The sequence below is a fragment of the Artibeus jamaicensis genome, unplaced genomic scaffold (assembly GCF_021234435.1).
Source record: "Artibeus jamaicensis isolate MK-2021 breed Jamaican fruit bat unplaced genomic scaffold, CSHL_Jam_final contig_1526, whole genome shotgun sequence".
Classification (NCBI taxonomy): Eukaryota; Metazoa; Chordata; class Mammalia; order Chiroptera; family Phyllostomidae; genus Artibeus; species Artibeus jamaicensis.
Genome location: NW_026521297.1, coordinates 837,543 through 975,952, shown reverse-complemented (window position 1 = coordinate 975,952; position 138,410 = coordinate 837,543). Strand labels below are relative to the sequence as shown.

At 54.5% G+C, this 138,410-nt stretch overlaps 6 protein-coding genes and 1 long non-coding RNA gene across 11 annotated transcripts; 2 read left to right on the top strand and 5 right to left on the bottom strand.

Annotated features, from left to right (window-relative positions):
• Positions 1-4,571: 4,571 nt before the first annotated feature.
• On the bottom strand, positions 4,572-6,271 carry GNG8 (G protein subunit gamma 8). Its single transcript, XM_037155154.2, has 3 exons — positions 6,212-6,271; positions 4,951-5,036; positions 4,572-4,700 (listed from the first exon to the last, which is right to left on the bottom strand). The coding sequence occupies exons 2-3, from the start codon at positions 5,032-5,034 to the stop codon at positions 4,572-4,574; spliced, it is 213 nt and encodes a 70-aa protein (XP_037011049.2). The 5' UTR covers positions 5,035-5,036; positions 6,212-6,271.
• Positions 6,272-18,990: 12,719 nt separating this feature from the next.
• DACT3 (dishevelled binding antagonist of beta catenin 3) lies at positions 18,991-27,923 on the bottom strand. Its single transcript, XM_037155148.2, has 4 exons — positions 27,635-27,923; positions 22,792-22,888; positions 22,486-22,638; positions 18,991-21,249 (listed from the first exon to the last, which is right to left on the bottom strand). The coding sequence occupies exons 1-4, from the start codon at positions 27,881-27,883 to the stop codon at positions 19,856-19,858; spliced, it is 1,893 nt and encodes a 630-aa protein (XP_037011043.2). The 5' UTR covers positions 27,884-27,923; the 3' UTR covers positions 18,991-19,855.
• A 6,644-nt stretch (positions 27,924-34,567) lies between these two features.
• PRKD2 (protein kinase D2) lies at positions 34,568-65,575 on the bottom strand. Of its 2 annotated transcripts, none has more exons than XM_037155120.2 (19): positions 65,458-65,575; positions 64,580-64,999; positions 62,457-62,595; positions 56,745-56,876; positions 53,831-53,985; positions 53,507-53,729; positions 51,917-51,994; positions 51,666-51,819; positions 50,548-50,665; positions 50,195-50,272; positions 48,134-48,392; positions 46,426-46,478; positions 46,219-46,291; positions 45,606-45,712; positions 44,667-44,828; positions 41,528-41,626; positions 37,917-38,184; positions 35,248-35,333; positions 34,568-34,997 (listed from the first exon to the last, which is right to left on the bottom strand). In XM_037155120.2, exons 2-19 carry the CDS (start codon positions 64,823-64,825, stop codon positions 34,785-34,787), a joined length of 2,643 nt encoding a protein of 880 aa, XP_037011015.2. In that variant the 5' UTR covers positions 64,826-64,999; positions 65,458-65,575; the 3' UTR covers positions 34,568-34,784. The 2 variants fall into 2 exon arrangements, with proteins under 2 accessions (XP_037011015.2, XP_037011016.2); XM_037155121.2 differs by lacking the exon at positions 65,458-65,575 and adding an exon at positions 65,283-65,437.
• Positions 65,576-68,091: 2,516 nt separating this feature from the next.
• STRN4 (striatin 4) lies at positions 68,092-93,431 on the bottom strand. Of its 3 annotated transcripts, XM_037155094.2 has the most exons (19): positions 93,121-93,198; positions 86,588-86,705; positions 85,728-85,831; positions 85,178-85,251; positions 84,113-84,191; positions 81,558-81,755; positions 79,707-79,848; positions 76,293-76,452; positions 75,598-75,711; positions 75,170-75,285; positions 73,610-73,785; positions 73,469-73,516; positions 72,985-73,106; positions 71,818-71,988; positions 71,544-71,684; positions 71,028-71,126; positions 70,765-70,851; positions 69,232-69,426; positions 68,092-69,018 (listed from the first exon to the last, which is right to left on the bottom strand). In XM_037155094.2, the coding sequence occupies exons 2-18, from the start codon at positions 86,594-86,596 to the stop codon at positions 69,257-69,259; spliced, it is 2,010 nt and encodes a 669-aa protein (XP_037010989.2). In that variant the 5' UTR covers positions 86,597-86,705; positions 93,121-93,198; the 3' UTR covers positions 68,092-69,018; positions 69,232-69,256. The 3 variants fall into 3 exon arrangements, with proteins under 3 accessions (XP_037010989.2, XP_037010986.2, XP_037010988.2); XM_037155091.2 differs by lacking the exon at positions 86,588-86,705 and having other exon boundaries at positions 93,121-93,431; XM_037155093.2 differs by lacking the exon at positions 86,588-86,705 and having other exon boundaries at positions 75,170-75,264; positions 93,121-93,431.
• Positions 93,035-102,543, top strand: FKRP (fukutin related protein). 2 transcript variants are annotated; one of them, XM_037155095.2, is made up of 3 exons: positions 93,035-93,068; positions 94,619-94,680; positions 98,833-102,543. In XM_037155095.2, exon 3 carries the CDS (start codon positions 98,872-98,874, stop codon positions 100,357-100,359), a length of 1,488 nt encoding a protein of 495 aa, XP_037010990.2. In that variant the 5' UTR covers positions 93,035-93,068; positions 94,619-94,680; positions 98,833-98,871; the 3' UTR covers positions 100,360-102,543. The 2 variants fall into 2 exon arrangements, with proteins under 2 accessions (XP_037010990.2, XP_037010991.2); XM_037155096.2 differs by lacking the exon at positions 93,035-93,068 and having other exon boundaries at positions 93,544-94,680.
• A 6,053-nt stretch (positions 102,544-108,596) lies between these two features.
• On the bottom strand, positions 108,597-119,747 carry SLC1A5 (solute carrier family 1 member 5). Its single transcript, XM_037155118.2, has 9 exons — positions 118,471-119,747; positions 115,958-116,000; positions 115,477-115,518; positions 115,260-115,301; positions 114,289-114,455; positions 112,163-112,396; positions 111,235-111,429; positions 110,959-111,090; positions 108,597-109,416 (listed from the first exon to the last, which is right to left on the bottom strand). Exons 1-9 carry the CDS (start codon positions 119,028-119,030, stop codon positions 109,176-109,178), a joined length of 1,656 nt encoding a protein of 551 aa, XP_037011013.2. The 5' UTR covers positions 119,031-119,747; the 3' UTR covers positions 108,597-109,175.
• Positions 119,748-124,235: 4,488 nt separating this feature from the next.
• LOC128627949 (uncharacterized) lies at positions 124,236-135,874 on the top strand. Its single transcript, XR_008392258.1, has 2 exons — positions 124,236-124,460; positions 134,915-135,874. It is a non-coding gene; the product is annotated as an uncharacterized LOC128627949 (long non-coding RNA).
• Positions 135,875-138,410: the final 2,536 nt, after the last annotated feature.

Sequence of the window (138,410 nt, the reverse complement as noted above, 5' to 3'; positions counted from 1 at the left end):
AACCAATTCTATTTGTCTTGATTATTTGCCGGTATTTCCACGAATTCAGTTGTTCCTTAGGGGTCTTCTGTAACTCTTCATTTGCTTTAAAGATATGACCTACTTCAGATGCCTGTAATTTAAGTCAGAGTCTCTTTCATGAGCCTATCTGAAGATACATTTGCAAATACATTGGAGCTAAAGTGATTGTTTATGTGCAAATTCAAAATGACAGGGTTATAGTTTTAATTAAAATGCAATTGATAAAGAACTTTACTTCTCTGTAAAATATATTTCAAGATAATTTCTTTTCTTTTTTTTTTAGATTTTATTTATTTATCTTTAGAGAGAAAGAGAAGGAGAGAAATATCAATGTGTGGTTGCCTCTCATGAGTTCCCCTGCTGTGAACCATGACTGTGTGGTTCGCAGGCCTGCACTCAGTCCACTGAGCCACACCATCCAGGGCGAGATAATTTCTTGATAAAGAATTACTATGGCCCTGGCTGGTGTAGCTCAGTGGATTGAGCACGGGCCTGCGAACCACACGATTGCAGTTCGATTTCCAATCAGAGCACATGCCTGGGTTGCAGGCCAGTTCCCAGCAGGGGACTCATGGGAGGCAACCACACATTGATGTTTCTCTCCCTCTCTCCTTCCCTTCCCCGCTAAAGATAAATAAATAAAATATTTTAAAAAAAAGAATTACTATGAAATGACATAAACATATAAATCTATGTGTTTATATTGTTTAAATATTTTATTTATTTATTTTTAGAGAGAGGGGAGGGGAAGGAGAGAGGGTGAGAAACATCAATGTGTGGTTGCCTCTCGCGCGCCCCCTACTGGGGACCCTGCCTGCAGCCCAGGCATGTGCCCTGACTGGGAATTGAACCATTGGTTCGCAGGCCAGCACTCAATCCACTGAGCCACACTAGCCAGGGCCCAAAATTTGTATTTTAAAAGATGGCCTAGACAAGCATTCTTAAAGAACATCAAGTATTTACATTTCAAAAATATAGGGGGCGAAGGGGCAGAAAGGCAGTTCCAGTTGAAAATGTCACTTTTTTCCTCTGCATTGAGGGGCAGGCCCAATTGTTCCCAGGATTTGGCAGCTCCCAGGTCTCCAGGAGGAGACTACAGAGTTTTACAGTCTGGGGGTGGGGGTAGTGAGGGGTGAGATTTTCCTCCCTTTTTGTACCCTTATTTGTACTCAACTTGGGCACAGTGGGGCCAAGCCTAATTCCGAGTCGAATGCAGGACTCGGGTTAGGCAGGTCAGGACCGTCGTCACCCCCTGCTGGGTAATGGGGGTGAAAAGAGCGTGGCCCTCCAGGGTTAGAGAGCTGCCCAGCTGAAACTGCAGCAATTACTCTGCAGCAACACAGACACGAGTGGGGGAGGGGACGGGGGTGCTAGTGTGAGGCAAATTTGAACGAAGAGGCGTAGTTAGGAGAAAGAGGCCCGGAATCCCTTGCTGAGGGTTAAAAATCTTGTCTCCTCTCAAAGACTAAACCTGAAGAGGCGATCAAGATGGCGACAGCGAAGGTCAAGTTGGAGGATAGTATTTTAGTGAAGAGATCCGTTCATGGGCCAGAGTTCCGGTCGCCCAGTTTGTATCGAGGCCAGGCCGTGATGCAAGAAAGAATCCAGCACTTGGACTTGAGGTCGGTAAGTCCCAGAGCTTTGAAGTTCCATCCCAGTGGGGAGTCCTTGGGCGGGGCAGATTGAGAGTTGCCCATTTTAAAAGGGAAGGAGCTCTCAGGGACGAGAACGAACGAGGGGCGGGGAAGGTTTGAGAAGGGCGTCCCCAACCTAAAATGACTTAGAGGTCTGCGGCACGAGCTGAGCGTCCTCGGGCCTGAGGGCAGAGGGAACGCGAGGATCTGCCTCAGAGCCAGGCTCCCTGGGCCCCAGAGAACAGCGCGAACCTGCAGGGGGGTGCATGGGCGGGTGGGGGGGGGCGTCCTTCCCAGGAGAAACCCTGCAAAAGGGATAGACCCAGCACTGGGCTTTGCCACAATGAGACGTGGTGGGTATAAACTACCAGTTTCTATTGGATGTTTCTGTCTCGAGATTCAGAGAGACTTACTGATCGCTGGCTGGGGCTGGGGGGCGCGTGGGGCTGGGGTGGGGGCGGGGCCGCGCTGTCCCCAGAGTTCAGAGAGACAGAGAAGCATTTGAATCCTCCCTCCAAAACTCACAGAGACAGGGTTAGGGGTCGAGCTCCCCCCCCCCCAACTGCTCCCCTAATCGCAAGTCAGGAGGCCGGAGGAGAGGGAGAAATAGAGAATGTCCCTGGAAGGGCCACCAAAATGTTAGGGTGCTCGCGGACGCAGGCTGTGAAAGAATTCACAAAGAGAAGAAGGTGCACAGAGTAAAGTTTTTATTCACTATCCAAGAAAGGAGAAGGGCTTGGTGTGCAGAGATGCCCCAGCCCTGAGGGGTGGGGGCTTTGAGCTATTATTGGGTTGTAATTGGGTTTAAAAAGGGTAGGGTGCTGTTGTGTAGCCCCTGGGCTGCCGGGGGTGTGAGGCTGCTGTTTGTTCCAATGTTATCTTCTGTCCGTGGCTGTAGGGGGCACTTAGTCATGTTCCGTTCTTGCTTTCCAGTAATTTCCAGTCCTGGGAACAGAAGCTCAGAAGAGCCAAACGGCAGTCATGTTTAACAAGGTCACAGGCCTGCTCTGCAAATGGCATCACGGTAGCAAACGGCTCTGACTTTATCTTTTCATCCCCCCGGGGGTTCCTGCAGCCGTGATGCAAGCAGCCCAGAGGCTGGAGGCAGGAGGGAGATGTAATTACAGCCTCTCCTGCCTCAATTCAACAGGAAGCTCAGAGTTGGGGCCCAGGGGACCCTAATCCAATGTGACTAATGGACCACTTGCCAGACACACGCTCCGCAGGCTCTGGGGGGCGGAGGCGCGGTGAGCTGTCTGCCTCCACCCAGACCCAGCCTCACTCTGAGGAGTCGGGGTGCTGAACCCTAGAGAAGAGGAGGCGGGGGTGAAGGAGTGGGGAGGGGGTCTTGAATTCCATGGCTCTTGGGCCAACCAGGTAAAATAAGTAACTAAACCCTCAGCTCGTCTGCACTTCCTCATTTTTCAACAGACATGTCAACCGTCAGAAGCCCCTGGCACAGGCTCCTTGAACAACAACCAGGCCTCCACCTCCTCACCTGAGAGATAACAGGGCAGGGTGGGGACTTCAGCGAGCTGGAAAGCCCATGTCCCATGTCATAGCCTGTGGTCACCCTGGGGGGGGGGGTTCATGTAGGTCTGAGGTCACCAGACCTTCCAGTTCCGAAGGAGCTGGAAATAGGAACTTTTATGTAAAGTACTCTATCAATTTGACAAGAGCATTCCATAGGCCAAAATAGAGAGCCAAAAATATACCTGCAGGCTCTATATGTCCTGCAGGCCATCCATGTGTGACATGGGACACGCAGGGCAGAAACCAGAGCAGTTACAGTCCCCCTGTGTCCCCAGACAAAGAAATTGTGGAAGGCAGGAATGTACAATTTAATTTGTCTCCTCTCCCTCTAGCCATGCTTCTCTCTTCTCTGGCTCCCAAGTTGGGTTTGTTTTTTAAAGATTTTCTGTATTTGTTTTTAGAGAGGGGAAGGGAGAGAGAAAGAGAGGGAGAGAAACTTCCAAGTGTGGATGCCTCTCCTGCGCCCCCTACTGGCGACCCGGCTTGCTGCTCAGGCCTGTGCCCTGACTGGGAATCCAACCTGCAACTCTTTGGTTCTCAGGCCTGCACTCAGTCCATTGAGTCACACCAGCCAGAGTGTGGGTCCCAAGGTTTATTACCATCATGTTCCAGCTCAGATATCTCCTCCTCCAGGGAGCCCTCCCTGACCCCCAAACTGAGTCTGGTGTCCATGCTCCCTATGAGCTCTTCCCATTTTGGGGTTGTCACCTTTGGGGGACAGGTCTGTCTCTCCCACTGGATTCTGAGCCCCAGGAGGGCGGTGCTAGGCTACGTCCCCAGCTTCACCCAGCACAGGGCCAGTCACAGAGCAAGAACTCAGAGAGCATTTGGAGGAATGAATGAATAAATGAATGAATACACAGAATTCAGTGCTTAAGGACAGAGAGGCCTGTGGCGGGGGGGGGGGCCAAATGTGAAAAAAGGGGTGAAATTATTCAGGATGTGAGAGGGGGGACAGACACAAGAAGCAGGAGAGGGCAGAGGCCAGCGAGGTGTTCAGGGGACACAGGACTCCACAGTCTTCACTCCATCACCTCCTCTCTGTGTGACTTTGAGTAAAGAACCTCCCTCGGCTCCATTTTCTCACCTGTAAAAAAGCTATTCTACAAGCAGCCAGCTGCCTCTGGGACTGTCGGGACGATTAATTAAATTCAGGATCATGCAGTGCTGAAAGGATCATTTCTTCCCACCCACCCTCGGTATCCACACACCCCGCATAGTCTCACCCCACCCCCATACTCCACACACAGAAGATGTGCGAAGGGACGCGGGTGGCCCCAAGCTCCACGCATGCCTCAGTTGTCCCCCAAAGAACAGGTGCCACCAGTCACCACGTTTATTGGATTCATATTTCGGCAAGGGAGGGTAAGCTGTAGGGAGGGCTCAGAGCAGGACGCAAAAGAGGCGCTTGTCGCGGAAGGGGTTCTCTGCGGCGGGTACCGGCGTCACCAGCGGGTCATCTTTGGCGTGCGTCTCGCAGAAGGCCAGGAGCTCCGCCGCGGCCTGCGACACCTGCGGGCACAAGGGTGAAGTACACACCCCGCCCGCCTGAGGCCCCGCCCACTCCCAGCCCCTCCCTTGCCCCGCCCCCTCCCTGGACCCCTCCCCTGTACGCCCCGCCCCTCAGGCCCCACCCCCTGCCCGAGTCCTGGTCCCGCTCAGTTCCAAAGGGAATCTTACCCTGCAAGGCTCCGTGACCCTAACAGCACCGGGCACGGACCCAGCCCCCAAGCCCCCACCTTCCTCCTACCCTGACCCGCACCTTCATGCGGTCGATGTTCACTTCCAGCTTCAGCTGTTCCACCGTCTTGCGGGCTTCCGCGATCTTGGCCATGTTGTTGGACATGGCTGCGGCGGGGAAGGGATTGAAAGCCCGGAGGGAGAGGGGGCGGAGGGGGTAGGCTAGGGCAAGTCTGGGTCCCCAGCTAAGGTGGCTATGGTGGTGGGACCCAGCAACTGGGGTGCGGGTGGGGGGAGAACGTGCGCATGGGGTAGCCAGGGGCAGGTGGAAGGAGGTACAGGAAAAGAGAGGGGAAAGTGGAGGGATGAAGAGCCGCACAGATTGGGGACCAAGAGGCAGGCCCAAGGAGGGACAGACGAGCCGGGGGAAGAGAGGCAAGAGGGGAGGTGGCGGGGTGCACAGATGGGGTACCCGGAGGCAGAGAGGGACGAGGAAGGCAGGAGGGAAGCACAGATGTGAGGCTGACAGGCAGGTGGAAAGAGGGACAGAAGGACAGGGCCACAGGTGCTGGAGCAGGCTGCAGGTGTCCTCGGCCCCCAGGGATGGAGCATGAGCCAGGAGGGGGGCCCTTCCCAGGCCAATTAGCGGCCGCTCCAGGGAGAACAAGGAATTAAGATCTCGGCGGGAGGGGCGCAGAGGGGGCCTCATTAGGGCCGTGGCAGCAGCTGCCCCCTCCGCTCCCCGAGGGGAGCTCCCCCACTCCAGCCCTCCACCTCAAAGGCTCCTCTGCTCATTAGCAGCTGGAGAGAGGGCTGGGGGGCGGGCCCGCCCAGACAGGACCGGGAGAGGGGCAGAGAAGAGGAAGAGAGGGACGAATGGAGGGACAGAGGGACAGCGACTGAGACACAGGAGACATGAAGAGACTGAGGGAGGGAAGAAAGAGATGGAGAGACAGGGAGGGATGAAGTGATGGAGGGAGTGAGGGGGGGCCAGTGGAAGGGTAGAGAAAGGGACAGAGTCATACAGGGGGAGAGAGGCCCCGAGAGGATAAAGAGACTGAGGGAGGCGAGAAAGGGAGACAGAGGAGCCCAGGAGGGACGGCAGTGGGAGAGGATAAAGATAGAGATGTATGGACAGGCAGGGGAAGGCGACGGAGGAGAAGGGGACGGAGGACAGGGGGACAGAAAGAGAGGGATGAGGGGCTGGGGGAGAGGCAAGCTGCTGGAGACGCAGCAGTGTGAAATCATTCATCCACTCACTCATTCATTCATTCCCAGGTGGACAGACGAGCCAAGATGGGGCAGAGGGACCATCTGCTGGGGCCAGGACGGGAGCTTCCTACCTGATGTTGCTCAGGGCTAGGATGGCGGGCTGGTGGCGGAGGCCGGGAGACAGCTCTGGGTCCCCCTGCCCAGCCCCGCCCCACCCCGCCCCTCCCGCAGGGCAGCCCCTGAGGACCCGCCTCCGCCACCACCGCCGCAGCTGCCACCAACACCACACTGCTCTCTCGGCCGCCTTGGGTCTGTCTCTCTGGGTCCTAGCTCGGTCTGTCCCTCTCTTCATCCCTGTTTCTGTGTGTCTCTCCCTCCCTCTGTCTCTCTTTTTAAGATTTTATTTTTAGAGAGAGGGGAAGGGAGGGAGAAAGAGGGGGAGAAATGTTAATGTGCGGTTGCCTCTTGTGTGCTCCCTACTTGGGACCTGGCCCGAAACCCAGGCATGTACTGTGACTGGGAATCGAACTGGTGACCCTTTGGTTTGCAAGTCAGCACTCAATCCACTGAGCCACACCAGCCAGGGCCCTCTGTCTCTCACACTCCCTCCCTCCCTTGGGGAAGAAGTCAGGCTCTCAAGGTGTGCCCCACGCCTGCTGCACAAGTCCCCGTCACACAGCTGTCCCCCTTGTGTCCCACACGGCCTGACTTCCCATCACAGGCGCTCTCCCACCCTGTCACACCCACCACCTCAGTGTCGCCCTGTCTCCCGTCAGCACACGGCCTCACACGCACAGCCCCTCGCCCAGAGACCCGCAGCACCTCCCCACTGTGTCACACGGTGTTGCCACACACCCTCAGCCACGGTCCCTGCTCCTCCGCACACTCTCCCACGGTCTCTCCAAACGCCACACACCGTCCCTCACAATCTCTCGGGGTGTGACACATCCTCACCCCTGGCATCGGTCAGGTGTATTTTCTCAGAGTGTCCAATGGACCAGCGGTTTCACACAGTGTCACACACTTGCGTGTGTGAGTCACACACACACTCACATGTGATAAAAACGTCTGTCCTACACCCTCTCTCAGTGTCTCATGCGGTGACATGTACTTACTCACACAACCTCTCTGTCCATTACTACCACATAATAGTTTGTAGTGTGACAGTTACCGTCATAGCCAGTGACTCCCACGCACGTCACGCACCCTCTTGCACAACCTCGAAGTGTCTCGCAGTCTTACGCATTCCCTAACACACAGTTACACAGAATCTGCCCCCCGCACTGTCCCGTACGGAGTCCCCTGCTGAGCCCCAGTCTGTATGACGCACAGCCGCCGCCCTCCCTCGCACAGAAACCCCCCAGTTGCACACTCACACACACCAGGTGTGTCCCGTACGCTACTCTCTGAGCGCCCTGTGCAGTTGCACACTCGCTCACACACCGTCACGACGCTGTGCCAGTCTGTCAGTCTCCCACACAATCTATGCCACACACAACCACACAACACATTCTTGCAGTTCGTCGGTGTGGCTGGCACCTACTGTCTCACACTCACGTGGACTCTCTGACACACCCAGTCCCCGCACACTGGCCTCTCACACTGCCTTCTCGTGCCATCTCTGGGTGGGTCACACTCGTTCACTCCCACACATCATCTGCCCATGTGACACACAGCACTCATGTGTGCTCACCACGTGCACACTGTCACGACCGCTCAGCCCCACACATGACCTCACAAACAGTCCCCCAAATAGTGTCCCAGGCACACCCAGTCTCGTAGGAAGGAACAGTGTCTCCAGGTGTGCCCCATGTCCTGCTGCATTTATTCCAGTCACCCGTCTCTCCTGTGTGTCCCGAATGGCTTCTTTCCATCACACATGCGCCCCCACCCTGTCACACGCACCAGCTCAGTGTCACGCCGTCACACCCGACCACCGGGCATCACCAGCAGTCATGCACACGCATTTCTGCGTCTCCCATGCACAGCCCATGCAACCCCCAGGTGTAATACACCGTTTCACAGTCATTCTCTGGTTGTCACACATCTCACCAGCTCACAGGGCCACACACAACCTATGGCTACAGCCTCACGGTAGTGCACACTCACACAGTCTCTCGGTGTCACCCACCATCTCCCCGCGTCACCCACAGACACTCAATGTCTCTTCTGCATTCAGCAGACGCCCCGCGGGCGCGCACACTCTGCCCTCCGGCTCCTCCTGACAGTTCCCTGCAGGCCACAGGGGGGCGTCCGAGGCCCACACAGCCGGCGCCAGAGCCTCGGGAGGAGGTGGAAATCCGGAGGGCAAGGCGCCCCTGTGGGCCGGTCGGGGTGCAGGCAGTGGAAAACACAGAGATGTAGGAAGGTGGAGGGGTCTAGGGGGAGAGAACTGAAGATGGACAGGACACTGAGAAAGGGAGTGAGATGCAAGGTGAGACAGAGAGACGCAGAGAGACGGGGACAGTCAGAAATTTGGAAAGAGACCGGGGGACTCGGGGAGGCAGACAGACAGAAGGTTGCAGAGACAGAGGCACAGAGCTATGCGGGTACAGAGGAGGCACACAGACCAAAATGTAGAGTCGGAGACGTGAATACAAGACACCCAAACCGCGACAGAGGCCAGGAGAGACCGCACTCAGACCACGCCTTACACAGGGGACTGCAGCCGTGGCCTGCAGAGGTGCGTCTAGGGGGCGTGGCTTTGGCGCCCTAAGGGGCGGGGTCTGGAGGGGCGGGGAGGTGGGGCGTGGCCTGGATGGGGCCTGCTGGACCACCCCAGACGGCTGCAGGAGGGGCGCAGGCCCGAGCTCAGGGAAGAGGCGGAGGTGGGGCAGGAGCGTCTTTACCGCAGTCAGCCCATCCCAGTTCAATTTTTTTGACCTCGTCTGAGAAGGGAGACCAGTGGGAAGGGTACACCAGCCCAGATCCATAGTGTAGCCGTTTGATAGTGGGGGTGTCAGACCCTGGCTTCCCTCCTCCCCGACTCCGCGGGAGCAACGGGGCCAGGTGGGGGAGGGGAATCAGGCTCACATCTGGAAAGCATCAGGAGCGCCGGACGTGCCAGGGCCCCGGCCCACTGCGGATGGGGGGAGGGGAGCTAGGGCGCCCTAGTTTCCCGCCCCCCTTAACGGGGTCTGCCGGCGCCGGGGAGGGGCCTGGGAGTGCGCCCAGCCTCCGAGCCTCCCGCAGCTGGTTTTCATCAGCAATTCGGGCCCAGCAGCCCCGCAGAAGGAAACCCAGTTTGGAGCGTGGGTAGACAGGGTGACGGCCCAAACTCCCCTCCCCCTCCCCGCGGAGGCCAAAGACTGGGGGAATAGGGGAGACAGGCACTGCCTGAACTGAGCGTGACCTCCATTTCTCTCCTGAGCTGCAGGCCTCAGGCCTCTTTCCACTCTGCGCATGACCTTCGTCTGGAGGTGTGCCGTCCTGGTGCGTGCTGCACAGGAATCGCCTCTCCACCCTCCACCCCCTACCCCTCGCCCCCCACCCCTGTTTCGGGATAACCAAGTCGTCACTGGTATTATTGTCCCCATTTTTTTGGACGGGGGAAACCGAGACCCTGGGTTAAGATTCAATTCCGGCTTTAATAAATCAAGAAACGTGCCATGAACAACAACAGTAATTCTAGGATGAAATACCAATCGCCTCCTGGCTATTCCCATCTGGATGTCTGGTGGGAATCTCGAACTCCCCGCGTCCGAAATGGAGCTCCGCAGTCCACCGGTTAAAACCACTGCCATCCCCACAGTCTCACCCACCTCTGTGGGTCTTTCTTGGCGCCTCTCCCTCTCCGGACTCTCCACCATCCTGTCACTTCTCACCTCCTCTGCTGTCCCCACACCGGTCCAGCCACCATGCCTTCTCGAGTGGACTAGTGCGGTGGGTTCCTCACAGGGTGTTCAGCCCCTGCCTCTGTCTCCCTCAGCCGGGCCCCATCACAGCAGCCAGCGGGACCCTGTTTGAACTGAAGTCCCCATATAATAACAAGTGTTCATGAGGATGTGGAGAAACCAGAACTGTTGATGGGAAGGTAAAATGGTGCGGCCACGTTGGAAAACAGTCCGGGCAGTTCCTCAAAAGGTTAAACAGAGTTACCCCATGACCCAGCGATTCCATGCTTAGGTGCCTCTCCAAGAGAAATGAGAATGAACGTGAACAAAAAAATTGTGCAGGAATGTTCACAGCGGCATTATTCACAACAGCCACAAAGTAAAAACCACCGAAATGACCGTCAACTGATGAGTGGATCAACTAGATGTGGTCTATCCAGACTGTGGTGTGTCATGTGGCAATAACAAAGACACGAAGGGCTCTGGCTGCTCTAGCTCAGTGGAGTGAGCACAGGCCTGCAAACCAGAGGGTCGTTGGTCCAATTCCTAGTCAGGGCACATGCCTGGGTTGCGTGCCAGGTCCCCAGTAGGGGGCGCGTGAGAGGCAACCACACACTAATGTTTCTCTCCCTCTCTTTCTCCCTCTCTTCCCATGTCTCTAAAAATAAATAAATAAATAAATAAATAAATAAATAAATAAATAAATAAAGTTTAAAAAGATATGACACATACTACAAAAGACACTACAACATGGATGAACTTTGAAACCATTACAAAAGATGCCAGGCACAAAAGACCACAGATTTCATGACTTCACTTATGTGTCCAGAATAGGCAAGTGTCCAGAGACAAAAGTAGGTTCGTGATTGACAGGGGATGGGGAGACTGGAGGAAGACAGCTAAGGGGGGCTGACTTTCTATTTGGGGTGATAAAATATTCTGGAATTTACTGTGGCAATAATTGCACAACTCTGTGACTGTACTAAAAACCATTGGCAAGACATTGATGAAAGAAATGGAAAAGGACACAAATAAATGGAAAGGTATCCTGTGTTAATGGATTGAAAAAATTAACATAAAGATGTTTATATACTCAAAACAATCTACATAGTCAAAACAATATCTATTAAATTCCAATAGCACTTTTCCCAGAAATAGAACAAACAATTCTAAAATTTGCATGGAACCACAGAAGCCCCTGGACAGCCAAAGCAATCTTGAGAAAAAAAAAAAAAAGCTGGAGGTATCACTTGCCCTGATTTAAGACTATATTACAAAGCTATAGCAATCAAAACGGTATGGTACTGGCATAAAAACAGACACATAGATCAATGGGCCAGAATAGAGGAACCAGAGATAAACCCACACATATGTGGTCAGGTAAATGACAACAAAGAAGCCAAGAATATATGAAAGAGAAAGGACAGTCTCTCCAATAAATTGCCTTGGGAAAACCTAACAGCTCCATGCAAAAGAATGAAATGTGCACCACTATCTAAAAACATACAGAAAAATTAACTCAAAATGCATTAAAGACCTCAATGTAAGATCTGGAACCATGAAACTCATAGAAGAATACATAGGTGGTAAGCTCCTTGACATCAATCTTGGCAATGACTTTAGGATTTGACACCTAAGCAAAGGCAACAAAAGCACAAATAAACAAGTGGAACCCTATCTAACTAATAAAAAGCTTCCATACAGCAAAGGAAATGATCAACAAAATGAAAAGACAACTACTAAATGTGAGAAAATGTTTGAAAATTATATATCTGATAAGCAGTTACTATCCAAAACTATATAAACAAGTCATAAAACTCATTAGCAAAAAAAAAAAAAGTTCTGATTAAAAAATAGGCAGAGGCACTGACCACCTCTGATCACACTTAAAATTACAAACTCGCACTCTGGCTGGTGTAGCTCAGTGGATTGAGCACAGGCCTGTGAACCAGAGAATTGTGGTGCAATTCCCAGTCAGGGCACATGCCTGGGGTGCAGGCCAGTTCCCAGCGGGGGACACACGAGAGGCAACCATACCTTGATATTTCTCTCCCTCTCTCCTTCCCTTCCCTCTAAAGATAAATGAATAAAATCTTTTTTTTTTTTAATTACAAACTCGCCCTGACCGGGGTGACTCAGTTGGTTGGGTGTCATCCTGCAAAGTGCAGGGTCACCGTTTTGATTCCAGATCCAGATGCAGGGCATGTGCAAGAGGCAGCTGATGGATGTTTCTTGTTTCTCACTCACATCAGTGTTTCTCTCCCTTTCTCCCTCCCTTGCCATCTCCTAAAAATAAAATAATTATAATTTCTTAATACATAAGAAATTTGGCACTTCCAGTTAAGATGGCGGCATGGGTAAACATGACACACCTCCTTGCACAACTACATCAAAATTACAACTAAAATATAGAACAACCATCACTCAGAACTCTCAGAAATCCAGTTGGATGGAAGTCTGACAACTACAGAGTTAAAGAAACCACATCCATCCAGACTATTAGGAGGGGTGGAGGAGTGGAATGGGCTGGTCCCGCATCCAATGTGTGGTGGTTAAAAAACTCAGGAGGGATAGCTTGGGAATGAGGAGTCCCAGCCCCACACCAGGCACCCAGCCCAGGGTTCCAGGGCCAGGAAGTTAAGTCCCCATAACTTCTGGCTGCAAAAAGGGAGGATTGAGTCTGTGGAAGAAAATTGCGGAGCCCCAAGCAATTCCTCTTAAAGAACCCACACACAGACTCATCTGCTCAGACTCACTCGCTCTGAGCTCCAGCACCAGGGTAGCAGCTTGAAAGGCATCAGTGGCGTGCAGGTAGGAACTGAAGTGTCTAACATCAAAGCGAGAGCTGGGAGACAGCTTTCTCCCAGACAGAAAGGTGGTTAGAGGCCTTTGTCCTTTTTCTGAACCCTCCTCCCACAGAGTCACAGAACCAGCAGGCTGGTGCCATTTCTGAGACTCCATCAACCTGGCTAACACTATTTGCCCCACCCTGGAGATCCCCAGAGGCCCTGTTCCACCCAATTCACAGGCCCACCCAAGCTGCTTTTCCACATGAATGTCTGGTCTTGGCTCATGCTTCACAATTTCCTGAATCCTCTCAAACAAAAAACAGCTGCCCTCAGTGAATTCCCAGCCCCTGTGCCTCTTGCTAAGTGACCCCAGGCCCAGCACTAGCAGCAATCGGCCTAGATTCACAGCTTTGCTTTGCCTGGGAATCTCCAAGCCCGGCACCAGTGGCAGCCACCTCAGATTGCTTTATAGCTCAGGCATGGTGGTGCCTGGCAAAACGCAGGTGGGAGCTGACCTTGGCTTCCACCACCTGGGAAACTCCAGAGCCTACTCACTCAGTGGACCGCTACAGACCACGTCAGAGCACCACCACCCTGCTCCGGCACAGCTGACCCTCCACAGAGGGCAGACGTTGGTGGTCAGTGGTCACAGCCAGTCCTTGCAGCTGACTGGTCTGAGTAAATCCCTCCCTTTGACCTGCCAATAGGAACCAAGGCTCAACTATAAGAGGAGGGTGTACTCACCCTGCACCTTGAGTAGCCAGCTTGGGAGATAGGGGAGGCTGTGTCATTGGACCCTACGGGACACCTACTACATTAGGCCACACTACAGAGTCAAAGCAGCTCTACCCAATAACAGAAACAAACACATGGAGGCTGCCAAAATGAGCAGATGAAGAAACATGGCCCGAATGAAAGAACAGGTCAAAATTCCTAACAAAGAACTACACAAAATGGAGATAAGTGATCTATCAGACACAGAGACCAAAACACTGTTATAAGGATGCTCAAGAAACTTAGTGAAGACCTCAACAGCATAAAAATAAGATGTAGTCCTAAATGAAGGCTACACTAATTAAAATAAAGAACCATTTACAGGGACACAACAGTAGAGTGGATGAAGCTGAGACTCAAATCAACGATTTGGAACATAAGGAAGCAAAAACAACCAGTCGGAACAACAACAAGAAGAAAGAATCCAAAAAAGAGAAGATAGTATAAGCAGCCTTTGACATAACTTCAAGCAGTCCGATATTCACATCGTAGAGGGTACCAGGAAGAGAAGAGAAAGAGCAAGAAATTGGAACTCTATTGGAAAAGATAATGAAAGAAACTTCCCTCATTTGGTGAAGGAAATAGACATGCAAGTCCAGGAAGTGCAGAGAGTCCCAATTAGGATGGATGCAAAGAGGCCCACTCCAAGACACATCAAAATTAAAATGCCAAAAGTTAAAGAGAGAATCTTAAAAGCAGCTAGACAGCCCTGGCTGGTGTATCTCAGTGGATTGAGTGTGGGCCTGTAAACCAAAGGGTCACCAGTTTCATTCCCAGTCAGGGCACATGCCTGGGGTGTGGGCCAGGTACCCAGTAGGGGACACACGAGAGGCAACCAGTCTTCAATGTTTCTCTCCCTCTCTTTCTCCTGCCCTTCTCCCTCTCTAAAAATAAATAAATAAAGTTTTTTTTTAAAAAGCAGCAAGACGGCCCTGGCTGGTTTCACTCAGTGGATTGAGCACGGGCCTGTGAACCAGAGTATCTCAGTTCGACTCCCAGTCAGGGCACATGCCTGGGTTGCAGGCCAGTTCCCAGCAGGGGGCGCATGAGAGGCAACCGTACATTGATATTTCTCTCCCTCTCTCCTTCCCTTCCCCTCCAAAGATGGATAAATAAAATCTTTAAAAAAAAAGCAGCAAGACAAAAGCAGTTAGTTTCCTACAAAGGAATTCCCATAAGACTATCAGCTGATTTCTCAGAAGAAATTTTGCAGGCTACACAGGATTGGCAGGAAATATTCGAAGTCGTGAAAAGCAGGGACCTACAGGCGAGACTGCTCTACCCAGCAAAGATATCATTTAGAATTGAAGGGCAGATGAAGAGCTTCTCAGATAAGAAAAAACTAAAGGGGTTTGTCATCACCAACCTGTTATTATATGAAATGTTAAAGGGACTTGTTTTAGAAAAACAAGAAGATCAAAACCATGAACAATAAAATAGCAATAAATACACATCTCTCTCAACAACTGAATCTAAAAAACAAACTAAGCAAACAAGAACAGAGACAGAATCACAGATACGGAGAACGTTTTGATGATTGCCAGGACGGAGGAGGGTGTAGGGAAAAACGGGTGAAGAGGGGAGGGGATTAAGAAGTACAAATGAGTTGCTACAGAACAGCCATTGAGACGTAAAACACAGTCTAGAAATGGAGAAGCCAAAGAACCTATACGTGACCCATGGACATGAACAAGGGTGTTGGGATTTCCTGAGAGAGGGGCAGTGCTGGGTGGAGAGGGGCGGAGGGGGGAAATTGAGACAACTTAATAGCATAATCAATAAAAATAGAATTAAAATAAACACATGAATAAGAAATACACACCGACATCACAAGGATAGTGTGATAAAATGATAAAATAAAGAAAATATGAAGAACATCCAGGCAATGAAATCAACATGTCCTCAGAATTCTAGAAACAGAAAATTAACTGGATATGTAGATGCCGTATTCAAAGGAATAATTGGGGGCAATTGCTGAGTTTATCGAATTAAAGGTTACCAGGCATCTCCGGCCAGGTAACTCAGCTGGTTAATGTGTCGTTCTCCATACACCCAGGTTGCAGGTTCAATCCCTGGTCAGGACACGTATCAACCAATGAATGCACAGATAAGTGGAACAGCACACCTCTCTCACACATCAGTAAGAAATTTCAATCTTTTAAAAAATAAAACAACAAACTTCTCTGCTCTCCCTCCCATTCAATGGTATTGCTTCACACCTCTGCTCAGTTTTTCCTCATTGTCCGATCCCCTTGAAAAGATTATAAAATGTGTTATACCACACCCCCCACCAGCTTCCATCTCTGTGACCAGTTCTTTGTAGAGCCTTCTAGAGACAATTCACAAAGCAAAGGTACTATGTAGGCCAGTGATGAAGAGGCTGAAGGCTTAGACAGCCTGAAGTTAAATTCCGGCTTGGCTACTGAATCCCTTCAGGTCAGCTACCTAACCTCTCTGTGCCCCAGATTCTCCTATAAAATGGGCATAATAATAGTATCTACCTCCCCCTCCCCCTTGAGGCTGTGAGGATTAAATGAGTCAAACTGCTGAGAATAGAGTCTGGCCCGTGCTCAATGAGCGTTAGTTGTTATTTTTTATGAGTAAGCCCAGAATGTTAAACAGGAAGGAAGGTCATCACAGTTTGACCAGGGGGTGAGCTGTGCAGACAAGTCCCCTCCATGGCCCTTCCCCTTTCGGGCTTCAGTTCCCTCGTCTATGGAATGGAGACGGGACGAACATTCCCAAGGGCCCCACAAGCCGTGGCTTTTCCTGGCAAACTTTTAAAAATAACTTTGATTTATTAGTACTCCTAAAAGAAATATGTTTATTCACTCACATGCTAGAATGGATGCTCCCCAGGGCAGAAACGTTTTTTTGCTGTTTTTTTCTTTGCTGTGTCCACAGTGTCTACCAGGTGCTGGAGATTCAGGCGAGCACCGCAGGTCTGGGGCCCCGCCCTCTCAGCCCCCGCCAGGGACAGACAGGTGTACCACCCACGTAGACAGACACAAAGATCAGAGCCGCAACAAATACCCACCCTTCAGACAGTGAACTTGGTGGCTGCTGAGGCCAACTCTGGCTCCCTCCTGCTGTGTGACCCAAACAAGTGATGGCCCCCTCTGAGCCTCTATTTATCCATCCTTGACATTAGCATAACTTCTGGGCTTATGCAACAGAAGAATGGGCAACTGACGTGAACAGGCAATTCAGAGAAGAAACACAAGTGGACCGATACCCAAATAGGTGCGCAAATAGGTGCGCAAATAGGTGCGTCACCTCAAGGAAACAGAGAGGGAGACATGCTAATTAAACTAAGTTCTGAGGCCATTGTTTGGTAAGGGGGTGGAAAAGAAGGTTCTCGAAATTTGCTGTTGCAAATGTCACTTAAAGACAGTCTGACTGAAAGGAAGCATGGCCTTGTCAGTGACAAATTTTTTTGTTTTTTTTCCGAGATTTATTTATTTTTAGAGAGAGGGGAAGGGAAGGAGAAAGAGAGGGAGAGAAACGTCAATGTGTGTTGCCTCTCTTGCATCCCCTGCTGGGAACTGGCCTGCAACCCAGGCATGTGCCCTGACTGGGAATCGAACTGTGATTCTTTGGTTTGCAGGCCCGCGCTCAACCCACTGAGCTACACCAGCCAGGGCAGTGACAAGTTTTTCAGTGAGCAATTCTATCTCTAGGAGTGGACCCCACGGTCATACCAGGGCTGTCTGGAAAGAGTCCAGCCATTGTTAATATAATGAGAAAACGTTTTGCGCAGTATCGATGTAATCTGGCAGCCAAGGGGAGGGGACTGGAATGCACATGCGTGAACAATGACAACTTCACTGTACTGGTCAGTGGGGGTGATAGACGCCCTTGAATGAGCATGTGCACTGTGTAGCCGAGGCATTCAAAACGACTGAGCAAGTAGAGCAATGAATCTGCATCAAATTTTGCGTGAAGCTTGAACATTCCTCCGTGGAAAGTATTCTGATGATTCAAAAGGCAGCAGCTAGGAGCCACCGGTGATGGGCAGCTCCATCAGGACGATGTGCCCACTCACACATCGTGTTTCTTGCCGAGTTTTTGGCCAAACATCAAATCATCCAGGGGACTTGAATTTGGTGCCCTGCGACTTCTTGCTTTCCCCAAAACTAAAATCAGAACTAAATCAAAACTAAAGTCCTTGCCTTTGAAAAGAAAGCGATTTCAAACCATGGATGCGATTGAGGAAAATATGATGGGGCAGCTGATCATGATCAGGAGAACTTCGTGAGGTCCCAAGCTGTCTACTTTGAAGGAGGCTGAGGCATCATTGTCCTGTGTTCGATCTTTCTTGTAACCTGTATCTTCTTCAATAAATGTCTCTATTTTTCTTTTCTTTTTTTAAAAAGATTTTATTTATTTATCTTTAGAGAGGAAGGGAAGGAGAGAGGGAGAGAAATGTCAATGTACAGTTGCCTCTCATGCGCCCCCTGCTGGGAACTGGCCTGCAACCCAGGCATGTGCCCTGACTGGGAGTCGAACTGCAATCCCCTGGTTTGCAGGCCCACGCTCAATCCACTGAGCTACACCAGCCAGGCCTTCTATTTTTTATATTACATGGCTGGGTATCTTCCAGACAGACCTGGTACACAAGGACATAACTGCAGCAAAGTCCATCAAAGCAAAGGAACTGGCGCACTGACAATAGGAGTAGATGCTGGGATCTTCGGCAGCTACTGCAGTCATAGGAGTAGATGTCATCCAAGTTTACATCAAATGGACAAATCCCCAGAATACCACTTAGCAAAACTGACACAGGAAGAAACAGAAAAGCTACATAGTGCTATAACTATCAAAGAAATTCGATTTTTAATTTAAATGTTTCCCGTAAAGAAATCTCCAGGCACAGATGATGTAACCAAAAAGTTGGTAAAGAATGCATACGTATAGTTTGATTCATGCAACTATAGAGTCTCATCTATACAGTAGAACAGTATGCTTATGCATATGTAGTTATACATATTCATCAGACTACTAGATCCATGTACGTGTGCAAACACATGAAGGATGCGCATCAAACTGATTATGGCAACTTCTGAGAAAGGAGATCCGGAACTATCCCTTTATCTATATTGCCTCTGCTTTTATGAAGCTGTATTTATGAGCACACAAAACTCCATCAAAGGTCAGATTCGTTGAAGTGAAATGGCCAATGGTAGGAAAATTATGTTGAGACCCACCCTGCCATCTGCCGTCTGGTTCTGGACCTACCATGTCCAAAGCCCTGGCTGGTATGGTTCGGTGGATTGAGTGCAGGCTTGCAAATGGGAAGATCCTGGGTTCTATTCCTGGTCAGGGCACATGCCTGGGTTGCGGGCCAGGCCCCCAGTTGGAGGCACGCCAGAGGCAACCACACATGGATGTTTCTCTTTCTTACTCCCTCCCTTCCCCTCTCTCTGGAAATAAATAAATAAAATGTTTTTAAAAAATGTTAGTCCAGAGGAAAAGCATTTCTCCCATTTTAACACAGAAGTAGACTCCACCACATATGTAATATTGTGCATTTATTTACAAAGAGGTTAGAGAAACACACAGAATCCGGCCCCCCTGTGCACCGGGGAGTCACCATCGTCATAATAAATACAGTAATTTTTAAAAAGAAAAAAAAAATACTGGATTGGAATAGCTGAGGGTCATCCTGAGCTCCCCCCCGCTCCCTCTCATGGGTGGGGGGGACACAAGATAGAAGCCATCTTCCTTCACCTCTTCTACTTCCCAGTCCTCCGTAACTGTCCATGCATAGAGGTAAAAGAGTCATTCTTTCCAGGTGTTATCAACTCCTACTCGACCCTCAAAACCCCAGAATCAGTGCTCCTTCCCTTCCCAGGGCACTCTGCAGGCACCGTCTGGGTCAGACACAGGGTCTCCAACCGGGTGCCAAGAGAATATCCTAGGGGGTCTGGAGACATGGGTGGGGGGCACTTTGTGTATGAGGGGGCCATATCTGGGCATGGAGAGGAGGAATAAGGGCGCCGTGAAAGAAGTGAAGGACATCAAACAGGCTACGTGTCTAAACTAAAATGGGGAAATTCAGACCGAATTACCCCCTTCAGCATACCATAGTACACCCATAGTACAGATGAGGAAAGTGAGGTCCAGAGAGGGGGAACTTGCTTGCCCGTGGGCTGCAGAGCCGGCAGCTGAACTGGGTCAAACGGGGCTCCTCCCCCACTCCTCCCCACGTTGGAGGGGGCGCCTTTCCAACCAAGCCTGCCGCTGATGGGGGCAGTGGGGGAGGGTCTTTGGAAACCCAGAAAATGGTGGTCTTTGGAAGGGAGGTGTGGAAGGATCAGTGATTGGGAGTGTGGTGGAACTGAGGCTATGAAAGGGGAGCCCACGCAAACCCCCAAACTCACACTGTAGTCATGACCTTAAGAGAACCCGAACGGAAACGCAGAATCTTCTTCTTGAGCGCGTGGGAAGCCTTGATCTTCACAAAGACTTTGGCGGGCCCGGCGGGCGCCCCACCACCGGCCCCACCTCCCGGCCCGGAGGCCGCGGTGGCCGCCACCAGCTGCTGCGGCCACACAAGGCCACCGCTGCCGTCTGAGTCGCTGGATGCGGAGCTGAAGGCAGGCGACTCCCCCTCGCTGGCGCTCGATTCGCTCTCCCCGTAGCCGCCACCGCCGCCTGTGGGGCCCCGGCGTCCAAGGGGCCCCAGGCGCCCGGTCGAGCACTCGGAGTCGCTGCCCGCACAGCCGTAGAGCAACCGGCGCTGAGGAGCAGACGGGGAAGGGCCAGGACCGGGGCCACGGGCGGCGGGGGCGCGGGGGCGGCCGCGGCGCCCATCGGCCGCGTCGATCTCGGCGGTGGAGCGCCAGCGGCGGCAGGACCCCGCGGCCTGCGCGGCCAACGTGGGCGCAGGGCCGCGGCGGGGCCGCGGCGGCCGAGGCTCTTCCCGTTCCGCGGTGGGGTACTTGGGAGGCCCCGGGGGGACCGCGGCGGCGCGGCCCAACAGGCTGGTCTCGGACTGGGAGCGCGCGGCCTTCCGAGCCCGGGGCGAGCCTCGGCGGCCCGAAGCCTCTGTTACGCGTCCGCGGCGGCCCGCGGCCCTGGGACGCTCCCGGGGCGGGGACTGCTCCACGCTGCGGCCCCGGGTCAGTGGTGGCGCTTTGCGGCGGGCCGCGCGGCCGGGGAGGCCGCGGGTGGCCGCCTGTGCGCCCGGGATGTACTGCGCCTTCACCAGGCGGCCCTCGGCCGGGCTGTCCGGGGGCGAGGGGACAGCGGGCGACGCGGCGGACTCGGGGGCCGCCTCCGACTCCCACGGGGAGGCCCAAGCCCGGCCCAAGGCGGCCGGGCTAGAGGGACGGCCCCCCGCGCGCTCCACTGGGGGCTCGGGCGCGGGCCGCGCGCCCCCGGGGGGCGGGGACGCGTCCGGCGGCCGCTGGCGCACGCTGTTCTGGCGCCGCGGGCCCCCGTCCGCGCCCCCGGGACTGGTCCGGGGCTGGCCCGCCCCCCGGCGGCGGCGCCTGCGCAGGAGCGCCGAGATGTAGCCGTCCAGGGGTCGCCCTGCGCCTGGCACTTCGGACGAGTCTGCCGGAGGACGACCGCAAGGCCGCGGGCTGCGCAGCGCCACGGCGTGCAGGGGGCTGGGCGTCAAGAAGGGCCCTGCGCGGGCGCGCCGCTCCGCTGAGGAGCAGGCCTCTGGGCCCGCAGACCCGGCGGCCGTCGGGTAAGGGGCGGAGTAGGACCGTGGCACTGGTGCCCGAGCTCCCATGGCCTCGGGAGCGCTGGGACTGGCGTCTCCTAGGGGAAGGAAGCAAAATGTAAAAAGGAAGAGTGGGAGAGGCTCTCAAAGCCCTTTCTCAAAGAGCCTAAAAGGGGCATTTCCCCACTATTGTCCCACTCCCATTTAAAAACAAACAAACAAAACCCTGCTCTCACCCCTTCCCTCATATCAGATTCACAACAAACTGTTCACAGCAGCCTACAAGACCCTGAATGGTCTGTCCTGCCTTTGCCTCTCTGACCTCCATTTCTAACCCCTCTGCTCTTTATTTCTAGGTCTGTATGTATAGGGCGAGTGACCTCCTGGATGCACAGGCCGGTCCAGGTCTGGGCCTTTGCACTTGCTATTCCTGATTCCTGCAACACTCTTCCCTCAGGACGTCTGATTGATTCACTTCCTTCAGGGTGCCATGCCACTCAGCTGGCACAGTCTCAGTGATGCCCTCTCTGACCGTATTTTGTGAAATTGCACCTCCTTCCCCAAACTCAAAGGGATATGTCCTAGGTCCCTTCCCTAGTTTTTGTTTTGTTTTTTTCATTGTTCAAGTCAACATCTAATACTCTGTTTTTTTTTTTTTTTAAGATTTTATTTATCTTTAGAGGGGAAGGGAAGGGGAGAGGGAGAGAAACATCAATGTATGGTTGCCTTTCATGCATCCCCTGCTGGGAACTGGCCTTCAGGGAACCGGCCTGCAGGGAACCGGCCTGCAACCCGGTATGTGCCCTGACTGGGAATCGAACCGCGATTGTCTGGTTTGCAGGCCCGCGCTCAATTCACTGAGCTACACCAGCCAGGGCCTACTCTGTATATCTTACTGACTTAACTTGTGTGTTACCTGTTTCACCCACTAGAATGTCAGTTTTGTGAGGACAGGGACTATTTTACTGCCGTACCCCTCACCCCTAGGATAGCGCTAGGATAGCACGTAGCAGGGACTCAGAAACGTACTCTAATACATGAATAACAGCAGTTCCTGATTACTGAGAGGCTCCCATGTGCCAAGTCCAATGCCTTACGGCAGAGGCTCACTGAATACTCAAAACTTCCCTGTGAGGTAGGTGCTGTTATTAACCCCATTTTAACGGATGGAGAAACAGAGGCCCGGAAAGAAAGAAATGCTCAAAAATCACACAAAAGGGAATGTCACAGCCAGAATTCGAATGCAGGCTGGTCTGACTCTGAAGTGGGTGCTCAAAACCATCTTCTCGTGGTCAAGTTCCTGGCTCTCAGGGCCCCAACCCCACCCACCTTACCTAGGGACTTGGGTCTCTCGCTGGCATAGATGCCCCGGGGTTCAGAGGGACCCAGGCGTCCATAGGAGCCAGATCCAGAGAAGCCACTGTCACCACAGAAGGTTGAGGGTGGTGAGTCGGGACCTCCTGTGGAGCTGGGGTCTTCATAGAAGCCTGGATTAGGGAAAAGAGGAGAGACACTTAGGGGGGTCTGGCTGGGGAGAAAAGAGGAGACCCAGTGACAGACGGGGGAGTCTGAGGGATGGGGGACAGTGGAAAACATGAGGGGTGTCCCAGGCCGACCCTGCTCCCTTCACCCACGCTCACCCGAGCTGCGCCCGCTCTCCTGTTCCAGGCCCCCAGACTCCAGGCTCAGGTCTCCCAGCTGCTGGCCCAGGTCCCAGATGAGCCCGGGCAAGGCCTCCTGAGAGCAGGGCAAAAGCAGGATGGTCAGAACCCACCCCAGCCCGTCCTCTGCAGACCGGTGCCCTATCCCGGGAGCTCAAAGCCGAGTTTCACTTGGACGATGAGGCTCTGTCTTCAAAAGCATAAAAGCAGGACCTGCGTCCGGGATCCCACCCTCTGCCCTGCCCTGCAAGATCTCTGCACCTTCATCTCCTGAAAAAGTCGTTCTAACTCCAGCCCTTCCAGCTGCAGCCCCATCATTTCCTTTAAGACATGATGAGGCCTCGGAAGGTCCCATCCCTGCCCCCTCCCCTTCTTCCATCTGTGCTCATGGCCCCTTAACCCCTATTGAAATGTCCCTCATTGAGGCTCACTTCACTTCCTGCTACTTCGCTTCGCTGCTAAACGTTGGCAGCTGGGACGTGGCAGGTCCCTTAGCCACCAGCAGAAAGTTCTTTTGCAAGTCTTCCTGCGTGCTTCCTGGTGCAGACTGACCCTTTCCCTCACTTAAGTAAAATAGGCTGAGACTCCTATGTCTTTGCCTCTCTCTTCAGAAAGAATCTGCATGGCCTACTGGAAAGTCCTTCTGAGAGTCTGGCTTCAGTGGTACTGCAGCAACGAGCCCTGGCAGGTTCTTTTGCCCGCCCCCCTCAACACATCTGCCTTCTACTCTGGCTCCGTGCCCACCCAGAAGCCCCTGGGGCCCACCCACTGATTCTCATTCTCATACATTTCTGCTGTGTCTACCTTGGCTCCTTCTTGCTGCAAGGGTGGGGGGAGGGGAGATCATTTCTTATCAGGTGTGACTAAATGAAGGTGCAAACACTTTGAGAGGAGTGTGGCAGCGACTGTGGCTGGGAATAGGGGCCGAAACAACACAGACGGGGTCTAAGCCACTAGAACTTAACCCCATGTTGGGAAATGGGGCCAGAGCCAGGAAGAGCCTCACACGGGTCTGGGTGAGGCCAGAGGTGGCCGCAGGCCGAGCTGACGGTTGACCCTCAGACAAAAGCGGCTTGTCTGGCCGGCGGGAGGGAGGGGAGGAGGGAAGGAGGAGGGGCTGGGAGGGCAGGCGCCTGGCCCTGCCTATTTAAGGCAGAAAGACTGGCCGGCTCCCTCCCAGACACCGCCCCCCAGCTTCCCAGTCCTGTGTCCGCTCTCCTGGGCCCCATCCTCCCCTCCCCCCAGAACAGTAGCCCCCATCTGGGCTTGTTTATATGGCAGGAAAGTCAACAAGAGAGTCCCCTCAGGACTCCTGCTCTGGGTGTGCAGAGGTGCTCAGGACTGCGTCATCTTTGAGCAAAACCCGGGAAAGCAGGCGACTTCTGCAGCATCAGGGGTGGCTAAAAGAAAAAATCAGAATTGCCCAGAAAACCGATGTCACGTGCCCCGCTAATCGCCCCCTGGCTCACAGCAGCGCCAGCCACCTTGGCCTCTTCGCTGTTCCCTGAACACACCAGGCATGTGCCAACCCCTCAGTGGCATGTGTCCCCCGCATCTCCTCCTGGCTCACTCCCTTGCTTCATTCAGAAACTTCGCTTACCCGATCCCTTCTCCCGCCCTCTTTCCAAAATAGCTCCCCCTGTCACTCTGCACCCCTGGTGCTCTGTCTGTTTTCCTCCAAAGCAGTACTGCCCTCCTGGCTTAACGTTACGTAGGTATCAGGTTGTTATTTGCTTATTGTCTCTTTCACTGGAATGTCAGCCTGCCCCCGGAAGGCGGAGATTCGTGTGTGTTCTGTTCACTGCTGCAGCCTCCCCACCTCCAGTGCCTAGAAAGGCGCCTGGCACAAAGTAGGTGCTCAGGAAACGTTCGATGAAGGGATGAATGAGTGTGTGCAGCGGAATACTATACCACTGACAAAACGGAAGGAGGCAATTTCTGTAGAGAAGCATCACCACGATAGAGCGCTGAGTACCGAAAGGCAAGTGCAGAATGTACAGTAGGAGAGTGGGTTAGAACTGGCCGGAGGGTGTACTAAAAGCTGAATCGCTGGATCCCCCCGAGCTCCTGATTCCGGACTGGGGCCCCCCAAACTGCATTTCTAACAGCTGTCTGTGTGATTCTGGGCCGCGTTTTGAGAACCCCTGGCATCGTCCTTGGAACCTCACCCAAGACACTGGAATTTGTAAAGAGCAAAGCAAAACTCTACGTTTTTGGTATGTAAGCTGTTCCCGTCAGCGGCTACGCTGAGAGAGGTCTGGAGGGACTCCCGAGGTGACACAGAGGTGATTTCAGGGGACAGGGTGCATTTAGGAAGCCAAGTGAGGGTTAAGTGGTCAAGGAAGCATAGGTTTGGAGCTTAATTGCCAGGGTGCAGATTCAGCTCCGGCGCTTCCCAGCTGTGTCACCTTGCAGGTTACTTCACCTCTCTGGGCCCTGGTGTCCTCGTTATAACAGGGCACCCCTCGACTCCCTCCCTCCCTCGTGCGGTTGTTCTGAGGGCCCAGTGAGTTTCAACAACAGTTCCTTTTAAGCCCTTCACAAATGCCAGCTTTTATGACTGCATGAAAACTCTGAATTTCTATCAAGGAAAATATTAAATCATGTTTTACTTGTGTAATTAAGAGGCGATGTCAAGTTCCTCAGGTCGAATTTCAATTCTCCCCCAGTGCAGGGAAGGCAGGAGCGAGGGGAACAGAAAGGAGGGGCCTCCTCCGCCTTTGTGCCTGGACCCCCAACACTCCTTCCCCCCGGTCTTTGTGGAGTCTGACCTCATTCTTTCCAGCTGCAAAAGGATGAATCTGTAAAAGACCAGAAGGTCTTTGGTCTGAATCTGGCTCCCCGTTTGTTTGCCCTCAATGCCCAGTGCATTTGAGGGCATCAAGCTAAGGCAGGTTTAGCATGAGTATGGTCAGAGCTCCCCTCCCCTGCCCCTAGACTGTGTCCAACTCCCTTTGCTTCTGTGAGGAAGTCCTTCTGCAAGTCTAACTTAAGTCCTTGCTGGAAGACGACATTTTTTCCTTAGCGGGAGAGAACAGGACCCCCACCCCCTTCCAGAATTCTTGCCTATTTTTTTCTGTGATGCCCTGTGCCTGCATCCCCATCATTCTTATTAGAAACTAATGAAGCCTCCTGGCTCAGTGTTCTTGCTACCAAGAGTGTATGTTCCTGGGCGGGGGTGGGTGGGAAGGTAAGCATGGTAAGACAGAGGCTCAGGAATGAGTAGAGGCCTCCGCCCCTCTTCAGAAGGACCGAGGAACCCCCAACACCAGAGGGGTTTATATTTAGCGCTTTTCAGCTCCTCGCTCAGTGCCGCTATCTCCTCCCGCTGCCTGCCACCGCCTCCTCCCTGACGCTGGGACGGAGCTTTGCCTGGAGACTGTAGGGGAGAGAGGCCTCTCTACTACCACCTCATGGGTGGGGGGGGTGGGGGAGCTGAGGGGCAGGGGTGGGGAAGCTGAAGGGGGAGACTGAGGGACAGGGAGGAAGGACACGGCTGGCCCACCCCCGTGCCTTCTCCCTCTCCTCGTCTGAAGCCCAGCCTGCTGGGTGTGAGGTGGGGGGAGCTGGTGAAGGCCCCCACAATGCGTCTCTAACTTTGGGAGGGGGTGGGGCCTCCCACAGCTGTTTCTGTTTCCAGAGAAGAATGTGCAGGGTCCCACTCCTGGGCCGGGGGAGGGGCCGGGCAGCCTAGGAGTCTGGCTTCAGTCCCTTCCCCAGTCCCCATCTGAGGTAGGGGCAGTCGAGGTCAGCGGCAGGGAGAGCCCCCTCCCCCGTCACCTCGGCTCAGGTTTCCCCAAACGGGAAGCTCTGACCACCCACAGGCTTGGGGATGGGATCTGCAAGGGGAGCTGGGGTCTGGGGCCTGGCGGGCTGGGGGGAGGGGAAGAGAGACAGGGACCGGGACATAGGGCGGGAAGAGAGAGGTGCAAATACGCAAGAAGCGAAGAGCAGGGAGACAGAGAAACAGAGAGACACTTTTTCAGAGAGACAGAGAAACACACAGCAAGTCCCAGAGATTTGGGAGGAAGAGTGTGAGGATCCCAGGAAGAGGTGGGGAGAATCAAGAAATGACAAGAGAGGGAGAGGGAAGAATGACAAGAGTCATTCTGGAGACTTCTGCCTCATCTTCCCCCATTGGAGCACCGAGTGAGTCCAGAAGTCAGCCCCCCAGTGCTGCCTCTACCTGCCTCCTCTAGTCTTAGCCAGGGCTGGGACCAGGTAGGAAAGGAGGAAAAGTGTCACAGGAGGGTCAAGATCACCATGGGGTCCGCAGAAACTGTGAGCTTCCTCTCAGCAGCCAGCCCACCTTCCATCTGGCCCCCTCCGGAGATCACCAAGCTCACCGGGATTTAGGGGAGATGGAGCCTCAGCAGCCAGGGCTCAGAGTGGGGCATGTTTGGATTGCAGCTGTGTGACCTTGGTTGAGTCGTTTACCCTCCCTGAGCCTCAGTTTCTTTCTCTGTAAAATGGGGACTACCACCCAAGCTACGGGAAGGCAACGCATGCGGAACACTGGTCCCCGGGCTTGACACGTACTTGGCGCCCAGAAGGATTTTCTTTGGGGAAGGGGAAGAGGGGACGGGGCCTTGTGCATCTCCAAGGGCTCCAGCAGAGGCGATGCAGTCCCCTCTTTCCCAGTTTGGGGGGTGGGGAGGCCACATCCCTCCCGCCACCCAGACTCCAAGGTCTGCAGCCCCACCCCCTGCCCTTCGCCCCTCCCTTCCCCCCACTGATACCGTTGTATGAACGCCTAACCCAGACAGACGGACAGACAGACACAGATGGGTACGGAGAGACGGGCGGACAGGCGGCCCCTCACCAGCTGCTCTTCCAGGGCCGCTGCGGCCCGGCGCGCTGCCGCCGCATCTTCATCTTCGTCGGCGTCCTCCTCGTCCTCGGCCTCGGCGCCCCCCATTCCGGGCTGGGCCAGCCGCAGCGCCTGCTGCACGCGGTACTCCTGCCTCTCCCGTAACCAGTGCAACTCGCAGAGCCCGGCCAGGCTGCCCTCCAGCCAGCCCCGCAGCCGGCCCCGCTCGGGGCTCACCGGGAACGAGAAGGCCCGGATCATGGCTGCGGCCCCCCGCCCCAGCCCAGCCGGGCCCCGCGGCCACCCCTCTCCGGGTCCCACCTCCCCGCCCCAACAGCCCGCCTGCCCGCCCGCCCGCTGGCCCGGCTGTCACCGTCTCATCTGCATAGGCGCCCGCCCATTGGGCCGCCCACCCGCGCCTTATCTTCATGGCCACGCCCCCGGCCACACAGCAACCGTCGCCTATTGCTCGGCCTTGCACCCGCCTCTCCAATACGACGCATGCTCGCAGCTGCCTACTCTCAGTGCTCTCAGGCGGCCTTGACACGCCCCCCACTAGCCAGCCACAGGTCCATGGCCACGCCCCCCAAGCGTCACAATGAAACAAGCTGGGTCTGGCTCCTTTGTCATTGGTCTGTGCCTCCCCAGTCCCGCAGCCGGTTCCGCCCCCCTGTGGGCGAGCTCCGGCTACCATTGGACTGTCTAGCAAGAGGGGAGGAGGTGTTCTATAAATAGAGAACGGGTCCAGGAGACAGTTTGGCAGATGCCCCTCTCCTCAACCCCTCGAAACCCTGACAAGGGAGAGGAAAAGGTTAGAGGGTCGAACCCTGATTTTGCCTCCTCTTCCATGAAGACTTCCAAGACATTCAGCTGTAAAACGAGAGGGCCAGTCTAGCTAAGATCAACAATCTCCCATAAAATTATACTTGTAAGCAGGGCTGGCTTCAACAGGGTGCGCCCAGCTTGGTTTTAATGATCTGCAGTTCCTGTCTTGAAATTCTTAATATTTGAACTAGGGCCCCCTCGTTTTCACTTCACAATGGGCCTCGCAAATTATGTGGTCAGTCTTGGTCCTCAGAGCCTAAGATCAGTTATATCCCAAGTCCTGGACTTTTAAGACACTGGGTGGAAGGTTCTATGATTTGACCACAACAGAATCTAAGGGCCTTTTCTTTGCCAGATGCTGTGAGTCTCTGTGCCGGCCATTCTACCATTCCAGGGGTCTTTGTTCTACGTTCTAAGAGGCTTTGTTCTCAGCCTTCTACTTTGCAGTGTTCTCGACGTTCTATGGTCCTAAGAGCTTGCGCTTGACATTTGTTTCTAAGGTTCCCTCCTCCCTCTCGGGGCTCCGCGAGTGGGGCTGGCGCCCCCTCAGGCGGCCAGCCTGTGTCACTACACGGAGTGTGCGTTCCTACAACCTTCAAGGAGATCTAGCTCCAATATTGATCACCACTTCTCAGACAGTCCTTGATTCCTTAAAAACCAGGGCTCAGAAGATCATGTGATAACCTCCCTTTTTAACGAGTGACCTTCTAATAGTGAGCTGGAGAGGCAATGGTACAGAATGAGAGCAAAGACTGTCACGAGTGAGCCCAACTCTGCCACTTTTCAGCCCTGTGACCCTTAGGACACTTGCTTAACCTCTCTGTGCCTCAATTTCTTCATCTGTATAATGGGGGTCAGAATATTGCCTTACCTCACAGAGCTGTTATAGGGCTTAAGTGAGATCGTTGTCAAGTGCTTGGAGTGGTGCCTTCCATGTACAAAGAACCAAGCAAGGATCTGATAGATAGATAGATAGATAGATAGATAGATAGATAGATAGATAGATAGATAGACAAATAATCCAGAGTCCAAAGGAGAAAAACAAGTCTGGACTTCAATACAGACAAACTTTACTAAATCCCCCTCTTGTTTAAGACAGACCTAGACTGTCGTTAATGACCTTAATTTTCCAACACAGGGAGATGATTGGGATTGAAGAAAAGGAGGTCTGGGGAGCTTGCTTTCAAACAAGGTTGTCTCAGGAGTCGGGGCGATGTCAGGGTCGGTTTTTCATCCCTGCTGTTTGCACGAGACCCATCGAACCAGTTGCTGTGTAAACTATTGGAACACAAGCTGATATAGCAGGCTGGTCAGCCGACATTTGAAGATGAGTCTTCCTGGAAGAAAAATCAAAATAGCTTGAATAAAGAAATAAAACCAGGATCTGAGGAGAGGGGGCTGCCAGTTGACAGGGTTCCGAAGAGGAGGTGAGGAGTGATCCTTGGTCAGTGAAGCCAGAACAGCAATCCTACAGGTTTCTTTGTTGGCCTCTCGACATCCTTATCGATAATGCCAATGCCTGCAGAGTTTCTGGAGAGGACTGTGCAGCGTCACTTCCAAACACAGCCCACAAGTCCCTCCTGTGGCAGCCCCTAACCTGTGGCCCAAATGTGGTTGGAGGCCACATTGAATCCTCGGAGTTTGCTCTGGTTTCTTGTTCCAAGGCTTCACTGTATCGTAATGAATAAGGACATCACCGTTATCCTGGATCTCGTGTCTCTGCTGATTTTCAGCCTCCATAGGATTCAACAGATCTCTTATGTTGGTGAGAAGTTGGAGGTTTGAGAGGGGAAGGAGTGAAATGTGGGGATTTGTAGAATTAGGGGGGGATTGAAGCTGATAAAGGCTCACAGGATTGTCAAGAGTGCAGCAGCCAGTTCTGCTGGTAGATGATACCAGCCAGTGAAATTCACACATGGAAAGTATGCGTCATTGCGGGTGATCCAGGTCTCGTGGAGAAAAGTTTGATTTTTTTACATTTTTAAGGTTTTATTTATTTATTTTTAGACAGGGGAGAAGGGAGGGAGAAAGAGAGGGAGAGAAACATCAATGTGTGGTTGCCTCTCACGTGGCCCACCACTGGGGACCCGGCTTGCAACCCAGGCATGTGCCCCGACTGGGAATTGAACCAGCGACCCTTTGGTTCACAGCCCACACTCAATCCACTGAGCTACGCCAGCCAGGCCTCTTATTTACTTGAGTGGTCAGAAAGCAAAAGTTGATTAAAGATGGAAAACCAAGGAGAAGATGCGGGGACAAGACTGGGACCATGAGATGAGTCACAAGAACAGCGAGCAATGCCATTGCACCAAGAGAAATGGTCAGCAGCATCGGTTGACTTGGGATGTGTACTATTTTGAAATCTGGAAAACCTGGGTGTGAGTTCAGTGAGGAGGTGGTTCTTGCCATTCAGGTTGGTACAGTGTCATTTAGTACATAAACGGTTCAGTGATGCCTAGCTGGTGGGGCTCAGTGGATTGAAGCAAAAGGCCTGTGAAGCAAAGGGCCACCAGTTCAATTCCCAGTCAGGGCACATGCTTAGGTTGTGGGTTCGGTCCCCAATTGGGGCATATGTTGAATGATTACATGAGGGTCCATCTGGGAAAGAAGTAGTGAGGAGGAGCTAAAGATTCCAATAACAGACAATACTCTGAGTTACAGCATTCAATGAAAAAACAAACAGCAGTTTATGACGGTATCTACTCTGCACTCTCATTTGTGTTTCGCTTTTTTTTGGTTTTTCTATTATTTTTTGAGAAAGAAACACAACTCTGGTGAAATTGATCATATGGTAGCATACAATAGCATATGAGAGGAAAGGCACTGCAGAAAGTAGAAAGCAGCCCTGGCTGGTGTGGCTCAGTGGATTGGGCACAGGCTGTGAAACAAAGGGTCATGGGTTCGATTCCCAGTCAGGGCACATGCCTGGGTTGCGGGGGCCGGGTCCCCAGTAGGGGGCACGAGAGAAGCAACCACACATTGATGTTTCTCTCCCTCTCTTTCTCCCTCCCTTCCCCTCTCTAAAAATAAATAAATAAATAAGATCTTTAAAAGAAATAGAAAGCTGACATTTAAAATATCATTTTGCCTTTAAAATGGCATTTTATTTTCTTGTGGACAAAAATAACGTGAGATTACCCTCTTTTTTGTAAAAATCTTCACAGGCTATGCTCATTGATTTTATTCTTTTTTTAAAGATTTTTTTAAAAAATGTATTTAGAGAGGAAAGGAAGGAGAGAAATATCAATGTGTGGTTGCCTCTTGTGCGGCCCCTGCTGGGAACTGGCCTGTAACCCAAGCATGTGCCCTGACTGGGAATCGAACCGCGATCATGTGGTTCGGAGGCCCACACTCAGTCCACTGAATTACACCAGCCAGGGCCTTGATTTTGTTCTTTTTAATCTTATTAATTTCAGAGAGAGAGGATAAGAGGGAGGAAGAGAGGGAAACACTGATGTGAGAAACATCAGTTGCCTCCTATATGCTCCCCATTGATATTTTCTCTCCTTCTCTTCCTCCCTCCCTTCCCCTCTCTCTAAAAATAAAAATACAAGAAAGCAAAGAAGATGTTAACCCAGAAAAGTGGGTGGTATCAGAAGATACAGAGAGAGGCTTAGGTTTGACCGTTTTATTTAGGGCCGAGAGGTCTTGGACTAACCGTGTCCCAACCAACCACGACAGTGGGATCCTGGACGGAGAAGGTGGGAGTAGTGCAGGGGCCAGAGGCGTGTTAGAAGGCCCTGCGTGATGGGCTGGAGGCTCTGGACGGTGGTGTTAGAGAGTGTTAAGGCAGTTTCAGGAGGGGCATGAAAGGACCTGTGGCCCCTGTAAGAGGTTCAGCCTCCGAGATGCACCGTAGGTCTGTTGCGTTGGAGGCCCAAAGAGAATAAGGAACACGGGTTAGCACAGCTTGACTTTGCGGGCCAGAGCGAGAGATGGGTGGGTTACTTTGGGCCTGGGGCAGGGGCGAGGTGGGGGTGGGGAGGAATAATAGTGGCCCAAGGTGAACAGGAGCAGGCAGGGACTGTGAGGAATGAGCTCTCTCATACACATACAAGGCTAACATTCCAGATTGACAGGACGTCCCCTCTGAAAAGATTTACTGAAGTAGTCTGAGTAAGAAACTGCTGAGCAGTAAGGGACCGAACGAGACAGAGTGGCTTAGACAAGGGTAAACCACATGGCAAATCATGGCATCTTATCACGCCATCACAGTGTGCTGGGGGCAGGACTGTGACCTACCACTGGGCGTGGGGTGTGGGGTGGCCCTGGTATCTGCTGAAAGGGTGGCAGCAAGCCCACTCGTGGGGATGGTCACTTCCCTCTGAGGGTCGGGTGGTATTTTCAGGCAAGAGAAGAAAATCTGCTGCGAGGGAGTCGTCGGGGAGACAATCTTAGGCCCAAATTTCTTTTTTTGTTTGTTTTGTTTTCAAGCTGGGCAGTCTCAAGTCCAGGGCCCCTTTGTATTATCTACATGTGTCTCTATCAAGGTTAGGTTTTGTGGTACCTGATGGCCCTGCAAAAATGGACATTTTGTTTCAGTTTTGTTTAAGTTGTAGGTATGGTGTTGTGTGGATTTGATTTTGTCTGCCGCAGCATCCTCATGATGTTGGGCTACCTCACGGCATTCTGTAATTGGGGCTTTAAAGCCTCAAATTTCGGATCTCAGGATTAAATCTAGTGGCCGGACAATGTCAAGGATCAAGGCCTGAGTAGTCTTTCCACATAAGATTTAGAGGGGAAGGGAAGGAGAGAGGGAGAAACATCAATGTGTGGTTGCCTCTCTTGCATCCCCTGCTGGGAACTGGCCTGCAACCCAGGCGTGTGCCCTGACTGGGAATCCAACCACGAGCCTTTGCTTCGCAGGCCCGTGCTCAGTCCACTGAGCTACACCAGCCAGGGCTCCACACATTTCCTAGCCTGGCCTGGCTTTCGAGGTGGATTTGTCTCTCTGTTGTCTGGATCTTAGGTCAGTTTTAGAGGGAGAGAAATTCAGGATGGGACATTGCCCACTAGCACTGGCTTGGATTACGCCCCCGGGGTGTTCTGGTTCATTCGGGATCCTCATTTCCTTGGGGCTCATTCAGCTTCTTCAAATCAAAGAGCTGCAGTTCCAGAACCGACCAGCAGGTGGACTCATCGATGTAAACTGGGAGGACGCGAAGAGCAAGCTCCAGGGACCAACTAGCCTACATTGGCTGCGTCGGACGTTTTTACTAGGCTCGAGGAAAAGTCTTTAAATAAGATGTGTAATCTGAGTGTGACCCAGGTGTAAAGAGAACGTGCCCGGTGCATGCTCCCACATCACCCGCCCTCAGCTGTGGGACCAAGGGTCTGGCTGACCCTGGAGAACGGGAGGGCAGGGGTCAGATGTGGAGAGGTGTTCCCTAGGCCTAAAACCTCGGGGATTAGAAGTCAGCTCAGAAGACTAGTTCTCCCTGGCCCTCAGGCTCGCTGTGCGCTGCCCTACCCTGCTGAGCTCCCCTTCCCAGCCTTGCCCACTCTGGGTCATCACTGTTCAGGTAGCGACAAGTGTGTCTCCCCCTTAAATGGTGGGCCAGCTGAGGGCAGGGCCTGGGGTGTCTCGGTCACCACTGTGTCCCCAGCATCATCCAGCGCAGTGTGGCAAATGGATGAACCAGTGAGCGAGCACCTTTAGTATGTGGAAGTCACCACCTCAATTTAGCAAATATTGGGTGGCAGCTTTATACTATAGCCCAGACCTCAGCTGCTTGCATGGTCGTTATTAATAGTTGTGATTAGTAGTAATGGCACCAAATATGAAATGTATCAAACAAGCCATGGGATTCTTGCTTTTCTCTAAATCCTCCATCCCTCTGTCTGTCCCCCCCTCCCCGTCCAGTCATATTCCTTCTATCTCTCCTCCATTTCTAGCTCTGTCTGTTCCTCTTCCTGCTACCTCCCTATACGACCTCCATACCTTCGCCACTTCTACTCTCCCTTCCTGGCGATCCTCTGTGTTATCCACCCGTTAGTCCTCTTTCCAGAACTCCTCCCCCTCTCTGCTCTTCCCCACTTCTCCCACCTCCCCTCCATCCGGTCTGCTTTTTAGGCAGCCCCGCCCCCTCCAGGTGCACAGCATACCCACGATGCCAGAGGTGTGGCCAAGGGGACAGAGATGAGTCCATTTTAATTGTTGGAGAATTACCTTTGGGAATAACTCCCAGCACCTCCCCCATGTTCCCCCCGCCCCGGGCATGTCCTATCCAGTGTGGGCAGCAAGTCATCGAGCAGTTCATCTCTGGGATGGCGTAGAGACCGCTCCCTGAGGAGGGAGGACAGCATCACGGGGCAGCCGGGGTGAGGGCACGGAGCCTCAGAGGACGCTGATGCGCTGGGCCAGCCCCTGCATCTCGTGGTCCTGTGGTGGGAGGGCCCCCCCAAGCTCCCTGTCGGTGGGCAGCCCTGGCCCAGGCAGGGGATGCTCCGCCACAAACTGCTCCCAGCGCGCGTCGTCACTCTCGTGGGTGATATACCGCTCGCCCATCTTCCCTTCCAGCTCTCGGAGGTCCAGCCAGGTCTGGTACTCCTAGGCCCAGGAAAACAGGAGTCAGCTCTAGGGCTCCACCGAGGGCAGCCCTTAGCGACCCAGAGTTAGGTTCCAATGAAGGTGAAGCCCTCACAACCTGCCCAGCCAATCAATAGAGATGCAGCTCCACCCCCTTCCACAGCCCAGCCAATGGGAGGATCAGCCACATTCCCCATCCACAGAATTGTACCACACTCTTCGCTACTGTGCAGCCAATGAGATCTCGTTCCAGCCCCGCCCCCTACATCACCTGTAACCACGGGTGGCTGAGAGACTTGTCCACACTGTAGCGCTTGCGCATCTTCACCTGCAGCAGGTTGTTGATGAGGTCTATGGCTGCGTGGGGAGAGAGACAGCTCAAGCCCTGCCGCGTGAGGGCCGACAGGCCACCCCAGCCTACTTGCCGCCCATCCAGAGCTTCCTTCTGCACTGGCCCAGGCGGCTCGGAAGCCTCACCTGCCTCAATCACTCACCCACCCGTTTCCTCATTAAATCACATGTTTCCCTCCCACACGCATAGCACACACATACTAACTCCTTCCTCTGTTCAAGTCTCTACCTCAGTTTCCCCATTCTTATAGCGCCTTCATAAGTTTGTCATACACAGGCACATACAGGTACACCTACTATTTTTCACTTAACATTTTTCTTTAAGCCAACTCATTTGTCCAAGATGTAATGTGAAGTGGACAAAGCAGGTTGAAAAACAGCATGTGTGGTATGCTGCCATCTGAGTAAAAAGGAGAAATAAGAGAATTTATGCCCACATATTTGGCTGCCTATACACAGAGTGGGGCAAAAGTAGGTTTACAGTTGTTCCTATGGAAAATAATCCAATAATGAATAAGATAATACAAGAATAAACTGTTTTGCACACTCAAAACTATAAACCTACTTTTGCCCACTCCTGTCTAAAAGAGACTTGTCATAGCCACTTGCCTTTGGGAAGAATGGCAGCGACAGGAGAATTTTCACTGTAGACCCTTTTGTATATTTATAAATTTGAACCATGTGAATATTTAACATAAAAAAAATCAACATAACTTGCCCTGGCTGGTGTAGCTCAGTGGAGTGAGTGCCGGCTGCTAAATCAAATGGTCTCTAGTTTGATTCCCAGTCGGGGGACAGGTCTGGGTTGCAGGCCGGGTCCCCAGTAGGGGGTGTGCGAGAGTTGCAACCACACATTGATGTTTTACTCCCTCTCTTTCTCCCTCCCTTCCTTTCTCTCTAAGAAATAAAGAAAATGTTTTAAAAAATACAATTTTGTGAATCACTTCACTTTTTAAGGTGAAAATAAATTTCTATAAAATGACAACTTCACATCACCCTGATCAATGGAAACCCAAAGATCACCTGCCATGCCCACAACAAGAAAACAAAAATAAACAGCATGAGCGGGTGGTAGTTAGTCACTGGCTTCCTGCAGAACGCCCCGAGACCAAGGCTCATTCTGTATGAAAGGGAGGATTATCGAGTATCAGGCATTCAGGACAAGCCAGCACTTGTCTGGGGCTCTCTCCTCGGTCAGAGGCCTTGAAGGACAAAGGCCTCACTGTGCGAGCCCCTCTGAGCGCAGGCCCTGTCTACACGGGTGCTCTCTTCTGGCCAACACCACTGGCCCCTCACGCATGTCCATCCACACTCACCCTCACTCACGCACACTAGTGTGACAACCTTACTGAGCGACTTCTGAGCAGTTCCGGAAGCCAACCTGAGGACCTGCAGTATGACTCTGGGACCCGAGTCAGTCGATGTTCATGTTGCTTAGTGCTTATACCTCTCTTACCTCTCTTAGTACCTCCGCCACCAACTCTTTTCCTGCACTGAGTAACCCTCTCGTCGGCGCCCCCACCACTTTCCACGAGGTCACACCCCTCTAGGGTCTTACCCCTCCCACTGTTCACAGACCACCCGACAACATTTTCTTCACATGATCCCTTCTCTGCAACTTATCTCGGTATTCCCAGAATCTAGTGCAGTCCTAACCAGGCACATAGTAGGAACTCTGCATGTCCCCTGTGGAATAAATTCCCATAATTCCTCTTGTCCTGAGCTCCTGGCTGCAGGACCTGTCCCTTGTTCTAACTTCCTCAGGGCTTGTTATCTTAGCCCTGCCCCTGACCCACCCTACCCCTGGCTCCGCCCCAATGTCGAGAGCCCCAGGACTTAACTTTCCCAGGCAAGTGCCCCAGGCAAGTGCCCAAGGCAAGGGCCCAAGTCACAGGGCCCAGTGCCACTACCTGGCTACGACAGCAAAGCCCCTATCTGCAGACACCCTAAAGTCCGCCTTGGTCCTGACTCCCCTTTCCTTGGAGCCCAGGCTTCTCCGCACCCCAGGTTGCAGGTTTGACTTTGGTCTCCAGGCTTGTAATGCTTTTCCCCAGACAGCTTCAGAAACCCTCCATGGCCCTGCCCCCTCTAGCCACGCCCCTAAACCAGCCCCCTCTGTCACTGAACCTGCCCCCAGGCCCTAGTCTCTAGTCTAGCTGGCATCCAGCCCTTTCGGGGTGGTAACCCCGAAGACTACAGGTCCTGGCTAACACCTTGGGAGGATCTGCCCTTCCTCCTGGCACCCCAGCCATTTGGCCTCCTCAGGTCCAGTCTCCCTCCCTTCTAGTCTGGTCCTAGACAGGCCACGCCCAGCTTAGCCCCAAGACGCCAACCAAGAGTCTGTCTTAGTGCTTCTGGGCACTCCCTTTCCAACTGCCATAATGCAGCCTAGGCCTCAGTCTGGGGCCCTGGTTCCATACATGCCCCTGAGTCCGTGCCCCAAAGTTCCAGGGCCACAGTGCCTCAGTTTAAAGGATTTACCTCCCCCGCAGCCCCGCCCCATGTTTAGGCTCCACCCAGGCAGCTTCAGGGCCCACCCTCTCGTGGCCCCGCCCACTCCTCCCGGCCCCGCCCTGGATCCCTGCACACCTCCTGCAGAGATGCAGCTCCAGGGACAAGCCGGGTACATGAAGGCGGCGTTCTGGATCTGGTCGTTGATGTCCTCATCCTCATTGAAGGGGAACGTCCCACTGAGGCTGACATACATGATCACGCCCACTGACCACATGTCCAGCGAGCGGTTGTAGCCCTGGTTGAGCAGCACCTCGGGCGCCAGGTAGGCCGGCGTGCCCACCACGGAGCGCCGGAATGACTTCTCACCGATGATGCGGGCGAAGCCGAAGTCGCAGAGCTTCACCTGCCAAAGTGAAAGGCAGAGGGTCTGAAAAGGTGTTGAGAATGCATACCCTACCCGGTCTCACACCCCCACCACAGTTCTCTAGGGCAGGGGTGTCAAACTCATTGTCAGCAGGAGCCCTAACAGCCTCGCGGGTGCCTTCAAAAGGCCGAATGTAATTTTAGGACTGTATAAACGTAACTACTCCTTAACTAGGGGCAAGGACCTCAGTGGAAACAAGGTGCCGAGCTGGATAAAACAAGGGGGACGGTCATCAGCCCGCGGGCCTTGTGTAGAATATCAAATATTGGTCCATATCCAAGCTCCTCCACTCTCTAGCCAAGGGACCCCCAGCAAGTGACTCCCGCTCTCTGTGCCTCAGTTTCCTCGTTTGTGTGAGGAGGAGGAGGAGCAGCATGCCAGCACCTGCCTCAATGGCTGTCATAGGGGTTCCATGAGTTAATCCAACTAAAGCTCACAGGCCAGCCCTGGCTGGTGCGGCTCAGCGGATTTAGCACCAGCCTGCGAACCAAAGGGTCGCTGGTTCGATTTCCGGCTAGGGCACATGCCTGGGTTACCGGCCAGGTCTCCAGTTGGGGGCGTGCAGGAGGCGAGCACACATCAATGTTTCTCTCCTTCTCTTTCTTTTTCTTTTTTTTTTTTACGATTTTTATTTATTTATTTTTAGAGAGAAGAAGGGAGGGAGAAAGAGAGAGAGAAACATCAATACATGGTTGCCTCTCGTGTGGCCCCCTGCTGGGAACTGGCCTGCAACCCAGGCATGTGCCCTGACTGGGAATCAAACCGGCGACCTTTTGATTTGCAGCCCGTGCCCAATCCACTGAGCTACACCAGCCAGGGCTCGCCTTCTCCCTCTCTTCCCTTCTCTCTAAAAATAAATAAATAAAATCATTAAAAAATAACGCTCACAGGACAATAAGAGCCCAGCACGCTCCCCGCCTCTGTACCTGTCTTATGGAACAGGTCTTCCTTACCCTCCACACGGCTGTTTTCTCTTTCACACAATGGAGATGCTTAGAGTCCCTACCTGAAAGGGTGGCTGTAAGGATCGGAAGAGTGAACCCACATCAAGGTTCAGGCGCAGTGTCTGGCAGAGAGGGCCTCTCAAGAGCGGGACCTAACTTCTCCCAATAGCAGCCTCCTCGCCAGCTTCCCCGGGGATTAAAGGGGACCGGGCAGGTTAAACTGCCGATCGGGGTATCAGACAGCGACAGGTGGGTGCCCAGCTTTCCCTGGCTGGTGGAGGCAGCCTAGGGTCATGGACAGGCTTTGGAGCCAGCAAGACCTGGGTTCGAGGTCCTGCCCTGCTGCCTACCTCTGTGTGTCCACGTATTGTCCCTCCCCTGCTCAAATCCTCCCCTGGCTTACTTACTATTGCTCTTCAGATAAAGTGCGGAGTCCTAGAGGCCCCTGGCCTCTGCTGCCTTCAGAAGCAGCCACACCCCAACCCTGACATGAATGATAGCCATAGTACTCTTTCCTGAGATCCTTTTCCTTTAATTTTTTAAAAAATTTATTTAGAGAGAGAAGAAGTGGGGGAGAAAGAGGGAGAAAAACATTAGTCGGGTTGCCCTCTGGACACTCCCTGGCCACTGACCAAACTGGCAACCTAGTCATATGCTCTGACTGGGAATTGAACTCACAACCTTTAGGTTTGCAGGACGGCATTCAACCAAATGAGCCACACTGGCCAGGGCAGATCCTCTTTGACAGGCCTTGGAGATCTTGTCCTTTACTAAGGCCCACCCTTTTCTTAACAGATCTTACAATGGAAAATTATTCAGCCATAAAAAATAAATAACCTTGCAAATATTAACTAAGTGAAAGAAGTTAGTTACGAAGGACCACATATTATACTTTTGTATATTTCATTTGTATGAAATGTCTAGAATAGGCCAATCCACTGAGGATAATGTTTTAAAATTGATTGCAGCGATGGTTGTACAACTCTGGGAATACACTGAAAGCCACTAAATTGTACACCTCAAAAGGGCAGGCTGTGTGTAGCTCAGTGGATTGAGCTCGGGCCTGCGAACCAGACGATTGCAGTTCGATTCCCAGTCAGGGCACATGCCTGGGTTGCAGGCTGGTTCCCTGCAGGCCAGTTCCCAGCAGGGGACGCACGAAAGGCAACCACACATTGATGTTTCTCTCCCTCTCTCCTTCCCTTCCCCTCTAAAGAGAAATAAATAAAATCTTAAAAAACAAAAAAACAGGGTAGGCTGTGCCCTGATTGGTGTGGCTCTATCATTTGGGGATCATCCCACAATGCTGAAGGTCGCTGGTTCGATTCCCAGTCATAGCACATGCCTAGGTTGCAAGTTCGGCCCCCAGCGGGGGGGGGGGATGAGAGGCACCCAATCAATGCTTCTCTCTCCCATCAATATTTCTCTCTTTCTTCCTCCCTTCCCTTGTCTCTAATAAAGAAATAAGAAAATATTTTTAAAACTTTTATTTCACCATTAAAAAAATTTATCTCACTAGTTTCTTTTTATTTTTTCTTTCTATTTTTTAAAATGTGGCTATTAGAAAATGTAAAGTGATAACTTCAGTTCATGTTAGATTCTTGGTGGATACCATTACTCAGAAGCAGGGGTCCTTGCCCTGGCTGGTGTAGCTCAGTGGATTAAGCGCGGGCCTGAGAACCAGAAGATCGTGGTTTGATTCCCAGTCAGGTCACATGCCTGGGTTGCAGGGCAGTTCCCAGCAACCCCAGTCCCCAGTCCCAGGGGACACGTGAGAGGCAACCATACATTGATAATTTTCTCCCTCTTTCCTTCTCTTCCCCTCTAAAAATAAATAAATAAAATCTGTTTTAAAAATTACTTTAAAATAAATAAATAAGTAAATAAACAATTATTTTAAAAGTAATAAAAAAAGAAGCAGGGGTTTTCAAGCTTGCCATTTAGGGCAGGATAGCCCTTGGGCGCCCCTCACTGGGGACCTGGCCCACAACCGACGCAGGGGCCCTGATAAGAAACTGAACTGGTGACCCTTTGGTTTGCAGGCCAGCACTCAATCCACTGAGCCACACCAGCCCGGGCTACTCTGTTTCTTTCTTCCTTTCCCCACTGTTTTCTGTTTTCTTTTCACATGGCGGGCAGCCATCACGGACCATGAAGACCAGGCAACACCACAGAGAGGCCAGAACAACAAGACAGCAGAAGCCACCGTCCCTCACACCCTGCAACTTACTTTTTCAGCCCCAGAATGTGCATGCTGGACTGGACATGAGTGGTAGACAAGCCTCTGTTGCAGTCATTGTTATCATGAGTAATAAATACCACCCCCCCCACCTCCAGTGTTGGCCGACGCCCCAAATTCAGGAGGGGATGCAACTGACCTGGGGAAATGGGTCGGCTGAGGCCAGCAACACATTTTCTGGTTTCAGGTCACAGTGGACAATGTTCTTGAAGTGCAGGTGTCTCAAAGCCACCAGGATCTGAGGAGAGGACATGGAGCCAGTCAGAAAGGTGGAAAGGGGTCTGCTCCGGATTCTGCCTTCAGCAGCCAGCCCTCCAAACGCCATCCATGCCCTTCTCTGCACCCCTCAAGATGCCCTGGGGGGGCACCACAGAAAAATCTCAGAACCCCATGCCTGGGATAGGAGTGGAACACGTAATTCTAGAACGGCTGAGCTGGAGCAGTGGGTTTGGGAGGATCTGGAGAGCCTGGCTTGTGGTAAACTCTTGCTGAAAAAGAGCTATGAAGCCCTGGCCACGTGGCTCTGTTGGTTGGAGCACCATTTTGTAGATGAAAAGGCTGCGGGTTTGTGCCCTTGTTGGGATGCATATGAGAGGCAATTGATCAATGTTTCTCACATTGATGCCTCTCTCTCCCTCTCTCTCCCCCTTCTCTCTCTAAAAAAAAAAAAAAAATCAATAAATGTATCTTCAGGTAAGGATTAAAAAAAAAGATTAGCCCTGGTTGGTGTGGCTCAGTGAATTGAGCGCAGGCCTGCGAAGCCAAGGGTCACTGGTTCCATTCCCAGTCAGAGCACATGCCTGGGTTGTGGGCCAGGTCCCCAGTAGGGGGCGCATGAGAGGCAACCACACATTGATGTCTCTCTTCCTCTTTCTCCCTCCCTTCTTTCTCTAAAAATAAATACGATCTTTAAAAAAAACTTGATACCATTTGTAAGCATGTATCTGTAGGACTCACAATTTTCCCTGATTCTGTGAAACTCAAAACAAAATACTAAATACACTGGAAGTACAGAGATGTAAGCATGAAGTTGCAATTTCTACCTTAGAATGTAAATATTTGTCCTGGATGACAGTTGAGGACGAAAAAGCTACTTGAAAGCCACCGCCGAGGCCCAACCTCCTCACTGTGCGGACGGGGAGACTGAGAACCCAGGATGTGTTTACACATCTGTCTGCTGACTTCCCACCCCTGGTCAATGTGGTGAGTAAGGACAGCGTATTGGAAGCTGGAGAGATCCAGGTTCAAATCTCACCGGACCATTGCCTAGCTCTGTGACCTTGGCTGAGACCCAGGAACCTCCCCCTACCTCAGTTTCCTCACCTGTAAGATGGGGGTTTACGGTAACACCTACCTTGAAGGGGGGGTGTGAGGCATAAGCAAGCGAAGTGCTGAGCCTAGGACTTGGGGTGGGACAGGCAAGAGGCAGAAAGAAATCTGCAGAGAGAGAGAAAGAGAAAGAGAGAGCGTGGGCAGGCAGAGAGAGAGGAGGAGATGGATGAAGGGAAAAAAAGAGAATCGGCCTCAGTGGCTGAAGGCAGGTAGTTCCCCCTCCTGGCCTGACGTCCGGATGAGCCTGCCACGGTGGGCTCCTGTCCCCACCTACAAGCCAGCCTGACACAGCCCTGCAGCTTCGGAGAGTGAGGGTGCCCGGCTGGATGAAGAAGCACACAGCACAGGGGCTTCCCCACCAACGGAGGGCGTGTCCCAGGCTCAGGTGAGTGACCAGCCCGATTGGGAAAGCCTTTCTGGGAAGGCTGTGAAATGCAGAAGCCACGAAAGGCAACATGTAATATTGTAAAAGTTACAGTCTCCACGGCAAATGAAAGCCAGGCATGAAATAAACAGGAAAACGAATCTGGAAGGAAAGAACGGAACGCCGTGACAAGGGTCCAATGGAAAAAAGGGGATGTAAAGCACAGGCCAATAAAAAGGACGGCAGGGTCAGGCTGGTCCTGACCATAATTTCCAAACTGCTGAATGAAGCCACAGAAGTGCTGTTTTCCCACCTACAACACTGGTGTTTATTGTTCCCAGTTAGTAAGGAGTGAGGAAAGAGACACCATCAAACTCTGTTGGTCAGAGCAAAGATGCAAAAGTTTTGTTTTTTTTTTTATAACTAGGCAACGTGTTTAAAGAAATCTAAAGCACGTCTCCCTGGAGTCAGGAGTCCGCGATTTGAACGCATCCCACTGAAACGTTCCCACCAGGACCTGGTAAGGTGTGTCCATGGATGTGGTCAGACCGTTGTTCGGCAGAGTGGAAAAGTTAAAAACAAGCCACATGCTCAACAGCTGGGGGATTTGGTGACATCCGTCAGGAGACACAGTTCAGAAAAAGAGGTAGTTCTGCCACTAACTGTGCACCGAAATAGAATGCAGGCGCGCTCCACCTAACAACAGAGATGCGTCCTGAGAAATGCGTCGTTAGGCGTCGCCATCACTGCGTGAACGCGGTAGAGCGCACACGCACAGCCCTGGGTGGGACAGCCCGGGGCACACCGAGGCCGTGTGGTGTAGCCTGTGGCTCCTGGGCCATCCACTGAACAGCACATTACTGTCCCAAGCAACACAAGATCAAATCCAACACAAGACAAAACGATGTGCTAAGACACGGTAACCATGAGATGCAGGAGGCTGCCGCCAGCGTAATGCAACGTGCTGTTTTACAGCGTCCTTTTTTTATACGTAGAAAGAGTACACTCTAAAAGAATGATAAAAACTGCAGCAAACACATAAAACACAGTGTTGTCCATTGTCGTTATCGTCTCATGTCCTGCATGCAATTGCATGTGCTGTACCTTTACATGACTAGCGATGTACAAACTCGTGGGTGATGCACTGCACCCTGTTTTGCCGGCTAAGTGTCCCCAGGTGGTAGGAATTTTTCGGCTCCATTGTAGAATATTGTAATATTACCATGTATAGATGGTCTATTGCTGACTCACGCATCGCTATGTGGCGCGTGACTGTAATAACTATTATCATGATCAATCTATCATTTTCTACTTATTATCCTATTATTTTTCTATTGTTATTACTCTGTGATCTGTTCTATGATTACCCTATTATTTAAAAATTATTGTATGATCATTCTATTTTTTTTTCTGTTGTTATTATTAGTCTCTTATTGTCTTTTATTGTCCATTGTTGTGCCTGCCCCCCAGGGTCTGCCTGAGATGCTGGGCCCACGGGGGCCTGTCCAAGGGGACGCCCGCCACAGGGCGGGCGGGGAGCCGCACGGGGAGGGCGGCAGTGGGCGGGGCGGGAGGCGCGCACCTGGGTGATGAGGAACTTGGTGAGGCGCTCGGGCAGCCGGCCCTTCTCGCTGGAGAGGATCATCTCCAGCATGTCCCCATGCAGCTTCTCCATCACCACAAACACCTTCTCGGGCGTCTCGAACATGCACTCCAGGTTCACGATCCCCGGGTGCCGCAGACTCTGGAGTGGGGTGGGGTGGGGTGGGGTCAGGGCCCTGGTCACCCATGACCTTGGGGCCCCAGGGGGCAAACCGTGGGAGCAGGGGGACAGCAGACAGGAGGAAGGATGTTCCCGACACGAGCAGCTCATTCCCAGGGTGTCACTTGGGGGAGGGGAAGGGAATTCCCACCGGCCCAGGAGGAGCCACTGCCCTGCCTCCAGGTCCATTAGACCTTCACATCGTGACACTCTGGTGAAGGCCCAGGGTTGTGGGAGGGAGGGAGGCGGAGTGTAGAAAAATGGGAGGAATCTTTGTATATCTGTCTTTTAAATCTGTGCCTCCTCCCTCTTCCCCAAGTCCCGATCAGGTGGATTCCCGGTCTCCTCCCACCTTCCAATGGCAGCCTAAGGGATCTTTCTCAAGTACACACCCAACTCTATCCCTTCCTTGCTAAAAGTCCTTCCATGGCTCCCCAGTACTCTCAGGGGAAAGAACACAGTGTGTGACCCCAGCTTCCTGCCTGGCTTCCCACCACATAAACCATCTAATAACCCTGAACTCCTTCACATTCCTGGAAGATGTGATGTTCCCTCTCACCTCTAGATCTTTGCATAGGCTGGTCCCTCCTCTCAGAACACCTTCTCCACCCCTTCAGTCTCAACATGCATATTCCCTCCTCCAAGAAGCCTTCCCTGACTACCCCCGGACTGGGTCACTTGGCCCCTGAAAGAAGGAAGTGAAAAGGAAAGGCCCTTCCCGAGTGGGGGGAGAGCTGGACCACAGGCCCTGGCGGTCACCTGCAGAATGGCCACTTCGTTCCGGAGCTGGCTCTCCTGCTTGGTGGGGAAACGCAGCTTGTCGATGACCTTTACCGCCACATCCCGGCCTGTCTTCCGGTGCTTTCCTGGTCAGGGGTGTGGGGGGGTGGGTTGGGGGATGAGGAGAGCAGGACCTTCCAGTCCTAGCAGAGGGGACTCCCCCCGACCCACAGAGACACAGCCAGCATTGGGTGAAGGGGGATGGAGGGCCATCAAGGTGGTTCTGAGGGTCCCCCAGGAGAGATGTAATGGGCAGGGGGGCTTGGGAATAAAAGTGGAATGAAGGAAAGTAAAGAAAGACACAGATCCAAGGAGGGGACTCTACTACATGGGAAACTAGATTTCCGACCAATCAGAATCTAGGCTGTAGCTCTGTGGCCAATCAGAACACAGAATTACCCTCCCTGTTTGGATGGGAGAAAGTCCATTGGCTTTTCCCAGTGAGAAAAGGAGACCCCGAGACTTTCTGCCCCTGGGATCTAGATTTCTAACTAACCAGAACAGGAGGTGACAGGCAGCCAATCGGAAGGGAAGGTCTGGAGCCCAGAACGCCCCCAGAAAACTCTGTGAACTAGCTTGAAAGTGTCCTTACCGCCATAGACCACTCCAAATTGCCCTGAGCCCAGCACCTCATCCGGGAAGATCTGGTAGACGGTGGCAATGTCCTGCAGGGGGGCCATGGCAGGTCAGGGTGCACATGGAGATGAGGGGTCAAGGAGGCTGGGGAGGGCGGGAGAGCTGGGAGAGTGGGGGGGGGAGGACATCCTTGGGACCATGAGGTGTGGGGCAAGAGTCTCACCACATTCTCTTGTATCTGACTGTTAGACACGGAGATGCTCAGAGAAGCTTGTCCTGGGGAGAGGGGAAAGGCAGAGGTGAGGAGACCCCAGGCTCAGGATTATGTTCATCTGTAACTCCAGAGGCAGCCTCTGGAGCCGACCACCCGGGTATCCAAGGCACAACTTAAGATTTCCGACCAATCAGAATCTAGGCTCTAGCTCTGTGGCCAATCACCTTGGATACCCACCCGGGTATCCAAGGCACAACTTCAGGCTACTGGCTTGTCTACTGTGAACCTCAGTTTTCCAATCTGGAGAATGGGAATAATACTGACCTCCCTCTCAGGGCCAGAGAGGGGAGTAAGTGGGACGTGCTGAGTGGCTCGAGAAGGGATGTCACGAATGACTTCGCCGGGCGTTTCACCCTGTGATCTCAGCACCAAGCAAGGCATGCAGATCCCATTTCATAGAGGAGGAAACTGAGGCTCAGGGGCCAAGTCCAAACTGACTCCGGCATCTTTCCCTGAGCTTGCTCTACTTAGCCAACCCAACCAGCACCAGACATTTCCAAAGTCCTGATCCTTCTTTCTGTCACTGAAATGTCTCTCCCCTCTCCACTCCGGATCTCCACCCTCAGCCACTTCCCTCAGCGCCCTGCCCCGGTCCTGCTCTCTCCTAGTCTCCGTCCACTGGGACACCAGAGGGATCTTGCTGAAGCACAAACCTGACCCCATCCATCCCCTGCTCAGAACCTGCCATGGCTCCCTAGTGCCCTCCGGAGGAAGCCCACACCCCTTTCATGGCTTATCACACAGGTTCCGGTCCCTCATCTACCTTTTGACTTGAAGCCCTACTATGCTGTCCTCTGTCCCCAACGCATTTGCCTGCTCGCAGGACCTCAGATATGGCAAGTTCTCTCCTGCCTCTGGGCCTTTGCACTTGCTGTTCCCTCTGCCAGGAATGTCTTCTTTTTCTCATTCTGGACTTAATTTAAAAATCCTCCTCGCCTTTTGGTCTCAGCTCGAATGTCACTCCTGGGACCGTGTCAGATGACTCTAGCGCATGTGCTACATCTTGGATGTCATCTCAAAGTACCAGATGATATGACTAATGCTTGTTACCCACACTGGATTATACCCACCAGGTTCCCTGTCTTTTGGATACTCTCCAATCATCCTTTGCCTCTGCCTGACATCATTTCCCATTTGTTTCCTATTTTATTCCTCCTCAGCTTCCAGGTCTCAACTCAGATGTTGCTTCCTCCAGGAAGCCCTCCGGGATATGCAGTCTGGGTCAGGCACCTCCTCTGTCCTTCTCCAACCCTCTGGTTTCCACATCCCAGCCCTGCTGCTCACTATGAGGCATCCTGTATAAAGACAGCTCCCCCTCCCCCACTGGACCGTGAGCCCCGTGAGGGTGGGTCCTGGGCTGTGTTGGTGACAGCTGCATCCCCAGCACTATTCATCAGAGGTCAGACCCAGAGGAAGCATTCGGTAAATGCATGAATTACAGAGTCTACACTCACAACTGGGAGAAGTCATCACCACCCAGACAAAACTCAGAAAGGGAAAGTGACATGCCTAAGGCCACACATCAAGTCCAAGGCTTAATAGAGATTTGGACTGAGGCCTGCTGAGTTCAGAAGCCACATTTGCCATGGTGCCATTCCCCCCCTTCCCCAGGACCTTCCCAGCCCCACCCTCCCAGGAACCCAGGCTGAGGACTCACTGTGGGGCGCGTGACCCGGGGCGCTGGGTGCGTCCTGGAGGATGACGGGCATCAGGGCCTGGCGGATGGCCGTTTCCCAGGCCCGGGCAGCCTCAGCTCCCTGTCCACTGGGCCCCCCGGGGGCCCCGCCAGGCGTCTCGCCCACGAAGTAGGTAGCATTGGCAGTGATAATCTCAAAGCAGTGTGGGTTGGTGCCCGGGGGCACAAGACTGAAGTTCTGGGCGGACTCCACGGTGAGGATTTCTGACAGTGGAATTTCCTGGCAGGACAAAGAGCCAGCACAGGTGAGGACACCAGGCAGACCCCGGCACCCGCCTTACTCTGAAGAGCACGCAGAATCCAGTGTCAGTGGGGAGGTGATTTGCATGGAATGGTCAGGAAAGGCCTTCTGGTGGAACTTACATTGAGGCAGAGGCCAGAAAGGTAAGAGGAGGCCACTGGTGGAGAAATGGCGGACACAGCATGTGCAAAGGCCCTGAGGTGGGAAAGGCTTGTGTTCAAGGGTTGTGCCATCTCCCCAGCACATGGATGGTGCTTGGCACATAGTAGATATACACACATGATAAATAAATGAAAGAAATGAGGCTGGGGCCAGGCCGCACAGAGGAGCCTAGGCTCTGTCTCCAGAGCCCTGAGGAGCCATGGAAGGGCTCAGAGCAAGGGAGGGGCAGGTCTCTCCAGCTGTGTGTCAAGAATGGATGGGAGAGAATGGGACTGAGACAGGAGGCCAGGAAGGAGGTTGACAGAGTCTGGGTGGGAGAGAAAGTGCAGGACCTCTGGGAAGGGAAAAGGGTCTGCTTTGAAAAATATTGAAAAAGATCCCTAGCTGGTGTGGCTCAGTGGATTGAGCGCTGGCCTGAGAACCAAAGGGTCGTAGGTTGGATTCCCAGTCAGGGCAATACCTGGGTTGCAGGCCAGGTCCCCAGCGAGGGAACGCATGAGAGGCAACCACACATTGATGTTTCTCTCCCTCTCTTTCTCCCTCCCTTCCCCTCTCTCTAAAAATAAATAAATAAAATCTATTAAAAAAAGAAAGAAAGGAAGGAGGGAGGAAGCAAAGAATGGAAGAGCAACAGAAGAAAGACTTATGTAGCCAATAAAAACAGGGGCAGAACCCTGGCAAGTGTGGCTCAGTGGACTGAGCCCCAGCCTGCTAACCAAAAGGTTGCCAGTTCGATTCCTGGTCAGGACACATGCCTGGGTTGTGGGCCAGGTCCCCAGTAGGGGGCGCGTGAGAGGCAACCACGCATTCATGTTTCTCTCTCTTTTCCCCTCCCTTCCTCTCTTTCTAAATGTAAATAAATAAAACTTTAAAACATTAAAAATTTAAAAGAAAAACAGGAGCAGAGAGGTGACAAGGGCAGGGCGGATGCATTTCAGATGCTGGAGACGGTGTTGTAGAGGCAGGGGCGGCACTCTGATGGCCTGACTTGAGCAAGGTGGGAAGGAGGAGAAGGGCCCAGCCATGGGAAGTGTGCGGGAGGTGCTCCAGATAGGTCACCGCCACATCTGGACAGCGGGAGCCGCCAGACGGTTCCGACAGTTTCACCAACTCCTCTGGCCACCATGTGGGAGGGGACTGTGGGGTTAAGGGCAGAAGCGGGGGGCCAGGGAGAAGATTCCTACAGCCACCTGTGGGAGGCTGGCTGGAACGCAGGGGCAACCCGGGAGGTGGTGAGGAACCCAAATAAATAATTCCATAAATTAATTGTAAAGTAGTAATGATAACAAGGTTATAATTCCTGGGAGCTTAGCGCGTGCCCGCCCCTAAACTAATGGCTTCTGGTAGGTTATCTCTGAATTCTGGCTGCAGCCCTGAGGTGACCGCTACTCTTTGAGGCCTTTTACAGGTGAGAGCAGACAGGTGAGCTAAGTCACTCTGGGTCCCTCAGCTGGAAAGTGGCGGGCTGGGTGGCACTTGCCGCTGGGCTGTAAGTGGGCAAGCAGTGAGTGGAGAGAGGGTATGATTCGTGGGCATTTGGCTGGGGCAGCTGGGAGAGGAATAAAGAAGCTGGTAGGCAAGGAGGTGAGGTCCGAGGGAGCTGGGAGCTGAAGACCCACCTTGTAGTATCTGTTGGTTGTGTTGTTCTGGAAGAGCGTGATGCACTTGCAGTCCAGGCGCCAATAGTGCCGCTTCCTCTGTCGGGAGGGACGTTGGAGAGGTGAGTCGTCGCCTGCCCTCAATGCTGCTTGACGTGCCAACCCTCTCCACCAATCAAAACCCGCCGCTAACTTTAGCTCCTCCCCATGTGCTCCACCCACCCCTGAACTCACCTTGGTCCCGCCTTTAACTCCTTCCCCGCCCCTCATCCCAGCTCTAACTGGCCTCCAGCATATCAGTGCCCACCCCACCCAGCCCCACCTCCTCGAACAGATCCTGCCCCGCCCCAAATGGCCCCACACCGCCCACTCACCAGCGTGTCCTTGTTGCTGTAATGAACCACCCAACCTTCGTGCAGAGTGGTGCTGGATTTCCGTGTCGTGTGTCGCACTGACTGCACCACCCTCATTAGGGGGATGTACCCTAGGGAGCTGAGGAGGGGAGAAGACAGGGTGAGAGGTCACTACAGGCAGAACAGAGCCCGAGCGCCGGACGCGGTAGGGGACATCTCTGGGCAGCCTGGGAGTTGTGTTTTGGGCACTTTTCCCCCGTTTTATGATGAGGGAGGGGACTCTTGTGGAAAGGCTGGGTTCCAAAGTCAGGCTGCCTGGCAAATTACCCACTTCTTCATGCCTCAGTTTCCTCGCCCAAAGGGGTTGCTGTGAGGATTGAAAATCCTTCTAAGAAGCTTAGCAGTGCTGGGCACAGCGCGGGCCTCTAATGGGTTCTAATGACTACTGAGCCCAGGGACCTCGCAGCCAGTGCTGTGACGCTGGGCAAGTGACTCAGCCTCTCTGATGAGGACGCTGGGGCTCAGAGAGGTTAATCTCTTGCCTAAGGCCACACAGCAGTCTGGCTCCAGAGACCATGTTCTTACTCACACTGTACTCCCAGTCTGCATTGCAGACTGTTTTTGGAAGGACCCCTGAGAAATGGGCCCAACCAGCACCCTCCAGGGAGAGCAGCTGGGAGACGGGAAGTGGGAGAATTTGAATAATTGTATTACCAGTACCCCCCCCCCCAATACAATGTAAATTAAAGTACGCTTCTCAGAAAACTTTAAAAATGCAAATCAAGCCCTGGGTGGTGCGGCTCAGGGGATCGAGTGCTGGCCCGCCAACCAAGGGGTCGGCCAGTCTGACTGCCAGTCAGGGCGCAACGCTGGGTTTTGGGCCAGGTCCCCAGAAGGGGGCGCATGAGAGGCAACCACACACGTTTCTCTCCCTCTCTTCCTCCTTCCGTTCCCCTCTCTCTAAAAATAATAAATAAATAAATCTTTTTCAAAAGTGTAAATTAAGGGAAAAAGGGCAAAGCTGAAAAATAAAGCGTGGGTACTTAAGATTGCCTCAGGGACCTGGGAAATTTTCAAGGAGAGAGTGTCGGAGACCATTGCAGAGGGGGAAGGGCATCCCCAGGGGGCGCCCTGGGTACCTTTGAGCCTTGTCTCCCTCCGCTTCCTCCTCCTCACTGGCACGGAGGGCATTTTCCGAGTGCGAGCCTGGGATGATACCCGAGTCGTCGGACTCGTCCATGAGGGTGCTCTTGTCAGCCTCACTGAAATCGGCGGCCTCCTCCATCGGCACGTCTGAGTGTGGGGACAGGGGATCAGAGGGGCCTCCGTCCAGTCTGGCCCCGCCCCCACCCCGCCCCCACTCCTTCCGGCTCAGCCCACAGCCTCTTACCTCCATTGATGAGCACCTCTCCCAAACAGTCATTAGGGACGCGAGTGGCGCAGCGCTTGTGGCAGTTAAACTTGCAGTCTGGGGGGAGGACAGGGAATAGGGACATAGGAGGCATGGGAATGAGAGGCCACCTGAAAGTGCTGAATCTTGAGCCCCGACCATCAGGTTGAAAAGACTCTTGGTCTTGCTGTTTGGCGCGGGAAACCAGGCTGGCCCTTCCACGGCTCTCCCCTTTGGAGCTCGTTTCCGGGGGTACAGAGAGACTTCATTAAATAGGAGGGCCAGATTTAGTGCCTGTGGCTGTAAAGCCCTATGACACTAAGTGTCTGAAGTTCAATGGAAATATCAGTTTCCCCAGACTTCTAGAAGGCAACAGGGTTTAACGTTCCAGGATTCTAAACTTTGAAGACTCAAGGACAGGGCTTCTCAACCTTCGGCACTATGGACATCTTGGGCTGGCTAATTCCTTGTTGCAGGGACTGATCTGTCCATCACAGGGTGTTTAGCAGCATCCCTGACCTCCAACCCCTAGCTGCACCATCCCTGTGTGATAAACAACATGTCTTCCAATGTCCCCTGGGGGGCCAAATTGGCCCTTGTTGAGAATCATTGCTCTAGATTGTGCTTATTATAAGGTTATAGGATTACCATAAGATTCTAGAATTTGGATTCGAACCTGTTCTTCTAAGGTTCTATGAGTCTAGATTTCTAAGTCTCCAAAGTTCAATGTCCAAGCTTCTAGAACTCTAGACACATCCCCGATTCTACGGTTTTATGCTTCTAGACTAAGGCTCCTTGGGGTCCAAGGTTTTATAGTTTTACATATATAAAGCCCAGACTTTGGTGACTTGAGTTCTACATTCTGGATTTCTAGGTCTCCAGAAGCTGAGGATGCAAAGGTTCTAGGATTTGGTACATTCAAGATTCTAGAACTGAATGTCACTATTGTTCTTTAGCTCTAGACATCTATAATTCTAGAATGATCTGATAAATTTTAGAATGGGCTGGCTCTAAGTTTTTATCGATCTAGACTTGTGGTATTCTAGAATTTGATCATTCAACACCCTGCACTTCTAGATTTCTAGAACTCTGAGGTCCCATGGTTCCATGATTGCACATTTCTATGACTCAAATTTGATACTTCTAGGTTCCCATTATTATCAAATTCTGTGGTTCTAAAGTTATAATATCTTGAGAATCCACAATTTAGTAACTCCAAGATTTACGAGTCTAAAGTTCTGTGGTTCTTTCGTTGAATGCTATGATCCAGAATTTTTGAATCTGATGTTTCTAAGGTTCTCTGATTCTAGAATTCTCAAGTTCCGCAGTTTTACAATTCCATGCTGCCTTATGAATCTAGATTTCTAAGGCTCCAGGATTCCTGCGTTCTAGGGTTCCAGAACTGCATAAGTTCTAGAACCCCAGGATTCATGGCATAGCCCTTGTAAGTCCCTGTGCGGTTAGGATTGGAATACGAGATTCTTGTTCTGCCACAAGCCCAGCTGAGATCCGAAGCGTCTGAGTGTGTGTATATGTGGCAGTTGGCATTTCTGACCCTGTCTGTTCCCCCCATCCCCGCAACCCACTGACCTTTGCACTGCAGGCCCTGGCGGAAGAGGCCCTTCAGAAGTTTCTTGCAAGCCTGGCAGACGGTGGGCCGCGTGTAGCTGTGGATGAGGAAGGTATGTGGCACCTTGACCTTGGAGAGCAGCATCTTGTCCAGCTCGATGGGGCGACCCGTGTAGGATGAGGCAGACGATGAGGAGGAGGACGACGGGGGGCGGCGAGGCAGGAGCTCGGTGGTGCTGCGGCTCTATCGGTCAGCGAGAGTGGGAAGGACACATGGGTGCATTGCCTCACACCCAGGCCTCATCAGCCCCCACCCAACAACCTGCCCACTCCCCAACCCCTCACCAGCTCATCGGCCGTGCAGGGCAGGGAGTCCGAGGTGCTGAGGCGCACGGAATGGCCACTGGCCAGAGACGTGGACGACAGGCGCCGCTTGCGGGCCCCGCTGCAGTTGTTGGGGATGCTGAAGGCGCAGCGCTTGTGGTAGTTCAGCCCGCAGCCTGCAGGGGGCGCCAGACGGTCAAAGAAACAGCCTCCTTTGCCCAGGGTTCCACCCCCTCCTTTTTTCCTGCAGATCCAGAGTACTATAGATCCCTGGGGATACCTCTTAGTGTGTAATTAAAGTCACTGGAAACCTACTAAAACCCAATTCACACAGAATTGCTTATGGCCCAGAAATGAAGGTTTGGAACCAGGTGAAGAACCGTGAGCGGGCAAGGCGCTTGCTAAGGGCGAAGGGAAGTCAGGTTGGGGAGTGGAAGAGGGAAGCCACCCCCGTCTGACGGGCTGCAGAAAGGAGGTGTCTAATCGCCAGAAGCAGTGCTTCCTTGCTTTATGAGTGTGTATGTGTATACCAAATACTTTTGCTTTCTTCCCTCACCTAACATAAGATATTGCATCGTCTTCTGGGGAACGAAAGGGTTCGCATGCTTCCGATTGTACTCAGGATGGCTGTGCATACCAGGTGGAAGCGGGACGTTATTACTGTTTTTTCTTTTCTTTAAAAATCCTCATCCATGACAGAATCAGACTCAGCTGGCGGTTTCCACTGGGCTTCCTGAGCCCTCGCTCCAATCCGTCTCGGATGCTTCGGACACGGTCCCAGGATTGCTGACTGCTCTGCAGGATGTTCCTCCAGCCACCGGAAGTTTCTTTCAGAATGCTTCGGGAGGCCCGTCTTCTGCCGGGCAGCCTGTTAGACTTTGCAGCTCAGTCATGCTCCATCACAGCCACTGTCTCGGGTGTGCGATGTCACACCACAGAGGCACACCAACACTGTCGGTGACACAAGAGAGCTTCAGGACAGCAAACGGCCATGACTTTGGCCTATGGGAACCACGTCCAGTCTTGGCCTTTCATGCACTTCATGGAATCTCAGAATCTCCCCTGTGATTCCCAGGGTGAATACCATAATAGGGTCACACCCCCACAGGAAGGTGTCAGTGGCATTAAGTACAGTCATTTGGGCTTCTTTTGAAAGATATGAACTTGGACTCCACCTGTGAAGTGGAGCCAAGGAAGTCCATGCTAACACCGCCCATTAGAATCTGATGATACCAGGGTTGCACCATGACGAAGGTTACATATGCTGGGACATGAAGAGTTGGATGTGGCCCTGCCCCAGTGGCTCAGTTAGAGTGTCGTCCGGTACACCAAAACATTGTGGGTTTGATTCTCGGTCAGGGCACATGCCTAGGTTGCAGGTTTGATCCCCAGCAGGGGTGCATGTGGCATGCAACTGATCGGTGTTTCTCTTTTTCTCTCCCTATCTCTCTCTGTCTGAGATCAATAAACATATCCTCGGGTGAGGATTCAAAAACAGGGAGCTGGATATGATGTGTGCATGACGACAATATCGATGGCAGCTTTCAGTGCACCGAATCAGTTTTCCACAGGCCTGATACGGCTATTATCCCGAATCCTTAACTAATGCCGCAATATATTTAGGGCTACGTGGTAACGACCGCAATCGATGAGGTAGGTCATCTGGGACACAAGTTATCAAAGACTCTGGATTTCCATATGAGGGCGACCACCATGAGCCAGCACACTGAACAAGGGAGGTGCAGGCTGTCACTGCAGAAGACACGGGCCCCTTCTGTGTGCGGAGCACAGCCAAGGCGGGCGTTGTTGGCTTCAGCAACAGGGAGGCAGCATCTCATTCAGGAACATCAGAGATAGAAGGGACCTGCTGATCCTGATGCTTGGGCTTCACCTTGAGACACCTTGGCTAAAGCACACAATGTGTTCCTTTATATTCCTCCCCGCAAATGTATATGTTGAAGCCCTAACCTGCTGTATATTTGGACACTGTGCCTTTAAGGAGGTAAATGAGGTCATCAGGGTGGGGCCCTGATCCAAGGAACCTGGGGTTCTTAAAGAGAAAGTCGCGGTCTTCACTCACTATGTGAGCACACGTGACATGGCGTTCATCTGCAGGCTAGGAAGAGGATCCTCCCCAGGATCCAAACCCTGTCGGAACCTTGACCTGAAACTGTCCAGCCTCAGGAACTGTGCGGAATAAATGTCTGTTGTTTTAGCCACCCAGCCCGAGGTATTTCGTTACGGCCGCCTGAGCAGGCTAAGGTGCCAAGATGACAAGGGGTGGACTCTGGTGGTCAGCTCTCTATGTCAGCTCAGCCAGGGTGGCATCCCCAGGTATTTGAACACTAATCCAGGTGTTGCCCCAGGTGTATTTGCTAGATGTGATTCAAGGCCACAACCAGCTGACTTTAAATGAGAAAGATTACCCTAGAAATCTGGGTGGGCCTGTCTCCATCCGTTGAAAGGTCTAAAAAGCAGAGCTGAGACTACCCAGATGAAGAAGTTCTGTCTGTGGAGAGCCGCACCAGCTCCTGCCTGAGAGTTCCAGCCTGCCCTTGCTGACCAGCTGCCCCATGGATTAGGAGCTGGTTAGCCAGGCCCCATAATCCTGTTTTATCCAGTGCCTTCTAAAAATCCCTTAATATATACCCGCTACTGGCTGTTTTCTGGTTGATCCCTCTTCCCAGTGAGCACTCCTTTTCTTCCCCCAAGCTCTGCCCCTTACCTCTACCACAGAGCTCCACTCCCAGGCTCCACCCCCGGAGCTGAGCCCCACCCCCAACACAAGCCCCGCCTCCTGGCCTCACCTCCAGCTCCCCCGCCTCCAGCTCTGCCTCTGGGTCCTCACCTCTCCATCCAAGCCCCACCTCCTAGACTCCGCCCCCTGGCCCTTGAGCTCCACCCATGGCCCCACCTCCAGCCCTTCACCTCTCACCATCACACTTGAGGCCCTGGCGCACCAGACCGAAGAGCATCTCCCCGCAGTGGTCGCAGAAGGCAGGCGCTCGGTAGGAATGCACCGTGAGTGCGTGCGGGCGGATCTGGAAGTCCTCGAAGGTGGCGGAAGCTGCAGGCAGCAGGGAGAGGCGGATGATTGAGCTGGGGCCAACGGAGGCCATTCCAAGACCCCTCGTTCCCGGGTTTCTTACAATCCTCCCAGTTGCAAGGTTTCACTTCATTCATTTACTCACATATTACATTCTACCTGGATTCAAGTCCCAGCTCCGCCACTGGGCAAAACACCTATGTACTTATGCCAGGGACTGGGAGGAGGGGGAGGGGGGAATTGTTGAATGGGTATAGCGTTCCAGTTCTGCAAGATGAAAACAGTTCTGGGGATTGGTTGCACAACAACGCAAATGTAATTAACACTACTGAACAGTTAACTTAAAGTGATTATGATGGTGCATTTTATTTTATGTATATTTCACCATTAACTATTTTTCAAGATTTTATTTATTCATCTTTAAAGAGAGGGGAAGGGAGGGAGAAAGAAAGGGAGAGAAACGTGTCCGAGAGAAACACCCATTGGTTGCCTCTCACACACCCACAACTGGGGACCTGGCCCACACCCCAGGCATGTGCCCTGGAATTGAACTTGCAGCCTTCCAGTTTGCAGTCTGGTGCTCAATCCACTGAGCCACACCAGCCAGGGCACAATTATAATTTTTAAAAGAAAAAATAGAGATGCTGTGTCGCACCCTAAGAGTTTCTAATCTACTTGATCTAGGGTAGATTGATCTACGTCAGTTTTTTCATCTTTAAAATGGAAATCCAATAAAGATATATTGAACATAGTTCTAAGTGGGAGGAACAGCACATAGAATAAAACAAAACAAACAAAATCCCTGCCTCCCCTCTAGTGAGGGGAGGCAGATAAAGAAAGTAAGATAAATATTCTCATTTAACAATCACCAGTCTAGCAGTTACTCTGTGCCAGGCACTGCTCTAAGTACCTTTAAAAATTAATGGATTTAGACTTCTGGTCAAGATGGAGGCGTAGGTAGACATGCTGCTCAGGCAACCACAAAGAGAAATACAACTAAATCTCAAAACAAGTAACAACCAGAATGGTCAGAAAATCAAGCTGTATGGAAGTCCCACAACCAAGGATTTAAAGAAGCCACATCCATCCGGATGGGTAGGAGGGGCAGAGTGGCAGAGACTGGGTGGAGACGCAGTAGAACTGGTGGTCCCACACTCACATGTGACGGAAAAATTCAGGAGGGATACCTTGGGGACAGGTGGCCCCAGGTCAGACCACACAGTGCCAGGAAGATAAATCCCTGTAACTTCTGGCAGTAAAAATCTACCAGGAACCAACAAGCAGGAGAGGATGAAGTCGAGAATCAAATCAACGATTTGGCACACAAGGAAGGAAAAAGCATTTAATCAGGAGAGCAGGAAGAAAAAAAATTTTTTAAAATGAGGAGAGGCTTAGGAACCTCTGGGACAACTTTAAATGTACCAACATCTGAATCATAGGGGTGTGACATGGAGAAGAGGAAGAGCAAGAAATTGAAAACTTATTTGAAAAATAAAAATGAAAGAAAATGTCTCTGATCTGGTGAAGGAAATAGACATACAAGTCCAGGAAGCACAGAGTCCCAAACAAGTTGGACCCAAAGAGGACCACACCAAGACACATCATAACTAAAATGCCAAAGGTTAAAGATAGAGAATCTTAAGAGAAAAGCAGAGAGTTACTTACAAAGGAGTTCCTATAAGACTATCAGCTGATTTCTCAAAAAAAAAAAACCCACAAAAACTTTGCAGGCTAGAAGAGACTGGCAAGAAGTATTCAAAGTGATGAAAAGCAAGGCCCTACATCCAAGGTTACTCTATCCAGCAAAGCTATCATTTAGAATGGAAGCACAGATAAAATGCTTCCCAAACAAGGTAATGCTAAAAAGTTCATCATCACCAAGCCCTCATTTTATAAATTTTTTAAAAAGATTTTACTTATTTATCTTTAGAGGGAAGGAGAGAGGGAGAGAAATACCAATATATGGTTGCCTCTCATGCATTCCTTGCTGGGAACTGGTCTGCAGTGCAGGCATGTGCCCTGACTGGGAATTGAACCACGGTTGTTTGGTTTGCAGGCCTGCGCTCAATCCACTGAACTACGCCGGCCAGGGCTCATTATATGAAATTTTAAAGACTTATTTAAAAAAGATCAAAACTATGAACATTAAAGGGGCAATAAATTCACAACTATCAACAACTGAATCTTAAAAAAAAACAAAACTAAGCAAACAACCAGAACAGGAACAGAATCATAGATATGAAGATTATTTGGAGGGTTATTATCTGGGAGGGGGCAGAGGGAGAATGGGGTAAAAGGCGCAGGGATTAAGAAGCATAATGGGGCCCTGGCTGGTGTAGCTCAGTGGATTGAGCGCAGGCCTGCGAACCAGAAGATAGTGGTTCAATTCCCAGTCAGGGCACATGCCTGGTTTGCAGACCGGTTCCCTGCAGGCCAGTTCCCAGCAGGGGATGCACAAAAGGCAACCATACGTTGATGTTTCTCTCCCTCTCTCCTTCCCCTCTAAAGATAAATAAATAAATAAAATATTTTTTTTAAAAAAGAAGCATAATGGGTAGGTACAAAATAAACACGGGGCTATCAAGAACAGACTAGGAAATGAATAAACCAAAGAACTTATATGTACAACCCATGGACATGAACTACGGGGTGGGATTGCTGAAGGGAAGTGGGGTACCAGGTGGGGGGTGCAAAGGGGAAAAGTTGAAACAACTGTAATAGCATAATCGAGAAAAAAATATTTTTCAAAAACTAACACATTCAGCCCTCGGTCAGGTACATATTGTTATAGTCCCCGTTTTCTATAGGAGGAGATTGGTGCACAGACAGGTGAAGCAACTTGTCCAGGGTCACACAGCCAGCCAGTCACAGAACTGATGCTCAAACACAAGCCAGTGTGGCTCTAGAGGTCATGCTTTTAACACTGTACTTCCTGCCTCGGAAATGTTTAAGTAATAAAATGTGCAAGTGTTTAGAAGTCCATAAGTGCTTAGGAGAACAAAATTAAACAAGGAAGGGAGATTGGGAATGTTCGGGAGGTCCAATTTGACACAGGTGGCCAGGGAAGGCCTCCTTGAGGGGACGTTAAGGCAAAGGCCTGAAGGAGGTAGGGTATGAGCCATACAGGTGTCTAGAAAAGAACATGTTAGAATCTCTTGCTCCCTCCCTTCCCCTCTCTCTAAAAATAAATAAATAAAATCTCAAAAAAATTATAGTATCTCTTTATAGGTTCTTTGGGGTTTGGGGTTTTTTTTTTGGATTTTACTTATTTATTTATTTATTGAGGGGAAGGGAAAGAGAAAGAGAGGGAGAGAAACATTAATATGTGGTTGCCTCTCAGGCGCCCCCTACTGGGCACATGACTCACAACCCAGGCATGAGCCCTGACAGGGAATCAAACACAAGACCCTTTGGTTTGCAGGCATGTGCTCAATCCACTGAGCCACGCCAGAGTTCTTTATAGGTTCCTTAAGGATTAAATGAATATATGCAAAGCTCTTAAAACAGTGCCTGGCACATAAAAAGTGCTCAGTAAATGTTAGTTATTATTTTAGAAGTTTCATTACTGGACTGAGTCTCATTCCTCTCCCCTCTCACCCAAGTTTCAGTCTAGTATTGAGCTCATTTTCTTGGTATTATGCAACAAAAAGGGGACTCTCTTCTGTGAGCCAAGCACTATTTACACACTCAAGATAAAGCTCTTAACGAGACAGATGTACCCCCTCCACTACTAGGAAACTGCCATCCTTTTGGGGAGATGGACACAAAACATAAACACCTAAATAAACAGGGACATTTCAGACAATGGAGGAAACGGCATTTAAGCTGAGCTCCAAATAATGAGAAGGAGCGAGCTGTGAGACGATGGGATACGACGGGATGCCTTCCAGACATCAAGAACAGCAAGTGCAAAGGCCCTGACGCAGGAGCGGTCTTGGTCTGTCCAAGGGACAGAGGGCAGGCAAGCGTGGCTGGAACAAAATAAGGTACACAGCGTGAAGAGATGCATTCAGGGAACTGGCAGGGGCCGGATCATGGGCAGACTTGAGGCCACATCGAAGAATTTGCATTTGATACCAAGGGCCATGGGGAGCCGCGGGAGGATTCTGAGCATCACGGAGCTGCATGATCTGACTTAGGTGCTCCTGGAATATCTAGACGGGAGGTGATGGCAGCTTGGACCAGCAGAGACCACTGGGTTGGATGGCAGAGGAAGTGAAGGGGAGGGAAGCAAAGAAGCAGTAAGGGCTGCCCCGAGGTTTGGGGCATGAGCATCTGAGTTGAGGGTGGTACCTTTGCCCCAGATGCCGAAGAGCAGATTTATAGAGGAGGAAAATAAAATTTCTGTCTTGGACATTCCGAATCTGAGATGCCTGGACATGCCAAGCAAAAGTGTCAGGGAGCCCTGGCTGGATGGCTCAGCTGGTTGGAGCATCGTCCCGTAACCAAAAAGTTGCAGGTTTGATTCCTGGTCTGGATATGTGCCTTGGTGGACAGTTCGATCCCTAGTCCAGGCACTCAAGGAGGTAACCAATTGATGCTTCTCCCTCACATCGATGTTTCTCTCTCTCCCTACCTCTCTCTCTAAAAGCAATGAAAAAAATGTCCTTGGGTGAGGATTAAAAATAAAGGGGGGGGGGTCAGGGAGACGGCTACGTGAACAAGAAAACCTGGTTTCAGGGGAGAGACCAGGGTGAAGACAAAAATCTAAGAGTCGCCAGACTGCGTGAGGGTATTGAAACCCCGAATAAGGTCACAAGGGAATTAAATAGAAACTTCTAATTGTCATCCATCCACTCAACAAATGTAACTGGGTGCCGCAGTCTGCAAGGGCTGGTTGTGGGGAGGGGGCAGGAAATACAGCCATGGATGAGGCAGTTAACTGCCACCCTCGCTCCTGTAGGAACCAAGGGCCATAGACTGAGCAAGGTGCTGCGAGCCTGCCCATCTGTAAAGTGGGAACGGCCAGTGGGTGGGCCAGAGCCTGGCTGAAAATACAGGTGCTGGGTGTAGTTCATCTTGCAGAGTCAGATTTCATTCGGCATTTCAGTGGGACGGAGGCGTGGGCCTCGAAACAATTTAAACTTCATATCTAAGTCTAACGTACTGCTCAAAAAGGACGCTAGAAGTACCAAACCGTACACACCGCGCCACCAGCAGCCTGATGGGACAATGCAGGTTTAAAGCAGCCCCCAGAAAGCTTCCTGGTGTCCCCCACGCCACTCTGTCTTCCCCAAAGGCACCCACTCTCCTGGATTCTAACACCATGGAGTAACTGTATCCATCTTTGTGCTTCATAAATGGAATTATACAGAATGTAGTCTGATATCTGGCTTCCGCCTCTCAGCACTAGTAGGTTTGGGAAGTTCCTGGGTGTTGCAGTGCACGGCTCACGTTCCAGTGCCACAGTGTGTATCCATTCCGGGGAAGCGGAGCAGTCGTTTGTAAAAGCTCCCCAGGTGATTCTAATCCGCAGCCAAAGCTTAGAACCACTGGCTCCTAACTTGAAAAAGCAAGTTTCTGGACCCACCTCCCCTTCCCCTCCTTCAGGTGCCCCGCCCCCGCGCGGGGCTCCGCCCCTAGGCGGGCCAGGCCTCTCACCCGACAGCACCACCTCCACCAGGTCGCCTTCCTGGATGTCTCCGGCTGAACGCACCAGCTGGAGGAGGTTAGCAGACGTGGGGTCATGTTTGAAGAGCAGGATCTTGTCGTAAAGGCCGTAGAAGCCACACTCGGGGAACTGAGGGGAGGGAGAAGGAGGTGGTGACGGAAAAGCAGCGGTCTGGAACCCTTCCAGGGCAGGGACGCCTGTTTCCCCCGGAAGCTCAGAGACCCCGCAGCTCCTCGCTTCCTGCCGCCTCGCTTTCAGGCCCAGCTTGAGCTGGGCAGGACGCTAGGGCCCCAGGTGTGTTGGGAGAGAGCTCAGGTCAGAGTTCGGTGGCAGGATTGGCGCAATGGGGCAGGAGGGAAAGTGGCTCTGGGAGCCTGGGCACCTAGAATTTCCCGGAGATGGCTTGGGAGGGGCGGGAGGGTGGGGGTCCGAGTGAGCACTCTTTTCCTTATGCCCACCCCCCTCCAGCTTCCTTCCTGGATCTATTGTCCCAGTTACCTGGCTCCAGGCCCAGCGCTGGGGCAGGGCGAGCAGAAAAGAGGGACTTTAAGACTCTCAGTGGGGGAGGGGAGTCAGGGCTCTGCAAAGGCTAGAGCTTAAGGGAGCTGAAGGTGCAAGATGCCCCTCATGCAACACCCAAAGAACCCAGGTGTCCAGGTCCCCAGCTTGGGAGGGTGGGGACAGGAAATGAAACCCCGTAGAACAGAAAGTGAAACAGCCCAGGTGGGGCCGCTGAAAGGAAAGAAGAGGCCCTACCACACCTGGATGGAGAGGCAGAAAATAAAACCGGGGTGAGGCCTGAGGATGCAGGCTGAAGACTTGAGCATTGAACAAAGAATTTCACCCAGGGGACCATCTGCCCTCCCCACAACCGGTTTTCCCAAGGAGCAGGCTCATTTGGGTGTGTGAACCAGGCCTGCTAGTTTGGGGGCCAGGGGTGCGTCGGAGGAAGCCCTGTTTCTGCCCACTGGGAGAGGGTCCACAGGTGACCTGGACCACCCGGGCCCTGGTGGCCCGGGAGGTCTTTCCCTAAGGTCCTATCTGTAAAATGGGGGAGTTAGCCCAGTTCTGGATGTTTCTCAGAAGCCCAAAGAGCTCATTTCCAGGAATCTGAGAAGATCCTGAAATCTGGAGATTTGAGGATTTCAACTTGCTTACATTATAGGATCAGACATTCTAGAGTTCAGCATATTCTCATTCATTTTAAGATTCTCAACAATCTAGATTAGCGACAGCCCGTGTTTTAAGGTTCTAGGCATCTGCTGTGCTAGGCACACGGCAAAAGAGGATTCTAATATAGTAATATTTGACTATCTTAGCATTAAAGGATTCCAAGGACCCAGGAATCTAATATTCCAACATTTTAATGTCTTTGTATTTCAACAACTGAGGATTCTAATGTTCCAACACTCGATATCAGAGGAGTTCTGACCCCCGGGCCCCCACCCTGATGACTCTGGTGTTGGAAGCCAGAAGCAGGATGGGGTTAGGGAAGGCGGGTTTTAATAGGCCAGCATCAGTCAGAGCCAGGGGTGATGGGGAAGTGGGGTGGATGGACAAAGTCTCCAGAGCCTCTGAACTTTGGGGAGAGGTGCCTGCCTCTCCACACACATCTCAGGCCAGGGGGAGGGCAAAGAATGGGCTCTGAGACCTCGCTTGCCCCTGGCAGCCAACGCAAGCACACACACCTACACCTGTCACCCGATCGCCGCGGCTTCAATTTCTACTGTTTCCACCAAATGGGAGGTCAGGGATGGGCCTGAGCTGGGAGGTGTTCCCCCACCCCATCTGCTCTCGGCACCTGCCCCTTCCTCCTCCCTTCTTCTACACCTGGTGGGCCCCTCCCTTCCTCCCTGCCGGCTGCAGAAAACAACATGCAGGGACTCGCAATTTGGGGAGGCCTCTGGGGCACCGCACCCCTGCCCAGGTCTCCCTCAGACGGGTAGTTGGGTAAGGAGGCAACTGGGAACCAGAGCCCTATCCCCCCATCCCTTGGTCTCCCAAAGCTTGGACTCCCTTCCTCCCCCTCCCATACACTAGGCTCCCAGTCACCTCTGTCAGGAACCCCCCTCCACTGGACCCAAGCTGGATTGGGGAAAGCCCGCGCCCTTACCTTCTGGTCCACGATGGAACAAGCCAGCTGCTTCACGTGGGCCAGCTCCGAGGCAGCGGGCAACAGCACGAACTCGCGGGTCAGCCCGATCTGGATGTGGAAGGAGACCCCAGGGCCCGGCGCCGGGACTGTAACTTGGGGCAGCAGCGGTGGTGGCGACTGCAGGTCTAAGCCACAGGGGGGCGGAGGAGACCCCGGCCCGGGAGAGCCTGGGAGCCCGGCAGGATGGGAGGGGGCGGCAGCCATGGGGGAGGCCCGGGACCGGCCGCCCCGCGCCCACCCGGGACCGGGCTGGAGGAGGTTGGGAAAAGCCGGATCACTGTATCCAAGGGTTCTTGTACACTGGTCGTGGGAGCGCAGGATCCCGGGATCCGAGAAGAGAAATCTGGCAGGTTGAGGGGACTCGAGGATGGCGTGACCCTGGGAAATTAGAGAAAAGAAATCAACTGGATCAGTCGCCCGGGAATCAGACGATCACAGACGATCAGAAAAAAAAAAATGCTTTAGGGATCCATCGAGCGATTGAGAGATTTCAGGAAATCAAAGAAGAAAACCTTGTAGGTCGGGGTCGCAGGGATCAGCAGAGCCCCAGGATACAAAGGCTCCTTGGAAAGAGAAAGAACTGAAAAAGGAGAGGGGGACCCCAGAATCCAGTGGCTCTTAAAAAAGGATCTAATAAAGGGGGCCGAGAGATTCACCAGACCTTGGGGATGAAGGGCAAGGGTCTCAGTCGGGGATCGAGTGGATCCCAGAGTTCCGAAGGGCCCGGGGATGTGCAGAGGGACCCCGAGGGCCGGGGTGCTAAGGAAGGAATCTCACGGATCTCGGAAGCTGGAAAAAAGTTCAGTCGGGGGGCCTAGCGGGGAAGGGGGCGTTACCGGCCGCGGTGGAGGTGGGGCAAGGGAGGGTCGCCCGGCGCCGGTGGCTCTTTTTCCTTCGCCAAAGTTTAACTCGGCTGCTGCGGCCCAGAAGGAAGTGTCCGGAGCGACGGCTTAGTAAGCCAATCGGCGCCGACTTAGGTGACGTCAGAGAGAGGGCGGGGTGTGCCGAGGGGGCGGAAGGGGAGGGCGGGCCCAGGACCTCAGAGTCTGGGGTCTGGGAGCCCCGGTGGGAGATAAGAGGCCGGAAGATGGCACCGCTCCCTCCTCCCAACACAACGGGGTCGGCGAAGTTAATTTTTCCCTGAGCTGGAGAGGGAGGGGCGAGCCAGCCTCTTCGCTACCCCACGTTGCCGGGGAGGGCGCGGAGGCGGCTCCTGGCCCTTTAAGGAAGGAAGGGGGACGTCTTGCTTGCATCCGGCGCCCACCGCAGGGGAAAGGGTGGGAAACGGGGTGTCAGGTCCGGCCGGCTGTCTGGGCTCCGCCTCCCCCCTCCCTGACCGTCTGCTCTGCCCCTTCCGCCTCTCAGCCCTAGTCAAGGGGTGTTTCAGAGTACCCCCTAGCCCGATAGTTAAACAGGTGGGAAGACAGACCTCCAGATGGGCAGAGGTCGTGGCCTCAGGTCTGTTTCCAAGCAACCTCGGGCAAAGCGCACGGCGCGAACCAGACCCGGGCTACCTCTGCAGGAGAGTCAGGCCGAGGGCGGGTGGAGCTGTCGTTTCCTTCCATCAACTCCCCACTCCACCCCAGCCCTCTGGAAGGTGAAGGACCGGAGGCCTGGGGTACCCGGAAGGGCCATAGCGACCAGGGAGGATCACACACGCACACCGTCTCACAGACGGAAAAGCATTGATCTGTGTGACGTTGGGTAGGTGACTTCCCTTCTCTGAGACTCAGTTTCTCCGTCTGTTCATAAGATTTGACCCCAGAGGGTCTTGGCGGAGATTGAGATTATGTAGTGGGGCCTGGAACACAGTTCGGTAAATGGTGGCTATCACTGCCATTGCAGGGGTACAGGGGTGGGTATCCTAACCACTCAGGTGGGCGTGTTCAGTCGTCCAACGAGCATCAGCTGACAATCTGCCGTGTGCCTGGCCTGTCATAAAACACCTTTTAGCTCCTTCGGAAGCAGTTCAGCTGTGGCTGGTGTGGCTCAGGGGATTGAGTGCCTGCCTGAGAACCAAAGGGTTGTCAGTTCAATTCCCAGTCAGGGCACATGCCTGGGTTGTGGGCCAGGTCCCTAACAGGGGACATGCGAGAGGCAACCACACATTGCTGTTTCTCTCCTTTCTCCCTCCCTTCCCCTCTGTCTAAAAATAAATTATTTTTAAAAGGGAAACAATTTAGACTTGATTTCAATTTAGATTTCTCCTCCCCAGATAATAATGAGTGGCTACCATGTAATTTACATACAGGAAGCTAAACCCTCAGAGGCAAAATGACTTGTCCAACATCAAGCCAGTTGCTACCGATCACCCTACCCCATTCATCCCGGTTTGAGCTCCGAGGCCATTTGGAGAGACGGGCCATCTGCCTGCACACATTCCAGACCTGCAGGACTGCCTGGGGGTGGGGGCCCTGGGAGAAGCCCCCCTTCCTAGGGCTGTTGGGGGAGCGGAGGTAGGTGCAGTAGCGATTCTGTCACCACATCCGGAGGCTGGCTGGGGCTGGGGAAGGAAGTCTGGGGCTGGAGCGAAAACCCACACCACCACCTGGGGAAGATGTTGTGAGCCCAGAGGGATGAGGGGGAGGCCACATGGAGCCCACAGACCTGTCGGCCGGCTGCCCACCTGCACCCTTCTAACTTGTCATGCTAATACTTCCCCAGCATGCGGTTTGTAGGACTTCATCAAGTGTTCTGGGGGCTATAATCCCTATTCTGGGCACCTGAATGCAGCCCTCGACAACCTAGGAGGTGCTGGGACTTGCCCAAGGACATTTTGCTGGTAGGCAGTGGGCTGAGCAAGCAGAGTGACAAGGGACGGAATACAAATTCTGATGACCTGTTGGAGGCCTTGTGAACTTTTTGAGGACCCTGCCCCCACTCTGGTCTAAGGCATGCACAGTGCCCCCCACTTTCGGAGGTTTTGCAGGCCCAGTGAAATGGCACATGCTAACAGGGGTCTGGCTCCTGCCACGTGTACAGGTGAATGCTGTGCCTGGACCACCTCGGAGGGATTCATCCAGACCCCACACCTCCCAGCAGGCGGAGGTGTTCTGTGTGGGCAGCTCCTAGGCTCTCCCTTCCTGCTCCCTGTCCACGCAGGCGGGGGTTAAGGCAAGGAGGGGGTCAGCCCACACACAGGGAAGCAGGCGGGGTGAGGTGCTGAGTTCCGAGCTACACTGAAACACTGGACCAGCTGCTTGTGGGACTCTGAGGCTGCTGCTGTTGCGGCCCCTGGGGAGGCAGCGCTCGGGGACAGAAAGGAGGGGCATGGGGAGATTCGGTCCTGTACCCCGACTTCCGTCCCTCCGCCCACACTGCACCCAGGCTCTGGGCCCCGCTCTGTGCTCCCCGCCCTACCACAAAACCCCAACCCATTGGCATATGCCCTCTCTCCAAGCTCCACCCACCCGACAGAGCCAGTTACTCTGCCCCCAAAGTCCCCGGTCCCCAGACAGCACCACGACCCATTTACTCCAAAGGGTTTACTTGAGGCAAGTTTCACATACAAGTCCAGGACAGAGGGGACAGGGCTCATAAACAGGGACCTGGAAGGGGCCCAAGGGCTCATGGGGGACCCAAACAAAGAGTGAAATAAATAGAGGGAGAGAGCAGAGGGCCAGGAGAGGGGACAGACTATCACACGGTGATAATGACATGGGGGCGGGAGGGGGGTTCATTAAAATCCCACTTATTTATACAGATATACAGGGTGTTATGGAGGACCTTGGGGACCCCACTCCACCCTCCATGCCCCAGGGAGAGGGGCAAGAACAGGCCATCTCTCCCCATGGGTGGCCCGTGGGGGGCAGGGGGCTGCCCTTGTAGGAGTATTGGGGAGGTAGGGGCGGGCACCTCCCCAGAGGGCCTCGCCTGCACCCCAGGCAGTTACCGGCCTTGAGGGCGCTGGGTAGTGTCTGGAAAGCTGAGTTGAGGGAACTGGAGGGCAGGGCAGTGGCCTGGGTGTGCTCCTGGGGTGGGTGGGTCTGGCTGGCTCCGTGGTGGCTGCCCTCCGACCCACCGCAGGGGCGCCTGGGGCTCCTCCCAGCACAGCTCCCACCCAGTACGGGAGGATGGAGCGGAAGGATGGGGGTTCAAAGACAGAGCCTGGCACCTTCTGGAGTCTTGGAAAAGCTGATTCCCAAGGACACCGACCCTGGCTGCGCTGCCACACCCCTCACCCCACCCCCGCCCGAAGGCAGCCAGGAAGCCAGGAGTGGGTGTGGAGCAGAGACGGAACTCCCAGAGACCATCTTAGAGGGTGATTCCTCAAGAGGCAACCCCCCAGGCTGGGTGCTGGGGGACAGCCACCTGGGAAAAGGGCCTTTAGCACCACCAGGCTTGAGGCAGGCGGGACGAGGCCGGGCCTCCAGGCCTCCAGACTGAGGCTGAGTCACCTGTGGAAGACAGAAGAAAGGGGGGACTGAACCACGACCTCCAGGGACAAGTGGTAAGGCAGCTGTGGGTCACTCTAGGCCTCAGCCCCTCCTCTGAATGCCCAAGGACTACACAAGCGAGGGGCTGTGTTTGAGGCCCCTTCAAACACGCGGTGAGGACGCAGGGGGTTTCCGCCCCCCGGGCCAGGCCGCCCTCTCAGCCCAGCTCCTCACCTCACTCCCACCTGCCAGGTGGGCATCATACAAAGACCTTGGCCAGGGCGTCGGCGCCCGCACTGGCGATGAGGGCCTTGCTGGGGTGGCAGGCGACGGCATGGATGGCCTCCTCGTGCTTCTTGCGGTGGGCCGTGATCTCCTGCACGCACGTTTTGTTGTCCAGGCTCCACAGACGCAGGGAGCAGTCGTGACCTGTGAGGGAGCAGAGCGGCCTGTGGCACCTGGCAGCGCCCCTTGGCCCACCCCGGCCCCTCAGCCGGCCTCTCCAAGGCCTCGGGGTCCCCCTCCCACCAACTTCTGCCCCAGCACCTCCTGACCCCTGCCTGTCACCCATCCATCTCGGCACCAGGTATTTACTAGACAAGGGCTCTGTGCTGGGCCCCGGGGCACAGCGCACCAGACAGGCCAACCCCCCCTGGCCCTGTGGTGTTGACACCCTGGTGTGGGAGGCAGTAAACAAGGAAACGGTGAACTGTGCCGGGTGGTCACACTCCTTGGTAAGCGTGAGGACAGAATGGCCAAGGGGGGAAGCCGGGAGTGGGTTCTTCTGGGCAGTGGAGACAGCCAGGGGAAGGCCCTGAAGACGGACAGGAGGCGGAGTGCTGCACTGGCCTGAGCAGAGGCGCAGGGGAGGGTGGGAGGAGGAGGAGGTCAGAGAGCTGGGAGTGGAATGGGCGGGGCCTTGGGGGCCAGGAGCCACTGGAGGGAGACAGCCTGACTGGTGGCTGTCTCCCTCCAGTCGGGGAGGTCCAGTCACGACCTTCGAAGGATCATGTCAGCTGTAGGGAGGCCCGTTCTTTGTCCCTTTCTGGGGGACCGGGGCCTATACTGGATCCCCTCCACCAGGGCTACACTTCTCACGGACCACACCCTCACATAGCTGCTCAGCGACAGCCCCTGTGGTCCTGGGCGGAGAGCAGGACAGGGTGGGGCCACAGCTGCCCACCACCCCGCCGCACCACTCACACCTCTGCACACTCGCTCGCTCTCGCCCCGCACCAGTGAGTGGCACAAGCAAGTGGCAGCCGTCCCCAAAGCAGGCTCAGCGCCCACCAGCACACGCCCATCACCCCATGGGGGAGCTCCGGCCCCTTCTCCACCGGCCCAAGTCCCACCCCACCCCTTCGAGGCCTGGCTGCACAGTCGGGGCTCAGTGCCCTCACCACCTAGAGCAGGGCGGTGACAACTGAGGAAGCTCATGAGGCCTGAGTCAATGGCCTGAGCTTTGATGCCTGCAGTGGCAGTTACGTAAGTCTCCACGCCTGTACAACGGGGACGGGGGCCGGGAACGGGGGCACCAGCCTCATGGGGTTAGTCAGACTCAATGAGTGACGTAGGCAGGTGCTGCCCACAGTGGGCTCCCAGTGCACCGTGCTTTGCTGTCACGACTGTGACCACCTTCCTTCCTGCCACTGAGAGGTCCCCTGCCCAGCCCTCCGCGGTCCCAAGCACTGCTTCAGGGACGAGGCCCGGGCCTGCTGGGATGGCACATGCCCTTGCTTCTCGGGAGCCATGAGGGTCCCAACTTACTTCCCGACATCAAAAACACGCCATTGGGGTCCACGGCCAGGCAGGTGACTGCGTCCAGGTGGGCAACCATGGAGTGCACGCATTTCCCTGTGGGAGAGGGGCGGCAGGTGACTGTCCTGCTCTGCGCCTTGCCTGGGAAGGTGAACGGGCTGCAGGGGACGCTCAGCCTCCGGCGTGGACACGGGGGCTCCTGTGAACGGGCCTGGTCGACCCCCACCTCCCACAGGCGCAGGGGCCAGGGAGCTAGGAAGGCAGGGCCTCACCTGTCCGGTTGTCCAGGAAGCGGATGCCTCTGTCGTCATGGGCGGTGATGGTGAGGGGCTGGTTTGGGTGACTCACCACCTGGTTGATCTGGGTCGGGCCTGGAAGGAAAGGCCGGGAGAGGAAGAGACGTCGGGGGAAATCAGGGGACCAGGACAAAAGCAAGAGGAGGGCCCTGCCCCACACCACCGTCCCCGCCCGGACGAACAGGTGGGGCACCAGCCGCAGGCTGCTCTAGGCCAGCGCCAGCTGCACACTGGGCCCTGGGCCGTCTCGGGGGAGGGGGGTGATGGAGGCTGGGAGGGCCTGTCCGTGCCACCACGTGGCCGACAGGCGAGGCCCTGACACGCTCCCTCCTCAGCCCTCCCCACAGCCCACGCCCCGGGCTGTCCCTCAGCGCAGGGACTGGGCCTCCTCTCAGAGTCCCCGAGGGGGTGGGCAGCCATCCGCGGCTGACGGAGCCTCGGGGAGAACTGGGGCCCTGGGGACACTTGGACCCCAGGCCCGGGCCCTCTTACCGCTGCTCCCCTGGGACTCCAGCGTGAGGAGGGCAGTGCCAGCCTCCAGGTCATACAGGATGGTGTCTCCAGAGCGGAAGGAGGCCACGACGTGGGCAGGCTCGGTGCTGGCGAAGGCCACTGAGGTGGGGGTCCTGTGATCTGACGGGGGGTGGGGAAGGCCGCCTCAGAGACCAGCCGGGTGCAGGGGTCACCCACCTCCTCGGGGATCCCAGCTCTGCACAGCCCGAGTGAGGTGCCAGGTCCCCCACCGTCCCCACGTCCCCCTGCTCACCACTGGCTGTGGGGAAGGTACAGAGGCAGGTCGGGCTGTTGCTGCTGGGGTCCCAGATCCGGATGGTGCCGTCGGCGGAGCAGGAGGCCAGGCGCTGGGAGGCCGGGCTGAAGGCCAGGCCCCACACGGCATCCCCGTGGCCCTCCAGGACCCGGCTTAGCACGCTTGGGTCTGCAGCCACCGGAGGGAGGAGGCAGACCAGTCAGGGCCACCAGCCCTGTTGTGGACAGCCCAGAGCGCGAGCCCTGCCACACGGTCGGCCAGAGCTGTCATGCCCTCGGACCTGTCCCCACGGCGACTCGGCCTGGTGACTGCTCACGCTCGACCCCTGGCTCTCCTGGGGAGGTTTGGGGCTCTCAGCCGGCCCAGCACAGAGGTTACAGGAGAACAGGGGTGTCCCTGGTCTCTACTGCCTCTGGGTGCACAACAGTGACCGGCCCAAAACGCACACTCCACATGTACCTTTTAAAGCTGAGTTCAGGGGAGAAGGACAATAGCGACTCCAGCCTGAGACCCTGCTCGAAGCCTGGGCCTCGCAGGCTTTGCTGCCCCGCGCACCAGCCCTTTGCTCATCCCCTCTGCTGCCTCCCCAGTCACTCGCGTCCCACACAGGCTCTGGTCAGGCCCCAGCGGGCGGCAGCCCGTTTGGCTCAGCACACACGCTGCTGGCCCTAACCCCTGACCTTTCACAGGGCGAGGTGCTCTTGGAAAGAGGGCGCACACTCCCTGAGGGAGACGGAGCCCCACACTCCACCAGGACAGGAGGCCCCACAGAGCCAAGGACGTGGCCGACAGTGGTGCCGGAGAGCAGGGCCCGCACCGGACAGCGGCCCCTTCTCCACTTAACTTTCAGAGGTGCCCCAGGATGAAACGCAAACCCCTGCACGCTGGCCCAACTGACTCCTCCCTCCTCCCTGGCCCTCCCCGGCTGAATGACAGAGCTGCAGGCAGAGCTCTGGGTACATAGTGCGTCAGGGGCCACCAAGCCCACACATGGGCTGGCCTCGGCCCCAGCTGATTCTGGGCCAGCACAGCCCCCTCGTCCATCCGCAGTCACACGCTGGGTCACACCGTCCTGCGCTTCACCAGGCTGGGTGCCCCGTCATCCGCCCCCACCCCCGCCCCTGCGGTGTGGGGGAAGGGAGGTGGGCGAGGGAGCTGTCTCACCGTATCCATCATAGGGGTCCATGTTGAGGTCTGGAATCTTCCAGCTGTGGATGCGGGCATCTGCCCCGCCGCTGTAACAGTACTCACTGTTGCTGCCCATGGCCACCGCCAACACGGGGCCCCTGGAGGGTACAGAGGGGCAGGGGGACAAAGCTTCAGTGCTCACCCCTCTTAGTCCCTCTCCCGGGACCTCAAAGTTCTTTCTCTACCAGCCTTTTCCAAGGGTGGCCAGGAGGAATTCAGCCCCTGGGGCTCTTGCCATGCCCCCGCAAGCTGCCTGTCCTCTGCCTCCCCCACCCCCACCCCCGTCCCCTCCGGAGGCCGTGCCAAGTGCCAGCTACTGGAGCACTGGCAGCACCTGCAAGCAGAAGTGAGGGCACGGTGCCCGGGGATGTAAACCCCTGCCGCCCTGCTTCCCGCCGGCCCCTGCGGTGGCAGCGAGGCGGCCAGGAGCCGGCCGCCTTTGGGGGTACCCCCTTCCTACCTGTGAGCCCGGAAGGCATGGATAGGCTCCACGTCCAGTGCAGCATTCCTGTGGGGGACAGGTGTCACCAAGAGCCCTCATCACCCCGTCCCCTGGGCCCAGATGCCACCCCCCAGCCCCCACCCCGGGCTGTGCCCTCACTTCTTGGCCGTGACGGCCTTCTGCAGGTTCCAGAGCTTGAGCGTGCCGTCCTCGGAAGCGGTAAGTAAAGCCGACTGGCTGTGGTGGAAAGCCAGGGAGCGGATGCCGTCGTAGTGGGAACGGAGGGTGAACTTGGGGTTCCATGTCTTCTTGAAGGCATCTTTGCTGTCGGACAGCTGGGGGTGGGGTGGGGAGAGGCCTCAGTGTCCCCTCTCCCACCCGGGCAGTCACACAGTGACATCCAGGACTCCAATGACTAGTCCTTCTGCCGCCCAGACCCGCACACAGCACCCCCTGCACTGGCCTCCAGACCCAGCTGCTCCCCGCTTTCTCCTCCTGGCCTGGCAGCACCCCCACTCCCTCGGCAGGCCCTCCCCAGGTCGCAGGGGGCTGAGGCAGACGCCCAGGCCGCCCCGCCCCGGCACGGGCAGTGTTGTAAACTACAAATGCACTGGGAGGGGGCACCCAGCAGCCTGCCGGCCTCCGTGGGGGGCAACAGGCTTTCCTGAGCAAGTGACAAAAATAAGCAGGGTCGTCACCAAACAAGGAAAAGGGACTGAGGAAGAAAACGAACGTGCCGAGTCCCCGAGGCAGAAGCAGCAAAGGTGGCTGCAGGGCCTGCGAGGAGGCCCGGGTGCAGACAGCCAGGGGGGAGCGGCTGGGCTGGGGTGTGGAAACAGGGGCCGGCACACAGGGCGGGAAGCGGCTGGGAAGCAAACTCCCAGAGACGCCGCGCATGCCCTGGGCGGTGGCAGTGCCGCTCTCTGAGGAGGAATCTTGGGGAAAGAAGCTACTGTCAGGCCAGCCTCAGTGCCCCGCCCCCAGATCCCCGGCCCAGCTGCCCCTTCTGCACATTCTTTAGGGCCAGATGATCTTCCTGGTGTGGTGACCCCCACACTCACACATGTCCCGGGGCAGGTGGGTCACACTCAGACCCGCTCCCCAGCTTCCCACCGCAGTGCCCCTGACTGCACTGGGATGGGGAACCAACCACCTGAGGCCCTGCCGAAAGCTCCATGCACAAGGAAATGCACTTGACTCCGGCGTTCCCCGATGGCCATGGATCTCAGGCTGCGAGTGCCGGCCCTACGGTTCCCCTTCACTGCAGCCCGCAAGTGCACCAGACCCGCCTGACTCTTTGGTTGTGATGATTCGTAACCACCTCCCCTTCTTCAAAGGTCAGCTCGGTGCCAACTCTCTGCAGACTGTCTGACCGGCACTGCTGCCCGCCCACGGTGCCCCCCTCTGCCCCCAGCAGTGGTGCGTCCTGGACTTGGGGTGTGCCTAAGTGGCTGCACCGGGAGGGAGGGGCCCCTGGACAAAGAGCCTAGCACCCTGATCCAGACACAGGCTCGAGTCTTCTGGGCTCTGCCACGCACAAGGCCACCGAGGCCCCAGCCCGTCTGTGTCGGCACCCCTCAAACAGCGTGCGCTGCAGAACACGCTCGCATGGTCCTCACGTGTAAGAGGCTGAGCACGGCGAGCGCGCAGTCAGTGCTCGGCTGAGGCAGCGCAGGATACCCCGAGAGGGCCGTGGGGGGCGGACCCCTGAGAACTTACATCACAGCTGAGGTCGTTGTCATTGGTGACGGTGAGATCTGCCAAGTCCCCCAGGCTCACCTCCCCGCCCCCGATAGTGTCCATGATGAAAACGTCTGAGGAGAAGCCAAAGGAACCTGGTGGGGGGGGGAGGGAGGGGTAGAGAGGGGCCGGGAGAGAGCGAGAGGCAGAGAGAGGCAGAGAGAGAGAGATGAGGGGTGAGAGACAGAGAGAGGACAAGATCAAGAATCACAGCTGGAAAGAGAGAGACAGGGAGAGACGGACAGGGCAGGACAGACAAAAAGAGGGGGAGACAGAGACAGACAGACGACCTTTTGGGGCAGGGAGGCTGCAGGCTAGGGGCCGGGCCAAGACCCTGAGGACACAGAAGCCCCAGGCTTAGCTCTACAGCCTCCCTCTGCCAAGGGTGCCGGGGGAGGGCCTCTTACCTTCGTGTGGCCGGGGCTGGGGCGTGCCAGGAGGCGGGCCGGTCACTTTGGGGGGCAGCCCATCCACATCCCGCAGGTCGGCCAAAATGCCCTGGAGTTTGACCCGCCGGCTCTCTGCAGGGAGGAGACAATGGGCAGGAGTTACCCCCCCAGTTCGACCCAGCCACGCACAGGTGACTCCTTCCCCACCACCGGAAGCCACTCCTGCGCGGAGGTTGGGAAGCCCTGCCCCGGGCTGCACTGAGGCTCAGGGTGGCGAGGGGGATGGAAAGACAGTCATTGGGCTGGGAGCCTCAGCAGCCCACCTGGCGGGGCCTCGGTCTCTGGCCACGTTCCGTGACCCCGAGGGCCTCACAGCTCGGAGTCGGACTCCCAGGACCCGAGGGAGACGCAGCACTGCCCCGACCACCCCTCCCCCGCCGGTCCCCATCCTGTTTCCTCCCGGGGGCCTGCCAAGAACTGGCCGCACGTGCACAGAAGGCTGGTGGCCCTGCTTCAGGAAGAGCCGGGCCTGCCTGCGTCCCCACGGGGATTTTCCAGGGAAGGGGTGCGGGCCTGGCTGCCGCCGCACAGGCCTCCTGCTCTCAGGAAGTGTGTCCGTCCGGCAGAGACCCTGGGGCAGGATGCAGCTGCAGGTGGCTGAGTGTGCCCCTACCACCCTCCCTAAGGACGGCTGACAGGAGCCCCCCACTCACCCAGCTCATGGTGGGGCCCCTCCCCAGCACATCGCCGAGGGTCCGGAGAGCCCTCCCCATCCTCTCCTGAGCCCAGGAAATCGAACTCGTTGATGGCATCCTCTGAGTCGTCCTCTTCGTCCTCGTCCTCCATTTCGGGCACCAGGGCCTTGGCTGGCAGCTGGGGCGTGGAGGACACCAGACAGGTTAGGGAACTCGTGCCCAGAGCCCAAGCCCGCGCGTCTCCAGAGTCAGAGAAGCCGGGTTCCCTGTCCAGAACCATGGGGCTCCAGCCCATGGGACTCCTTCCACCAAGCCCTACATTGGTGGCAGGGCTCCCCCTGCCGGGAGCCCTCAGCAGCTGCTCCCGTCCAGAGCCCTGCCGGCCTGCTGCCCAAGCCTGGCTTGGCAGACTCCTCCCTAGGCCACCTCCAGCTGTGACCCCTCCTCCGGCTTCCTGCTCAGGGCTCAGGCTTTTCCTGCTCCCCTAATCCCTGCTCCCCCAACAGTGTTTCTCATGAAGAGAAGTCTGTGCAACAACCCCCTTCGGGGCGGGGGCCACGTGTTCGTGTCTGAGTGTGGAGGAGCCCAAGTAAGTGAGGACACGCCCATGAATAAGAGAGTATTAACGACAAGCCCTCACCAGAAGCAGTGCCAACCTCTGCCTCACTCAGTGCACCGAATAAGACTCACACCGGTGACTCCACAACCCACGACCTGGGGAGCTATGATGACTGTCACTGTCACACACGGAGAAAGTGCGGATGAGCACAGCGAGCTCCTGGCCCCGGGCAGCAGGGCTGAGCCTTTCACACCAACACCGCCGGGGCTGTGAGCTTCCCGGGGCTTCTCCAAGGCTTCCTGGGGACTTTCTAGATGGGCTGAGTGTTTATTTTCTTACATAACCAGCACTCGCTACTTCCAGAAGGACAGAAGACAACACAGCCCCTCCACCCCGAGAGCAGGATGCCGGATAAGCGCATGCTGCATTTCCCAGACTCCCCAAAGTTGGTCTGAACCAGGGGCAGGAAACGAAATGATCGGTTTTCCTCGATTTACAAGCCTGGACCCCACCCAGACGTGCGCATGCAAGAGCTGCAGGGCACCTGCTTGTCGCCGCCTCGGGGACACCTGTGACACTGAGCCTCTCGAGATGACGTCTTGCGCACGATTCATCCTCTGCCCTCCCATCACACAAAGTGCCACCCAGGGCTGTGTACTCGGAGCCCCAGACGCCGCACCTGAGGCTGAGGGGAGGCCGCAGATTCTCAAAGCCAGTTCCAACAGCTGGGCTCTGTCACCCTGAGGTGCTGGCTTATGAACACACGCCCCCACTGGGACTCTCCTCCCCCTGCAGGTCCCCATCGATTGAGAACACACAGGATTCCGACGGCTACCACACCCCACTGCCACCTCTGCCAGGGGACCTTCTCCCTCCTGAGTGGTCCCTGCCCAGACTGTGTCCCAGGGACCCACAAGGCCAGCCTCACTCCCACTGGGAACTCCTTGAGGGTGGGGCTGACCCCCTCCCGCAGGCTCCGCACGCCAAGCTGGGTTTGGAGGGTACAAAGTGGAGGCAACACCGTTCGGGTATCCGTGAGGGGCCAGCCTCTGGCCTGTGTGAGGGGGCCAGGGGCTTGCACATGGGCGCCTTCCTCTTCCTTTCCACAAGACCTCAGGCCGGCTTTCAGACAGCGTGCCCGGAGAGGCAGCGGTGGGGTGGGGCTCGCAGGGCTGCGGCACCACCCGGGCGCTCGGAAGGGCCCACGCTGCCTGCAGTTCTGAGTGCCGCACCCCTGCTGGGTGCCCCTAACACCACCGCGGCCGCCAAGCACTCGGCAGGGCAGCCACGGTACGGCTGAGGGCTTTCTGTGCAGGAACTCCTTTTAGCGAGACCCTCGACAACCCAGAGACAGGCACCGTTGGCCCTGAAAACCGACATGAAGACCAAGAGAACCAGACACCCAAAGCCACCCAGCCAGGCCCGCAGCCACTCTGGGAATCGCGGGCAGGCCTTTCAAATCACAGTCCTGTCACTGGAGGTCTGCCGTGTGGGGACAGGCCTGGGAGGCGTGAAACCCGGACACAGTCAGCCACCTGTGGGGCACGTGGGTCGGGGCAGTGAGAGATGCAAAGGCCTAAGGGAAGAGGAGTCTGTTTCTGACGGAGGTGCAGAGGGGTGTGGGAAGGTCCTCAGAGGGGGCAGAGGTAAGACCAGCACAGCAGTGACAGCCGCGCCAGGGCGGGAGGGACCAGGGTGCAGTGCAGGGCAGCCATGCTCACGGGCCTGCCGCCGCCAGCTCTCCTGGGAGCCCGACCTGGGCTCTGGCTCCGTGTACTCCCCTGACTCCGGGTGCTCAACTGTGCTCCTAGTCCAGGAGGGACCCTGGGCTGAGCCACACTGGGGACAGTGAAGAGTGGGGGCCAGGACAGACCTGGCCCCTCACAAGGATGGGGGTGGAGGGATACAGAGCCAGCGCCAGAGGGGGAGGACCCGGAGTGGTCCAGGTGAAGACAGGGGAGCCTCCAAGAGGCCCTGAGCCTGTGGAGGAAAGGAGCAAGGGTGAGTCAGGGAAGGCTCCCCGCAGGAGGGGGTGTCTGAGGGGAGCCTAAAGAAGAAAGGGTTCTCTGACAGGAAGCCAGGTGAATGACAAGCTGTCCCCCACGGCGCCCACGCCTCCCACTTCACAGGCACGCATCCCTGACCCCACCGTGGCATGCTCCTCTGCACGTGGCAGCTGATGAGCGCACCGCCGGCCACAAGCTCCTCCCTGTCAGGAACCGCGCCTCCACACCCCTGCTGCCCTGCACGGCCGGCCCACCAAGGCCCAGACCAATGCTGACTGGACAGGAGGCTATGCCGTGCTAAGGACAGTGCTGTCGCCAGGGTGAAGTGTGGTGGCAGCCATATCTTGTGGTCAAGCTGAGGGTACCTGGGCTCCACCCTGCAGGCAGTGTCTCTGGAACTGGTCCTGACAACAGCAGTCTGGACGCTCACACCCTCCGCACTCCCCAAGGACCGCCCCGACCTGGCTCCAGGATGAGCCCTGGGCCCAGCCCCATCCGCTCAGGGTGCCGGGGAGGGAACAGTGGAAAGGCTGGAGGACCTGCCTCATGGAGCCCGCAGTCGACGGGTGGGGGGGCAGGGGTCACACAGAAAAAGTATCTGAGTACGACTGCCATCGGGCTGGCCCAGAGGAGAGGGCGCTGTCAGAGGGCATGGGGGGGCCAGCCTTGTCCGGAGAGCTCAGGGAAGCCCTGGAGCTGAAGGAGGACATAGAGAGAACAGGGAGCGGGGCGGGCAGAGGCGGCCCCGACAGTGACCTGCACCGCTGAAGGTTGCTGAGACAAGCAGACGGGTCCCTGTCCTGGCACTCTAAGCAGGGGGTCCCTCTGGAGGAGGGAGGAGCTCTTCCTTCCGGCTCCCGCACTCACCTTCACACGCTGCTTCTTGTGCTGCACACTGTCCAGCTCGTCGTCCTCGTCGCTGTCCTCGTCCTCGCAATTCTGCAGGAAGGGGATCTGCTCCAGCACTGAGCCGCCCAAGCGCTCCTTCCCGTCTTTGCCTGCTGCATTCCTGCCCACAGCAGGAGGCAAAGCGGGAATTAGTTCTGCCCTGTGACAACGCACAGGTGGGGGTGCCGAGGCCCGGTGGCCAGAGCCTGGACGCATGTCCCAGCGAGCAGAGCCCCCCTGGCCCCAAGGAGTCTTGGCTGTGACTGTGCACAGGGCTTCAGCCCCAGTGGCCACCTAACAGATGCTCACCCAATTCACAGTCCTGCATGGACCGCAGACTGGGCCCAACCCCGCACAGAGCTCCCACCCTGGGTTCCAGAGGACCAGCCCCTAATCCTGACCACAAGTCTCCCATGAATGCTGAGTCAGGGGCGCTGGGTGAGAAAACGCCACTGACTCAGCAGCCCCAGGTCCCAAGTGTAGTTTGCACTTGGGGCAAACCACAAGTGCAGGCAGGTGAGAGACGGTGCCGCACCCGGGGGAAGGAGGACTAGTCGCTAGCAGTGCTCGGGCCCCGGGGCCAGCAGGGCCACGGCCGAGCCGCGCTCTCCTCGCGGACGGTGGCACTCCTGGCCCCACCTCCCGGTGCTGCCTCCAACTGAATGCCGAGTTGTAACAAAGGGGGGCTGCCAAACCTGACTCCAGAGCTGAAAGGGGGTGGAATTCAGATGAATGCAAACATCCTCCCTTCCCACCACTAAGATGGACGCTCTAGAGCAGAGTGTCAAACCCATGTTCACCGGGGGCCACACCAGCCTCGAGGTTGCCTTCAAAGGGCCAAATGTCACTTTAGGACTGCATAAATGTCACTGTTGTTAAGGAGGTGCCGGGCAGATAAAACAAGGTGGAGGGCTGGATTCGGCCCGTGGGCCTTGTGTTTGCCACCCGTGCTGCAGAGTCTCTGTCAACCGCCCAGGGTCTGCTGAGGGCCCAGGAGCGGGGGTTCCTTCCAGGCGGCCACACCGCCACTCTCCCCGCTGCCAGGACACCGCCTGGGGTTCCCTCCCACAGCACTGGCTGCCCCCCTCTGCTTCTCTGTGGTCCTCCCCACCCCAGTCAGTGCTGCTCCAGCCGCACGCACCCGCCCTGCAGCCAATCCCGGTTTCCTTCCCCTCCCTCCCTCCGCATCCAGTCTTTCAAGTCATGCCAACTCACCGTAAAAACCCACTGACCACTTCTCAGCCCTTCACCTACCTAACACCCCCCAATCTCCTGCGTCAGGCGTCCCCCAACGGGCAGTGGTGGGTCAGATGACATCACGCCCTGCTGGAAACCACTGGCTTCCCACAAGCCCAAAGTGGAATCCAAAGCTCCTTATCGCGGCCTGCGAGGCCCCATTTGATCTGACTCCTGAGATCTCGGCCTCACCACAGCCCACAGGCCCCACGTGCTCAGCCCACCGCAGCCTCACGGGCCTTTCCGCTGGGTCCCGAACGAGCCAAGTCTCCTCCCTCTCAGCACCTTCACACTTGCTGTTTCCTCTGCCCAGAACCCTCCTGCTCCAGCTGCCGGTGTGGCTCACCCCCCACTTCCCATACCCCTCCGCCCAACCGCCCCTCCACAGAGAGGTCCTGCCTGCTCACCTCCCCCACGGCGGTGCTGTTCTTCCCGTCCCTCTCTTACCACCACAGGGTTCATCCTGACGGACAGCATTACAGACAAGAGAAGGAACGCGAGCTCCTCCTGGGCCCAGGCTCTGTTTTGCTCCCCGCCCGCTCCCAGAGGGCGGAGGCCCGCAGAGCCCCGCAGCCACCCCCGCAGGACGCTCACCTCTTGATCTGCTCCTCGATCTGCTTCACCAGCAGCGACTCGCCTCCGCTGAGCCCCCCAGGGCCCAGGGTGGCCCTGGGGCCCCCTTCGCTGGGCTCCGCGGCCCCATTGAGCTCCAGTGAGCGTCCCAGGAGGGACCGCACGCGCTTGGACCGCATGTCCAGGATGGTGTCCGTGTAGCCCACCTCTTCCAGGTACCTGCAGGAAGGCAGAAGCAGGGCGGCTCAGGCGTGCTGGGGCGTCTGCACACGCTGTGGCGTGCGGGACGGACCCCTCCCCGGAGGGGCGGTGAAGACTGCACACCAGTGTGTAAACAAGCCTGCCCCTGGCCCCGCTGTCATCCCTTTAAGACGAGTGCCAGCGGCAGGGCCTCCACACCAGTGCTGTGCACAGACGCTTGCCGTGATGCTGTGCGGGAGGCACACAGGGGCCAGGCTACATGCCCCCCGACCCGGACGGGGAGACACATTGGTCAGTCACAGGAACGCTGGGCAGACGCCACATGAGGGAAACCGCCTGGGAAAGGTGGGCGCAGTAAATGGCTCAGCCAAAATGGCCAGTCACATGTTATGTACAATTCAAGTGTTTAAAAAAAGTGTTAATGGCCCAGGCTGGAGTGGCTCAGTGGACTGGGAACAGGCCTGTGAACCAAGGGGTTGCCAGTTCGATCCCAGTCATGGCACATGCTTGGGGTTATGGGCTGGGTCCCCAGTAGGGGGCGCGTGAGAAGCAACCAAAAAATAAAGAATTAAAAACAAAAAAAAGCGTTAGTGAGTATGAGAGTCTAGAACACACACAAGCACGTGGTGTGCTTGCAGAATGCCCCCCAAGGCCAAGACAGGTACAGACTAAAGAGCAGTCAGTGACCTCTGGAGAATGGGGTTAGGAATTTAGGAGGAAGTTTTTCTTAAAAAAACTTACTGATTAATTTTAGAGAGAGGGAGAGGAGGAGAAAAGAGAGGGAGAGGGAGAGAAACATCAATTTGTTGTCCACTTACTGATGCATTCATTGGCTGGTTCTTGCATTTGCCCTGCCTGGGGATTGAACCCACAACCTTAGTGTGTCAGGACAATTCTCCAGCCAACTGAGCGACCCAGCCAGAGCGAAGAGCTTTTCCAACGTACTCTAATCACTTATACAAATGAGCATTTATTACTACTGCAATTAAAAAACTGAAGCCAGCCCTGGCTGGTATAGGTCAGTGGACTGAGCACAAACCAAAGGGTCGCCAGTCAGAGCGCAGGCCTGGGCCGTGGGCCAGGTCCCCAGTTGGGGGCATGTGAGAGGCAAAGGACTGATGTATCTCTCTTGCACTATAATGTTTCTCTCCTCTCTTTCTCCCTGTCTTCCCCTCTCTCTAAAAGTAAATAAATAAAAATTAAAAATTAAAGCCAACTGGGACTGGTCTAAAAGCAGAAAAAGGGAAAAACCAGTTACAGGTATCAGTGGCTTCAAAAAATGCGAGACCAGAGCCCCCTGCTCCCCAGGTGGCTCCCTGAAAGCCTGTTACATGGCCCTGTCACTTTGGGCCCTGCCCCTCCCACAGCAGACAGGACCCCTTCGCTGCTGTCTCACTGCCTGTGCGGCACGTGTCTGAGACTCCCTGCCCCACCACAGGAGGAGGAGGGGAGCGTGGGGCGGGGAAGTCGGGCTCTGGGGGCAGACTGCCCCAGGTCACCCCTCGGACCCTCCCATTAGCTGTACAACCTTATGCAACAGACCCCACTCTGCACCTGGGTTCTCTCCTGAGAAAGTGACGGGGATGAGCAGCCACGCCCCCTGGGGACTGGGAGGGAGCGAGCCGGGTGACCAGCACGGTGTCAGGCACACATGGGGTAGCTGTGAGTGCCGCCGACTGCCACCGTTTCGTCGCTGTCACACAGGCTCTAAGTCAGCGACTGCTGTGCTGGACATTAGCTAAAGGAGATCAGAGACACGGACAAGCAACTCCCCGACGTCTGTCACACTGTCTAGAGAAACACCTCCAACAAAACACACAGGAAGGGGCTGGCCACAGAGAGCAACGGCCACTCATGTCGCCAACTGGTCAGTTCTTCAGACGACGCGCTGCAACCAACTCGTGTGGGAAGACATTCCCGACACTCAGCAAAGGCGATGCGCCACCAAACATGGCAGAGGGGAAGCGCCCGCTTCAAACACACACACACACGCAGACCCGGAAACACAGGTTCGGGGGATTACCGTGATTTCTGCCCTGTCTGTGTGCGTGTCCCTGTATTTCCCATATTCTCTAACACACACAAATCTCTTTGGTAGTAAAAAAAAAAAATCCTCTTAAAAAACAGAAAAGCGACAGGCACCTGGGGCTGCTTTCCCAGAGTGGGGGTCCCCCTCAGCTGCCTCCTGCTCCGAACCTTCCCACCCTCTGCCGGGTGGGCTCCACCCAGGCGGCGACAGCCCAGCTCTGCGGCGGCCAGCGGGGATCTTGATAGTTCAGTGCTCCCGGCGGGGACAGGAAGGGCTGTGAAGTCCTCAGGCTTATCTCCCAAGCCAGGCATGTCCCTCGGCCCCCTCCGCCCCCCTGCACACTCACTGTCGAAGCAGCTGTCGCCCCTCCTTCCACACCAGCGGGCTGTTCTCCAGGGTGACCGACTCCACAGGGCCGTTGGAGACTGCAGAGGAGAGAGAGGAGGCGGGCTGTCCTGGCCGGGGCACTGCCGCACACCCGTCCCCTCCCCCATGCTCCCCACCCTCAAACCCAAATCGGCCACTGTCAAGGGTCCTGCGGAGCCACCTGCTCTCCCGTCTGCGCTCCTCATCTCCTGTCCCCTGACTAGTTTGTCCCCCCAACCCTCTCCAGACCAAGCTCAGTTTCACCGCAGGAAGCTGGCCCAGTTCTCAGAGAACAGGCAGGCGTGACTGGGTTCAAGTCCGGCCTGGCCACGTCCCAGATGTGACCGTGAGCTGGTTAGCCTACCTATCTGAGCCTCAGTTTCCTCCGAGATATAAAGTTACTGATAGCAGTACGTACACCTCTTGGGACTGTTGTATGGGTTAAATGAGATCACCTGTTAATTTCACTCATCAAATATTTATTGTACCTCTGGGGGGAGGCGATATAAGGGGACTAAATAGCAATGGAAAATATGTAACAAAAATTATACTTAAAAAAGAATGTACGATGATAATAAATATCCAGGTATGAAAAAATGTGTTTACTGCACATCTGTCAGCTGCGCGGCCACAGCGCAGGCAAAGCCCCTGCCCTGGAGTCGCGCATTCCGGGAGGTGGGGTCTGACAGAGGGACGGCCACCACTATCAGCCCCGCAGGTGGCCCTGACAGGTCACTGCCGCCCCACTCCTCCCTCCCTGCAGCGCCTTCCCACGGCTCCGCTGGCGGACTGGTCCCTCTCCGAGGGAGTCTGCACCGTCGGGGCCCTGGGTGCCCGTCTCCGTTCCACGGAGGGACAGCAGGCAGCTGGCCTTCATCACCACCGTCAACCCCCTGTCCCCCCAGGGTCTCCGCACAGTACCCAGCACCTGGCAGGGCAGCCTGCGGGGGGGGGGGGGGCACTGAGAGGGAGCAGCAGCCCAGCGGACCCTGCTTTCTATGGAGCCCCCGTCTTGTTGGAGAGGCACACGGGGGGGGGGGGGTACCTTGTTCTGACAGTTCCGGTTTCTTCTCCCCCGGGTTCGGGTCTGTGCCAAACTTCAGTTTATGATATTTGGCCCTGAAATAGTAAACGAGTAACAAATGAGAGGCGAGAAGAGCAGACAGACAGCACTCACCTCAGGAATCCCAAAGCCCCAGCCCCCACTCTCCTACCCCTGGGGTGGAGCTCCCCCACAGGGCGCTGCACAGCGCCCACCCTTCAGAGGCCGGCAGACTGGGTTGCTACCCCAGCTCCAGGAGTCCTTCCAGACGTCCTCACCCTCCAGAAGCCCACTGTACCTACTAGGCTACTGGGAGGGACCAGACGATACGCAGATACGGGGCGTGGCACACAGCAGGCCACTAGTGTCTGACTGAATCCACCTACTACATCTTGCTCTGACCCCGATCCTAGACCCAGAGTGACAGGAGACCGCCTGAGCCCACCCCTCCCTCGGAGGACGGGGGCTTCGGGGGGCTTCCTGGGCCTCCCGACCCTCCCGCTGGGGCTGAGGACCAAGCAGGGGAGGCAGGCCCAGGGCCTGCAGGGCTCACCTCTCCTGCTTCAGTGCGTACTCTAACATCTTGATCCGCCGCACCAGGTCTGTCTTGAGATTCTCTTGCCCTTTCCTTTCTCCCTGGAGGAAAGCCACCTGTGCCTGGGGGCATGGGGACAGGAGACGGCAGGGCTGAGGCTCACTGAGGTGTGTCTCTCACTCACTCAGGGACGATCAGTGCCAGCCCCTGCCCCGACAATGACATGCAGCAGCCACTTGTTCGGGCGTGGAGACCCCGAGCCAAGGTTCAATGCAGCACGACAGGGCATGCTGGGTCTGCCCCCACAGTGCCCGCCATGTCACCCACAGCAGGAGAGCTGGGCCAGGCCTGTCCCTCCCTCCTGAGGAGCAGTCGGCTGGGGGATGAAGGTGGGAGGTGGCCCTGGGCTCTGCTTCCTCCCCTGCCCTAAGGCAGGTGCTGCTGGTGGGGGTGGCGTCTCACTGCTCCTCCCAGAGCATCTGTCTCTGGGAGGAGGGGAAGCTACTTCTGGAGTTTAGGGACAAGAGTGGGTGGCTCCACTTGGCTCCTGCTCCGATGCAAAAGCTTAACCACCCGCCTCCCATGGCAGGGACCAGTCGTCCCCTGGATTCTGCCCAGAACGAGGGAGACATGCCGCAGATGGGACCCGGGGCCCCTGCCAACCGCTTCACACCGTCTGCTGGCACGGACCGCCCCAGTCTGTCAACAGGCCTTCTGGAGACACTGGGCCGAAGGCCTGCGAGGCAGGATCCTGGCCCAACCACGTTCCGGAAGCCCTGCGCCAAGCCCTGAGTGTGGGCCCATCCCTGGCTTCTCCCCACGTGCTCCATGGCTCTGGGCTGGGACAGCCAAGCCCCAGGCCTGGCTCGGCCACTCACTTGCGGCATGATCTGAGGCAGGTCACCGGCCTTCTCTGAGCCTCCATTTCCCCTTCTACAAAATGGGGCTCACGAGAGTGCCTGCCCCTCATGTGTTAAGTTCTTCTCAGTCCAAGACCTAGCACAGAAGAAGGGCTAATAAATGCCAGCTCCCGCTTCCACTAGTGTCATTCTCTCCGTCCATGCTTTCACGACGCTGACCTGGGCACCGTTCTCTTCGGGAGTGAGGGTCCCTCCAAGACCCAAGCCCCTATCCAGCAGGGATGTCTGTGGCTTCCAGGCCTCCTGCCACCACGGGCAGCTGCACCCGTGGGAGCCGACCCCCGCGCTGCAAGTGCTTGCTGGGAAAGGGCTGCAGCAGCTCCCCTGGGAGCCCCCGGTCTGGCCCCAGACACCTTTTCCAGGTATTGCCCAGGTATTGCCTGGCTCCAGGAATGCCAGCTCCCAGCAGCCTCTCAAACGCCCACCCTCACTGCTTTCTCTCCCTGGGGCTCGGAGGGCCCTTATCTACCTGCCTGGATTCGTGGAGAGCAGTGCAGCCCTGCTACCACCCCTGTGCTGCCCCAGGGAGCAGGTCTCCCCCAGGCCTCCCCTCAGGCTGGCAGACCCAGGCACACGCTACGTACTGCCTGGCACAGGCTGGGGGCCAGGCGCACTCGAGCACCTTTGCTGGGGCCATAAATCGATGCGCTCTTGCTGGAGGGCAATCTCGCCAGACCTATAAAAATATTAAATGCACATTCCTTTGGTCCTAGCAGTTCTACCTCTAGGAATTATGGGAGCTTATCCTACTTGTAGGAATTTCTCCTACAGGCTTAATGGCAATGGTAGGCTTCCTTTTGAAAAATAAAAAGGAATAGTACATACGCATGTGCTGATATAGGACCAAAGTGTCTTTCGCTCATTCACTGACCCCCAAATATTCGCTGAGCCCCAACTCAGCACCAGGTGCAGCTGCCGACGGAAGACACAGCACGGGACAAGATGTGGCCGACAGTCCCGGGGGTGCGGGGCAGACACCAGGTGCACCACAGCACAGAAGCCTCATCTGTGTGTTCAGAGAATGGAACTTCTGTGCCCGCTCTCTAACACTTTCCTCTCCACATTTGAACCAACACGTACACACATCAGCATCTAAGGCCAGCCAGGGGGCTCACTGTGACCAGCAAGGTCTCCTAAGTCTGAACTTCTGTTCTTCGTGTACGTTCCCAGTGCCCCAAACCGACCCTGCCCATGCGGTGTTGTAGAGGGTGGGGGGAGACACGAAGAAGGCTGACCACCACCCACAAGCCTCCTCGCGGCCCTCCCTGCGCCCCGGGACTCCGGCGGGGGGCCTCCTACCCCCCAGCAGCAGTGCAGCCTGCTGAGCGCTACATCCGTCCGACACCCAGCAGAGACCGGCTGCACCGGGCCGGGGACCGCATGAGGCACGGGGTGGGGGCGACAGGGAAGACGAGTGGTTCCCGTCCCCACAGAGCTCTCCGTCCAGCGTGGGAGACAGGCACACAAAGCGACAGCCACCACTGCGAGTGACAGGGCCACCACGGGGGAGTGGAGATGTTCTGGGGGAAGGGATGCCTAACCCACTTCTGGACAGAGCAGTGATGGCCCGGCTGCAACTGGAGGGCCGGTGAGAAGCCAGCCAGGGCCCGGGACATGCTGCTGGCAGAGGACAGAGACGGAAGTTGCGCAGCGGACTTCAGGAACCCCCAAAAGCCAGTGTGTGCTCCCCTGTGTTCACTGCAGCATTACTGACAATCGCCAGGACTTGGAAGCAGCCCAAGTGCCCACCAGTAATGAGTGGATTAAACAGCTCTGGGACATCTACGCAACGGAATACTACTCGGCCGTAAAAAAGAAGGAAATCTTACCTTTCTCGACAGCACGGACGGACCTGGAGGGCATTACACTGAGTAAAATAAGCCAGTCAGAGAAAGACAAGTGCTATATGATTTCACTTATACGTGTAATCTAGTGAACAAAATCAACTAACGAAATAGGAACAGACTCACGAATACAGAGAACAGGCGGACAGCTGTTGGAGGGGAGCGGGTGGGGGGGCTGGGTGAGAGTGGTGAAGGGATTAAGCAAAGGCAAAAACCCTCCCCAGCGCAGACAACAGTGCCACGATTACCAGAGTGAAAGGGGGGCGGGGGAGGCAGAGGAGGGTGCGGCGGGGATGGGAGGACCGGGAGGACTTGGGGTGGGGAACGCATAATACAGTATAAAGACAATGCAGTATGGCATTGTACACTGAAACCTAAATAATTTTATTAACCAATGCTGCCCCAATAAATTCAATACAAGTTTTTTAAAAAGAACACCTAGAAGAAATCATAAAGAAAACTGAAAACTGAAAAGGCCACTCTGGGCACATCAGATCGTTACAAAGGTCACTTCAGCTACACTGTGGAGACCTGATGGCTGGGGGAGGGGGTGGGTGGGGAGGATGGCAAAGCTAAAGGCCGAGAGACCCATCGGAGGCAGCAGTCCCAGAAATCCCAGCGGCCGGCCCAGGATCAGGCCAGGGCAGGGCGGGGATGAGGGAATCTGAGGTAATGAGGAGGGACTGATAACGCCCCTTAACTTTTGTCTGTGGGGGAAGAAAGTGGAGAATCTCGGTCGGCCCACTCATCTCTGTGCTCCCCTTCCCAGATCTGCTGCAGAAGAGAGAAAGGAGAACCAGGACACGTGGTTGAAGTGTCCCAAGGTGGTGGAATCCACGGAAAGGGGCAGTGCTGGTGGGCAGTCCCTCCTACCCAGCAAATGCCAGCAGCCACCAGTGCCTGGTCCGCCAGCACCGTGGGGCTGGCAGGTAAGTGGGGGATCTGGAAGTTCTCTGCCCGCCAGACCCACCCACTGCCACTTCCCCCGGCCGGACTGTGAGAATGCTCAGGAGCCCAGAACCCTTCTGAGAAGCGGCTGCCGCCTCCCCTCCGGCTGTTCCCGCCCCAGCCAGGCAGCATCTGCAAATGAGGCTTCCCGAGGAGCTCCTCAGTCCTCCTGGGAACTGGTGCCTCTCTCTATCCCTCTGCGGGCCTCTCCCCATGGGCAGGGGTTCCCCGATGGTCTAATCGGGCCCTACGCCTCCCACACTTCTCCTCCCCAGGCTCTGGCATGAGTCCTCACAGGCCCTCACAGCCCCTGATGAGGCTGGAAGCGGGGAGGGATCAGCTCCACACCTCCTCCGCTGCCACCCCTCTCTCCACATCTGTCACCGCTCCTACGTGAATGTCCAATTCAGATTCCCCCAGGAGGGTGCCCCTGTCCCCAAGGAGCTCCCCTCCTAGAGGTGCCACGGACCGTGGGCGGAGCCACATCATGGGGTTCTCTGTGGCCTCCTGTGCAAACAGCCTCCTCTGTTAGCCTGGAAGGATCCAAAGAGCAGAAACCACACCACCTACTTCTTGGAATCCCCCCACCAGCAAAGTCTTGCTCAGTATCAGACCAAGTGCATACCACCGCCCTGCTCCAATCTGTGGGTGCCCCCTGGGAAGACCCCATGACGGGCTGCCTCTTCTGCCTTCCCACACACACTAACGGAGCCCTGACCACACAGCGGGCCCTGTGCCGAGAGCAGCTGGGCTGCTACTTGGAGAAAAGGCACACAGAGCGCACCAGAAAGTCGGTCACGGCCTGGGCCTCGGAGAACCTCACAGGAGTTGCTCCTCTGGAAGCCGAGCGCCCCCGTCAAAGGCAAGTCGAGACAGGTGCTTTGGAGGGAGTGGGAACGCGAGGCAACTTGGCAGAAAGAAAGTGGAGAATCTCGGTAGGCCCACTGCTCGGCCATGCCACCGGTCCACTCTGCTTGGCGTCACACAGACCACGCGGACACCCACTGCAGCCCTTTCGGGTGGAGAGCAGTCAGAAACCAGCCAAAGGCCAGCAACGGGGGTCAAACGAAATGAGTCACGATGCAAACACCCAGTAGCTATCAAAAATAAGAAAGGGCTCTCTGTGCTGATATGAAAGGGACACCAAGACATGTGAGTGTGTGAAAAAAGTCACAAAATGACCCATTAGTATGACAGTATGATCTCATGTCTTGCACACACAGAGCAGAACTCCTTTTACAGCAGTGACAGTTGGGGAGGAGAGTGGGACAGGGACCAGGGGGACTCTCCCCTTCCACATATACTTATCTGTACATGCAGGTCTAAGACCTGTGAATCTGTACTAATGCCACTGGACAAAAGCACAAGGCCAGTGGTGCAGGAGCCGAGACAGAACAGCCTGGCTGGGTGCCACCCACAAGTTCCTCCCAAGCTCCAAGAAGCCCACTTAGTGAGGGAATAAACACACATCTTTCCTCTCTAGTCTCCAAGATGACAGGCAGCGTGGAAGGTGCTGTCGGGCACCCTGGCACGGAGTTCCAGAGGCCGAGGCTCCATCCCAGCTCTGCTACGCCTGCGTGGGTGACCCCGGGAGGCCGAGGAGCTTCCCTGGAGCAGCTTCCCATCTGTGCTGGATGGCAGAGAGGGACACAGCATGGCCTGAAAGGCCACAGACAAGACCAGGCCTGCGGGCCACGGGCTGTGATCCTAGATAAACCGCCCACCCTCTCAAAGCTTGTATTTCCTCTTACTATTTTTTTAAGGGGGCAGAGGGAATAACATCATTTACTCTCCCAGACTGTCACGGGGATTAAATGATACCCAGTTGCTAAAGTGCTGAATATGCCCTGCTGGCTGGTGACTCAGTGGACTGAGCACCCGCCTGGGAAGCAAAGGGTCACCAGTTCAATTCCTAGCCAGGGCACATGCCTGGGTTGCGGGCCAGGTCTCCAGTTGGGGGCACGTGAGAGGCAACCACACACTGATGTTTCTCTCCCTCTCTTTCTCCCTCCCTTCCCCTCTCTAAAAATGAATAAATAAATTTAACGAGCACATAACACGTGCTCATTGAACAGCAGCTGCCCCACTGTTGCTGAGTGAGGGCAGTGACGCTGGCTCTGCCCACATAAGGGGGTACTAAGAATATCTGAGGAGCTGTATGCCAGGGAAGAGCTCAGAAGGAGAGAGTGGGGCACAGACGAGAGGGGCACTTACATAAGGAGACCCTCCCACCCCAACCCCAAGCCTCAGATAACGAAGAGCTGAGATCCCCAGTCGGGTGGAAGAATTGCCGGATGCTGTCCTTATTCATCCTGCCAACAAATTTCTAATTAGTTATTGATTCGGGTCCCCACCTCAGTTAGGGAGGAAACAGCCAATCAGAAGGAGAAAGACAGGCCTGCAGAGGCAGACACTGACTTCTACTAATAACACCCCAGCCGAGGAACCCCCAGACTCCTCTCAGCCCGTCACTGGGCCCCTCCAACCCTCACAACTCTGATGTCCTGGCTCCTGGGGACACTGCACACTTCTCAAGGTCACAAAACCCAGCCCAGCTCCTCAGTCTCTTCCAAACACCATCTCAGGGCACATCCCTCCTCCAAGCTACCCGCAAACCATGCGATCCTTTCTCCCCAGAAACTCTCACAAACACGCCTCCCCTTAGGATGCTTCTAAGATGCTTCCTCCGGATGCCTTCCTGCTCTACAAAATGCTCTCCCTGCCACCCCCCAGGTGCCCCGGTCTCCTCGTTGGACACGCCTGACACCCCCCTCCCCCGCCCACTCCAACTCAGGGTTCTCCACCTGCCGCCCTACACACACCTCCGATCTCAAGGCCACCCCCCTCTCTTCTCCACACCCCCAAACTGCAGTTTCTGCTCTTAAGCTCTTCCACAAACGCTCCGAGGGCTCGTCCTTGGGACCCCCTTTCCTGCAACTCGGTAGGTACACATGCCAGGGCTCCCCAAAGTTTCCTCCTGAGCGGGGAGGACACACACCATCATCCTGGAACCCTAGAGAGCCTCCTGTTATCCTCGGAGTCCGCGCACAGCCATTTTTCAGTTCCCTCCGTCCACACATCCCGAAACGCACCCCGTGTCCCAGGCTCCGTGACTTCCTCTCCGCACTCATGCCTAGTCCCGGCCAGAACGCCCTCGCCCTCGAGGGTCCCAAGTCTCCCCGCCCTCCCGGACAAGCCCCGACGCCGCATTTGTGGGACCACCCCCCCCCGACAGCCCATCAGCCTCCACCTCACACCCGCGCCTGGTCGGACCGGGGTGGGCGTCCCTCGGCACCCGCCGAGATTTTGCTCAGTCCCACACAAGACCCTCTAACAACTTCTCTCAGCACCCTTGGCTGAGTCCTCCTGGGCCCCCTCCAGGCCCCGAGGCCACTCGGGAAGCCGCCGTCCTGTCCGCTCACTCTTGCCACTTCCAGCGGGTTCTGGTGCCCTGAGCCCCTTCTCTCCGGCGGCCGCGGCCGGGCCCTCCCGTCCCCAGGCCCCCCGCCCGCCTAGAGGCGCCCCAGCACCCCCAGGACCCTCCTCCGACGGCCCCTTACTCCAGCTCCGGGCCGGTCGCGGGCCCCCCCACCCCCCCGCCCGTCCCGGCGGCCATTGCTCCAAGATGGCGACAGCGGCGGCGGCGGGTGAGGCCGGGTCGGGCCGGGCGGGGGGTCGGGGGTCCGAGGCGGCGCTCACCTGCAACTCGGCGCGCTCTGCCTCCCAGCGGGCCTTCTCCGCCTCGAAGCGCGCCCACTCGTGCTGTATGAAGTGGAGGATCCCGGGCAGGCTCAGGGGCTCCGGTCCCGCCGTGGGCCCGGGGCTACCCCCGCCGCCGCCTCCCTTAGTAGCCGGACCGGGCCCGGGGGCGGGGGCAGAGACCGGGACCGCCCCCGTCGGGCCCGGGCCCGCGCCCGAGCCGAGCGGACGGCAGGAGGAGGCGGCGGCGGCGACGGCGGCGGCCGCTCGCTCCTCCATCATGGAGGCCCCGGGCCGGCCCGCGCGCCCGCTGTGCCTCGCGCGCCTGCGCGGCCGCGCCAACGCCCCCCCCCCGCGCGCGCCCTCGGCGGGGGCTGGGTTGGGGGGGCGGTGACGGGAACGAGGCCGGGCGCGCGCTTCGCCCACCGGGGTTGACCCCGAAGGCGCGCGCGCGGGCGCCTGTGGGTGGGAATGGGCAGGAAAGGGGCGCGCGCCTTGAACAGTGAGAGCCAGACGCTGGGGAGGGGCCACCTTCTGCCCTCTTCCCACTCTGACCCCAAAAGAAAGACTAACCCTCTCTTGACCCAATACCACTTTCCTCAGCCATCACTGTCACTCTGAGATAAAGGGAGACCACCGGGGTTGGTTTCAGCCTTGGCCCCATCCTCACTGATTCCTGGCCCTGATCGGTTGTCATGGTAACCCCTCCCCAGCCTAGAACACCCCCAGGCTCCTTTCCCCTACACTTTGGGTGTCTATGGAGCCCCAAACCTCTCCGGTCCCTGCACCAGGAGGAGGTTACTAAGGCAACCTAGGTCCCTGGCGGTCCTTCTGCCCCTACCCTCATTGGTTACTATGGCAACCCCACCTAGCACTCAGGTGGAAAGGACTCCAGCCCCAAGGACACTGATTATTGAAGGAAACACCTCTTTCCCAACCCATCCCCCCAGCCACCCAGTTGGCATTACCATGGTAACCATCTCCCCTCCTTTCCAATGGTGGGAGGTCTGTGGACCAAACCAACCAGGTATTTTTATTTAGAGAAGAGGTTCTGCTGAGGAGTGTTTGCTGTGGTTACAGGGCCTGACCATCCCCAGGAAGATGAGGCACAGGCAAGGCCAAGCCCTGGTCTTACTGTGGTAACAGTGGCAGTCTCCCTTCCAGTGTTCCTAGAAACCAGACCCACAAAGGTAGGGGTGGTTTCAGACTGTCCCCCAGGATGGAGTGTGTCTAGGGAAGTGGTTGTCATGGTAATAGCTGCTGTCACTTCTAGCCCTACCTTTCAGGACACAGTCATGAGAGAGAGATGGTTATAGGTTGCTATTATAACTGACATCCTTCCCGCCCATTCCCGAGATGCTCCAGGTAGTGTGTGAATTCACGGGACTTGAAGAGGAATGATTCCCTGGCCTCACTGCCACTTTTGTAGGGTAAGATGAAATTGTGTTCTACTATGCAAAATTGGCTGATTTGGGGTTCTCTGGTTCTCCTTCCTCAGCAGTGCCGCTGAGCTGGACTGAAGCTGCCCCCCTGGTGTTCTCCCAGTCTGCAACGTAGGAGGTAAGAAGTCTCTCAGTGTCACCAGCATTCATGGGGACACTACCCTTTCTTTGTCCCCAAAGGCTTTCCCACATACCTCATCTTCCCTGCCCATCACATTCCCATTCTGCAGATGCAGCAACTGAGGCTCAGGCTAGATCACAGCTCAGACCAGGCGAGCCAGGCCTAAAGTGAGTCTGGATCCACGCACATTGCTTTGTGAGGAATGGAGAGACAAAGTCTCTTCTTGTCTTCTCCTCCCCTGGCCACCTTTCCTTAAAACCAGCCCCTGGTTTTGTCTGCCACGCCCCTGCTGGTTTCTCTTCCCATCTGTACATTGTTTTCCTGCCTGCGGAGGTCCCGCTCGTGGTCATCTCTTGTCTCTGGAACACAAGGTCACTCAATAAATAGCACAGAGGACACTCAATAAATAGCTCTGTTGAGTTATGGAGTTGAATTCATTAATGTGCCGTATTCAGCTTTGAAAGCACTGGTCCGGTCAGAGCTGGGGAAGGCTGGTGGAAGGCAGGCCCGAGGGAGACAGCAGAAGTGATCGGTCGGATTAGAGTGCGACTCTGGAGACGGCTTCTCGGGTCCAGTCCCAGGTCCATCACTTCCCAACTGTGTGACACTGAGGGAGTGACTTTGCCTCTTTGTGCCTCAGTTTCTTCATCTTTCAGTGCAGTCATAGCTAAGCGAGCGAACAAGTGAATATGTATAAAGTACTTAGAACAGGGTCAGGCGCCTCGTGAGCTGCTAGAACCGCGGAACCTTCAAAAACCGTCATTTCATCCGCCTTCCCTCACTGCGGGGGTTTTGCACCCTTACAGTTAAGGAAGCCAAGGCCAAACTTTGTCATGGTTCTAAACAGTTCCTTCCTCCGTCCCCCTCAGTCCCCTCACTCAGTAGGTGGTACCTCCCCATGGAGCCACCATACCCTCTGGTCTTTGAGGACGCAGTTTCTGTCCTCTGTCCTGCTGGGGACCCCCTGGCCCACAAGCAGCCGGACAGAGCACGGCAAAGCCAAGGTTCTGGCGCCCATGCCCTTGCGGTCTCTGAGCTGCGGGTCCCTTATCCAGACGGTCGGAGCCGCTCATTCATTCACTCGTGTTGGTGCAGCGCTGGCTGTGTGCCAGGAAACAGACCAGATAATAAACAAGATAAGTGAAATCAGTGTGATAACTACCAGGGGAGGAAAATAACTCAGGGTGGGAGAGAAGAAGAGTATGGGTGACAGGGAGGTGCATTTTTATATAGGGTGACCACAGGAAGGGCTCACTGAACAGGTGACATTTGAGCAAAGACCTGAAGGCCGTGTGGAGGAGCAGATACCTGCTGGGGTAGCTGAGCATTCAGGCGGGGTTGGGGGGTGGGGGTGGGGAACAGCCAGTGCTGGGACAGCAGTGGCCTGGGTTTATCTGAAGAGTGGCTTACGGTGGCTGGTGTGGCTGGAGCTGAGTGCGCAAGCGGGAGAGGGCAGGAGCTCGCACGGGCCCTCGTGCGCCACACTGAGGGCTTTTCCTGCGAGTGATTTCCGGCCACGGAAGGGTTTGAGCAAACGCAGGATGGGATCTACTTCAAATTCTAACTGGATCTCTCTAGGCTCTGAGTGGGGAACAGCAGGTAGGGGACAAGGGTGAAGTGACGATGACCCCTTTAGAAGATTCTAGAAGCATCTCCCGTGCTTCTATGTACCTAAGCTCTAAGATTCTAAGCTGTTTAAGACTCTGGAGACTCATAGATATCTTCCGCCCATAATATGAGTTCCATGAGGTCATGGGTGTTGCGTGTCTCCGTGTGTTATGTATCCACTGCTGGGCCCCCAGCCCTTGAAACATTGCCTGACGCGTTGCAGGAGTTCAGCAAGTGGGTGCTGGAGGACTGAAGATGGGACAATTCCAGGGTTCTAAAGATTAAGGAATTCTCCAAGTGCAGCTCGGATTCTTAAGTGGCATCCAGGTTGGGTGAGAGAAGATCAGGCAGGACTGGGGCAGGTGGAGAGGGGAGGAAGGGGTTCCTGGTGGGAGGGGGGCGGAGCAGGAAGGCCAGTGCACGGCCCCAGGCATGGGGCCACAGTGCAGAGTTCGGCTCCAGGGACCTGAGTGGGCTTCACAAACACACAGGAGCCCTGAGCCTGGCCACTGCTTTTTCACCGAGTGCATTTTTGGTGCCTCCTGTGCGCTAGGAGCACAGTGGTGATGGGGACAGCCTTGGCTCTGTGCTCCTGGGGCCGGTGGGGCAGGCAGACCCATCCCTAGACAGTGACGAACCAGAATGGGCAGGGCTGAGATGGGGGACCCCAGAGGGGGCCTCCGACCCAGCCTGGGGTTCAGGGAGGGCTTCCTGGAGGAGGGGCCGTCTGAGCTGTGCCCTGAAGCAGAAATAGGAGCTCTCCAGCAGAAGACAGGCATGGGAAAAGGGGCCCGTTTGAGAGGTGGGAGGAGACTCTTCAGGCAGAAGGAACAGGATATGAAAAGGATTAGAAAGAAGATCTATTTGAGGAAAAGCCCAAGGCGACCTAGGCATACACAGGGTTTGAGGAGGCATGGCCAGAGATGGGGCTGGGATGGCGCTGTGGGGGGCAGGGGTCACACAAGTCCTTGTGGGATGTTGTAAGAAACTTAAACTTTCTCCTCAGAGCACTGGGGGACTTCTGAGCAGGGAGGAAGATTCGGTCATATTTGTGCTTTATGAAGACCCCTCTGGCCGCCCCGAGGAGGGGACTTGGATAGGAGACTAGGGGAGGCTGGGTGAAGATCTGGGTGGACTCAGGCGGAGGGGGAACTATGGGGATGGGGGGCGCTAGGAAGATTAGCTGGGTCTCTGATGTCCCGCTCCCCGGGAGGAGCAGACACCTGTGAAAATCCATGGGGAACTTTTTTTGCATGTCTGCTGAGAACCTAGAGCATTAGTTACACCTCCTGGGCTGGAGCCCAGCCAAATCTTGGAGCTGTACTGGGGACCGGGAGACAGCGCCACCTGGGGGTTGCTTAGGAGCGTGGCCGGTGGCTGGCGAGAGGAGTTGCTTCTTTCAACGCAGCCCATTCAACTTAAAAGGACAAAATTTTTATTGTGATAAAATGCACGTAACAAAATGTATCATCTTAACAAGTTTAAGTGTATAGTTAAGCAGTATTAAGAATTATTCCCATTTTATATAAACAATCTCCAGAACTTTTTCATCTTGCAAAACTGCAACCCCACCCCCCACCTCAGCCCCTGGCAGCCACTGCTCTACTTCCTGTTTCTATTTACAAAACAAAACACTACTGGCCAACATAAAAATTGGGATAATTCTGATTTAAGAAAGCATTTCTAACTTTTTTAAGAAAGATTTTATTCATTTATTTTTAGAGGGGAAGGGAAGGAAAGAGGGAGAGAAACATCAGTGTGTGGTTGCCTCTCACATTGGGGACCTGGCCTGCAACCCAGGCATGTGCCCTGACTAGGAATCGAACTGCCATCGTCTGCTTTGCAGGCCCACACTCAATCCACTGAGCTACACCAGCCAGGGCTCTAACTTTTCTTATAAAACCAAAACAATCTGGCTGGCCATCGGGAGCTTGAGGACCAGATGGCACAGGATTTGAGGAAGTGAGCAGGGGGCAACAGGAGGGGTTTGGGGGCCAGGTTGGGGGCAGGGTGTGGAAGGGACAGGAGAGAGAGATCAGGGGTGGCTTCCTGGAGGAAGGAGGGCAGAGCAGAAGGCATGAGCTGGGCTTGGAATGGGGTCCTGGGCGTTTATCAGTGAAGGAAAAGGTGACAACGACTAGAAGGACAGGACTAAACTAGGAAGAAGGGAAGGTGACTCATCCGACAAAAATTCACTGAGTAGGTAATGTGTGCCTGACTGTGCTGAGTGGCCTTGGGGACCCAGCAGTGACCAAGACGGGCTCCTCATGGGTCTCACAAATGGGAGCATGAGACGGATCCCTACACAGTGATAACTTAGAACGGTGGGGTTAGGGTGGGGAAATGGAGATGGGGGGATGGGGCACTGAAGGAATCTGGAATGGGGTGCATGACCCAGCCTGGGAGGTCAGGGAGGGCATCCTGGAGGAAGGAAACCAAACAGGGAAGAGGCTGAGAGAGAAGGGTAAGGCCGAGGATGGGTTGGGGGCGCTGCTGACAGCCAGCTCCAGCCTCCCTCCCCTCTCATTCCCGCCTCCCCAGGATGTCCCGGAAGCCCAGCTAGGACCTGAGCTCGGCCCCATGCGGCTCACCCGCTGCCAGGCTGCCCTGGCCGTCGCCATTACCATCAACCTCCTGGTCCTCTTCTATGTCTCGTGGCTGCAGCAACGGCCCAGGAACTCCCGGGCCCGGGGCCCCCGCCGCGGGCCTGCCGCCGGCCCCCACGTCACCATCCTGGTGCGGGAGTTCGAGGCCTTTGACAATGCGGTGCCCGAGCTGGTGGACTCTTTCCTGCAGCAGGACCCAGCCCAGCCGGTGGTGGTGGCAGCAGACATACTCCCCTACCCGCCCTTGGCCCTGCCCCGCGTCCCCAATGTTCGCCTGGCACTGCTCCAGCCCGCCCTGGACCAACCTGCCGCTGCCTCGCGCCCCGAGACCTACGTAGCCACGGAGTACGTGGCCCTGGTGCCCGACGGGGTGAGGGCTGAGACACCAGGCCAGCTGGAGCGCATGGTGGACGCGCTCCGGGGGGGAGGCACCCGCCTGGTGGCCGCCCCAGTTGCCTCAACCAACCCTGCTCGGTGCCTGGCCCTGAACGTCAGCCTGCGGGAGTGGACAGCGCAGTATAGCCCGGCCCCTTCCGCACAGCGCTGCGACGCCTTGGAAGGGGACGCTGTGGTGCTCCTGCGCGCAAGAGACCTCTTCAACCTCTCGGTGCCCCTGGCCAGGCCAGTAGGCACCAGCCTCTTCCTGCAGACAGCCCTGCGTGGCTGGGCAGTGCAACTGCTGGACCTGACCTTCCCCATAGCACACCAGCCCCCCCTGACCACAGCCCATGCGCGCTGGAAGGCGGAGCGCGAGGGGCGCGCGCGGCAGGCCACACTTCTACGGGCGTTGGGCATCCGCCTGGTGAGCAGAGAGGGCGGACGCCTCGAGTGGTTCGGTTGCAGTAAAGAGACACCTCGCTGCTTCGGGACCGTGGTGGGTGACACACCTGCCTACCTGTATGAGGGGCGCTGGACACCCCCATGCTGCCTGCGCGCGCTGCGTGAGACAGCCCGCTATGTGGTGGGCGTGCTGGAAGCGGCCGGAGTGCGCTACTGGCTGGAGGGTGGCTCCCTGCTGGGGGCTGCCCGCCACGGGGATATCATCCCGTGGGACTACGACGTGGACCTGGGCATCTACCTGGAGGACGTGGGCAATTGCGAACAGTTACGGGGTGCCGAGGCCGGCTCAGTGGTGGACGAGCGCGGCTTTGTGTGGGAGAAGGCCATAGAGGGTGACTTCTTCCGCGTGCAGTACAGCGAAAGCAACCACCTGCACGTGGACCTGTGGCCCTTCTACCCCCGCAATGGAGTCATGACCAAGGACACGTGGCTGGACCACCGGCAGGATGTTGAGTTCCCCGAACACTTCCTGCAGCCTCTCGTGCCCCTGCCCTTTGCCGGCTTCATGGCGCAGGCCCCTAACAACTACCGCCGCTTTCTGGAGCTCAAGTTCGGCCCCGGAGTCATCGAGAACCCCGAGTACCCCAACCCGGCCCTCCTGAGTTTGGCAGGAAGCGGCTGAAGCTTTGACTCACGCGCCTGCAGTCGGGGGAAATTGTCCTTTGTTTTTGGTGTCACTGGCATTTGGTGAACGGGCCGGGGTTGCCAAGTTGTCCTGCAGGGCCCAGCACAGTCCAGGACATCCAGGTTATGACATGCCCAAGATTTCCAGGAACCCCCGGCTCCAGGGCTGGGACAGAGTTTTGGAAAGAGAGGGAGAAAGAGCGTAGGTTCTGAGGTCAAACTGCTGCGATTCTTAACTAGTGAAGTGGAAGAAGTTCCACTCTGGGCGAGCGTCCGCGTTTCTAGGTTCCTTATTGCCTCCTCCGCACCAGGATTCATCCCTGTAAAGCGCACAAAGAACCCCCAGGACACCTGGCTGCTGGCGTTGCGTCTACCACTAGAGGGCGCCTTTGCCCTACTGTGGGGCCAAGGGGACGTAAGCACGGACTTCTGTTCCATAGCCTTTTTTGTCTCTTGAGCCTTTGGTCTTCTCACTAAGCCCCTGCACCAGGCTGGACAGGATAACTAGCTCCCCTTTTTCCAGAATGCGACTTCCTTCCCTCCTGGGAGAGCCCGGTGCGGTGCATGCTGCTCTTAACTCATCTTCGCAGAGGAGGAAATGGGCTCAGAGCTCTGAGGCGCAGGGGTTCCGAGTGAGGTTCTGGATCGAAGCCCCGCCCCTTTCGAACTGTTACTTCATTATTTTCTCTACACCTGGTTCCCTGCTTGGAAGATGGGGTCAACAACAATCACTGCTGACATTTACTGAGCACTTACTATATACCAGATACTGCTCCCGGTGTTTCACACAGACTAACTGATCTCATACCTCTCCTCATCCCTCCCAAGTGAGAGCTGCTATTATTTCCATTTTACAGATGAGGAAATGAGGCCAGAATGGTAAAGTCCTCTGCCCAAGGCCAGTGGGAAGTGGCAGAGTGGGGACTTGAACCCAGGCTGTCCGTCTGGGGCCCACTCTGACAAGGCCTGGGTGCCCCACCCAATGCTGCTACCAAGAGGGCCTCCTGTCACTCACGGAGCAGGAAAAGCGATGGCTGCCTTTTTTCTTTTTTTTTCCTTTCTTTTTTTGGTGATCATGAACCTAAGAATAAATACTGTTTGGGCATTACTCCAATATGTGCATTTACCAATGATATACAGGTACCACTAGAGGTCTGTATGTTAATGATGACTTAAATTATTTCATTTTTAAATTAAAAATCAATACAGAAGTTTTTGTGACCTTGCCTCAACCCAGCAGCTTGTCACGTACACCCTCTGGGTTGTGCGCACCTGGTTTCTGAAACCACAGGCTCTGAAGTGGGAGGCCTGGGTTCCCATCCCAGTGCCTCGGCTTCCTCCCACTACAAACCAGGCCTCAGTGACGCTCCCTCTCTGCGTCTCTGCCTCCCACCTGGGAAACAGGAGTAACGCGCATGCTCCCTACACCGGAGCGCTGTGAGGCAACGCAGTGGTGGGGAAATCAGGGCAGCGTTTGGATTCTGGCTTGGCCACCTACTTTCTTCGTGACCTTAAGCAAGTCACTGCCCCTCCGACTCTGTCCATTAGGTGGGGGGATTGAAGTGTGGAGCCCTCACAGAAGGGCCAGCAAGAAAAGACATACAAATTTGGCCCAATCTCCTGAGCCTCAGGTGTCCAAAGCCTGACTTCTTATAATGCAGCCTTGGACCTTAACGCACAAGAGGCTCGCAAAGACTGTCGGGTCCCCATCTGCAGAGCATTCTGGGAACGTGGTGATGATTGGGCATCACTTGTGGTTAGGCGGTGCTCTTGGCTTTGGGAAGGCATGGCCCATGGATGGCGGATGTCTTATAATACATAAAGGACATCACACACAGTAGTGTCCCTGGTCACATACCATTTTCAAATGTCCCCCTGGAAATTCATGAAGTGCAGGTGATGTTTGAAGTGTTTTTGCAACTGGTATGGGAATATAGAGTAATATATAAATCAATATATGCATCAGACATTTTAAATGTTTCTTTTTAATTCTAAGAATTATGAAAAGGATCTGTCTATAGAGTCATATTTCTTTAAGTTATTTACCAAGAACATAAGTTGAAGCTCAACTCGTTCTTAAATTATTTAATAGTTTTCTTTTATTTAGAAATTGATGTGATTTCTTAATTGACACAGCTATGTATATGTATATGCATAAAATAACATTTCATATATATATATATATATATGTATCTTGTCTTAGCCGTGATTTGATAAGGGAACCATATCAAATGCTTCTAGCAAATTCCCGTTAAATTGCAAATCATTAGGTGACTTAAGATTTCAATAGATAAAGAATTTCTTAGTATCAACCGTAGTGTTTTGGTGTTTTCTCCTCTTATCACTGTTTCTGAAGCAATGGCAGTTACATTAAAAACTTTTTTAATACAGAGGATCGCCGTTCAATTCCCAGTCAGGGCACATGCCTGGGTTGCAGGCCAGTTCCCAGCAGGGGACGCACGAGGCAACCATACATTGATATTTCTCTCCTTCTCTCCTTCCCTTCCCCTCTAAAGATAAATAAATAAAATAAAATAAAAACAACTTTTCTGACCCTGAGAATAAAAAAACTGAAAAATTTAAAAGACAAACCCTGGTGGATGTGGCTCAGTGGGTTGAGCAAACTGAAAGGTCACTGGTTCGATTCCCAGTCAGGGCACATGCCTGGGTTGTGGGCCTAGTTGGGGTGGTGTGAGTGGGAATGGATCCATGTATCTCTCTCACATTGATGTTTCTCTGCCTCTCTTCCCCCTCACTAAAAATAAATAAAATCTTTAAAAATACTTAAAAACCAAAACCAAACTTCTCTAACTCTTATACCATCTGTTAGTTTTGTATAGTCAATACTTTATTATCAATTAAGTAATGATATGATAGAAAACAAGTCACAACAATTGACTTGAACTAATGAGTTTATGTTACAGTTTGTATTTTTTTATTTTTTAAATTTAGTTATTTTTCAAGTAGAGTTGTATTAATTTTTAAAAATATTTTATTTATTTATTTTTAGAGAGAGGGGACAGGAAGGAGAAAGAAAGGGAGAGAAACATCAATGTGTGGCTGCCTCTCATGCATCCCCTGCTGGGAACTGGCCTGCAACCCACGCATGTGCCCTGACTGGGAATCAAACCGGCGACCCTTTGCTTCACAGGCCCATGCTCCATCCACTGAGCCACACCAGCCAGGGCCAGAATTTGTATTATTAAATGTCACTGCTTTCTCAATTGTCCTCATACTATTAATCAGCCAGAACAGAAGTATTTTAGTGTTTTAAACAGCACACCTGTCCTCATTCATGCTAAGCAAACTCTAGCCTTACTTGGAAAAACCTGGTTAAGGATGATCCAAGCCCAGAACCTAACTCTCTTCTCAGGCAAACAGAGTCTTTTTTGTAAGGTTTTAATAGGTTCTGAATATTCCAGGAAGTGCAACTTCCATGTAAAATCAGGGAAGCCTGTATGGTGTTTTGCTCAAAATTTGGCCAAAGATTGTCAACAAGTTCAGAAAATCATATTCTGCACGGCTCTTGCTAGTTAGACATCAATAGCGTGTGTCTCCAGCCGCGCTGGGAGCTGCCTACACTTAGGTACAAACATCAGCTGCCTCCTTTGGTCCTGGGGGTGGCTCCACATGTTCCCACATAGAAATGCGTGTTACAAATTACTGTTCTCTTACTTCTCCTTTTTGTTGCAGTTAGAATAACATAGCGCCCTGGCTGGTGTAGCTCAGTGGATTGAGCGCAGTCCTGCGAACCAGACAATCGCCGTTCGATTCCCAGTCAGTGCTGGTGCCCTGCAGGCCAGTTCCCAGCAGGGGACGCACGAAGGGCAACCATACATCGATGTTTCTCTCCCTCTCTCCTTCCCTTCCCCTCTAAAGATAAATAAATAAATAAAATCTTTATTAAAAAAATCTGGGCATGACTGTACATTAAAAAAAAAAAGAACTACATAGTGATTACAGAGAAGGTTGCCTCTCTCACGCCCCCAGTGGGGGACCTGGCTGGCAACCCAGACACGTGCCCCAAGTGCGAATCAAACAGGTGACCCACTGGTTCTCAGGCCGGCGCTCCATCCACTGAGCCACACCAGCCAGGGAGGGCTAGTGATTGTTTTTAAAACCACGTGCAGTTGGGTTATATTATCTATGAAGTTTATTTCAAGAGAACCGAGAGGACTTTCCCAGAGCTGCCGTTCAAGCCAGCACATGCGCTGATGCGGCCATGAGGGAGGTTGAAACGTGAAAACTTTAAGCTACTAGTAATCCATTGGTAAATGGTCACTACCACCTGGCGCTCCCTGGAGCCCCCTGGACCTCCCCCTGACCCCGTAGCCACAGGATTAACACTGGACACAGTGGGAGCGAAGGGGGCCCGTGTCCCAGGTGCTGCTGGGTGGGACCACACACGTCACAAGCTGTAAACAGGTTGTGTTTAGTCCCGTACAAACCGTGAGCCATGGAAAGTGGGTGGCATCCGAAGGCCTGTGTTCAAACGCACCTTCACGCACAGTTGCCCCAAAATGGAAACCAGCATTAACGGTGTGTATATCCAGACCATGGAATAAGCTTCAACAATGAAAATGAAGGAAAATAAGGAATGAACTGCTGGCCCCGTGCGAAAAAACAGCTAACGCCCAAGAGCAGCAGGCTAAGTAAAAGAAGATAGTTGCAAAAAGCTACATACTGTGATTTGTGGCCCGGAGCAAAGTGGTGGCGGCCTGGGCCTGGGGGTGGAGGGAGGCAAGGTGGCAAAGGAGCCCGTGGAAAGGTGGGGTGGTGGGGATAGCGCGTCTCTCGGTGGTGGTGGATGTTCAGGAACGCACACGTCTGTGGAAACCCATCCGAAAGCCTGCTTTAACAAATGCGGTTTATTGTGTGTAGCCTCTGCCTCATAAGACTGACCTGCAAAAAGCAGGTGCGGGGAGAGTGCAGCAAAGCCTAGAAACACTGTTGCCAGGAGAGACAAGGCTGAGTCGTTCCCCTGTGCAGGCTTGCCACCCCCCCCCCCCGGGGGAACTGCCACTCAGAGCCTAGAACCCGGGCCCCAGTGCAATCCAGGCCCCCCCCCCCGCAGCCCTCCCCCCGGAGCCAGGATCCTAGGAAGGAGCAGGAGGTCTGTCCCAATAACCAGAGGGTGGGACAGTGGAGAAAAGGAGAGGAAGACGGGAGCCAGGCCTGGGGAGGCGTGGTCCAGGGGCTTTTTCTTCTCTTATGTAACCTGCACCTTCGGGTGAGAGGTAACCGTCATCATCACGGGAGGGCGGGACTCAGCAGCGCCTGCCCCGGGTTGCATAGTCAGGCAGGCAGCAGAGAGGGATCTGAACCGGCCTTCCAGCGCGGTAGCACCGGCACCCAATTCACTGAGTGCCTACTATGTGCCAGGTACTGTGCTGTGCCCTGGGCCGACAGCAGCGAAGGGGACTAAGGCTGCTCCCGCGACCGGATGTGGGAGTTGCCTAACCACCCCCCCCCCTTCACGCCGCCGCGTAAGCTTGAGGTGGTCCAGGTCTGTCTCTTCTGCCTAGATCAGTGTTTTAGGCAAATTAATGGCATGTGCTCAGCAAGAAATGAAGAATGGAACAAAAAAAAAGTGGCTCAAGACTGTGCTGGAACTTGGCCCAGTTACATATTCCTTATACGTACACATATTGTATACGAAGACAGTATATGCAAAAAAGCACTAATGAGACAATTTGGCGATAAAGAAGGATTTTAAGCAAGGATAATAATGCATTCATTTGCTCCCAGCTCCCTCCAAAAACTCCACCGATTTCCTCAAATATTAAAACACTCTTAAACACTTCTACAATAACCCACCAAGGATTTTGGCATAACAGAAAGCATTGAAAAAAAAATTACTTAACCACTCAACACTTAATGAACTCATTAGTTGACTGTGTTTGTACACAATACGCGTTTGCACAGCATCAGATAAGAGCTGTATTTCCACACTGCAACAGTCTTGCGGGCAACAAAGCTGGAAAAAAAATGATGCTGAAGGTCATCAAAATACTACCCACTGCACGCGGACTGGAGGAGCCCCCAGGCGCCCGGCAGAAGTCTGCACAGGGGCCTGGGGCGATACCATCAGCAACGCCGTGCAGGCTCCGGTAACACAAGTCAGGATCGCGTGGGAACGTGCGAGCCGCAACTGGTCTTGTCCCAGCCTGGACTTGTGCGGGACTCAAAATAGTTGCAAAGCAGGCTCTGGATTCAAACAAAAGTTTGGGTTGAAAGCGGGAGGGGTGGGGGCGGGAGCAAGTCATTATGGGAACTATTTGCGGTGAGAGTTAGGATACTGGGGGCACCCGCGTTCTTGCACAGGTGGTTACAGTGGCATTTCTTCCCATGAGTGAAACAGCATCTTTAACTGGAAGAGAAGAGACGTGGGGTCAAGGGCACTCAGCTTAAGTGTACGCAAATGTTTGCGTCTGTGGGAGCACTGCCCATATCAAGACACAGAACATGTCCTGGCTGGAGTGGCTCAATGGATTAAGTGCGGACCTACAGGCCAAGGGGTTGCTGGTTCAGTTCCCAGTCAGGGCACATCCCTGGGTTTCAGGCCAGGTGCCCAGTTACGGGTGTGCAAGAGGCAACCACACATCGATGTTTCTCTCCCTTTCTTCTTCCTTTCCCCTCTCTCTAAAAAATAAATAAAATATTTTTTAAAGTTATATCAAAAGTTTCAATGACCATGATTTTTTAAAAAATGAGAATAAACCCAGTCAGGGCCCACGCCTGGGTTGCAGGCCAGGTCCCCAGTAGGGGGCGCACGAGAAGCACTGATGTTTTTCTCTCTTTCTCCCTCCCTTCTCCTCTCTAAAAATAAATAAAAATAAAATCTTAAAAAAAAAAGACACAACGTTTGCTGTGTCACCTCCCAGAACAGAAGCTTCTCTCGTGCTCCCTCTGGATACAGAAGTGTCCCGACAGGCTACTACTCAGTGCTCTGTTCTCTCTCACCACAGAGTGGTTTGGCCCGGCCTCGGCCTCCATATAAATGGAACTACACAGTCCATGCTGTTTTTGGCTCCTTTCACTCAAAATAGTATCTGTGAGATGCTGCCAGGTTGAGTACAGTTGACTCTTGAGTAACACATGGTAGGAGGGGTTAGGGGTCCTGCTCCCCCACACACACAGTCAAAAAACCAATGTATAACTTTTGACTCCCCCAAAACTTGAGCTTGTCTCTCAGTATTCACAGTGGACTGCTTCCAGGATCCCCTTGGGCCACTCCAAACCTGGACGCTCAAGTCCCCTCCACACTATGATTAGAGACAGAGCTCAGCGCACACAGTAGGCCCTCCACACTCACACTCACCACCGGATCGAAACAGTGGAGGTATTTATGGGGAAAAGTCCATGTTGTCCTGGCTGGTGGAGTTCAGTGGGTTGAGCGCCAGCCTGTGAGCCAAGGGGTTATGGGTTCAATCCCCAGTCAGGGCACAAGCCTGGGCTGCGAACCAGGTACCCAGTAGGGGGCGCTCGAGAGACAAACACACATTGGTTTCTCTCCCTTTCTAAAAATAAAATCTCTAAAAAACTGCATGTAAGTGAACCTCCACCATTCAAACCCGTGTTCAAGGGTCAACTGTTGCTTCAATCCTTGCTTTTTCTTGCTGACTAGCCTTCGACTGCACGAATAATTGTCCCAGTTTATCCAGGGACTTGTGAATGTTGGCAGTTATATAGACGGCAGATGTAAATTTTATGTACTGCCTTTTGTGTAAACATCAATTTTCATCTCTCCGGGATAAATCCCTAGCAGTGGTTACGGGGCTGTCTGGTATGTGCTGTATATTTTAACTGGACATGAGTGCCTAGCTACTTTCTTTTATTTGAGAAAGGAATCTTGCTTTGCTGTTTCACTTATTTGTCAGTAACTAACTCTTCTACATGCCCTGACGTGGGATTGAATTGGCAACCTCTGCGTATCTGGACGGTGTTCTAGTCAACTGAGCAACCCCGCCAGGGCCTTGCCTAGCCATTTTCAGGAGTGACCGGACCATGTGACATCGCCCCTAGAGATGCGTGAGCTCTGTCCAGCTGCCCTACACCCCCGAGAGCTCGTGGTGTGGTTTCTGTGTGTTACGCTTCCGGTAGGCGCGGACAGTGGCATCTTGTAGTGGTTGCCCGGGGTGTGCTGATAGACATTTCCATGAAGCGCAATTTATCCTGTTTCTTGTTTGTTTCTGTGTGGCTAGTGCTTTCAGTCAAATGCCTAAACACATCTGATTCGACAGCCCTGACCATTTTATTGCTAAAAACTGTCCTTTGGAGTGACAGCAGTATTTGTTGTCAGTTTGCCCTACCCAGAGTTCCCTGACGGGTGGGATGTGCCCTGGAGTCACAGAGCACACATGCATGTCTCTCTCTCTCTCTCTCTCTCACACACACACAGCTATAGACACCAACACAACCAACAAAGGAGCCAGCACATGGTGTCCTTCCTCTCAAAAAAGGCAGAATTCCACGTGGTGACCTGTGCTCCTGCCCTGAGACGGGGCAGCCCGGCAGGCTCCCAGGAGGAGGTGTGGAGGACACTACTTCTCCATCTTCCTGTTTCCTAGCCTCAGATCAGGGTAAGAGTCAAGGAGCGTGGGGGGAATTGGGGGCGACATTCACACTCACATCCACATATGTCCCAGCAGCGAAGCTCCCAGATCTGGGGTTGGGGGGGCAGTGTGAGCCCCCCCGGCTCCCCGGAGTGTGTGGGCGGGGCCCTCCGAGTCCCGGTTTGTCCGTTTATTCACCCCTTGGGATCCAGTGTCCAAAGTGCCCCCCCATCAGGGCGGGGAAGATCCTCACTGGCGTTTACATGACCGATTCCTTCTCGAAGGTGCTGGCATCCCCACCGGGTCCTGGGAAGTGTTTGAGGAAGGGATTTGCCTCCTCAGCGGGGACCGGCAGCGGGTCCAGGGGCGCCTCGCTCTTTATGTGGATCAACTTGGGCACCGAGTTCCGAGATTGAGATTCCGTCCGATTCACGTAATGTTGGAGCAGTCCCGCCCCAAAGGCATCACCTTCCACGTTGAGGACGGTGCAGGACCGGTCCCTGAAGGCAGGGGAGTGACGAGGAAATGAGTGGGAGGGGAGGAGTCAGGGCCAACCCCTCCCCCCAAACGTGAAGTCCCCTCCTCCCCCCGGATCACTCCCTCCTACGCAGAACCCTGTTCTACGACGCCAGACCCAGGTCACCCCTCCTTCCTCCCAGGATGCCAAGTCTCCCTCCCTCCTACCTAGATCCTCAAAGACCTCTTTATCGGGACCCCCTACCTCCCCCCGTTCCCCTGGAATCCGAAAGTCCCCCATCACATGTGCCAGAAGTGTCCTCTACCCCGACCCCCAAAGATCTCCTCCTCCCCTGTGGGACCCCAGGGGTCCTTCTCCCAATAAAACAAGATTCGTCCCTTCTGGAACCTCAAAGTCACCTGCTCCTTTTCTTGGGGCCCCTCTTCTTCCCTCTGCCACACTGAGTTCTCCTGAGGCCTCCCTCCTCCCCAGGACCCCAAGGGTCTTCTCTCTGCTCTCAGCTGTGTGTGTGTGTGTGTGTATGTGTGTGTGTGTGTGTGCGTGTGCAGATGTGACATTCTGGAAAACGGGGCTACAGTCCACACACCATAAAACCCACCTGTTAAAAGCACACAGTCCCGTGGTTTCCCGTGTGGTCAGTCTTGTGTGACCATCCCCACTATTTCATTCCAGAGTGTTTTTATCGCTCCAAAGAGAAAGACCCACACCCACTGGGCGGTCACCCCCCATTTGCTCCCACCCACCGGCCCCAGGCAGCCGCTAATCCCCTTCACGTAGGTTTGCCCGTCCTGGACATTTCACAGAAATGGAACCACGGCCTGCGTGGTCCTTCCTGTCTGGCTTCTTCATCCCGTTTTCAAGGCTCATTCACACAGTGACACATCTGTGCCAACGCTTCATTCTATACAGTCCATCACATGGACAGGTGGCATTTCAATGATCTGTCCGTCGGCTGATGGACACTGGAACATTTGTACCTCTTCACTATTATGAACAGTGATTCTCAGAATAATGTCCTAGGAACCTGTTACACAAGTTTTTGTGGACTCGATTTCAACTCTCCTGAGTGATGTTGCTAAGACACATGGTGACTCTACTTTAACTGGAAACCAGTCTGTTTCCAATCCCGTATGTTCTCAAGAGCTTAACTGCGGCAGCTAACACAGCATTTCCTGCTTCCTAGAGGAGCCTAGAAGGGAGTTGCAGGTACAGTCACCTAGTGCCAAGGAGAGACCATTCTTTCCGGTTTACAGATGGAGACAGAGGCAGAGAGAAGAAACACTTGCCCAGGGTCGCAGTAGCTATAGCTGTGGTGCCTGGGGTTTGAACACTGGCAGCCTGTCCTAAGAGTCCACTTTGTGACACTCGACCTTGCTGGCGTTCTTTTTAGAAGTTCCAAGATCCCTCCCTTCCCTTCCACTGGAATGCTGGAGGTGCCACTCCCTCGCTGGCAGGATGCCTGCCTCCTTCTCTTCAACCACCCAGAGACTCTGGATGGCCCTCCTGCTCATCCCCGACTCGGGGAGTGCCTCCGAGCCCCCTGAAGCCCCAAACCCCCACTCACACTAGCCAGTCCACGGCCAGGATCAAGGAGATGTCAACCGGTAGGTTCACTGCCTCAAGAATGATGGCCAGGGTGAGGACACCTCCAGCCGGGATGCCCGCCGCGCCGACGCTGGACGCTGTGGCCGTAAGCCTGGGGGAGGAGAAGAGGGGTCAGGGAAGGGTCTCCATATGGGAGAAGCCACCGCAGCAGCCCTGTTCCCCCCGGGCCTGTGTCCATTCTCAGGGCAGGGGTCAGCTGGGTCAGGGGTCCTGGCCACAGCCAGCCCACACTCACAGGATGGTGATAATGTTTACAAAGTCCAGCGACGCCTTGTAAAGCTGTGCAAGGAACACCGCGGCCACACACTGGAAGAGGGCGGCGCCGTCCATGTTGACAGTGGCACCGATGGGCAGGATGAAGCGGCTGATATGCTTAGAGACGCCGTTCTTCTCTTCCACACACTTCATCATCAGCGGCAAGGTGGCAGAGCTGCGAGGGACCAATATCTGAATGAGCTCCACCCACCAGGCTGACCCCGCCCACCACAGTCCCGCCCACCCACCTTGCCCACATAGCCCCGCCTCCCTGGCCCAAGCTCCACCCACCAGCTTAGACACGACCATCCCCAGGCCTCCACCCACAGCCCTCCCAGTGATCCAAGCCCTGCTCTCCCCAGAGCCAGAAGGTACTAGGGATCCAGCAGACTCCAATCATTCCAACATGTAGGCTCCCCAGCAACCTGCTACTCAAAATACACACAAAAATTCGTACCTAAATCCTGTAATGTCTGAGAGCTCGCCTACTCTCACCATCTGCTATCTCCACAGATAACAGACCCCAGCTGAACTTTCTTGGGGGTGCTGCTGCAGGGAAGGTCCCCGTTCTGAGGGAACGGGGCCAGCAGAGATACCCAGAAAGAGGGCAGAAAGAGCTCCCAGAGCCAGGATCCAGTGTGAGGCGCCAGAGTCCCCCAGGGCCAGGCTGTGGCGGGGAGGAAGAAATCTCTCTAAGGCCATCATTTTTCTAATTTTAGGGAGGACTGGGTGGCGGATGGGGGGGATAGATCTAGGACCTTATGAAAAACTTAGGAAAGTCCGGCCTCTGTACCCAGACCCAAAGTCCCCAAACACAAAAGTTCAGGGGTCTTCAGACTTGCTATTTCCACTCCAGGCCCCTTATAACTTAAAAATCCCACCCTGGTGGGTCTGCCCCAAGGTCACACCTGGAGGAGGTCCCGAAGGCAGTGACCAGCGCCGTCGTGATGCCCCACAGGAAGCGGTAGGGGTTCTTTCGAGTGAAGAGGAAGTAGATGAGAGGCAGCACCACGAGCCCGTGAATGGCGTGGCCCAGCAGGCAGCACAGGATGTATTTGCCCAGACTGGTGAAGAGCATCCCCACGTCCTCCATCTCCATGATCTTGCTGGCCACCAGGAACAAGATGCCCACAGGGGCGTACCTAAGCACCCAGGAGACACAGCAGCCCCTGACCACATGCTCACCCAGAGAGGGCATTGAGCTCTGCACGGCCTCCCTTGGAATCAATCAGGAGGCGCCCAGGGCAATGGGTGCGGAAATCCAGCACCTCCACCACCCTCCCCCTGCTCTCTCCCTGTACAGATAGTATAGTCAGAGGTAAAAGGAGCCTGGGGACCTCCATCACCACTTGGGAGTACAGCCACCAAGCAGATTTGGACTTTATTTACTGAACCACACCAGCCAGGGCTGAAAGCTTTCGAATAATTCGTCTATAAACTTTAGCACCCTCTCCTGAAGTGCAGACCTCCGGGGTTACTTATGCCTCCCAGCCAGGAGGCTGCCCAAGACTGCTTCCGTGACTGCCTGGTTCCTGTGACTGGTTCTCACAAACCCCTTTCCTGTTCGGTAAGAAGGGCACCACTTCCCAGCCCCCTGCGCCCCTGGGTTTGGCCAGATGCCCACGTTCTGGCCAGTGGGATGTGCCAAGAATTCATACAAGTACTTGATAAATATTAGCTAATACTGTTTTCTGTAAGTGTGCTGTAGGTCGGGCACTCTCCCAAGCGCTTTATTTGTATTAACTCATTTGTACCTGGTCCGATCAACCCCACTTTCCAGATAAGGAAACTGAGGCACAAAAGCATCAGTAACTTGCAGGGCACAGCTAAGAATCGGCCGTGCTGGGATGAGAACCCAGGTCACCCAACAAAAAAGCCTGCTCTTACCCACACATCATGTGCCCCTCTGGCAAGGCATTTTCATTAGTGAAGACGCACCTGATTCTACCCTGACTGGTGTGACTCAGCTGGTTGGAGCTTTTGATCCCTGGTCAGGGCATATGCCTGGTTTGTGGAGTCAGTCCCCAGCCGGGGTACACACAAGAAGCAACTGATTGATGTTTCTCTCCCTCTCTTTCTCCCTCCCTTCCCCACTCTCTGAAAATAAACAAATAGAATCTTTAAAAAAATATTTTAATTATTATTTTTAGACGGGGAAGGGAGAAAGAGAGGGAGAGAAACATCAATGTGGGGCTGCCTCTCACACGCCCCCTACTGGAGACCTGGCCCAGCAACCCAGGTATGTGCCCTGACTGGGAATCGAACCAGTGACCCTTATGGTTTGCAGTCCACTGCTCAATCCACTGAGCTACACCAGCCAAGGGAAATAAATAAAGAAAATCTTTTAAAATATGCACCTGGTTCCCACACAGCTGCTTCTTAGATGCTGGCTGCACTGAAATCGGGATGGGTGAGGGGGTTGGGATTTGTTAAAGATGCAGCAATCCTGGCCCCGCTCCCAGTTTGACCTTCTAGATCACGATGAGAATGGAAAGGGGACAAGCGTGGAAGCCAGAGGCCTCTGCACATGTTTTTGTCTTATGAAGGTCACTTAACAAAGCTCATAGTGGGAATGGTCTTCGCTGATATTACCGAACTAAGCTCGGTGAGCGCCAGGCCTTTAAACCACCTCCTAGGTGCGCTTTTTTTTTTTAACCTATTATTGCCCCATTCCCTTGTTTCATCTCCATGATAATCCCTACAAAGCAGGTACAATTTTGAGATCCAAAGGCAAATGTTTGATCACCTTCAAAATCTCTAAAACTGAGCCATGTTAGCCACAGCATGCCTCTTTTTGTCACCTCCCAGTAAGATCAAGAAGGTGCCAAGAGAAAAAAGTAAAAAAAAAAAAAAAATGTAGCACTGTCCTCATTTGATAGATGAGCAAATTGAGGCACAGAGAGGACAAGTCACTTGCCCAAAGTCACACAGCCAGGGAATGGTCGATGCTGGATTTGAATCCAGGCCACCTGGCTCTATGAAGCAGAGGAAGGGTCACCTCCTCCCACCCCTCCAGGCCCCTCCCACCACCTACCACATGATCCAGGAGACCAGCACCATGGTGGCGTCATTGAAGGAGTTGAAGAAGCGGATGAGCGGCTCGCCGTCCGGCCCCAGCTTCCGCAGGGCCAAGCCAAAGGCGATGGCAAACACCACCAGGCCCAGGATGTTCATACTCTCCACCTGTTCCCCCACAGGCTTCTTCGGGCGGGAACAGACGGAGACAGCAGGGGGATGTCCAGTCAGTGTGCGCAGTCACTGAGGGACTATCTTGGGCAGCGCTGGGGCCCGTCCACTCAGGCCCCTCCCTCCCAAGGCTCACTGTCCAAGTCCAGGGGAAATAGACCTGTGGCCAGGGACCACCCAGTGGGAGCAGAGTTGAAACTGGAGTGGAAGGGTTGAAGAGGAGTGTGGGAACCGAGGAGAGGGATGCCAGCTCAGGGGTGTGAGTAATCCGGGAGGGCTTCCTGGAGGAAGAGTCTGAGCCCTGGCGAACAGGAAGCGTGAATGAAGAGAGATGGTAGAAGGTTCTAGAGAGAAGAAATAACTTGCAGTAGCCTAGAAAAGAGAGCAGCGTGGGCATTCCAAGAGCAGAATGAAATCCACAGTGGCTCTGGGAGGTAGCAGAACAAGCGGGGCAGAATCACAGGATGAGACTGGGAGGGCGAAGGGGCAGAGGCCCGACAGTGCCTGGGCTTTCTTCTGAGGACGCGCACTGTGGAGCGCGTCGGGGCTCTGTGCAGGGGAGAGGCAGGGTCAGGTTCGTGCTTTGGAAAGACTGCTCCAGCCGCCAGGCCTGGGGCAGGTCAGGGAGAAGGCCTGGTCAAGACAGGGTGCGGGGGTGGGGGGGAAGAGGAGCCTGGGTCAGAGCAGGCAGTGGCCCGGCGGGGGGGGGGGGGGGTTGGAGAAGAGAGGCCAAAAGGGAGATTCCAGAGGGGCAGAAAAGACAGGAACGACCACAATGATGGGCCAGGAAATGGGGTCTCCCCATCCTCCTCCTCTCACCTTCACCTTGGTTCCATTGGAAACGTCCAAAGAGCCAGGCCCCTGTGTGGTAATGGGGGAAGAAAAGAGGTCAAAAGGGAGATTCCAGAGGGGCAGAAAAGACAGAAATCGGGGAGGGGCTGCACGGAGTTTCAAACAGACAGTGCACCTCATGTTGGACGACCCCGTGGGTAAGCCAAGACTGGGGTGTCCCCCCACCCCCATCTCCCACTCTCACCTCGGTTCCATTGGAAATATCCTCTTTGTAGATGGTGTTGTACTGCAAGAGGGGATGGGAAGGGTCTGTGTCGATGGTCCTTGAGCACCCCCCCGCACCCCATACTGGTACCCACGATGCTCAAAGGCTGCCCCAAGCATGCCTCTACCCATCATCTCGTTCCGTCCCACCACCAACCCCATGACGACTAGGATTATTCATCTCCCGTTTTCCGGAGGCAGAAACCCAGGTTCAGAGAAGTAAAGGCGCTTGCCCAGCACCACACAGCTAGAATGGGAGGCCGGCAGGGGCTGGGCTGGGAGCCCATTTTCTCATCTCTGGGTAAGGCGTGTGGCTGGGTTTCAGAAGTCACCTAATAACCCTGCAATCCCGCCTGTAAATACGTGGACAGGTGCGTCCAAAAGCAGGCACCAAGGGGCTCTCACTGGCTGTCTTCCTCCCTGCCCACCTCCCACCCCTGGGCCCCCCCCTGAGGACTCACTGAGCGGAAGGTCGCAGACACCAGGTTGTCAGGGAAGATGTTTCTGCAGAGACATACATGGGGGCGCAGGAGAGGTCATTAGGTCCTGCCCAGGGAGGTCAGGGGGTGTCTGCTGGGGTGCTGAGGTGCGTTGGTCTCCTGGGGTGGGGGGAGCCTTGGAGGTCCCCTCTGCACCCAAATATGGCCACCACCCGTGCCTCAGCCAGGTTCGGTCGGGCAGAGGTGGAGTAGCTTGCACACGTTTGCAGAGCGTGAGGGGCCTGAGCTGGTCTCCTAGGGCCCCAGAAGGCTGGCGTCCGGGGCCCAAAGGATTGAAAAGATTGCAGATGAGGCGGAGGAATGGTGGCTTCCCTCAGGCAGGTTGCGGCAGGGTCACCGCGGCCCTCAGCTCCACCCTCAGAAACAAACTTCACACCCTGGACATCTTGCATCAGCCACTTCCTCCTGGAGGACCAGGGAAAGGGCAGGCTGCCTCTGGGGGCTGGCTGGTGGGCGGGGAAGATCTGGGTGCTGGGAAGAGGTGGGGAGGGAGGGAGGGAGACAGGAGATGCTGTGTGTGTCATGAATATGCATCTGTGTTCACGCGGCTGCAGCGTCCAAGGGTGACTCAGTGGGCAGCCGAGTGAGTGAAACCCACAGAGGATGTTGGAGAGCCGGCCATCAGCCCTGTGTCTCAGGCGGAGAAGAAACTAACACCGCATGTAGCTACAGGCGCCGTAATAAGTGCTTTGCATCAACTCCCGACAGCCCACAGGGATGAGCACTATTATCCCACTTTACAGAAAAGGAAACCGAGGCACAAAAAAGATGAAGAAACTTGCCTGGCTAGGAAGTGGCAGGCTGGGGTTTGAACCTAGCAAGCTGGCTGCACAGTCCCCCCCCCCTCCTTCTCCCCTGGTACGTGGGCGTACAGCTGTTCTGTGGGTCTCCATCCACTTTGCCAAGTGTTGGTACCTGGTCGGAGTGAGGGCTGGCGTTCAGGCAGGTGGGATGCTGTTGTGTGCACAGAGGGGGGAGAATGTATGCGCTAAACGGGTGTGAGTATCCAGCAGATACACACATGTCACAGCTGGTGCAAGCCCAGTTGTCAGTGTGCCATGTCGCGGCCGTGGCTGAGGGTCTGTGTGCCTGTCAGTTGATTATAAAGTTTGTGTGGCTCGAGATATTTCAGCTAAGGCAGGGAGCGGCCCGCCACGTGTGAGTTCTATCTGTTCTGGCACGCGGGGCGGGGCGGGAGCCTGTACAAATATAAACAGCCTTGGGCAGGCGGGCTTGTGCCCACCCAGGCCTGTCTCAGCTAATCTCCCCCAGCCAGGAGGTGCCCACCCACTGCAACTTCTGGGTGAAGTTTCCCATTTCAGGAGGCAGGTACTAAGGCCCCAAGACGCTGGGGGAACCCAGTTCCGTGACTCATCATTTCCTTCCACTTCCAGGAAATCCCCAACCAAGATGGAAACTCTGATTCAACAGTTCCCAAAGCAAAGCCATGTGGACCCAGCTGTCTGTGTCCTCCTTAAAAGGGGGGAGCGCCATTCTTGGGGGTAGGCAGACAGGAAGCAGAGACCAGAAGGAAAAGAATCTGCCCCAGTTCTGGGCAGCCTGGTGGGGGAGTGGGGCACAGAGGGAGGAAATGGAACGGAAACTGGTTGGAGGCAGCAAGACTTATCAGGAACACGTATGGGGAAGCCATCGGGGCCCAGCAGAACTGGGAGGGGAAGGGAGGCTGAGTAGGGAACCTGGCTGTGTAGGCAACTGGTGGTATGGACATCCTGGGACAGGGAAGGGGGCTTGGTGGGGATCACTCAGCCCTCCTCAGGTCCTCCACGGGTTGCAAATCTATCCACGACCTAGACTCAACCTTTGTCCAGAAACCCCATCCTGGAGCCCGTGGCCGCCCAAAGACCCCCTTGGAAACCCTCAGAATCCCCTCCCCTCAGAGGAGAGTCCCTCTTACCTCTCCCAACCCCGCCCCAGAACATTACTCTCCCCTCACTCTGTAAGACTTCCTCATCGCCCTTATGAAGGAAGGGTTCCCCTTATGTCCCCAGGCCGCACATTTTGGAGCCCCCTTCCCCGTAGTCTGTCCTCACCCTCTGTACCTTGATCCTTGAGGGACCAGAGCTTCCCCCACCACCCCCTACAGGGTGTCCCAACCTTTTGGCGTCTCTGGGCCTCACTGGGAGAAGAGTTGTCTTGGGCCACATACTTAAGTACACAAACACTAACACTAGTGAAAACTGATGACCAAAAACAAGGTTTTAAGTAAATGTACGATTTTGTGTTGGGCCGCATTCACAGCCATCCTGGGCCGCACGTTGGACACCCCTGCAGTGAGATTTCCTGACGCCCTGGGGATGTCCTGGTTCTGGTGGACCCTAAGCCTCCTCCCCACCCCGCCCACTCCTGCTTCTGGTCCACGTGGCCACTCCCGCCATTCCAAACACCATCCCCCTCCCCACGTGGCCGAAGTATGCTCTTCCCCTCCTTCCCTCCACCGGGGAGCGGGGCCTGACCTCACAAGATCCAGGAAGGAGTCCAGCACCTCCTTGCTTTTGATGCTTTTGGTAGGATCCGCATCCTTGACCGAGGCCTCGATGGCAGCGCCGGGCTGCAGAACCAGCGCCAAACCCACGCCGAGCGCAGATGCTAGCAGTGTGGTGACCAGGAAAAAGAGCATCGCCCAGGCGCCCAGGCGGCCGAGAGAGCTCGGGTCCAGGCTGGCGGCGCCGGCGATTAGGCTGCACACCACCAGCGGCAAGATGATCATTCGCAGCATGCGGAGCAGCAGCTCGCCCGGGAAGGCGAAGGCCGCCAGACGCGCCTGGCCCAGGGCTGCCGTGCCGCCGGCCCCAGAGACCCCCAGGCCCAATGCCACGCCCGCCACCACGGCCACCACCGTCAGCAGCACCAGCAGGTTGGCGCGAAGACAGCTGCGCACCTGGTCGGGGGAGCTGCAGCAGCGGCCTCCTGCCGTGCCTCGGTCCTCTCTGGGGACGGATGTTGAGACACTGTTCGCAGTGGGCTCTGCCGCCACCAGCAACTTGGTGTCTCCTTTAGGGGGATCGGCCACCATGATGAACGCCCCGGGGTTCCTTAGAGCCTGGATGCTGGGAGCTCTTGGGGCTCCTTCCCAGGACGCGGACGTTGCTTAGAACTGAGAGTTGAGTAACAGCCTGGAAGCTGGAACTCTGAGGGTTCCTCGGAGTGTGACTTCGCAGCGCCCAAGTGTCTGGCTCTTGGAAGAGGGAGTGTCTGAGCTCTGTACTGGGCGCTGGGACTGCTCTGCTCTCCCAGGCGGTGCTCTTCCTGGCCTCCGAACGCTGAGAGTTGGGAGCCCCCGGGTTTCCTAGCCCCGGGAGGGGGGAAAACGGTAGTTTCTCAAGCTGGGACCTGGGGTCCTTGGCTCCGGAGAGCTGGCGGCGCCAACGCAGCCGTGGTCTTCAAGAGGCGAGGTCCTGGTGGCGCAGATCCCGGACGCCTGGATCCGGGAGGCGGGGAACGGGAGTGCCTGGGTCCTGGAAACGGAGCTCCGGGAAGAAGGGAACCAGGTTCTTGGGTCCGAGAAGGGAGGTCCAGACCGCCGAGCGCGTAAGGCGTTGGTCCGGGAATCCCTCGGATGTAACAGCTGTCAGTGCGGAGGTGCCTTCCCGAGCGCGCGGAGTGACTCTCAGCACTTTGGCGGAAGCTGCCGAGGAGAATTCTGCGAGCTGAGCCCGCGGGGGGGCGTCGATCGGAGCGCGCCGATTGGCTGCTCCGCGTTCCGCGCTCTCGCCTGCGGTGGAGCAAATGAGGCCGAAGCCCCGTAGATGGTAGAATAACAACGGCGCCTGTATCCGGGGGTGGGGCTTGCCTGGGGAACTGGTCTGAAAAAGGAGGGGCGTTGGGGAAACGCTCTTTCCAGCCAAAGGAGTTGGGCCTCGGTTTGGGGCAGTGAATCCTCGATGGCTCCCAGGGGCGGGCGAGGTTCTCTACAAAGTGCAAGTGAGGCCCTGGCCGGGTAGCTCTCTCAGGCAGAACATTGTCCTGGTATGGCAAGCTTGCGGGTTTGATCTGGGGTCGCGTACAAGAATCAATGAATGCATAAATTAATGGAACAGCAAATCCATGTTTCTCTCTCTTTCTCTTCCTCTCTCGCTCTAAGCCCGATAAATAAAACTTTTTTTTTTAAAGTACAAGGGACCCGCTAGTGGCTCGTTTGAAAATCAGCTCCGCCTGAAACTCCTCCTTCCCCCTAAATTCGCTCTTTTAAAAAATATACGTATGTCGTTTATAGATTTAGGAGGGAGAGCAAGAGAAAAACACGAGTTTGTTGTTCCGCTTATTCATTGGTTGATTCTTGTGTGTGCCCTGACCCCTGGGACTGAACTCACAACCTTGGCCTCTCGGGACAATGCTCTAGCCCACTGAGCTCCCCGCCACAAATTCAGTCTTTAAAACGAGATGTTATTTATTTATTTTTAGAGAGAGGGAAAAGAGAAAGAGGGAGAGAAACATCAATGTGTGTGACAAACATCAGTCATTCACCTCTGTACATGACGGACTGAACCCACAACCTTAGGCGTATGCCCTGACTGAGTGGGAATCAAACCAGCGACCTTTCACTTTAGGAGGGGGTGACAGCCAATCGGGCCACACCAATCAAGGATATTGTCATTATCCTTGAAGAACGCGGTTTGGGCCCAGATCCGAACAGAATGGGCTCCGCACGCCACTGGGCCCTGGTCGTAAGCTCTCCCTGCTGGTTCCGAGACTCAGACCTGCTTGGGAAGGATCTCTGAAGGCTGGTGGTGACATCCTGCCGGATGTGAGGCACCGGGGCCAGGTGGAGCTGAGAGAATTTGCCCAGGTGACTGAAGGACCCACCACTCAGGCACCTGTGGCCTTGCGGGCCTCCTTCCTGTGCCTCTCAGACACGCTGCCCTCCCAGATCCTCCCAACCTCGACAGCATCTACTTCAGAAAGTCCCTGTCTCCCATCCCACCCTTCTAGTCTAACATCATATATTCATTTAACAAACTCACGTTAAACCCCAGTGAGCTTGGCTCTGAGCTAGATGCCGAGAGTGTGGGCCCTAAACCCACGCAGACATGGGTGCGAATCCTGACTCTGCCACGGACCCGCTGAGCACCAGTTGCCCCATTTGTCCTAGAATCAACGTGAGTGCAAATTCCGTTGTGCACACAGTGACCCTCCAGACAAAACACAAAGGGGACAATGCCCAGGCGCTCTATTCATTTGACAAACAGTCCTTGAGCCCTTTACTCAGGGCCAAGGTACAGTTCAAGGTGCTGGGGATTCTGCAGCGAGAAAAGAATTAAACATCAAAAAGAACTTTGCTACATTTTAGTGAGAGGAAACCAGGAAATCAACTTGGGCGCCAGGTGGGGAGGGAACTGAGGCAGCTAAAGTATTGAAGGCAGACAGAGGGAGGGGTCACAATGACACCTGAGGGACATGAAAGAACCTACCAAAACTGCATACTAATGAAAGGGAAGAGAAATGCAAAGCCCCGAGGCAGCAACAGGATACACCCTTCTCTTACAACCAGGATCCTTTAGAAGTCGCTCTCCCAGTTCACTAATTTAGATGCAGATAGATACAGGCAGTGAGGCCCCTTGTGGCTCCAAACCCCTATCTGGGCAGGGGATTTGAATTCAGGTGTCTCTAACCCCAGCCTGAGCCCTCAACCCCTAGAAGACCCCACAGCTGCCCCTGCAGTTGGCTCCCCGCCAAGCAGAGACATTCCCTTCAAGGGTCCATCATTTATTCCGAGCACATCACTGGTCCCTGTGATGGGGGGGGGGGTGCCAGGTATCCAGCGATGACCAAGCTTGTCCCTGTGCTGTCCTCGAGGGAATCACCGTCTGGAGTCGCACAGAGTCCCATCCCCAGACAGTGCTGATGCGGAGTGTGGGATGGGGCAACCCAGAAGCGGTGCTTGACCCAGCTTGGAGACCAGGAAGGGCTTCCTGGAGGAGGAGACATCACAGCCGGAGTAGGAAGGAGTTGGAGGAGAATTCCAGACAAAGGGAACAGTATATGCAAAGCCACAGACTTGAGAAGAGCCCCGCCCCGCAGCCCCAGTGACTGCCCGCAGGGTAGAGTCCAAACTCTTCAACCAGGCCTCTGTCAACTCAGTAACACATTCCTTCAATCGTTCACCAAACCACATCCACAAGACAGAATGCTGAGAGATGTCACGTAGACTGAGACAGTAATAAATCAGGTGGTCAAGAAATAGTCAAGGGAGCCCTGACTGGTGTGGCTCAGTGGTCTGGGTGTCGTCCTGCAGGGAGAAAGGTTGCCAGTTCGAATCCCAGTCAGGGCACATATGTGCCTGGGTGGTGGGTTCGGTCCCTGGTCGGGGAGCACACGAGAGGCAACCGACTGATGTTTCTCTCTCACATCAATGTTTCTCTCCCTCTCTTTCTCCTTCCCTTTCCCTCTCTCTAAAAATAAAAGTAAAAAAAGAAATATTAAGGGTGAAAATACAGGTGCAGGAGAAGGTGCATAGGACAGGGCACCATGTCCTCGATGGGGGCGACAAATACAGTCCAGCCTTTCTCTCAAGCGCATTGACTATCTACAGAGAACAAACAGATGTCGCTAGAGGCGACTGGAGTGAGGGGCTGTGTGGAAAAGACGAAGAATATTTTAAAAAGTGCAGCCCTGGCTGGTGTAGCTCAGTGGATTGAGCGCAGGCCTGAGAACCACAGGGTTGCTGGTTCGATTCCCAGTCAGGGCACAGGCCTGCGTTGCGGGTCAGGTCCCCAGTAGGGGGCGCACGAGAGGCAACCACACACTGATGTTTCTCTCCCTCCATTCCCTTCTCTCTAAAAATAAATAAATAAAGTCTTTTTAAAAAGATTTCGTGGGTCCCCTGCTGGGAACTGGCCTGCAGGGACCTGGTCTGCAACCCAGGCATGTGCCCTGACTGAGAATCGAACTGCGATTGTGTGGTTCGCAGGCCCGCACTCGATCCACTGAGCTACACCAGCCAGGGCTTTAAGTAAAATCTTAAAAAAAAAGAAATGCAAAGTTCTCGTGATAGAGTAAGTAACAGGGATGTGAAACGCAGCACGCGGAACACAGTTGCCTGGGCAACTGCGTGATGACCATCTGCAGTGACAGGTGGTTAGTGCACCTTTTACAGGGAACCCTTTGTAAGGCATATAAATGTTGAACCTAATGTACGTCCAAAACTAACATCACCTGGTAGCTTAACTATATTTAAAAAGGCATTTTTTTAAAGGCATTGACACCCTGGCTGGTGTGGCTCAGTGGACTGAGCGCCGGCCTGAGAACCAAAGGGTGGCCGCTTTGATTCCTGGTCAGGGCACACGCCAGGCTTGCAGGCCAGGTCTCCAGTCCAGGGCGTGTGAAAGGCAACCAATTGTTGTGTCTCTTCCTCTCTTTTTCCTTCCCTTCCCGTCTCTCTAAAAAGAAATAAAATCTTTCTTTATAAAAGGAAGTTCAATTCGATTTCTTTTCTTTTTTTTTTTTAAGATTTTATTTATTTATCTTTAGAGAGGAAGGGAAGGAGAGAGGGAGAGAAACATCAGTGTATGGTTGCCTTTTGTGAGTCCCCTGCTGGGAAGTGGCCTGCAGGGAAGTGGCCTTGCAGGCAACCGGCCTGCAACCCAGGCATGTGCCCTGACTGGGAATCGAACCGCGATTGTCTGATTCACAGGCCCGTGCTCAATCCACTGAGCTATGTCAGCCAGGGCTTCGATTTCTTTTCTTTAAGACAGGAATCTTTCATGCGTTCCTATAGACACATACACACAGACCAGGGCAAAGGGAGGGTAGGAAGCCCCAGGTAGGGCTGGGACCTGGCTGCTGGTTTCAGGTGCCGCAGCAGCAGGTGGCCAGGCTGGGCGCCAGGCAACCACCTGGTAGCTCTCCCGGGCATCAAGGCCAGCTGGGCAACATGTGGGCAGGCCGGGCTCAGCCTGGTGCGCCCCCCCCCCCCCGGGCCGGCCCATGCACAGGGCTGCCAGACCGGAGGCAAGAAGGAGGGAGGAGGCTCCAGCAGTCCGTGACCCCAGCATCCCAGAGCCTTCCCGGAGTGTGGGGGTGAGTCTGGGACAAGAGGGGAAGGTTTGAGGCTTTGGTCCAGGATTGGCCAGGAGTGTCCCCGCGCCCCCCCGCCCCGCCCTCCCCAGGCTTGGACAGGAAAACATACTCAAACTGGTCTCGACCAGCTTTCTCCCCACTCAGTGAAACCTCTTACCCAGATTCCGATTTCATCATTTGGGGGGCGGGGGGTGGAGTTGGGGGCAGCAGTTCAGGACTACAAGAAAAGAGAGAGAGAGGGTGGAAGGCGACTGGGCTGTGCGTAGGAAATCCGGGTCTCACAGGGCAGGGCGGCCCTTCCAGGCCTCAGCTGGCCCCCTGTGACGTGAGTGTTGTTCCAAGTGGTGTCTTCCCGACGGGACCCCGTATCTGGCAGCAGGAGGGCTTCAGCCACCTCTAGAAGGTACAGCCTCACCTCCTCCCTCAGGTAAGCACTCAGCAAACTTTTTCTGAGCGCCTACTGTGTGTCCAGCCCTGTGGCTGAGGCAGGCTTAGCTCCTGCCCACCTGGGCTCATACGCCAGTGCAGGGGGACACTGAGCAGGGCTTGGACGGAGGAGCCCAGGGGGATACCCAGCCTGGGGAGTGGAGTCCTGGAGGGCTTCCTGGAAGAGGCAGCATCTGAGCTGAATTTTGAAGCATGTTAAGGCTGGCCAGTGAAGGGAGGAGGAAAGGGGTCCAGGCAGAGGGTGCCACAAAGATAAAGACCTGAAGGTGAGAAATTTTGGAAATTTAGAAAACCAAGAATAGTTCCATGTGGTGGCAGTGGAAACTGCTGAGAAAAGTGGCTGGAGCAGTGGGCAGGAGCCAGATCAGGTAGATAAAAATTAAAAGGCTAAAGTTAAAACCATTTTTGGCCCTGGCCAGGTAGCTCAGTAGGTTAGAGTGTTGTCCCCATACACCGAGTTTGGTGGTTCGATCCCTGGTCAGGGCACATGCAAGAATCTACCAATGAATGCATCAATAAGTGGAATAAGAAATTGATGTTTCTCTCTTAAAAGAAATCAGTGTAAAACGATTCTTTTAATTCATTTTACCTCATGGAGTTTATCACCTATAACACTGTTTCTTAAACTTCCCTAGTCTCATAGCTCCCATTTGGTTGTTAAAATGCAGATTCCACCCTGGCTGGTATAGCTCAGTGGATTGAGCCCAGGCCTGCGAACCAGAAGATCTCGGTTCAATTGCCAGTCAAGGCACATGCCTGGGTTGCAGGCCAGTTCCCAGCAGGGGACACACGAGAGGCAACCATTGATATTTCTCTCCCTCTCTCCTTCCCTTCCCCTATAAAGATAAATAAATAATTTTAAATGCAGATTTCTGGACTCCAAAGGCTGACTTCAAAAGGGCGGGACGTGCCCTGGCTGGCGTGGCTCAGTGGCTTGAGCACCCGTCTGAGAGCAGAAAGGTCACCGGTTTGATTCCTGGTCAGGGCCCTTGCTAGGGTTGCGGGCCAGTTTCCGGACCTGCAAGATACAAGCCATGGATGTTTCCCTCCCTCTTTCCCTTCTCTCTAAAAACAAGCAAAAAAACCATTTTTTTAAAAGGAGGAGGGAAGTAAAATCCCACCCCACACCCAGAAGGAGAAGAGGGTGGGCAGACTGGTGGGCACGCTTGCTGAATGCCATTCTTTGATTGGCGTCCGGGGGTTCTATATTTTCAAACCTCTCGAGGTGCCAGCCTATTCGTGGGGCATAAAATAAATGAGCAGAGCTCAAGCAGTTAATTTTTCAAAACTAAACATCACAGCATATTATACAAGTAAGTATACTTGTCTCGTGCAATTTTCATTTAATTTACCGAACACTTGTACGTACACATACGTGCAGCAAGTAAAATACACATTCCCGTGAGTAGTCAGTGTCTCAAATTGAAAACAGCTGGAAAAACACTGCCTGATCTACCGCGTCCCGACCTTCCCAGGCCTAACTCCTCGCTGCTTTTCCTCATACGCTTTTGTCTTCACCGACTAAGCTCTTCCGACTTCTCCCCAGGGTCCCCCGAGTCCTCCAGACCCCCAGGCTGGGTCAGGTGTCCCTCCAGGCCCCTCCAGCCCCCTGGTCCCGTCCACTCTGGGGGTACACACTGAGGATGGGCCTATCCTCTCCATTGGGCTGGGGGTCCGGGAAGTCTGGACCACTGCGGCGTCCCTAGCATCGCCCTGCCTAGGTCAGGCATGCAGTGGGGACTCTGGGAATGTGGGGTCGCTCTTTGAGAAGCAGGAAGGGAAGAAGGATGCTGGGCCCCTGCATCCATGGCCATGAAGAGGCAATAAAACTTCACGTGTTCAGTCTTGTCGGGAAGCTGCAGCCTGGGGACTGGAGACAGGCCCAGAGTGTCCCTTGCAACCTGTCTAATGATTTATTTAAGAGCCAGTTTGTCTGGCCTGCTCTGTCCCACCTCCCCCAGCTGCTGGCTCACGGGGGCCCTGTGGTTTGTGGTCCAACACAACTCGGGTTTCTGGGCCTGGAGGCGCAGGGCGGGGTGTCGGGCACCACCCACCTCTCTCCCCGCAGATCCAGCCAAGGCTGAGGGATCTGTGTGCAGCGCAGCCATTGGGAGGCCCTGCCCGGGGACCCCAGAGGTGACCCGGGGCTCAGGTGACCTGCACTGAAGATGCTTGATGCTTCCAGTGAGGCAGGATAGGATGTTAGTCAAGAGCGTGGTGGGAGGGGGGTGAGTAGGGACTGAGAGACCGCCCCCCCCACCTCTTCGCTGACCTTGCACCGCGGATGCCGCCTCTGAGACTCACGTCCTTGCCTCTGAAACAACATGAAAGTAGAATCCGCCCCTGAGGTGGCAGAGGATTCTACAAAATCACACAGTCAAACTCCTTCGAATAATAGGCCCAGGCAATCTCATAAGATCAGAATACTGGGGGAGGGCTTTTATTAGTGTAATTAGTGGCTTTCCCTTTAAAGAGACCTGGTTAGAGGTGAGCCAGTCCTCACACTGGGGCATGTGAGGGGACCCAGGCCTGCCTCGGGGTTCTGAAGGAGTGTGCTCCTGCCAGGAGCTTATGGTAAAAATAAGTGCACAGCCCCTTCATGGGACTGTAGGCGTCATTGTCATTGGCTGGCCTGGAGGACAAGGACATCGTGTGTCTGGGACATTGCTGCCTCAGACCGCCTGGGGCTACGGGAGTCCTTGAGTTCAGGGTAATTCCCCTCACCGGTGCAGCCAGCTGGATCTCTGGCGAAAAGTCCAAAGAGCCCCTTGCCTGCTTTCTGAGAGAAGGGACTGACTGCTGGCGGCCCAGCTCTGAGAGGTGTTTGAATTTGCACTTCAGCCTGAGATGAGGGGCAGGCTGAGTGCTGATTACCAGGCCCTGGGCAAAGTTAATTTTCCCCGTTCCAGAGCTGCGGGAGTCAGCATTTCAGGGTAGAAGGGTAGGGTGCACCCCTTGAACTCAAATAAAGCAGGCTTATGAAATATGAGGGCATGGTAGAAACCAACGGGTCCAATCCCCTCCTACTACAGAAAAGGAAACTGAGTCCCAAAATCCCACAGCAAATGATCGAAGGAGCCAGGGACAAAGCTGTGCATGATGCCAGCTAAGGCCCGGGGTCACGCCTGGCTGCATGCATCACTTAAAGCTCCTAGAGCCAGCCCTGCCTGAAGCCACCCACTTTGGTGACTTCTCACTCAGATGGGCCAATCAGTTTCTGATTTTTCTGAAGATCCTTATGGGGAGATTTTTCAGTCTCCTGAGACAGAAAGGGGCTGGCTGGATGGAATGGGAATAAACCTGGGGAAAGGGCACTGGGAAGTAAGCTCCCTCCCGTAAAGGGGAAAGGTGCCAGCAAGCAGGCGTGGGCGGGAACACGGCCCACTTCAGGGGACAGACAGCAGGTTATCCAGGTGGCTGGAATGTGGAATTTGCAAGGGGTCCTGGTAGAGTGCTGGTGCCACTTTCTGGTTGCAAGACAAAGGGACAAAGGCCACTGATGGAGGGCTTAAGCTTTGGAAGGATCTGAAGACTTTGTCCATCCGGGAGCAGCAGGAACCATGGAGGCGTTTAAGCTGCAGGGCCAAACGATCAAGCTGCATCTTCCCAGAAGGTCTCTGCACTCCAACCCGCCAGCCTGGGGACGCGGAAATTGCTTCTCCTCCGTGCAAAGGCACGAGGCGTGAGGCCACAGGCATTAACGTTAGAACTCCCGTGCCCTTTGACACGGTACTTCTTGTTTGTGGGGTTCATCCACAAGGGCAAAATCACCAAAGCCCTGTTTGTGTGCCCATCGGGAAGAGGAGACCAAGGGTTAAAGAATGAAACTCAACAGTGTGCGTTTGAAGATCTAATTGGGTTTTTTTTAAAGATTTTATTTATTTATCATTAGAGGGGAAGGGAAGGAGAGAAGAAGAGAACATCAGTGTATGGTTCCCTCTCGTGTGTCCCCAGCCGGGAACTGGACTGCAACCCAGGCATGCGCCCTGACTGGGAATCAAACCGCAATCCTCTGGTTTGCAGGACCGAGCTCAATCCACTGAGCCACACCAGCCGGGGCAGATCTAATTGGTTTTTTTAGGCAGCTCACAAATCAGGCAACTAGAAGGACAGATGTCTTCATAGAAAGCAAGGCAGGGCAAGGTAACTATTAACAAAAGGGAAAAAAGAATTGTTTTTCCACCAGGACATCTTTGGGGGCAGGGAATAATAAGGGCTTTTATCATACAGACTGCTTGTTCTTTCTAGGGGGGAGTGGAGATGGAGAGAGGGTTCAGCTGACCAGAAAATTCCCGATTGGTTAAGAATGTATTTCTGGGAGAGCTGGAACAGCTGTTAGGTCAGGTATTAAATCTAGGTTTGGTATCATGGGATTTGGCAGAAGTGATGCCAGGCACTGTTTGGGGCGCGTGGTCTCCTGTTTGACACCAGCAAAATCTCTTACGGCTCATCCATGCAAGGAGATACTACGCTGCTCTACAAAAGAATGAGCTAAATCTCTGTGCGTTGCAGCAGTGTGCGGGTAAATATTTAACCACTGGCTCTCTGCGGGGAGGACGTGGTGCTGATCCATAGTGTCTGCCAATGCCTGTGGTGTCAATACTCCCGCCTCGGCTGATTTTTTAAAGTTTTTATTTATTTGTTTTTAGAAAGAGGGGGAGGGAGGGAGAAAGAGCGGGAGAGAAACATTGATATGAGGGAGAAACATTGAATAGTTGCCTCTGGAACATGCCCTGAGTGCGGACCGAACCTGCGACCCAGGCACGTGCCCTGACTGGGAATTGAACCAGCCGTCTTTCGCGTTGTAGAACAATGACACGACCAACTGAGCCACAACCGTTTCGGGCCAGGCAAACATCCTCTGACTGAGCTTTGCTTTATTGCGCTTCGCGGATGCTGTGGTTTTTACAACTCGAAGGCACTGTGCTCCACCAGCAAAAAGGCTTTGATTCGTTTTATTGTGGTGGCCCAGAACTGATGCCACTACATTTCTGGGGTATGCCTGTGTACACTTCAGTTTAAAAACAAGGTGCAGAATCATCTCCCTGACTTGAGGAATACTTCACCTTCTGTGCCTACATGCGAGAGACTACCTCCAGGAGAAAACCTGAGAGAGTGGCGGCCAGCGCCCCCTGGAGGGGCCCCAAGGGGAGGGGAGAAGGAAGGCGCTCACGGTGCCCCGTCCTGTACCTCCAGCACTCTGTGCCCTGTTTCCTTAATTACCTATTAACATTTTTGAGCTGTTCTATAAAAAGTACCACCTCCCACTGCTGTTGGGAGCAGGGACACGGAGGACCATGAGCCTGGGCCACGTGGAGGCCTGGCCAGTGACCCGGAGCCAAGCCATCACGGCCTGTTCCGGAAGGTCTGGCCGTGGAATGTTCTGCACTTAACACTTAGAAGGCTCCGGGAGGCCAGGGCCATCCCTCAGGCCCAGCCTCTGCAAGCCAGCCAGCCAGCAGGGTGGCTCTCCCAGCAAGGCCCCTGGGCCCCCTCGGCCCCTGCGTAAAAAGCTTCCAGTGGTATCAGGCCACGTCCACCTGTCCAATGAATCAAAGCTCCCGGTCCTTTGCACCCCATCTCGTAAGGGCACAGCTGACTCCCACGCTGCCCACTCCCCGATTCCTTCTCCCCCCTTCTCCTGCTCTCTCCTCACACCTCTTCCTCTCTTCCCTCCTCTTCCTCCTCTTCTCCTCCCCCTTCCCACCCCAGGCATTTCGTTCCAGTCAGGCACCTTCTCCCCCAGGGTCTCTGAAACATCGGATCTCTCTCTCTGTTCTAAGCCTTTGCACATGCTGTTCCCGCTGCTTGGAATGCCCTCCTCCCACCTCTTCACCAGACCGTGGTTTATCGGGAGAATCTTGGCTTCCCTCTGTCCTGTGACAACAATTTGTCAGGCATCAGCTCTTTGTTAGTCACCCTGCCAAGCACGAGGGAGCAGGGCCGGGGCAGGGGGGTGTTTGGGTCACATCCTAGCTGGGAAGACAGGAAGTAAAGGAGTCCACAAAAGCCAGAAGCAAGGGAATTCTTTCAAAGAGTAACATGCTGCCACAATAACTGATCTGCAATCTGACGTAGGAGAAGGAACACTCCTGGGAAGTACAATGACTCAGAGGTTGGGAATGAGCTTGTAGCATTCAGGAATCAGAAAGGCCAGTACAGCTGATCTATGTGGCCAAAAACATTGATCTCCCTGGGCGTCATAGACTCGGTGAGTGGCTTAACCTCCCTTCCTCCAGGAAGTCCTCCTTGACTTCATCAGAGGCCCCATCCCAACACTGTTCACTCTAGGTTGTCACTGGCCTGCTTCCATCACTGCCCCATGCGGGTCTGCCACCACTGTGTCCCAGGCACTGTCCAGCGAATATCTGGGTACACAGCAGGTACACAGTGAATGCCCCGGTCACCTCCGGAAGGCTGATTTTCTCTACCTCCTTGTCCGCCCAGCCTAAGCCTCTTCCCGGCCCAGCCCTAGCATTCCTGAGCGTCCCACCTGGCCGCGCACACTGGCTGTGACCCAGGGGCTTTCATCTCACCTTCAAAGGCCCATCTGGGGAGCATCCCCAGCTCCAGCTGCCTCTGATGGGCTTCAGGCCCAAGATGAAGGCTCTGAAGGGGTCAGATCAAACACCTCAAGGGCTGGTCTTCAGCTAGGCCGGGGCCAGCGTGGAGGAGGCTCTGAGGAGACACAGGTTCCCCACGCGTGTGTGTTCAGGGGCACCGAATGGAGGCGAGCTGGGTAGGGCGTGGACCGAGCAAAGGCGCCCCCTGCTGCTTCTCCTCAATGTAACAACACGACTTCCAATTGCTGGCTCATTCCGTGCCAGGTGCTGAAGTACTTTTTTACAATAATATTATTTATTGATTTGATTTGGCAGCATACGGTCAGGGTACAAAATGCAGAAGACCCCAGGGGCTTATGGGAAAGAGAAACTATCCTTATTTCACAATTTTAAAAGGTGGGTAAAAAGCACCCCTCACATTGGGTGAGGGAAGCTCAAAAAATTTTTTTTTAAATATTTTCTTTATTTATTTTTTGAGAGAGGGGAAGGGAAGGAGAAAGAGAGGGAGAGAAACATCAATGTGTGGTTGCCTCTCATGTGTCCCCTGCCGGGAACTGGCCTGCAACCCAGGCATGTGCCCTGACTGGGAACTGAACCGCGATACTCTGGTTCGCAGGCCCACGCTCAATCCACTGAGCTACACCAGCCAGGGCTCAAAAAATTTTTTTAAAGATTTTATTTATTTTTAGAGAGGGAAAGTGAGAGAGAAAGAGAGGGAGAGAGAGACATCAATGTGTGGTTGCTTCCTGTGCACCCCTTACTAGGGACCTGGCCTGCAACCCAGGCATGTGCCCTGACTGGTAAAAAATGTTTTAATTTTATTTATTTTATCTTTCCCTGAGGATATGGTAATTGATTTGAGAGAGGGGGGTGGGAGGGAGAGAAACACTGATAGGTTGCCTCTTGTGTGCGCCTGGACTGGGGACCGAACCCACAACCTAGGTACGTGCCCTGACTGGGAATCAAACCCACGACCTTTTGGTGTGTGGGACGACACTCAACCCAGCTGAGCCGCACTGGCCAGGGCTCAGCTGCTAACTTTCTGTGCTCACACCATAATGCTGGCGTGGATGTCCTCAAGAGTTCAAGAGCATCAACAATGCCAAAAAGAGAGGCTCTTGCAAAGATCTTATCAAGCTGAGCTCCAGAGTCATTTTCCAGTTTGCAATTATGTTAATGAAACACGATTCCCCTGGCGGTTGTGAAATCATTGATGATCACAGAGCTGGGAAAATTGTGGGAACTTCACAGGCCCCTCCCATGGCTTTGGCCTCATTGTACTGACAACCACAGCGGGCGTCATGAACCGCGAGGAAGCAAGACAAAAGCACCCAGGAAGGAAAGCCCTGGGCCTCTCTAGGAACGAGACACATACACACAAATAAAATGCCTCGAAGTGAAATGAAATTCTGACACGGATGAACCTTGAAAATGTTATGCTCAGTGAAATCAGCCAGACACTGAAGGACACCTATTGTATGAATAGACTTAAGTGAGGTACCTAGAATCGGCAGATGCATCAAGATGGAAAGTAGAATAGAGTTGCCAGGGGCTGGGGGCAGGAGGGTGGAGCTCAAGTTTAATGGAAACAGAATTTCCCGTGCTGATGAAAAGTTCTGGGAATGGGTAGAGGTGATGGGTACATGACATTGTGAACATGTTTAATGCCACTAAATTAGACGTTCAAAAATGCTTAAAATGGCAATTTTTATGTTACATGCCTTTTAGCACAACTTAAAAAAAAAAATAGGGGCACCCGAAGAAGAGCGAATGGGCTAGGGCTCTAAAAGCGAATCGCCACACAACAGTAGCACTGCCTTGAGGCTCACGGTCCCGAGGGTAAAGTGAGACCTGTCCACGTGAGTATGGGTGTTTCTACCCCCACCCAGCAGAGCGGCCCCGCCCCCGGTAGGCAGGTAGTTGACGGTCTGCCTTCTGCGGCCCGCGAGTAAAAGAGATCAGGGCGTTGGGGGCGGGGCCAAGGAAAGGAGTGCGGTGATTCGCAGGGCTCTAAACTGGGTGAGGGTGGAGCCAATGGGAAAGCGGTTGGATTAGTGAATGGAGGGGTTGCTGAGGGGGTCGAAGGAGTTTTGGAGTCCAGACGCCAGTGAGCTGGGAAGGCCCACACGGTGGTGCTGGTGTGGAAGGCTCAACGTTGAGATTGTGGAGGGAGCCGGTGTGGCTGCTGGTTGTGACCAGGTGTCCGTTCGGGTGACGGAAGCGCGGAGGGGATGTGGGCAAGTGGAGGACAAGGTCTTTGCCGGAGAAGAGGTCTAGGCACTGAGGAGCCAGCACGGTGCTACAGTCACCTGTGTGCATGTTGAAATGCCCAAGAATTAGAGCGGGGGAAAAGTAACAGAAGTTGAGAAACTGAGGGCCAGGGAGCTGGGCGGTCCCCCAGCGCGGTGGGTGGTGCAGCTCGATTGGCAAGATTCGAAATGGAAGCTCGAGCCCCTATCCGAGCTGCTATTTTTATCCCGTGTCACCCTAATTCCACTCAAAGGGTATTTATTTGGCTGCAACAGATGTCGCCATCCTGAGGATGCGGGGTCGTCATGGCAACCACATCTCCATCACTTCGGACATGGGGTGGGGCCTGGCCTTCATTTCCAAGGAAACAGCCAGGCCCACGTCCTGGAAGAGGAGGGTCAGCATCTGAAAGATGTTTACTGGTCTGGGATGGATTCCTTCTCTAACCAGCCTTACTCCCTCCCTCTTCCAGGACTGTTCCAAATCATTCTCCCGCCCCCACCTCCACCCGATCTAGCTTCTACCCTGGATCCCTGATCTCGGCAGAAGAGGAGGAAGTCACGGGGCTGCTGTGGGAGTGGGGGGGCAGCGAGGGGTGGGGGGGTGGAGATTGTCTGAGAGTTCATGAGAGAGACAGGTCATCAGGAAAACCATCCATAATATTTATTCATTCAACAAATATGTACTGAGGGCCTACTATGTTCTGGGAACTGCACTAGAGCCAGGGATACAGTGGTAAATAAACAAAATCCCAGTCTTCTTGAGTGTACATTCTATGCCTAGGAGGGAGACCGAAAACAGACAGACCAGCAAACATACAGAGCAGTCCTGTAGAAATAGATGGAGCCCTGGCCGTGGGGTTCAGCTGATTGGAACATCCTCCGCACACCGAAAGGTTGTGGGTTCAGTCAGTCAGGGCACATACCCAGGTCGTGGGTTCAATCCCCAGTCAGGGAACATCCCAGAGGCAACCAATCGATGTTTCTCTGTCACATCAATGTTTCTCTTTCTCTCTTCCTCTTGCTCTCTAAAATCAATAATAAAAAATATCCTCAGAGGAGGATGTAAATAAAAAGAAATGAAATGGGAGCCACATAGGTCAGTTTTCATTTTCTGATAGCCATATTTAAAAAATAAAAGAGAAGCAGGCAAAATTCATTTTAATCCAATTTCACTAAATTAACCCAATTTTGATAGGCAGAATAATGGCCCCTGAAGAGGTCCGTGGCCTCATGCCCCGAATCTGTGACTGTAAATCCCACAGGGCAGCAGGGACTGAGACTAAGGTAAGAAGCTTGAGATGGGGAGATTAGCCAGGGTGGTCCGTGGGGGAGGGGCAGCAATGGAATCTGGTGGCAGGGGACGGCAGGAAAGTCAGACAGAGAAAGAGGTGATGCCAGGAGCAGAGGTTGGAGCAACACTAGAAACACACCTGTGGATGTTACATCCCAGTTCAGATACTTACCTTTGAGGTTTTGTTTTCCACCCATAAACCAGACTGCATCCTGAATTCTAGTTTCCTCAAAAGTTCGCCTGCAGCTCTAACTGACCTTTTCAATTTTCTCCCCCCGCCCCCAACTTGGATTTATCGAGTAGTAAAACTGCCCTTTTTCCCCTGAAGCTCTGCGAACTGCAGTTGGACAACTCAATAGAGACTTCAGAGAAATCGCCACAAGACCTTACGCTCTGACAATCCCCATGCCTGATGCTGTGTCAGCCGCTGAAAAATGTTCACCTGAATACCCAGTGACGTCACCAAAAGGCACATGGACATCCAGATTTCTTCTCAACTGGCAGCTCTTCAGGCTTAGAAACTGCGTTATCATTTGCTCCAATCACCAACTTTTTTCCTTTTATTTTCATAGAAATGCTTCTTATTAAATACCTGATTACTTCCTTACACAAGAAAGGACAAATTTTGGGAACCCACCTGCATCACTGGGTGTGAGTCATAAATATTGAACTGAGCTGACCCAGTCTCAGGACTAAGAGACTGATTCAATGAGATCTGGATCGATTTACCAACTCAGCACGGGTTTAAACTTACACCAGATGACCCGAGGTGTTAAAATACTCCACAATATTACCTAATGTCCTGGCCCTGGGTGGCTCAGTTGGTTAAGAGCATCATCCTGATAGGCCAAGGTTCCCGGTTCGATCCCTGGTCAGGGCACACACAAGATTCAACCAGTGAATGCATAAATAAGTGGAACAACAAATCAATGTCTCTCTCTCTCCCATTTCCTCCTTCTCTCCCCCACTTCCCCCCTCCCTCCCCCCTCCTTCCTTTCTCTCTCTAAAGTCAATCCATATAAAAAATAAGTGAAAAATAAAAAATAAAAAAATAAAGTCAATTTATAAAATTAAAAAAAAATTATTGCTCAGCCCTGGCTGGTGTGGATCAGTGGATTGCAAACCAACCAAAGGGTTGGCAGTTCAACTCCCAGTCAGGGCACATGCCTGGGTTACCGGCCAGGCCCCCAGGAGAAGACGTGCGAGAGGCAACTACACATCGATGTTTCCCTGTCTCTCTCCCTCCCTTCCCCTCTCTAAAAATGAGTAAATAAAAATTTAAAGAATATATCACTCAAATCGCTGATTGAGCCCTTTCACGGATGAACCCCCAGTTTGGGACAAGGACTGCGGACCGGATTTCAATCTATTGCCTGTATAATTATTACAGAATTCGCTACTATCACCCTACTTAGACGCGTGCTTTCTAGGTGACTACGTGCCCTACCTTTGACTTTTCCCCTGTCAGGTCCCCAGGCAGTTAGTGTCCTATTACTTGGGGGCATCAGCATCACAGAGTAGAGTGCAGTGTGAGCTCTGTTTGTTTTGCTTTGTGATGCAAGTTTTTTCTTTTTGATGTTTTTTTAAACTTTTTTTTTTAAGTGTTGTTGTTCAAGTACAGTTTTCTGCCGCCGCCGCCAAGCAAGCTTGGACCCAGGGACTAGTTGCAGAGCCAGGCCACGCCCCCTCCCGCCCCCTCGGGTGCTTTGCATTAGAGATCTGGATTGCTTTCAGTAGCGGACATTTGTGCTACCCGTTTGTTCTCCTGTGCTTTAAGTCCCCGCCTTTCTCTTTTCAATTCTCCAGTAACGAGTGAGCCTGAGAAACCTAGACCTCCAACCTCTAGCCCAGTAGGAACAGAACCGGGGGCCCTTGTGCGGCTCGCTCTCCACGTAGGACGTAGCCGTGTGGCCCCACGGGTGCTATGCGATGTCCAGGTCCCGGAAGTCATAAACCTGTGTCTTATTCTTGGTGGCTATTGCTGAACGGTGTGCCTTGCAATCAAAATAAGAACCTCAAGGGCTGGTCCTGTAAAGTTAGTTATTGACTGGCTGAGACCAGCCTAAAACAGCAATCCTTCGTATAATTAAAATGTGAGTTCTCTCAACATTTAATATATACATTAAATGCAAACATTGTCATTTTGAAATGTCAAAAATCTTATAATATCAGCCCCGGCTGATGTGGCTCAGTGGATAGAGTTCTGGCTTCAGAACCAAAAGGTTGCTGGTTCAACTCCCCAGTCAGGGCACATGCCTGAGTTGCAGGTTTGGTCCCCATTTGGGGCACGAACAAGAAGCAGCTGACTGATGTTTCTTTCTCACATCGATGTTTCTCTTCCTCTCTTTCTCCCTCCCTTCCTTTCTCAAACTGAAAACAAAACCGAATATATATAGGTATACATGTATGTACATATACATACATTTACATACATGTATGTGTGTAAAATAGACATGCAGCTGTCACCCCAGAGACCCTGCCTCGCGAGACTTACACCTCAACCCTTCGGAATGTTAAAACCGAGCAAAACAACCTTGGGCTGGGCCTAAAGCAACACTGTGATGTGTTTGCACAGGTAACCAGAAAGCAGATATTATGATTAATGACTAAAAATTCAAAACCCATTGTTTAGCCCTGGCTGGTGTAGCTCAGTGGATTGCAAACCAGAGAATGGAGATTGGATTCCCAGTCAGGGCACACGCCTGGGTTGCAGGCCAGTTCCCAGCAGGGGATGCACAGAGGGAACCACACATTGATATTTCTCTCCCTCTCTCCTTCCCTTCCCCTCTAAAGATAAATAAATAAAATCTTTAAATTTTTTTTAAAAAAAAACATTGTTTAGAATTAACACTCTTATGTTATCTGCACCAATAGCAATGTGTTCTACTGAGGCCATTGTTCCTCTCCGCTTTCTCATAAATCCCTAGTCAGCCCTGTTGGGGCTTCGGCCTGCCTCAGTGCATCTCAAATAGCTATTCTTATTGATCTCAAATAAATGCTTCTTACCTCTCACTTTGAAAGAGCTTTTAATTTTTATAGTATTTTTATTATTTTTTTAAGATTTTATTTTTTATTTTTAGAGAGAGGGGGGCGGGAAGGAGAAAGAGAGGAAGCAAAACATCAATGTGTGTTTGCCTCCCGTGCGCCCCCTACTGGGGACCTGGCCTGCAACCCAGGCATGTGCCCTGACTGGGAATCGAACAAGAGACCCTTTGGTTCACAGTCCAGCTCTCAATCCACTGAGCCACACCAACCACAGCCACCCTTTTTATTTTTACGTTAACATCAGTAACCACCAGGTTTGATCTCTTTTAATGAAATTTTATTTTGGAAATTGACCGGACAATTGTGACCTTCCTGTGGAGAGATAGGTGTCTGGAGATGGTAATTGTAAACAAAGACTCAGGGCTGACTTGCCAGGTAGTAAAGCAACTATGAAGCTACAATAACCGAAATGGTAGCAAAGGAGTGAACAGGGACTCACAGGCGGGTCCCGGCTACACAGGAATTTAATATAGGATAAAGGTGGTGTCTGAGTTCGGTGAGACAATAAGAGATAATTTAACAAATGGTGAGGACAGAACTGGTAAAATGCAATTGTGCCCTGGTCACACACCATACTATTAAAAGACTGCTTCCAGAAAGATCAAAGATGTACCTGCGACAAACACAATAATAAAACCTTACGAGAAAATACAGGCATTAAGTGAGGCAGGGCAGTAAGGAGCTAGGAAAATTCCTCAGCTAGTTACAGTCTTTTTGGAAGGGAACCTGGCAGCGTTGCCTGCGGTCAGAAATGGATTTTACCTTTGACCCCACTGCTG

Coding starts and splice junctions, on each gene's coding strand:
- GNG8 (XM_037155154.2), bottom strand. CDS start 5,034: ATGTCCAACAACATGGCCAAGATCGCGGAAGCCCGCAAGACGGTGGAA. Junction 4,701..4,950: donor TGAACATCGACCGCATGAAG/GTGCGGGTCAGG, acceptor TTGTGCCCGCAG/GTGTCGCAGGCCGCGGCGGA.
- DACT3 (XM_037155148.2), bottom strand. CDS start 27,883: ATGATCCGGGCCTTCTCGTTCCCGGTGAGCCCCGAGCGGGGCCGGCTG. Junction 22,639..22,791: donor GGAGAGCGGGCGCAGCTCGG/GTGAGCGTGGGT, acceptor TCCCTAATCCAG/GCTTCTATGAAGACCCCAGC. Junction 21,250..22,485: donor CGAGAGACCCAAGTCCCTAG/GTAAGGTGGGTG, acceptor TCCTTCCCCTAG/GAGACGCCAGTCCCAGCGCT.
- PRKD2 (XM_037155120.2), bottom strand. CDS start 64,825: ATGGCTGCCGCCCCCTCCCATCCTGCCGGGCTCCCAGGCTCTCCCGGG. Junction 51,995..53,506: donor CCAGGGCCTGCAGTGCAAAG/GTCAGTGGGTTG, acceptor TCCTCCCCCCAG/ACTGCAAGTTTAACTGCCAC. Junction 34,998..35,247: donor TCAGCCACCCGTGGTTACAG/GTGATGTAGGGG, acceptor TCCTGGGCCTAG/GAGTACCAGACCTGGCTGGA.
- STRN4 (XM_037155091.2), bottom strand. CDS start 93,402: ATGATGGAGGAGCGAGCGGCCGCCGCCGTCGCCGCCGCCGCCTCCTCC. Junction 85,252..85,727: donor TACGCACTGAAGCAGGAGAG/GTGAGCCCTGCA, acceptor TTACTATTTCAG/GGCCAAATATCATAAACTGA. Junction 69,427..70,764: donor CGTGTTTTTGATGTCGGGAA/GTAAGTTGGGAC, acceptor GCTCCCTCACAG/GTCACGACTGCTCCCTGCGT.
- FKRP (XM_037155095.2), top strand. CDS start 98,872: ATGCGGCTCACCCGCTGCCAGGCTGCCCTGGCCGTCGCCATTACCATC.
- SLC1A5 (XM_037155118.2), bottom strand. CDS start 119,030: ATGGTGGCCGATCCCCCTAAAGGAGACACCAAGTTGCTGGTGGCGGCA. Junction 114,456..115,259: donor CCAATGGAACCAAGGTGAAG/GTGAGAGGAGGA, acceptor TCCCGCCCGAAG/AAGCCTGTGGGGGAACAGGT. Junction 111,091..111,234: donor GTAAACATTATCACCATCCT/GTGAGTGTGGGC, acceptor CTCCTCCCCCAG/GCTTACGGCCACAGCGTCCA.